The sequence below is a fragment of the Sinohyriopsis cumingii genome, chromosome 17, assembly GCF_028554795.1.
Source record: "Sinohyriopsis cumingii isolate HCF-2022 chromosome 17, ASM2855479v2, whole genome shotgun sequence".
Taxonomy (NCBI): domain Eukaryota; kingdom Metazoa; phylum Mollusca; class Bivalvia; order Unionida; family Unionidae; genus Sinohyriopsis; species Sinohyriopsis cumingii.
In genome coordinates, this window is record NC_142977.1 from 65401662 (window position 1) to 65531046 (window position 129385).

The 129385-nt window shown below is 35.1% G+C and overlaps 2 protein-coding genes across 4 annotated transcripts; one reads left to right on the forward strand and one right to left on the reverse strand.

Annotated features, from left to right (window-relative positions):
- Positions 1–14884: 14884 nt before the first annotated feature.
- LOC149779130 (5-hydroxymethyl-dUMP N-hydrolase-like) lies at positions 14885–39667 on the reverse strand. 3 transcript variants are annotated; one of them, XM_089939682.1, is made up of 5 exons: positions 39612–39667; positions 23660–23823; positions 22923–22988; positions 20150–20260; positions 14885–15671 (listed from the first exon to the last, which is right to left on the reverse strand). In XM_089939682.1, the coding sequence occupies exons 2-5, from the start codon at positions 23811–23813 to the stop codon at positions 15562–15564; spliced, it is 441 nt and encodes a 146-aa protein (XP_089795808.1). In that variant the 5' UTR covers positions 23814–23823; positions 39612–39667; the 3' UTR covers positions 14885–15561. The 3 variants fall into 3 exon arrangements, with proteins under 3 accessions (XP_089795808.1, XP_089795807.1, XP_089795806.1); XM_089939681.1 differs by lacking the exon at positions 39612–39667 and adding an exon at positions 39241–39360; XM_089939680.1 differs by lacking the exon at positions 39612–39667 and adding an exon at positions 28300–28957.
- An 88-nt stretch (positions 39668–39755) lies between these two features.
- On the forward strand, positions 39756–67718 carry LOC149779131 (TNF receptor-associated factor 2-like). Its single transcript, XM_089939683.1, has 8 exons — positions 39756–39898; positions 55734–55974; positions 56963–57044; positions 58041–58139; positions 59405–59563; positions 63694–63768; positions 65164–65229; positions 66167–67718. Exons 2-8 carry the CDS (start codon positions 55802–55804, stop codon positions 67202–67204), a joined length of 1692 nt encoding a protein of 563 aa, XP_089795809.1. The 5' UTR covers positions 39756–39898; positions 55734–55801; the 3' UTR covers positions 67205–67718.
- The last annotated feature ends 61667 nt before the right edge of the window (positions 67719–129385 follow it).

Sequence of the window (129385 nt, forward strand, 5' to 3'; positions counted from 1 at the left end):
ACTCTGTCTGCACATGCTATAGTAGTCAGACAACTCTGTCTAAACATGCTATATTAGATAGGCAACTCTGTCTACACATGCTATAGTAGACAGGCAACTCTGTCTACATGTGCTATATTAGACCGGCAATTCTGTCTACACATGCTATAGTAGACAGGCAACTCTGTCTACACATGCTATAGTAGACAGGCAACTCTGTCTACACATGCTATAGTAGACAGGCAACTCTGTCTACATGTGCTATATTAGACAGGCAACTCTGTCTGCACATGCTATAGTAGTCAGAAAACTCTGTCTAAACATGCTATATTAGACAGGCAACTCTGTCTACACATGCTATAGTAGACAGGCAACTCTGTCTACATGTGCTATATTAGACAGGCAACTCTGTCTTCACATGCTATAGTAGACAGGCAACTCTGTCTACACGTGCTACAGTAGACAGACAATTGTCTCTACACATGCTATAGTCGACAGACAACTCTGTCTACACATGCTTGCTTTGTATGAAAAGTCTACTACTAAATACACACTCATGTACATGTTAGACTAGATAAATAACTCCATATCCAATTACTTTCATTTCATGAACCAGATATTCCCACATCAATAGCTAAACATCATGGAACATTTATGTTACTGAATTGTTTATATATGAACAATTATCATTTCTTTCTTACAATATCTGTAAATGAATATATTTCAAGAGTACTGTACTATTCAAATGTATAAAAAAACCATAAAAAAATATCTTTACATCAAATTAAAAAAAAAGATTGTAAGAATTAAGATTGGTCAAATACTTGAAGAGAGAAATGAAATTCAATAATCTTGCAGTAGGTAGTCGTCACTCTAATGTAATTTCTCTGATGATGTAAGCAAATCTAAACTGTAAGCATTAAGCTTTCTCACGAGTCCCTGAAATAATTTGTATACAGTGTATAACTTTTTTATGAAAAATTAAATAAGCATTATGTTAGACTTAAAGGTCAAACATGGAAGCTTCTATATAAACTGATTATCTTCCATTCTTAAAACCTCCATATTCATTATTACTATAACTTTACACTGCATCATTTTCAAATAATTGTGTTTCAAAGTATGATTCTCACAAAAGCTGGCACAGGTATTATCCATCCCCGATATGTTTGCCAAGGTGACATTAGAATGAAGAACTCACTGATGCAGACTGAAACTGCTTTATTGAGAATTTTGTTACAGGTTATGAAATTAACTGTGATCCTGTGGAAATTAAAATGATAAACTAAAACTAGACTTGCATTTTATATGGATAACAAAAGATCACAGAAGAAATAAATGAATGTTGATGATTATCAAAAACAAATTAGGAAAATACCATGCAGTCACATTCAGAAGCATAATGTCAGCATATTAACAATTAACATTGATAACATAAAGCATAATTGTAGTCAGAATTATTCAAAATTGCTCTTCAAAAATAAACCATGATGGTTTTAATGATACCGTTTTAAATGTAACTCATTATCTCCTAAAATAATAATTTGCCATTTTCTATTTGACGCTCTTATTTACCCATGATAACTCTAAAAATAATGAGATAATATGATATGTGCTTGCATTTTAAATTTCTGTTCCCACTGAAAGAGGATGACATTTTTCAATAGTCTTCTTTCTCCCTCTCTCTCTCTCTCTCTCTGATTTGCTCACTCCTTGATGATTACCTGATAATACATCAAAACATTTTTCAACATTGGATGGGATTTGGGATGATTTAAATCATTTGTAATATTCTTTGTATTTTGCTTTGTAATATGCACTGCAATACATTCAGAAAATCTAAGAATGAACAGTACAATTGGCAGACTTATATCTATAGTATTTTTCTGCATTTGGAAAATAAATTAAGGAACATAAGTCTTTTCATTTTGATAATAATATGCAGAAAATCAATTATTTTCACTTGAAGTAACTATATAGTCTGTACACTCCAGTATTAGTAACAGGTTTGTTCATATTCCACCAGGTCATACATAACACAGCATGAAAAGGTAGCTTTAGTCAAGGGAGGTAATGCAGACAAATTATGTACACTCTAATGCTTCCTTAATTTAAATGGTAAATTTGGGGAATTCACTTTGAGTACATTTATCAGAATAAACACATTTTCAATCCACAGATAAATTTTACACAAAAAGCATACAAAAGTTTGAAAATTTTCTCCATAACTGACCTAATAAATTGAAGAAGCAAAATTTAAATACTTATTGAATTACCGTTTGCCAGCCTATAAGTCGATGTGGAGTATAAGTCGAATCAGCAAATTTTCCATCCTTCATCCTTATACAAGTCAATGCCCAGTATAAGATGAGGCCAGATCAACACCTTGGATTGTCTTTTTCACTTTGTTCCACACAGCATCGAGAATTTTATCCTACCTGTAACTCTGTAACCTTCCCAGTCAGGATCATTAAACGTAACTAAAAGTATCTGATTTCACAAGAAGTATTTTAAACGTATTATGTACTTTTAGCTACATATAATGACACACTGACCCAAAAATTTATTGAGTTACAGATAGGATAAAACTTGCGATGTTGTGTGGAATTAAATTATATTAACTTCAGGTTTCATAAATATTAAAAGTATCACTGTATGCTATTTCAGATTACTAGCAACAGGGAAATTGCATCATTAATACTAAAATGCATTTTTTTTTTTGGTGGGGGGGGGGGGGAGAGATACAGAGAGAAGGATGCATATGTATTCCATCGCATTTCTTCTTGCACCTCTTGGTTAAAGTCAAATATGGTCTGATATATGAGAGAGAGAGAGAGAGAGAAAGGTCAGCTCTTCATGGATTTTTGTTCTTTTTTTTAACTTATTGCCCCTGTGTTGCATAAGCTTTTGTCAAAGAAAGAAAACATTAATAAATGAAAGAATAAATATAAACTATGAAAATTCATGCCATACTTCTTCAGGGTTCAAATATTCACAATAGTTATATCCATATAGTCTCCATTAGGTTAAATCCCAAGAATGACCATTTTTCATGCTGTCAGATTTTCTTTGTAAGTCTAACGACCTCTCCATTCTCAACAATTCAGATTTTGTTTAAAGTGCATGTACTCTTTCTGTACTTAGGCTATTTTTGATCTTTGCTCATGCTAGGTCTATTTTAAAATTTGCTGTAGGTTCTGTGGGCAAGTTAAAAAATGTCAATGGCTGAGAAATTTACAATATTAACCACCTGACATTTCCTTTAATAACTGGTATGGTATTCACAATACCTATGGGTAGCCTCATTTCCCTATTAGTAGCCTCACTAATTTGATCTGATCTGCTGAATCTTGACCTCAAAAAGGTGTTATTATAGAATGACTTAATACAGCCGTAGCATATTTAATTAGCATGTAAATACCACTACAAAGTCATGTGTTGTTGTTGTTGTGGGGTTTAATGCCATTTTTCAGTACATGATAGGCTATGCATGGCGGCCAGTATTATTGGTGGAGGAAGAACCCAGGAAACCCCGGGAAGAACCACCGATCCATGAGAAGCTACTGGCAAGATATCTCACATACCCACATCAGCCGAATCCTAGACTCAAAGTGACAAACCTATACAGGGATAGTTGAAGACAAATCAAAATATTTGTAAAGGTCCTCGGTAAAGTCTACATGCATGTACAGGGATAGTTGAAGACGAATGAAGATATTTGTAATGGTCCTCTGTAATGTCTACATGCATGTACTGGGATAGTTGAGTTTTGTTTCTTTTCTTCATATATTTTTTTTGTTGTGGATGTGACCAAATCATTTTTGACTATACGTGACTTCCAGACAAGCATGAATGTCAAGTACCGTATTTGCCAGCCTATAAGACGATACTTCTTGACCAGAAAATCTTAGCTTTGTCTTATACTCTGAATCAGCTTGTATATGATTATGTCATCCAAATTGCTTTATCATATTTTTCATATGGAAAATAATTCTCCAAGAGTATGAAAAATTATGTGTAAATATTTTTCATTTTGGGGAAGAGATTTTGTATGAACAAATATAGGATACCACAGTGAGTAGTTTAAACAATTACATGATTGTCAGTAATACAAATTAACATAAATCAGGTGTAAAAGCAGAATGCACTAGTAATTTATGTTGTTTGTAAGATATGTTGTTCAAATTTAATTAAAACATCTGCATCACTATAAATATAAACAAGCATAATTATAATAACTTTTCAGAATATATGTATAAAAGAGACTGACAGACATTGGCTTTTTAGATATAAACTATGGTTTATATTAATCTAAAAATAGTATCAGATTCTAAATAATAAACCTAGGAAACAAACATTTGTAAATAATGAATATTAAATGAAATAGAATTACACAAAATTGAGAGGTTATAATTTTACATTAAATGTTATGTTAATTACAAATTTTAAAAGCTATAACTTTTCTTTTTTTAAACTGATAATATCCAAAGAATATTGAAATGATGTCAACTTCAAGGTTGTTTATTCATTTTACATTTAAATATACAGTGCTTCCTTTTATAATGCTGACTATGCAAGACCTCTGTAGTATGTGTGGAATCGTGATCTTGAGGGAAGTTGTGATAATGTTGAGCATGGGACACATAAGTATGACCCATGTTATAAGTGAGGGAGAGACGTTCCAACAAGTGTGTGTCCAAATAGTGCATTAGGATGCAAAACTATAGCATTTAATGATGTGTTGGTTCCATTAGCCAGAATGAAAAAAGTAAACTATATTAAGTGGCAATGATAACACAATATTTAATCAATTTAATGAGATCCATTACCACACCTGTGTTATAAGAAATATGATGGTATACTGAGGGCCTTTGTACTGGATGTGTAGTTTTACACACAAGCTGAGATTCAATATCAAGACAATTACCACACCTGTATTATAAGAGATATGATGGTATACTGAGGGCCTTTGTACTGAATGTGTATTTTCACACACAAGCTGAGATTCAATATCAAGACAATTACCACACCTGTATTATAAGAGATATGATGGTATACTGAGGGCCTTTGTACTGAACGTGTAGTTTTACACACAAGCTGAGATTCAATATCAAGACAATTGCCACACCTGTATTGAGATATGATGGCATACTGAGGGACTTTATACTTAGTGTGTATTTTCACACACAAGCTGAGATTCAATGTCAAGGCAGTTACCACATCTGTGTTATAAGAGTAATGATGTTATACTGAGGGAATTTATCCTTAATGTGTAGTTTTACACACAAGCTGAGATTCAATGTCAGGAAAATTACCACACATGTTGGTATACTGAAGGCCTTTGTAATGAATGTGTAGTTTTACACACAAGCTGAGATTCAATGTCAAGGCAGTTACCACATCTGTGTTAAGAGACATGATGGTATACTGAAGGCCTTTGTAATGAATGTGTAGTTTTACACACAAGCTGAGATTCAATGTCAAGGCAGTTACCACACCTGTATTATAAGAGATATGATGGCATACTGAGGGACTTTATACTTAATGTGTGTTTTCACACGCAAGCTGAGATTCAATATCAAGGCAGTTACCACATCTGTGTTATAAGAGTAATGATGTTATACTGAGGGAATTTATCCTTAATGTGTAGTTTTATACAAAAACTGATATTAAATCTCAAAACAACTTTTTCCCAATCTAACATTTTAAATATTATATCTTCATACATTAGAACTCAAAGAAGTATATTAATACAATTGATTTCCATCCACCAAACAATATTTGTTCATAACAGATTCACCATGGAGCAATTACAAAAACAGATGGGAGACTTTTAGCACCAAAAGAAACATCTACAATTGTCACGGAATTGTATAAATCCTTTTATTTATTAAATGCATGAACTTGGGTTTTGTTTTTTGTGTACAACGATACCTGAGGGTGATTTATGTATATTGTACAAAGATTACGAAATATTGAGTTAGATTCATCCTATGCCGCACGCGTGAAGTGCTTTCGATGGGAAAAACTGAATACTTCCAGCACACAGATGACGCATTACGGCATTGTCTGTGTATAAATGCCTTGCCGTGAGACCAAATCTTTACATTATGGAATGTCTTGTCAGTGAGCTGTCAACTTCAAGGACTTACACATATTCAGCTGTAGAGGTATGAGTTATTAATTTCTTGTGTACAAGTTATAGCTATTGTACTACCATGTTTATTTTTGTATATTTTCTATGTAGCTTTGACTTATGTAGTATCATACAAATATTTTCTATTCTTGTTTGTGACTTAGCAAGAGATTTATATTAGCAATATATCAAAGTTGCATTTTTAAGAAATGTTCAGTACTGTAGGATTCTTGTCAGGCATGGTTAGGTTCACTTTTGAACTTGTGTATTGTTTTTGTAACTACTGTGCTGATAATGTAATCTGTATAGCTTACCATACATACCGTCATTGTGTTTTATCATATATGTCTGTGTCATGCATAGTACACGGTGTTAGATGTACAGTGCAACCCCGCTATAATGCGAATTCATATATATCGAGGTCGTGGTGTGGCTCCCAAAGTTTTTTATATTCATTCGCACATGAACAAATATTTGCTGTTCAAAGTACATGAAATAGTGAATAAAAAATTTATTATCATTATGGGGAAGAGGTCACGTATGAATTGGAATTTAATATGATCATGGTGTTTTTCCTGAAATTTTAAATACAAGCATGTGTATATTTCTCGTAGCGGGAAAAAAACAATTTTTTAAGTATGAGAAATAGTGTGTAAAACATTTATTATCATTTTGGGGAAGAGTTCGCATATGAATTTTAATGTAATATGATTGTGGCCTAGCTTCTAAAATTAAACAATATCACCAGGTTCTTGTTATGCCAAAATAAACATTATCGGACATGTTACCGTAAATAATGTCTGCTTTATTAGCTGGAAATTGAAATGGTATGAAATTGTACATGTGTTCATCTTTAAAATTTTTATATGTAAAAGTGACTTGTGACCACTGCAGGCCTACTGCACTTAGTTCTCAGGCTTTACATGTGTATGGGGTTTACTGATGAATTCATTATTAATTTCCTTTTTTTTATAAAAAATTTACCGTTATGGTAATGCAAGTTCACAAATGCAATTCGTTCTCTGCACTTTGTGCAACAAAAAAAAGTATCATTTTGGGAAGAGACTGTGTATGAATTTGAGTACAATATGATATATAATAATAATAATAATAATGAGGACTTTGTATAACGCCTAATCTTTAGAAGCTCTAAGCGCTTTACAGCATTAGACAACACCTATAAGATAAAATACATATATAATGATATGATTACAAAAACAAACACCATGAAATTAGAAAACATAAAATACATGCTGAGAATATTTATGGTAGGAAACATTATTAGGTCTTTAAGTTTGTTCTTGTAGTCAAAATAAGTGAGCTTTGAGAGCACTCTTGAATGGGATCACTGTCTTAGTGTCTAAGTTCAGTGGGCAATTCATTCCACGTTGCTGGGCCCTGGTATGCAAAAGAACGCTGTCCATATGACTTTATTTTCAAAGTGGGAATAATAAGTATATGATTGTCAGAAGAGGAGTGTAAGTATCTTGCTGGTGTGTACACATGGTTGAGGTCGGATAGGTATGTTGGACTAGAATCCGTCAGTGAATCATAGCACAGAGAAAAAAATTTGTGTTTGATTCTGGATCGAATGGATAGACAGTGTAGGGTACAGAGCAGTGCGAAGGTGTGCTCTGATCATGGCAATCTAAGTATGATCCAAGCAGCTGTGTTTTGAACTTTTTGAAGTTTCTGTAGTAGATATTGAGATGAACCAGACAGAATTGAGTTACAATAGTCCAGTCTTGAAAGTACTAATGAACACTTAAGTGTTTTAGTGGCATCAACTGAAAGATATTTGCGAATTGAGCTGATGTATCTCAGCTCAAGATATGCAGCCATGCATATGTTCATGACATGTTGGTAAAATGTGAGAGTACTGTCCTGAGTAACACCTAGGTTTCGTACTGATTGTGTGAATTTAATGTTGGCATTGCTGATATTTATTGTTTGAGGTAAAGGATGTGAATGAGAAAGTCTTTGTGTTGTGATCAGAATGGGCTCAGTTTTATCATCATTTATCTGCAGCTTGTTACATGTCATCCATGATTTCACATCAGAAATGCACCTCTCTACATTTTGGATGGTAGCATCAACTTCAGTTGGGTGGCTAGATTTGTATATTTGGGTGTCATCAGCGTACAATTGGTGAAACACTGGATGATGATCTATGACACTTGAGCAGCTGAGTATAGAATGAAGAGAACACTGGTCCATGAACAGACCCCTGTGAACACCACAACATACATCAACTGGGCTGGAGTGTATTCCATTTGCAGACACAATATGTGTCCTGTTGACCAAATAGGACTTGAACCACAGTAAGGATGTATCATGAATGCCAAATACAGGCTGGAGATGGTGAAGTAATATATCATGGTCTGTTGTGTCAAATGCTGCAGACAAATCAAGGAGGGTGAGGACTGTAATCTTTCCACTATCCAAAGCAGAGAGAATGTCATTAACTACATTTAGAAGAGTAGTTTCTGTACTGTGGCAGATTGTACTTTGCTAAAATGACTGTTTGAATTCAAATGAGATACAAGCTGGGATAGAACAACCTTTCCTAAGATTTTTGATATGAATGGGAGATTAGAAACTGGGCGGTAGTTCTTTAAATCGTTGTGGTCTAATGTTGGTTTCTTTAGCAGAGGCCTTATAATGGCAGTTATGAAAAATGATGGGAATTCCCCGGATGTTGTTGTTGTTGTTGTTGTTGTAGGGTTTAACGCCATTTTTCAGCACAAGATAGGCTATACATGGCGGCCAGTATAGTTGGTGGAGGAAGAACCCTGGAAAACCCCGGGAAGAACCACTAACCCATGAGAAGCTACTGGCAGGCTTTCTCACGTACCAACGTTAGCTGAGGCTGAGATTCAAACTCACGCAGACAGAGGTGAGATGGCAGTGATCCGTAATGGTGAGTGCTTTAGACCACTCGGGGCCCCATTCCCCGGATGAGAAATATTAATAACATCAGTTAGTGAAGGCAATACTGGATCTAAGCACTCAAGCAGCAGTGATGATGGAATTGGATCAAGTTCACATGAGTTTGATGCACTCTTCATCAGGATTGTACGTATGAAATTCAATGAGACAGGTTGAAATGTTGCGAATGGTTGCCGCTCAAATTCTGTATCCCACCTGTATGGTGACGAGTCAACTGAAATTGTGGTGTCAAGCTTCTCTAATGGTTTGTACTTTGTCACAGAAGAAATTTGCAAACATGTCCAGAAGGTCAACTGGAGAGAAGGTAGTTGGAAGTGGTGTAGATTTGTTCCTTGACATTAGCTTGTTTGTGATCTCGAAGAGCTCGTTACAGCTGGAACTTTCCACGATCTTAGTAGTGTAGTGGTCTGATTTCACTGCATGGACTACATTATATAATACAATCGTCGCATGGTTCCTGAAATTTTAAATACATGTATGTGTATTTCTCTCATACCCGGAAAAATACTTTTTAAAACTACGAGAAATAGTGTGTAAAACGTTTATTATCATTTTGAGGAAGATTTCGAGTATGAATTCGAATATAATATGATCGTGGCTTGGCTTCTGAAATTTAACAATTTTACCAGATTTTTGAAGTGTTATGCCAAAATAGACATTATCAGAAATGTTACTTGTTACTGATCCATGAGTAAAGCCAGTAAGTCATCTTTGTAATTGTTTTCAATTAATTCTATACCATCGTTGCTCAAACAATAGCCAACATGTGTTTCTTTAACTGCATACACAAACAAGCAGCAGACAATATGGTGGTTGATAAAAGATTCTCACAATTTAATAAACATCAAAAAATGACAGCCACCAACATGTTTGCTGGGCTTGGTGGTGTTATTAGACGCAATCATTAGACCAGTAAATAATGTCCGCTTTATTAGCTGGAAATTGAAAGGGTATGAAACTGTACATACATTCAGCTTTACATTTTTTAAAAAAAGTGACTCATGACTATTGCAAGCATACAGTACTTACTTCCTGGGTTTTACATGGGTATGGAGTTTGTTTATGAACTCGTTATTAATTTCCTATTTTTTTAAAAAATATTTTACCATTATGGAAAAGCAAGTTTACAAATGCAGATAGTTCTCTGCACTTTACGCCATGATTAGTATAGGAGTTTTCACACGTTTCTTTTGATATTCACAAAATCTTAAGTAAAAGTTATATGCACACTGAAAGCATGTATTGATTGTTAATTATTCTTGCTGTAGTCATTCAAATGAATAGGCATACAAGCATTAATTATTGGAAATTTGCAATGGATAAATGTACACGGAAACACATATGAAATTTTTTTAGTAGTATGAAATTTGTACAGACACTGTTTATGGACCCTGGAATGTGATGAACTGTACATGTGATTCGTCTTTCTTAACCTAATTTTGCTGTTAATTTTTCCCATTGAATTCAGACACATAATGATGTGTGACAAAATTACTGAATAGTTTAAATATGTATGCAATTTTTGCAATGGAATTACGTATTTTATGGATTAATTTCAAGCTCCAATGGTATGATATCAGACAGCAAGTAAACAGTGTTGATACTCTCTGTTCATGCTATATATTAGACGTTGAATTCATATACAACGATCAGGGAAAAAAATATTGAATATTGTAAATCTGTGTGCAATTTTTCAATGGAATTACATGCATTATGATGAACTGAATGCCACGATGGCATGACAGTAAACGACGTTGATACCTATTCATCATATACATTAGACATGAATACACGTATATGTGCCAATGAGTTGTTCTCTCAAAAAAGTAAAATACTGTAAAACCCTGCATTAACAGGAGCATGATATTAACGTGATCCAATTTTGTGGACCCCAATTATCGCATAATAGCTGGATTACACTGTACTTTCAGCTGACCAGAGTGATCAGAGTTACTGGAGTGATCGGAGTGATTGGAGTCAACATGGTGCCAGCTGCAGAGCTAAGCACACATGTTTACCATGGCAGCTGTGAAGCTGAAACATAGCAGCCATAGAGCTGAGTAAACAATGTTGCTGGTCGAGTAGCAGGTAATCAGGCATTTCTGACCGAGATTGGTGGGCACTGATTGTAACATAGTAAGCATGAATAATAACATAAAGAATTCATGATGTGTACATAGTAAGTATGAATAGAAACATAAAGAATTCATGATGTACATAGTAAGTATTAATAGTAACATAAAGTGTGTGTGTGTGATTTGGATTTTTAATGTAGCTTTAACAATTTTTCAGTCATATCGCTACGATGTCTGCAGTGTGACAGTTTATAGTGATGTCTAGCACTGGGGCATCATGTCGCAGACATGTAGCACGATGTCCCACCCAGTCACATTATCCTGACACCAGGCCGACCATAGCACATAGCAAAGTATTAATAGTAACATAAAAATGTCATGTTTACACAGTAAGTATGAACAGCAACATAAAGAATTCATGATGTGTACATAGCAAGTATGAATAGTAACATAAAGAATTCATGATGTGTACATAACAAGTATGAATAGTAACATAAAGAATTCATTATGTGTATGAAGTATGAATAGTAGCATAAAGAATTCATCATGTACATAATAGTATGAATTGTAACATTAAGAATTAATCATGTGTATACAGTAAGTATGAATAGTAGCACAAAGAGTTCATCATGTACATAATAGTATGAATACTAACATAAAGAATTCATGATGTCAATAGTAGCATGAATAGTAACATCAAGAATTCATCATGTTTACACAGTAAGTATGAACAGCAACATAAAGAATTCATGACATGTACATAGCAAGTATGAATACTAACATAAAGAATTCATCATGTCAATAGTAGCATGAATAGTAACATAAAGAATTCATGATGTGTACATAGCAAGTATGAATAGCAACATAAAGAATTCATGATGTATACATAGCAAGTATGAATAGTAACATAAAGAATTCATGACGTGTACTTAACAAGTATGAATAGTAACATAAAGAATTCATCATGCCAATAGTAGCATGAACAGCAACATAAAGAATTTATGATGTGTACATAGCAAGTATGAATAGTAACATAAAGAATTCATCATGTACATAATAGTATGAATTGTAACATCAAGAATTAATCATGTGTATCCAGTAAGTATGCATAGTAGCACAAAGAATTCATCATGTGTATGCAGTAAGCATGAATACTAACATAAAGAATTCATCATGTCAATAGTAGTATGAATTGTAACATAAAGATATTTTCTTTGTTTTGCATTATCATTAAAACCAAACTGTATCTTCCAATTTTCTTTTGACGAAGGCATTTCTTGATTTTCTTTCAGCAATAAATAAATGTTTTCCACAGCTTTTTATATCAAGTAAAATATACCCAAGTATATTTTGAATATAGAAAAATACCTAAATGTTTTATAATATTATTCGTTTGACTACCACTATTAATCCACTGCAGTCTAAATAATTAAATTTTATACTAAATTTAACTTTAAATTATAAAGCAAGATAAATGTGTTGTATTCATGCACTAAATCACAGATAGTGACTATGTCTACTGCATATATTTTTACGGAAAATACTGTCTCCAGCAACCTTAATTTTATAAGTGAACTATAGTTTTTGTAAATAATTTTTCAAAAATTTTAAATAAACAGTTTTCCTTTTAATTCATTTATTAGAACTATTCCAGATGACTTAACAGAAAAAGAATGCTCTTTTAATGTGCACTGCAGACAATTTGGCATAGATAAATATAAATAATTCATTTTTGACATTGCCAAAGTTTTTTATAACCATGATTATCCTAAGGTGTTAAGAGTTCTTTTTGATCAGTGCAAATGTATCTGATTTTAATTGATTTTTTTTAATTGAATCTTGTGCACAACAGATAATGGAGAGACAAATTAGAACTTTTAATTTTAACTTTCTTTTTTTATGATCTTCGTATGCTTCATTGACAAATGAGATGAATAAAAATGCATAACAAAATATACATGAAAATATGTAACAGCAAATAAGGCATCCTTAAAAATGGATGTCATTTAAACGTAGCCATTTTAACTACTGTATTTTATGTTATTTTTCGCACATGAAAAAACAAATATTAATTTCAGTGTGCGAAAAATTATATGTAAAATAAATAATTATCATTTGGTGGTACTGACCATGTATAAAAAATAAAGGGATCATACCTGAACAAGTTCTATGGAACACACGCTACTCAACAACCTAACAATACAAACATACAAAATAAATGTATATTTTCTATCTCATTCTGCTCTCAACTCAAGAATTTAATTAAAATAAAAATAAAAGTACTCAAAGATTTTTGTTATTATTAGTGAATGAGAGAGTGAGAGAGAGGATTATATCTCAGTGTGCAAGCTTGTCTGCATTTAGAGCATATGTAGTTATGTTGTATAATGTTGGCAAAATAATTAAGATGACTTGAACATGTATTAGTTATGGGTATTATTTATTGGTATATTGTATGCAACGATATGAGACGGCATTGTCAAGAAATGAAGTGCAATTTGTATTTTTACAGCAACAATAATCTCATTATCAAAATTGCAATACAAAAATTAAGACTTTAAATCACGTTTTAGTTAATGCGCATGAGCATACATGTGTGTGTGTGTGTGTTAGAGAGAGAGAGATGAAACAAAAAGATTCTTTGTAAAAGACCATATTTATTCAGGTCAGGGTGGTTTTTATTTGTAGCATTTGCAAAGAGAAAAAAGACTGTTACCTGACAACTGTGATAATCTTCATATATTACAACCCTTCTATATTCCATTACCAATAATTAAAATGTACGTTGTCTCAACAACCACAAGGCTATGCAGTGTTATTTACACTGTAATTAAACATGCTTAGCAGTTTGGTTATTCCAGTTCAAACCAGATTGATCGCAAGAATCGACAGAAGAGCTCAAATCAGTGATTTTGCCAGTAGGGAAATGAGGCTCTCTTTAGGGAAATGAAAATCTGTCAATGTGCTATTGAAGCCATTGTCCATACCACAGATGTTATAAGGACAAGCGATCATACGCATTACTTGTTACTCTTGTCAATAAAGATGGGTATATCATTGAATAGATTTGCAATAAAATGTTAATTATATCCAAGTCAAAACAGAACAAACATTTAAAAGTATATATACTGTTTTATCAGAGTCCGTGACTTTCATATTTATGATAGAAAATGACTAGGTTTTTATATTTTATGTTTGTATAACTATAACGAAACAATAAAACTATAAAACTAGTTGACCAATGGACTGTGGTCTTCAATTTAGCATGCTATTTTTGTTGGATAAGAAAACATCAAAAGTCTTCCAAACTCATTTTAAAATGCACATGGTGTTTTGTTATGGTGACAGACCTAATAAGGAAACCTAAATAACGAATATATTAAAGGTAAGGTCTGTGAAGTCCTTTGTCCATTTGTTAATAAACACCAGTAGATATTGTAATTACAATAAGAGAGCTTATACACACTGGTTGCTGCGGGATTTTTTGCTGGGGGGGGGGGCCAGACAGTTATGGCCAGGAGAGTTAGTATAGCAAGCAGTCTGAAACCAAAGCTAATATTATTTACTAAGCATTTGAACAGAATCTTGTGACATATTTTCAGTTTCATTTGCATGATCAAATTTGTCGGAAAATATATATATATATATATATATATATATATATATATATATATATATATATATATATATATATATATATATATATATATATGTATGTATGTATGTATGTATGTATACGGCGGGGGCGTGGATCACATGACCCCTTGACCTATGCTGCGGGTGCCCATGCTTATGCATCGATCATTGTATTTTCTCACTAACAATTAATTATTCATTTTTGTAAAAACAAAATGGCAATATGCTATTTTTTTATCTTTTTTGCAAACATAAATCTTATTAGCAGAAATTTTATGCCCAATAATTTAATGGATTTTTTTCGAAAAATGCAAAGTAATATGTACAAAAAATTATGATACATTTAAATAATTGTTACTGTGATAACTGGATTGTGTATAAAAAATTAGAGGGTATGAAAAAATACATGAAATATGGTACTATAACTGATTATCATTCTGCTCTGTCTAGAGAATACTACATGAGCCAACAGTTGCACAACAAATACTTTAACTGCCCTGTCCATATATGTATATGGTGTGTACTCTGTGTGCTTACACTATGTCTTCATGGTAAACTTTTCTAGTCACAATAAAAGCCAACACAATGGATGGCAAGGGGTTGGATAGTTCGGTTTGTAGAAATGATAACTTGGATGGAGTTTTGGGGATCCTAGAACTGGAGGACGGATAAAACACAAGCACACATATTCTTCTCCTGTGATATGAATGAATTCTGCAATATTTAAAAGTGCAATGAAACATGCAAATTTACATCTGATAACCACAATATCCAAAGAAAATGACTTCAGCAACTGTTGAAGAATTCTGCAAGGATTTCTGGAGCATCTTGTACACTGTAATCTCTGACAATCACATTTTTACCATCATGTAGTCCCCTGATCATACAGGAGAGGGCTGAAAAAAGAGAACATTTATTGTACAAAGGAATATATGAAACAAACATCTGTATTCTTGTATGTGACCCTATTACACCACTCCCTTGATAACTCGCGCACATCGGGGTCCAGAAACATCGACCACACTATAAGTGAGGTGCGAGTTATCGAGGGACCTATAAAATAAGCCCAAAACCAATAAAGTGATCGAATTCAACATAAAGGAAAAATATGGGGGGGGTTTGGGGTAAGGCAGATTATAGTGTTGAATACTCACTTTATAATCCTGCCGAGATTAACTGTGAATAAATACCTCTTCATAACGGTGTACTTTATTTATTATTTCCTCATAGGGCAACATTAATTTCAGGATAAATTACAGTATATTGAGACGATCATCGAAAACACTATTCCACGTGGTTTCCGTTCACTTAACATGTGTACCACTTCACACATTGTGTACTACGTCACTAATTTTTATGTTGAATTGGATACATTCTAGTTTTACTGTTTGATCCAAATTAGACATTTTTTTACATACAAAAGACCGACTCTTTTCAAGAAACAGTGTCAATCGAACGATAGATAGATACCGGTAGATAGATTTGAATGCGATAGAAGTAAAATGGAAAACAAAAAAACAAGGGTTAATCAGTACTAACATATTTAATTGGTCTACAAATTTAAAACAACGTAAATTAGAACAAGTTAATACTTGTCATTCGTGCCATGCTTGACAAATATCAATTCACTTTTTGAAAAAATCAGTTAATTTTTTTTGTGTGTGTTACTCCTTGGTTTCTCTGCCACGGAGCAAAATCCCTCAGATTTCTCAACTGCATGAGCTTTACGTAGTCAACATTTTGGGTCTCCAGCCACCTTATGGCAATATGAAAATATTTTATTGCTTCCTGTGCAGAGGGGGGAGGTGGTGTCTCTGTTACTGTTTTGCTTTATGTCAAAGGCAGCTCCAAGACCCTTAATCCAGCACCCAAGGTCTCTTGTAATCGATTTTTTAATGCAACAATCACTTCCCCAAATTGTTGATCAAAACAAAGCCAGCATGTAATTAGCTTCTCACAGAAGTACTCACGGGTTTCGATGTGACGGTCGATTGACTCTTTTCATGTTTTCAATGAACAGAATATGTTGTGATTATAATGTTTACACTGAAATGGAATTAAAGGATTAGAATGTGACTTTCACACAGGAAGACGTTTAATTGATGTTTATTTCATTCTCTGTTGCCACCTGTTAGCATTTACCAGAAGTTTCACCAGACTGTTTATTTACAGTATACTGACAACTATTTATCATAAAAACTTACATAACATATGATATCTTGAAACAGAGGTCTCGCTAGGATTTTAAAACTGGGTCTTTCTGCCTCTGAATTGAATCACTAAATATCAGTACATTTTCTCACCAGGCCGCCAGTCAAAGCCTTTGAACTAGCTGCATAGCTATTGCATCATGTTCTTTTTTTTTATGTACTCTTATAAAATGGCAACATGTATGTACATCAAAGAGTCTTTTAGTCACTGAATTCTGTCATTGTAAATATCAGCACAGTTAACTGATCAACACATTTTCCCACAAAGCAGGTGGCTGAAACAGGACCGGCAAATCTTTGAATTTTCCCGCGCACCTATTACATGCGTACGGAGGATTCCCGCCTCAGTGATTTTCTGCATCCCAGATCAAAAATTGGCGTCCATATACGTGTAATTAAGTGTTTTCGAGATCTCTGAATTTAATTCTTATTTAAAACTTGCAAATTTCAAAATATGGATTCTATTTTTAAGGGCATTAATCACCATTTTCGATGATAAAACGAGCATTGTATCAAAGTTTAATTTATCAATTCTTATCGTAATTTTTTCATGTTCAGATATTTTAAATAAATTTTCTCTGGAAAAATTCAGGAGCCAAGACGGACACCGCGTTATAAGCAGGATCGCGAGTTATCCGGGTGCGAGCTATCGAGGGAAGCGGTGTATTATGCATAAACCACAGAGCCCATCTTTATAACGCCACTCATGGAAACCATCAAAATGACCAGCATTATACCCAAGTATGTTCCTATATATCTGCGTCATGATACCATGTACAAACTCAAAAGTAGGGTGTTTAATGATGTGAGATTTTATAACATTCTGTTCTCATTAGCAATGAATGAAATGAAAGGACATACATTTTTATTGTAGATGAGATCCTGACCATCTCCACATTATTAGAGGGACTAACCATCTCCACATGATTAGAGGGACTAACCAACTCCACATAATTAGAGGGATGGACCATCTCCACATGATTAGAGGGACTGACCATCTCCACATGATTAGAGGGACTGACCATCTCCACATTATTTGAGGGACCAACCATCTCCACATGATTAGAGGGACTAACCATCCTCACATGATTAGAGGGACTGACCAGCTCCACATGACTAGAGGGACTAACCATCTTCACATGATTAGAGGGACTGACCAGCTCCACATTATTAGAGGGACTAACCATCTTCACATGATTAGAGGGACTAACCATCTTCACATGATTAGAGGGACTAACCATCTTCACATGATTAGAGGGACTGACCATCTTCACATGATTAGAGGGACTAACCATCTTCACATGATTAGAGGGACTGACCAGCTCCACATGATTAGAGGAACTGACCATCTCCACATGATTAGAGGGACTGACCATTTCCACATTATTAGGACCTACCATCTCCACATTATTAGGGGGACTGAGGTGTACTGTGTGTGTGATTTGGATTTTTTATGTAGCTTTAAAAAAAATTTCAGTCATATGACTACGATGTCTGTAGTGTGGCAGTTTATAGTGATGTCTAGCAATGGGGCATCATGCTGCAGACATGTGGCATGATGTCCCAGCCAGTCACATTATCCTGACACTGGGCCGACCAGTCCTAACACTAACCTCTTAATGCTGAGCGCCAAGCAAGGCAGCTGTAAGTACCATTTTTGTAAGTCTTTGGTATGACTCGGCTGGGGATCAAACCCATGACCTCCAGCATCCGAGGCTGACGCTCTAACCACTAGGTCACTGGAGCGGTTGACTGAGGTGTACTGAAAGGCTTTATAATCAGGGATTTTGTGGATCATGAAAATATTGACATTATCAGTGGGGCAACAACATACTAAGGAGCTTCATAATCAGGGACTTTCTGGATCATGACAATATCCATATTATCAGTAGGGCAACAATATAATGAGGAGCTTTATAACTAGGGTATTTGTGGATCCATGATCATATCTACATTATCCGTGGGGTAGTGGGGTACTCAGGAGCTTTATAAATCAGAGACTTTGTGGATCCATGACTTTACCCACATTATCTGAGGATCAGCAGCACATTCAGCAGCTTTATAATCAACAAGTTTGTTTTTGTCCATTTTGCACTCAAATAATGCATAGAAAACTGATTGAAATTGCCATGCTAACAAAAACATCAGTACTAAAATGCTTGATTTTATGTGTGGCCAAAATTAGATTTGATGGGATTGTAAAGATGTCACCAATGTTGCACAGCAGAAGACATCTTGGCTCCTTTTGCACAAACTCAGAAGGCCATTTCACTAAGATAGCTCAAAAGGAAATTTAGTCAAGTTCAGTTAACTGCCTTCTCATTTACAGAAATAGAAATAGAATTCAATCTGAGTGTCAGACCAGCATAATTTTTTCAGACCACACTAATGGGAAGCAAGACAGAACCATTACATTTCTAGTATTTTGCATCAATGGTATCAATAGTTTATTTAGTTTTTTGTTAGTGTATATTTCTACAACAGCATAATATATTCTCATCATACAATGGTACCTAAGTCAATTCATGATATGACATGCTTGCTTGCAATCTTTGACCTTCATGTCAAGGTCACAGTCAAAGAAAACTCATATTATGGTTAAAGTTGTTTCATTTGCTTTTTCCCCTCAACCCCTGTGTGAATTTGTGTATACCTGGAATGACTCATTCTGAAACATGCTTGATCACTCCTTTGACACAGAGTCAGGGTCATAGTTAAAAAAAATTGCCTTATGTTTTGGTTGAGTTTTTTCCATAGGTATATTTATTAAACGTCTTGATCAGTTTTTGTTCAAACATTGGACAAATCATTATGAAACTAAAACAACTGTTATCATCATCTGTTTAACAATAGTTAACACCATTTTACAGATGATAATAGCAATTGTTGAATATGAGATAGAGCATGAAAAAAATGAAATAATAATATATAACAAAGGCATAAAGTAAAACCTGCCTTACCAAACACCTGTACAGAAAGGCCACCTGCTCATAAAGAACAAATTTTCTACATTTATTTTCTTAAGTTTGTCTATAGTTTTAACACTGTGTAAAGAGTATTTGTTTATCAATTACAGCAACTGTGTAGTCCCTGTGAACTGTGATACTTGAATATAAAAAATAAACAATGAACTGATTGTAATGCAGATGTCTATAGTGTCTTACATTTTCCAGCATCAGGCCTAAACAGACAGAGTATCTTTTTCCCCATAGTTAATGCTCTTCCAATCTCATATCCAACTCCCAGGGATGGTTGTGTAACTTCTGCTACTACAGCTGAAACACATTAAAAATAAAATCAAAAGTAAATATGAGACGACTATATATATATATGGGAATCAGTCAGAATTTCATAATTGATAATCAGTTTTACTTAACCAGCTGATAATCGACTACAATCCGTAACTCAGAGCAAATTTTAATTTTTGTTTGTTATTGAATTATATTTTTGCACAAGAGTTCAAAAAATGTTAATAAATTTACAGGAGTAATCTCTTTAAAAGACATACATACTTTTACAAGATAAAATTATTACAATTTTTTTCAATTCTGTTTTGTTATTTTGTTCAACAACTTTGTTTAATGAAAGCAACTTGTTATGGCTCAGCAATCTCTCAAAACCTTTTCATACATATGTGATGTGTCTATAATTTAAAGTATAGAAGGACATGGTTTTCTTGTTTGTCATTATTTATAAATACTACATTTTTACATTTAAACTGCAGCAAATCATCAGAAATTGTTTACGGTTATTAACTCAACAATTTAACAGCTAAATCATGTAATCATGGCTATATCTTCCTAACTACAAAAGTCTGCACCTACAGAATATAGTATGGTTTATATTTGTAAGTTGTGAAGGAATGAATAAATTAAATTCATATCAACTTTAGTGGACTGGGAGCCCTATTTAGCTTACAATTTACACAGTTTTACTAACTTTTGTTTTGCATGCAACTAAAACTAAGTTGTCTCCCTTTACACACAATCGATTATGTTGTTCCACAATCAATTATCTTACTGCTTCACTATACCCACTGATGATCAATTATAATCAATAATCAGAACAAGACTCTCTCTCTCTCTCTCTCTCTCTCTCTCTCTCTCCCTCTCTCTCTCTCTCTATATATATATACATACGTAATACATATTCATTAGGTAGTTATCTATTGAGCTGTAACATTTTTACTTTATTACAAAATGAGTTGATAATATGTAATGGCTTTTTGGGTCAACTTCAATATGTATTCAATTTAAAGTGGTGCTACACTCTGATTTTACTACCAATTATTGGATTAAAGATACAGTTTATTCAAACCTATACATACATTCAAAAAATCGATAAAGTTTACCCATATGAGCTATAAGAAACAGTGTTTCTAGGACAAGTGATTATAATACACAAGTTTTTCATCTTTCATCACTATACTTGTTAACTTGTATTGCTGTCTTGTTTTATACAGTCAGCCTGCATATAAGTGTGACTGCTACAGAGAGGTGTCCACCCAAAACAGATAACAGATCATTTATTCCATCATTCAATACAGAGACATTGGCCGGGAAACATCGGGGCTAGTCTCTAGAGGCAAACAGAATAAAGGGTAGAAGCTCACAGCAAGAAAAGCATGCTCTCACATGCAGCCAATGACTTACCAGTGATTAAATTGGAGATAATGGCACCAGCCCTACATGGACAGATGTATGCAGTAGACAGCATAGCAGGCAGCTGTGGGCTTACTAACCCACCTCAACATAATGAAGCAAAAGAACTTCGTTATGAGGCCAGCTCTTATTGTCATTTCTATCAGACTGGAACACCACCAGCGAGAAAACTGGGGGGAGCCACATTGAAAATCAACTGGAGGCCAAACTAGGACAGCGGTGGATAGAACCAACTGAACAAAGAAATGGGCCAAGACAGTCACAAAAAAGGGTCTGAATGAACTCCCATGGTCCAGATGGGAAGGCATCACTCTATGGCTAATCGGGGTCAGGCCACCGCAGAGACCTTGGAGTACAGCTGACTCAGAATTGTGGCCCAGAGGTGCAGCTGACGACCCAAGAGGATTTCAGCTAGATATGTGGGTGTGAAAAGGCCCAGTATACTAACGAAATTACCTGAATGATATGCAGTTACCATTTTGGCTTGGAACTGCTTTTGATTATATCATTATTTATAGTTCTAATTGGATCATTTCAATACCGCCATTAAAATTCTCACTTGTTCTTATTGCTTATGCATGATAAAAAACATTTTTGAGTTATTTTTTACTTAACTGATTGGTATTTTTTAGTGAATTGCTGTACACTTTGTACACAAAATTCCAACTTAAAACAGAATAATATAGGAAAATTTATAACTTTTATTGATTCAGCTAATTGCATAGGTGGCTTACACATTATTGGCATCTTTTTATTGTCCATTAAAATAACTGGACTAAATTTGGTTATGTATGGGCTGGCGCTTTGGGGCTTTGTGTGCTTGCACCTGCTACCAGGTACCTTTCCTCCCTTGCCTCTCCCAGACTCCTGTACCATGACAAAGATGTGGAACCATTTCCACCCGTCATACCCAGGTGTCCTGATGTGATGTCATAGTGGCGACCAATCGCTACTGGAATCACATACTGCTCTGGTTGATACCAAGCTCAGTTGATGGCAGACTGCAATTCATTTATTATACATGAGTGCTTGTTGCGTCCATTCCCACTCATGAAAGCCCTCCATTCAGGTCATTAGGGACTTACTGTCCCACGACCTGAGGCTAAATTAACAGTGCTCTTTGAGCACATAAATGCCTGGGAGATGTGGCTCTAATTCCTTCCCCCCAGGAATAAACAAGAGGTACATGCAGAATCAATCAATCAATCAATCAATCAACCAAAAAGATAGTTCCCAGCAAACTGATAGATAGCTGACAATCTATATATTTTCTCACCATCACATTCCTGTAGTAGACACATGTACGTCTTGTGAAGGTCCCCTGGGACATATTTGTGTTCCTCTGAAATTGTATTAAACAAAGCAAATAAAGGGAAAATATTTTCCAAGAAGATGAAGAAGAAAAGCAAAGAGGAGCAGCAGAATAAAGAAAGGAAGGAAAGAAGAGCAAGATAACCAGATGAAATGAAGTTTAAAACAGCAGGAGGAGAAAGAGGTAAAAGAAGAACTAGTGGAGAACAAGGAAGAAAAACAAGGAGCTAAAAGAAAGGAAGGAAATAACAGAAAAAAACAGATGAAAAGCAGAAGGAAGGAAGGACAAAATAACTGCAAGTGCAAAAGAAGAAAGAGCAAAAGCAAAAGGAAGGAAAAGCAAAAGAATGTATTTAGAATATCAAATTACTCTCATGTGCCATTGTATTCTGAAAATCAAATAGTTCTCATGCACTTATGTATTCAGAATGTTTAATTATTCACATGTGCCAATGTAAATAGATGTCTTGACATCTGCAGAAAATCAAATTAATCCCCTTTCTTGACATTTGATTATTAAATTATTCTGTCACCTGACATGTTTTGAAATGTAAATATTATCATTTTCTGACATATCCATTCAATCATACCCTAATTTGTCAAGGCATCCAAATTACTGGTATTCTAACATCCTAATGTATTCAAATAACTGAGATTTTTTAATATGGAAAAAGGTTTATATAAATAAAACTCAATGTAAACCTGAGGGTGCTGATTCCTCTCCCACAATTTCTGTCAGAACTTTGCCGTATTTTTGCTTCAACTCCAAGATAAGAGTTTTATAAATCTTCTGATCCTGACGCCCTCCATGGATGCTGCCACAAAAATAAATTTTCCTCTTTGCTGGACTTGACATCTCATTGCGCCTGCAAGGAAAATGATTAATAAAATTGTTGATCCAAACAACTTTTACTGAGTTTAGTCACTACAAATTGCTTCCAGGAAAATGTTTGTACTTTATCACTGCTTGTCTACTAGTAGATAAGACCACAATATTTACACATGTAAATCGCTTACCTGTAAAATTTTTAAAAATTGGTAAATGTTGGACACATGCACATGACTCTGTGACAGACATGACATGTTTCCATACTGCTGTTTAAGAGGATTATTTAGTATGATTTTCCTATCAATTGAATTCACATCACGAAGAAAAAAAGCCAAAATTTATGAGAACAGGATGTAGTGCACATTACACCTATGATGATTTACTGACTATGCAGATACAATTTTATTTTAAATTTTTAAATTTTACCTTTGAGAAACATCTTTGTTAACAGAACCTTTGAGTAGTACATGTTTTTGTTTTACAAAATAAAGAATAGGTATCAAGTATGAATGTCACTATATGGTTTCTTAGCTATGGAGGACAAAAGTATTGCATGCATGTGTCTGGACAGTACATCAGGATGCACTCATTTCTCAATATCTAACTCATGTACATGCATGTGTCTGGACAGTACATCCGCATGCACTCATTTCTCAATATCTAACTCATGTACATGCATGTGTCTGGACAGTACATCCGCATGCACTCATTTCTCAATATCTAACTCATGTACATGCATGTGTCTGGACAGTACATCCGCATGCACTCATTTCTCAATATCTAACTCATGTACATGCATGTGTCTGGACAGTAGTACATCTGCATGCACTCATTTCTCAATATCTAACTCATGTACATGCATGTGTCTGGACAGTAGTACATCCGCATGCACTCATTTCTCAATATCTAACTCATGTACATGCATGTGTCTGGACAGTAGTACATCCGCATGCACTCATTTCTCAATATCTAACTCATGTACATGCATGTGTCTGGACAGTACATCCGCATGCACTCATTTCTCAATATCTAACTCATGTACATGCATGTGTCTGGACAGTACATCCGCATGCACTCATTTCTCAATATCTAACTCATGTACATGCATGTGTCTGGACAGTACATCCGCATGCACTCATTTCTCAATATCTAACTCATGTACATGCATGTGTCTAGACAGTAGTACATCTGTATGCACTCATTTCTCAATATCTAACTCATGTACATGCATGTGTCTGGACAGTAGTACATCCGAATGCACTCATTTCTCAATATCTAACTCATGTACATGCATGTGTCTGGACAGTAGTACATCCGCATGCACTCATTTCTCAATATCTAACTCATGTACATGCATGTGTCTGGACAGTACATCCGCATGCACTCATTTCTCAATATCTAACTCATGTACATGCATGTGTCTGGACAGTAGTACATCCGCATGCACTCGTTTCTCAATATCTAACTCATGTACATGCATGTGTCTGGACAGTAGTACATCTGCATGCATTCATTTCTCAATATCTAACTCATGTACATGCATGTGTCTGGACAGTAGTACATCTGCATGTACTCATTTCTCAATATCTAACTCATGTACATGCATGTGTCTGGACAGTAGTACATCTGCATGCACTCATTTCTCAATATCTAACTCATGTACATTCATGTGTCTGGACAGTACATCCGCATGCACTCATTTCTCAATATCTAACTCATGTATATGCATGTGTCTGGACAGTAGTACATCTACATGCACTCATTTCTCAATATCTAACTCATGTACATGCATGTGTCTTATCAGTAGTACACCTGCATGCACTCATTTCTCAATATCTAACTCATGTACATGCATGTGTCTGGACAGTACATCTGCATGCACTCATTTCTCAATATCTAACTCATGTCCATGCATGTGTCTGGACAGTATATCCGCATGCACTCATTTCTCAATACAGTATCTAACTCATGTACATGCATGTGTCTGGACAGTAGTACATCCGCATGCACTCATTTCTCAATATCTAACTCATGTACATGCATGTGTCTGGACAGTAGTACATCCGTATGCACTCATTTCTCTACATCTAACTCATGTACATGCATGTGTCTGGACAGTACATCTGCATGCACTCATTTCTCAATATCTAACTCATGTACATGCATGTTTCTGGACAGTACATCCGCATGCACTCATTTCTCAATATCTAACTCATGTACATGCATGTGTCTGGACAGTAGTACATCCGCATGCACTCATTTCTCTACATCTAACTCATGTACATGCATGTGTCTGGACAGTACATCTGCATGCACTCATTTCTCAATATCTAACTCATGTACATGCATGTTTCTGGACAGTACATCCGCATGCACTCATTTCTCAATATCTAACTCATGTACATGCATGTGTCTTATCAGTAGTACACCTGCATGCACTCATTTCTCAATATCTAACTCATGTACATGCATGTGTCTGGACAGTACATCTGCATGCACTCATTTCTCAATATCTAACTCATGTACATGCATGTGTCTGGACAGTACATCCGCATGCACTCATTTCTCAATATCTAACTCATGTACATGCATGTGTCTTATCAGTAGTACACCTGCATGCACTCATTTCTCAATATCTAACTCGTGTACATGCATGTGTCTGGACAGTACATCCACATGCACTCATTTCTCAACATCTAACTCATGTACATGCATGTGTCTGGACAGTAGTACATCTGCATGCACTCATTTCTCAATATCTAACTCATGTACATGCATGTGTCTGGACAGTACATCCACATGCACTCATTTCTCAATATCTAACTCATGTACATGCATGTGTCGGACAGTAGTACATCTGCATGCACTCATTTCTCAATATCTAACTCATGTACATGCATGTGTCGGACAGTACATCCGCATGCACTCATTTCTAAATATTTTCTTCATGTACATGCATACAGTAATAAGAATCAGACATATTCAACAAAACCTGTCTTACATATTATCCTGTCATATTATGAAGTAAAAGACATACGGCAAATAAAACAGTTGCAAGTTGAGCAAGGTACGGCACACACATTGTAAGTGGTCAGCTGTACAGTAAGCTAATGATGGATAAATACGGGAAAATGCTGGGTCTCTAATCATTTCAATTAAACAGCACTGTTTCAATTATTGTATACCACACACATGTTTAGAAATGTTGGCAAAAATTGCCATCTTACTAATTTTCTGCTACAACATTAACCATACAAAGGGCAAATTGATGAATTATAATGAAAATATGGCTGATAACATATTATATACCAGCAAATACAGCTGTAAACCATTTTCCAAGGAGAATAATGAAGAAAATTTTTAGAATATTGATTGTAACTTCCTATCATTATGAGTTTAGCTTGCTTAAGGTTAAACAAAGTAATAGCTTTTAAACTTATTTTTTTTAATTCTATTGCATTTGCAAGATAGTTCTTTAAATATTTAATTATACTGATTTTATAAGATCTTTTTTGTTTTAAAAAAATAGAATTTCTAACAAGAATTAAAAAGAAACACTGACACATCAGACCAAAGTTCTGCCATTTGAAACAAATGTGCATTAATATACTGTGAGAATTTTAAAGTAAATAAGACAATGTAAAGAGAAAAGACTTTTACTGGAACAAAATATAAATATATCACTCTTCTGAAACAAATAAATGTCTGAATGACACAGCAGTAGATATTTATTTCACCAAGGCAGTGGATATTTATTTCACAAAGAAGTGTCCATTCAATTTAAATGATTTCAATAATGCAAATTCTGGGTTAAAGAAGGCCCATAATTCAATAAATAAAAGTTAGACAAAAAAGTGCAGTCAAACTTGGCCTTCCTGAAGTTTTCTATTAAGTTTAATATCAAATTTAGCTTTAACGTTCTTCAAAAATGCGGAAACAAAACACAAAGATAAAGTTCCAAGTGAAACAGTAAGTTCTTTGGATGAAATATAACAGTTAAATATTCAGTTTCCACCACACCCTGCAACTGTTTCCATGGAAACTGTGTACATAAACCATCACATACTTATCTTTATATTATGATATAAGTTCAAGTGTGAAATATGTTCTGCATGCTTTTATATTTTAGGCATGAATGTTGCATTTATATATACTTTTCCCCGAAATATTGTACATAGCAGAGGTCATCAAGTTAGATTAATTCTTTACAACCAAGTCAAATTTAGTTTTAAACATTTGAGCAGAAACAAACTTTTTAATTCAAGGACAAACCTCTAGGTCAAATAATAGCTACAAGTTGGTCAAATTTTGATTGGCAAAGGTGAAAATAAACAATTACCTGACTTCTTCATGATATTAAGCCTTCTATTAATTTTAATCCATAAAATTCTTAAAAAGGTATTGAATGTAAAACAAGAATGATTCAAGAACAATTTCTGACTAAATAATTTGCAACAATTCAGTCGATTTTCACGGAACAAGTAGAAGAGGACCACAACTCATGCTGGATTACCAAAGTTTGGGCCCTTTTCAAGTCTGAACCTGAGAGGTTTTCGCATTGCAATGGTGGCCTAAATAGTTAGAGCATCTGCCTCAGATGTGGGAGGTGGCAGGATCGAACCCCAGTCGAGTCACACCAAAGACTTATAAAAATGGTATTAGCAGCTGCCTCACTTGGTGCTCAGCATTAAGAGGTTAGTCTTAGGACCGGTCGGTCTGGTGTCAGTATAACGAGTTGGGGGGAACATGATGCTACATGTTCGTGGCATGATACCTCAGTGCTAGACATCACTATAAACTGCCACACTGCAGACATTGTAGCAATATGACTGAAAAATATTTAAAGCTACATTACAAATCCAAATCAGGCAGAGATTTTGGCCTGACAGGGTTAGTAGCAAGGCAAGTGTCATTATACAGGATTGGAATGTTACTTTTATGGAACATACATAACTTTGTTTCTTGCATCATACTTAATTTAAAAGAAATATATGCTGCAATCTTATTCTTTCCAAAGTAACTGAAAAGTCATTGGTCAGAGGTCAAGGTTGTTATTCTATATCAGTGCATTTATATGAAACTTTAAACTGTATCTTATGAATGAAATGTGATGTAAGACAACACAGTGAATCCAGTTATGTAGAAATCCTAGTTGAGAATTTAATGCAGGCATTCAATGTTCCAAATGAAGAAAAGGTCAAGGTCATATGATAAATATATGTGAACTGCCATGTTTTAGGTTATTTTAAGGAATTTCCTAAAGAGTCATTGGTCAGAGGTCAAGGTTGTTATTCTATATCAGTGCATTTATATGAAACTTTAAACTGTATCTTATGAATGAAATGTGATGTAAGACAACACAGTGAATCCAGTTATGTAGAAATCCTAGTTGAGAATTTAATGCAGGCATTCAATGTTCCAAATGAAGAAAAGGTCAAGGTCATATGATAAATATATGTGAACTGCCATGTTTTAGGTTATTTTAAGGAATTTCCTAAAGATATCAAACATAATAAAGTGGATATATATATATATATATATATATATATATATATATATATATATATATCTATATATATGAATTCCTAGCATATTATCCCGAGTGTACCATCAATTTCACGTTAATATGGAAATGATCCAAAGGTATTCCTACTGAAGGTTCTAATATCCAAAAAATTTTTTACTTCATGGTCATCAGGTGAATGTTGGATGTCACTAAAGTCTTTAAATGTTTCATGTAACCTAAAGAAATGAATTCAATATCCAAGTCCTTGAATAGTTTTACAATAGTCCTGCAAGGTAGCATCTGTTTCAAATAAACAGTTTATTTTTATATTTTCTCTCATGACTCTTACAGAACTGGCTATTACTGAAGAAGGATAATGAAGTGTTTTCATTCTCTATATAGTCACCTAATGTGTACCAAATCTGAATGGCTAGAAAAGATTCCCAAACATTTAAATTATTTTATTGAGAAATATGTTAACATTCATTGTCTGAAATTATTTATCTAATCAGTAACCCCGGCTAAATTATATCTCTACAAGTCATACATACTCCTAGGATCACATGATGTTGATTGCTGTCCATTCAACATTTCATTGGCCTACTTTGACCAAAATAATTACTGACATAAACTTAGCAATTGACCTGATTTCTGAATAGAAATTTCACAATGTATTGTACATGTAAACTTCACACACAACGTGACCTTGTCTTTAAAGTGCATTCTATAGTTTTAGAATTACCAGTCATAATAGTATTGTCATTAACCCAAATGACTTAAATAAAATCTATCTTATAAAATAATATATGATATAGATTATATCCCCAACAATACAATTTTCAACTGAGTGATATAAAAAAAAAGATTTGTGTGAGAGCAATACGATATATTATCAAACACAAATTAAAAACAAATTAAATAATAGTCTATCAATGTCCCCCATTTTTATACCCAAATACAAAACCAATGATAGCCATAAAACTTGTACCCAATGCTCAAATTTGTCTTGTGATCTTCCACTGCTAATGCCAAGTACACCGTCTAAATTCTGGCATATCATTTCCATATATTTAAGTTAATTTTTAGTTATTTTGTTGACCTGAACAGTTTTTAAAGACAGGCTTCACACAGTTCTCTATCCCTCTGACCAAAACCATTTCTTTCTCTTTCCAAAGGCGTGCCACCTCAGGTGCAAACAGAATCTAGAAATCCACTTCTGTTCAATACTTCACCAACCACACAAATGTAAACTTTTCGGGCTTGATCAATGAAGCTGAAATGGACTTTATACTTTTTCACCATAAAAAAGTGGTATAAAAACAATTTTGTATCCTTCCATTTAAAATGAAAGAGAAGTACTTGCAACTAACCTTAAGCAAAATGCAATTGACAAATCCTTCTCTCACAGTCCTGAAGAAGCTTATGATATTGAGAATTCAAATCTGTTCTTTCATAACCCTGATAAAGCCTAAGATATTGTGAGTTAACCAACCAATCCAATCTGTCATAGTCCTAATAAAGCAGGTGATATTTTGAGTTCACAAAACTCATGTTATATAATCCTGATTAAGCCTGTGATGGTGCAAATTCACAATTCCCTTCTTTTACACTCATGTTGAAGTCAGTGATATTGAGAGTTCACAAATCCATTTTTTCACACTCCCAATGAAGCTTGTGACAGTTAAAGTTCATAAATCAATTCTTATAGTATCACAGTTGGTGTCATCATACATGATTTCTGACTTCTGTGCTTTCCTATATATATGCAAAACCCAGAGTAAGTACTGCTTTACAACCCAATTGAAGCTAGATTAAGAAACAATGAGCTGAGGTTCCTTCCTATGCTGTTGAGCCAAAAGTGTTTAATTTTGTAGGAAAAACAGACACTATTATGTCCATGTTCCTGTAAGTTACTGGGTACCTTCCTAAATGACAGGCATCTTCCAACCCCAAGTGCAAAGTTAACCACACAGTCTGGGCAGGGTAAACCATTCTTCTTCTCTCAATCAGTGACCTTATCCTTTGACCTTTAAACCCTCAACTAAATAGGCTATTTTCTTACCCTAAATTCATTCTATCTGCAAAGTGTGATCCAGGTATATGATTAAAAACCTATTCTAGTGTGCAAACACCATTTTTTTCATTCAAACAATGTAATATTTTATTTAACTTCACACCCAGACAACAACAGGCATCTTCCTGTCCTCAAGTGCAGACCAACCAGAAAGTTGGTAACAACCGATGGTGGAGACCTATGGTGTGGAAATTAAATTGGTAACAGACACATGGATGGACAGATGGCCTGTTGATGAGACATGATATAACACATTCCACCTAATAGCAGGCATAAAAAAATAAAATAAAAATAAAAATAATTTAGTATAAAAATGATATAAATATGCAGCACATTATATATATATATATATATATATATATATATACTGCTCACTGTCAAAAAAATTACATTAGACACTTCCACAAATCTTTCAACATGTTGTCAAATAAGAATGTATTGGTGTTATTTCAATCCATTGGAGATTATGAACATTTTATTGGTTTTTATAAATTTAAACAATAATAACAGCAAGATTGAGTCTATAGCCTTGTCTCCCTGGGTCAGATTTGATTGACGGGTCAGTTAACCATGTAGCAAGAAAATGTAAACAATTATTAGAAAAAAACAAAGGAAAAAAGGCCTTATTATATGTATCTGTATATGAGTTTTGTTCCAGTCGTTTTTTTCCCCTTTTATTTAAAATCCATCAGCATCTAATCTTGTTTGGAGAAGGCTGGCTGATTTGGACCATGGTTGATTCACACCAAATTATGGGATGAATGGGCCCAAATTCCAGGCCGATTCAGCCCAAATGCCAGTTTGATTCGGACCACATGAAATATTAAAAGACAAACACATAGAACAAAATAGAAATCATCTTTCAAACTTGGATTTTTTAAAACCAAAATAACTTTTCCAATGTTTCAATAAAAGAATTACGAAAGTTAACTGTTCATGTTGTTGTTTCTGTAGGGTTTTATGGCATTTTTCAACACAAGACAGGCTATACATGGCAGCCAGTATAAATGGTGGAGAAAGAACCTGGGAAAACACTGGAAAGAACTATCAACCCACAAGAAGCTACTGGCAAGCTTTTTCACAGACACACATTAGCCGAACCTGAGACTCGAACTCATACTGACAGAGGTAAAATGGCAATGATCCATAATGGGGAGCGCTCAGCCACATGGGGCCCCTGTTAACTGTTCATAAATCAGGCCAGTATCAGTAGTATCATACAGTACTGCATACATATTGACCCAATCATCCCAGCGTATTTATTGATTTCTCAGGTAAATCAATCTTTCTTTGTATTTTGTCTACAAAATAATTGCATAAAGAGTTAGTGACTTGCAAATTGATAGTACAGTGTATAATGTAGTTTGCTACATACATTACATTTGTTGTCAACTGTTATCATTTAAATGTTGTCTTTTGAGTAAAATCTTGAACCAGTAGACCAATTTATTTTCATTTTAACCTTTGAAACATTTGAAATTATTTTATTTAAAGCCCATATTAAATCTGTTAAATATTTTTTTTCTGAATACATATTTTTCTATTAATATATATAATAACACTTGCATGTAAACACTGATCACAAAATCATTTCAAGTGAGCATTATATTTTGTGTTCTAGAATTGTAAACTGGCAAACGACATCAAAAGTGTTTTTATTATAGCAGTGTTGTTAGGGGCCCCGAGTTGCCTAGTGGTCTAAAGCACTCTTCGTTATGGATCACTGCCATCTCACCTCTGTCTGTGGCGGTTCGAGTCTAAGATTCAGCCATAGTGGGTATGTGAGAAAGCTTGCCAGTTGCTTCTCGTGGGTTGGTGGTTCTTTCCGGGGTTTTCCCGGTTTCTTCCTCCACCATTAATACTGACCGCCATATATAGTCTATTGTGTGCTGAAAAAAATGGTGTTAAACCTGACAACAATAATAGCAGTGTTGTTCAAATAGATGTGGCCAATTCAGCGCCATTATTAGCGTTTTTGAGTTTAATTAAATAAAGATGAAATGAACAAAAACAGTAATAAACAAATGGTGACAATTTAGGTTAAGATGGTCATCAAAGTTAAACTCAGGAGATAGCAAAGTAAACAAGCAAGGAAGTGCCAGGGTCAATTGATAGAACTGTGAAAGTCCTGTGCCAAGAAATGGATCTCTCCTGTCAGTAACTGAAGTTATGTGTCAGCATTTAAGAAGCATGTTATTTCTCCATTGCTATGTTATATATGTAAAATTATTTTAAATAATAATAATATGATTCTTTTTATCTTTGCAATTATACAGTATACACTTTCAATAATAACTGCATAGTTAAATAATACATAATAAATTCACCTAATGAAAATCACTTACAGTGCGTAACATTTCAGTATATAAAGTTTATTTAGCATAAAGACATAGTCTACATAAATCTACATTTTTAAAAAAAATACATTAACATATTCAATCCAGTATATATATGGCCAGTTGAAGAGATGCATCCTGGTTGTTTCTTAAATGGGATTTTTATCCCACAATTTCAAAAATATTTTTAGAATATAAGTTTAAACATCAAATATTTTTGAATTATAAGTTTACACATTACACACTCCTCTTCTGACAATTGTATACTCATTATTCCCCACTATGAAACAAAGTCATATGGACAGCGTTCTTTTGCATACCAGGGCCCAGCAACGTCGAATGAATTGCCCACTGAACTTAGACACAAAGACACAGTGATCACATTCAAGAGTGCTCTCAAAACTCACTTATTTTGACTGCAAGAGCAAACTTAAAGACCTAATAATGTTTCCTACCTTAAATATTCTCAGCACATTTTTTATGCTTTCTAATTTCATGGGGTTTGTTTTTGTAATCATATCATTATATATGTTTTATGTTATAGGTGTTGTCTAATGTTGTAAAGTGCTTAGAGCTTTTAAAGATTAGGCGCTATACTAAGTCCTCATTATTATTATTATCTCTTTTTTTTATAAACAACAAAAATACATACAACAACAAAACACAAAACATAACATGATTTTATTTAGCGACAAATATGGATAGTTTTCATGTAAATATCAATACAATTTGCATACCTATAACACAAAAAAAACCTCAAGTATATTATTCATTATTGTGTAGAAATTTGCGTTATGTAACTAGCAGAGAAGGTGAGAGAAGAAAAGTTACAAAATCGGAGAATATATAAATTGATATAATATTGGTATAATGGCAACTGAAAGGCAGAAATATGGAAAGAAATAATAATATAAAGAACCAAAGCATATCATACAAATAAAAGCAGAGAAGAACAGCATTTTTAAAAAAATAAAAATAGATCTGAGACATTGCGACAGTTCTGCAAGTTAGTTACTTAAAATACTAAACATCGAAACAGTGTATTTAGAATAACTGAAAAGGCAACAAAACAATGCAATGGTTGACAAAATATAACAATACGATACAATATGTATTATGAGGATAAAGTAAACACACACACATACTTAACTGGTTTTCCAGCGGTAGACCTGTGAACATTTAATTTGGCATACATGTGGGTCTCTTTGGTATCAAGCCTCTTGCTTAATCAATTGTTTTAACTCGACGAAGTTCTTTAAAATTTACTCAGTAGAAAACAGAGGGGATGGGTCAGAGTATAACAAATAGTTACCTGGAATTTTTCAAAACTCCCCTCCCCTAGGAAGTTATCTCACTTTGTTTAGTACATCAGTGCCACTAGAAGTTAAAACTTGTTGATTTCCTGTAGAAATGCATGTGACCTAGTTACATTTGGACGCCACTTTAGAATGTAAGCTTTTCTTTTTATTTTAAAGTAGTCCTTTACTTTTTTAAACGTAAACATTGTCACTGAATATATTCACAGCACAATCAAGAATCCGATTGAAATTTTGGAGGCCTGCTTGTACATGCATATGTAGATGACTAAATAACATTCTCTGAGCCATTAAAATAAATTGTATAAGGATATTTTCATTATTATTATTATTATTGTCAACATTTTTTTCAGCTGAGACTACGGAGACCGATTTGCTTCCACTCGGCCACTAACATTATTGTATGAAGTAATGGTGTCTCGAAGTTACCTTTGGATTTAATGATGATTTCATAGATTGTCCCCAGTCATCCCTCTCTCTCTCTCGAAATCACATATATTGTTTTATTTTAGACTATATTAGACCCATACTTGAATATGCTGATGTTGTCAGGGGCAAACGTACAAATGATACTAATAGCAAGAACATTTTGAAAAAAGATATTTCAAGAATAGTAAGAGAACAAACAAGAAATCAAAGTGTGTTTACATACTGGTTCCTGCTGGAAACCCTTATACGTTTGTAGAGTGATTAATAAATCAGCAACCTTTAACAAAATCGTTTTTTATATGACACAAGATTTTAGCAAACGATTTCGTACCAACAATTGTTGCTGAAAATTTAGAAAAAGATGAAAGGTGAGAAAAAAGTACAACTACGATATTCCTTTCTACTCTCTCCAATTATCAGCTAATTTGCGCCATCAACATTGACATTATGGATTAACTTACTTCAAATACATGTACTTTCCACCAACTTCACCTGCTTCCTGTTTGATTCAAATACTGAGGGAACACCATCATAATCGATATTATTATTATCATTATTCATTGTATTGTGTGTATTTATTAACTATCAGGGAATGACAAATCTAATCTCTTTATGATTTGGCAATAAGATATGTTTAAACGGTCTCCCTAAACACAGTAATGTACAGCAATGGAGATGAAAATACTATAATGTAAGAGAAATTACAGGAATGGAGTAAATTACTGGAACTAGTTTTATAAGAAGGCCCCAATAGACATATATTCCTTATATAAAAAGGTTGCAGTCAAATCAAAAAACAGTTTTCTATTCACTGTGTAAAGATTTTAAATTTTGTGGATGTTTGTGATATCTTGGATATTATCAGAATGATAAAAGAAAAGAGCTAGAAACAGTTTCCTTGCAGTGACTGTAAGAAAGCTTGTGAGTCGGGCTGTCTTTTATGTGAGGTATGTCATCTTTTGAATTGCTTATATATTGTTTAGTTTCCATTTAACGATCTTTAATATATATCATTATTATTATATTATCTCTGCAAATTCTTTGAGCTGTCTGTACAATCATTGAATATGCAAACCTCCTGTTGTCTGTGTTTAACATTAAACAGTATCTACATAAAATATATAATTGCCAATAAAATGTATCAGTTGTTGCCATTTATAATAAACAGTGCTTCAATAATATGCTTTCAAATATGAAAAGGAAAGATGAAAGAAGCGATTAGAATGATAAATAATATGTTCCCAAGCGTATACATGTCCTGTTTGTGTAATGTTAACAACATCACGTGTAAAAAATAATTAATAACAGTACATTACTTGGTAAAGTAGATGTTTTTCGATATTAATTGCATTTTATCATTAGCTTCATTATCGGATTGATTATTGTTTTTCAGAGATCACAAAATGATGATTTTTAGTCTTTAAATTAGCATTCTATCTTTCCGTCTTATAACTGAGTCTTTGAAAAGAAAATTTGACCAATTTGATGTTATTTGTTGCAAGTTTTATACCAGTATGTATCTTGAAAATGGTCAATGTAATGTAGTAAAATCAATTTAAAAGAATAAAATGCACTGAATATCATAATAACATTTTGGGTAATGAATTCCATTACCTCAATAATACATGTTCTCTCTCTCTCTCTCGTAATGGTATTCCTACATCTCAGCAACTTTATTGTCAGATGATACATGATAAGCATATTAGGTATTTTACTACAGTAATGTATTATGCTCTTTCTGTATTTTTTTTGCAAATCATCCATGTTGGAATGACTCAAGCTTTTTTAAATGATGTCGGTAATATGCTCCCTAGAACTAAGGTTGAATTGTTGTTTTTAATCAGGCTGTTAAATAAATCATATTTTATCTTTCTCATAGTGTATTATATTTAAACTCCCAAAATTATCCGCTGGAAATATTACAAGAAAAGATTATCTATCTTCTCATTTATTCTTTCTGTATATCTATATTATGTATATTATTTTCAACATACTCGATTCTTTTAAGAGCCCACATCACAAATTACTTTTTTATATTTATGTCAAATCTTAAACCATCTGATATATCTAAATTAGATACACCCACCAACTTCCTAGAACTAATTGTATTAGCATCATAAAATAAAGTTATTATTATTATTATTATTATTATTATTATTTTACATACATATAAATGTTAATAGTTTACCCATTTCAATTTGTGACTGCCGGCAGTTTGCATCTATACATTTTGATTCAGGTATGTGATTCTTGGTTCCACTCTACGTGCGAAGTGATGACTTTAAGACCTGTCTTCTACTGATGAGGGATACATCTGTCGTCAGTGTCGTTCGCTAGGAGGCAAATGTGATTAGTTGATGGTTATCACACGACTTCAAAAAGTAATGAATTTTTTTATAAGGATGTAATTTATTTTCTAGGCTATTCGATAGGTTTCTCCCAAACATTTATAATGGTCCTATTATCAGACTTGTAATTATATAACATCGATTTCAATTTCTTCCAACTTTTCAGGAGACCAAATATATTTTTGATTGTAATGATCTGTAATTTTAGGAATCTGTAAAGTTACTGAGACTTACTGAAATTTGATTTTTAGTCTATGTGTTTACTTACTTAAATATAGTTATATGTGTACATGTCTTGTATTTATTATTGCGGAGTACATGTTGAATTGTTTCGTTTTAATCAATATATCACAGAGTTTCTATTGACGTGTGGTGTCAAGAAACAGAAACTGAACGAGAAGCAATATTTAGAATGTTTCTCAAAGACAAGGGTACAAATAGGTTAACAGTAAGGTCGACAAATGGTAAAATCACTATACCAAAGACACCTTCATGAGGGAAAAAACCTCACCCGAGAAAATAGATGACAGCTGAGTGGAGTCAGACTATAACAAAATAAAAAAGGTGGACAGTCTTAATAAAGAATATGAGAGAGAGAGAGAGAGAAAGAGAGAAAGGCGTATTATGTGCACTAATTTAACAGTATCACAACCACATTTGTTATTTATGATTTACGTATTTAAGTCCGTACAATTTTTTTAATAATATTTAATGTACATTAATTACTACAATTTCTTTCGCAATATTCTATTTTTGTCCCCATTACTGTGTTTAGGGAGACCCTGTTTAAACACTGGTTTAAATGAAGAAAACATATACGAATGCAAAAGAAAGTGGCGTATGTGTCAGTGAGATTAAGTGTGTGTGTGATTTGGATTTTTCATGTAGCTTTAACAATTTTTCAGTCATATCGCTACGATATCTGCAGTATGGCAGTTTATGGTGATGTCTAGCACTGTCTACCAGACACATTATCTTGACACCAGTCCCAATAATAGGCTCTTTTTGCTGAGTGCCTAGAGAGGCAGCTGTTACTAAATTGTATAGGTCTTTGTTATGACTCGGCCGGGGTTCAAAACCTCGATCTCTCGCATCCGAGGCAGACGCTCTAACCACTAGGCCACCTGAGTGGTCTTTAATGATGCTCAGAATATTTACTGAAACGGAAAATAAAATGCATATATTGGGAAAATATATGCCCAATTATTTTAACTTAGTTTTGGACTCTGGAATTATATGATGAATTTCCTTATTAATGGAAAACACATGCCAAGCTAACGTTCCCAAGAATTAACACGGTACTTTGCTATTGAAGATTTAATTTCTATTTTGTATCTCACAATGTCTTCTGGGTACATTGGGTCATCGATTAAAACTCTAGCGGCTAGTGTTTTAACCGATGATCCAGGGTACCCGTATGATCACCCTATTATCATTTCATTCACCTTGTCTGTGTTGTCTTCGGACATGCACATTTATAACTTCGCTGTCAATCTTTGTCTCGCTGAAATAGCAAGTAGTGGTCTGAATGGGAAAAGGCTAAGTTCGTTCCGATTGTCCCGAACTCTAATTATAGATGGACCACGCCGCTTAGTCAGGTTCCCTGATGTACCTCCACTCCGTTATTAGGAGCGGAGAGAGGTTAGGGAACCAGACTAGCCGCTCGGTGGGCTTCTCAACAGCTAATCATGCCTATAGTTTTTCTAAATTTGCTTTTTCTTCTGTTGAAAGTTTAGTCTGCATGGGTCAACGTATGCTCTGCAGAATCTGAATTTAAATATAGTTATTAATATTATTAAAGAAAATTTAAATTTACTCAAAACTGGTAGCGACGAAATAAAAAAGCTGCTCCGAAACACATGACGCTCTGAAACTGATGCGACGACGTATTTAAATCCGGAAATACCCACGTCCAAAATAAACTTTATCGGTAATTTAAGAACGGAACTTTGGGATCCTTAGTGACTATAAATAGATACAAACGAAGCCATTTCTATTCTGACCATAAATTGTTATTTTCACTTAATCACAAATATAGGCAGATCCATACTTAACTATTGTCTAAGAAGAACGGTTTATCTCAGTCGTGCCAGTTTACCGGAGGTAAGTGATGAATAATACCATTCCATGAGAATCTTAACTGTCAAAACATGAAACATAGATATCACGGTACCAATTATTTTGTCATAGACCTCAATGCAAGCGGTTGTTGAAATAAATGTTTTCTGTTCTACTTCAGCATGCGCGTGATACAGTCATAGAGAACAATGTTAAATGACAACACTTAGTACTCTATTGCATTTAAGAGAGATAACTCTGCTGGAACTCAACAGGGGTACGAGTTCTTAAGTCAAAACGATTGCATTTTCAGTGATACTTTTCACGTTTTTTAAAAATCTGGAAATATTTGCAATATTTTAAGCTAGCTTTCTTGTTTATATCTGAGTACCGTCGTTAGAGATTAAGCTCCACCCCACCACCCCGTGGTTGTTTAATTGGTACCGTTAATCGTTATGCGATATCTTCGATAACCAGAAACGCCGTATGGAAAGGTAATTTAAATATATCGCCGGGAATATGTGATGTTTTACCCCAACCCCTTGTATTATACATGTATTTATAAGTCTGTAAGTGGAGCCAGGTAAGCTTTGTTTTTCCAAGTGCCTAAGTTGGCTAATCCTCTTACGTAACCCAGTCTTTGTTTGAGCTCTTGAGTGGAAATCTGGCGGGAATCTTTGTACATGGGAACACGTGACGTAGACAACTTCAAAGAGCCGGAAGCCGACAATGGTAGGCTGGACAGTACATGGGGACACACAGACTGACATTTTTATGATTGACAGTTCGATCAAATGACCAGAGTCCGTCGCCATCCAATCGGGATGCGTTGTAGGTGGGACTTGATTCGAGAAGCTGGAATAAGACTTGTACAAGCCTGAAATTCGTCAGTTGGTGTTTAAGAGTCGCAGTGACACACACTCCGTTAGCCATTCGTAAAAATTGGCGGAATTTAGGAAATTCATGAAATAGCTTCGATCAGGTAAGTTTGATGTTACGTTGATTCTGCTTGATACGACTGCTGTTAATTGAAGAGAATTTGTCGTATGTATACATTTTACTTGTATTGAAGTATGAATAGTTAATTATGACCTTAATAGTTTGCATTTTTTTCATGACTTTAGCTAGTACTTTTGTTTACGATTGATTACGATGTTGATTCGTTGCCTCATTATTCATAATGTTACTATGTACACCTTATTTTGTGAGGCGAAAATGTTCTCTTCTTTCGCTAGTAATATGTGTGCATATTATTTCGTGGATTATTACGTTTACGCCCTTTTGAAAGGACGATTTGTATTTGTGAAGAATTGTATTGCTCGCTAGCCGCTATAAGAATTAATATTGTAATTCTTTGCGTAGTTATATTTTGGTAGACAAGAAATTTGTTTACGTAATGATAGATTTTGCCATTGAGTAACGGATTGCCGTTTATCACCATTTGAATGTGAATACTGTGGATTTGGTACGCTTGTGTAGGAAATATATATAAATATATAGATAGTCATATTACTAATCGTAGTAATATTTTAGTACAATCATGTTTGAAATATTTTGTATGTATATACTGATAGGGCTCAGTATGTAGATATTTGAATCCTTTGTGTGATTGTGTTATGGCGCCATTTTTGTAAGCGGCGGAAGTGTATGGGAATTTCGATGTGTGCGCATGCGCGACCCAAATGTCCCGCCTTAAACTGATGGTTCAGTTCAGTGACGTAGTGTGAGGGAAGATTTTTATAACCCTATGCTAATGCATTATACCTTTCAACAGGAAGCTTTCGGGGGACGAAAGAATTTCAGAGAATTTCGGGGGACGAGAGAAGTTCAGAGAATTTCGGGTGACGGTGAGAGATACCGAGTGAATTTCGGGTGACCTCAAGGGATACCGTCAAGGGTTCCGGATACTAGAAGAGGAACCGGAAGTCAAGATAACGGCAAGGAACAAGGATAATAGAAGAGGAAGCGGAAGTGGAGATCACGAAAGGAGAGAAAGACAAGGGAACGAAGAGATTTAGATGAGTAGCACTCAAGAAGGGAAAAATCTCCTCACACTGTGAACTCAAATGATGATCAAAGGGATCATTGGGTGAAAGAGAGACATTGATTACTTTAAATTCTTTTAAATTTCATTTATTAAATTGTTATTGTTTAAATTTCATCTTTGTATTTCTTTTAATTTAACTGTCGGCATTGCTGACTGGGGGCTCGTAGCCATAAATATATTTAGTCAATAAATAATATAGTGTCCAGAATTAACCTTCTGAATAAGGACCAGGGGAACTTCTCATAATTCGTTAAAGTCTATAAGAAGAACCCCACCCCTAGACAACCACTACACCCCCACAGTGGGCGCTTCGTCCGGGATATGAATTAGACATATATATTATTTTGGGACTTAAAGTTATTGGTAGAAGTATTAGTGAACAGTGTGAGATATTTTCCATTCTTTGTATTTGAAATTTTGTGATTTTCTCATCTCGTATTTTTATTGTCATATGTGCAGGCTTTGTAGATCTTCCATTCATAGCAGTACGTGTGAAGCAGATATCGAACAAATATCTTACCTGAACGAAACTAGTTGTTGTCGACAGGTAAGTATTTAAACTGGTATTACAAATATCTGTATATTGTTTGAATTTTGAGACAAGGTATCACTTTACATTAGTATAATGGCTACCGAACGACAAATGATAAAGGAATACCGCGCCATGGGGTCGGAAGATCTTGGATACGAGGGAGATCGCCTGGCAACCTTTATAGAAGAAAGGATCAAGGAATGGAAGGCCGAAAAAGCAGCGGAAAGAGAAGCCCAGAGAGAACTAGCCAAGATAGCAGCGGACCAAGAGTTAGCCAAGATAGCAGCGGACCAAGAGTTAGCCAAGATAGCAGCGGACCAAGAGTTAGCCAAGATAGCAGCGGACCGAGACGCCCAGAAAGAGCTGGAGCTAGCCAGACTCGCTCACACTCTGGAGATGGAAAAGGTCAGAGTTGAAGCTAGGACCAACGGACGGGACGACGCCAGTACAAGCTCTGGAACAACCGGCCGACCTTCCATCGACCACCGGATAGTCCAGATCAACATGTCACGCTTCAATGATAGGGAGGAGGCTATTGACGATTTTCTCGTCCAGTTTGAGAAACTCGCACGCGCTCATCAGGTCCCTGAACAGCACTGGGCCATTAATGTCTCAGCCTTTTTGCAAGGTGCAGCTCGGGAAGTCTACCACGGCTTAACTGCAGAAGAGGCTGATGACTACACTGCCCTCAAGAAGGCGCTTCTCTGCCATTATCGGCTGACCGCCGAGACTTACCGGAAACTTTTCCGGGACTCGGTGAAAAAGGTAACAGAGACCCACTCTCAATTCCACAACCGTGTTCGAGGTTTATTTGAGAAGTGGATGAAAATGGCCGAAGTCGAACGCACGTACGAAGGGCTACGCGAGGTAATACTCAAAGAACATGTCCTGGGTACTTACCGTCGCGAGTTGACAGTTTTCTTAGCAGAAAGAGAACACCGGACGCTCGAAGAGATCGCTAACATGGCGGAGCGATACGAGCAGGCGCACTCGAAGAGTGGAGGTTCCGGGGTTGCTGACCGACCCCGACCCTCTGAGTCGCGTCGTATGGGGGAGGTTGAGCCGGCTGTCCGTAACCGTCAGGGCGACGGGAAGGTCGGAGGGGCACCTACAGGTAGGGCTGCCGCCTATCGACCTGGACAGGCCTCACCCACGAAACCAGGACTTGCAAGTCGGCGAGGGCCGCCGACATGTTTTAATTGCAAGCGCCTGGGGCATTTTGCCAGGGACTGTCCCAAGGGCAGGCAGACCCAGGTGAATGTCGTAGCTAAGAAGGAAGGTGTGCCGGAAGCGAGTCGCAACCCAGCCAACCTTGCGGCCGCAACTGTCAATGGTGAAGGCGCCACCATCTTGTATGACACTGGGTGCAGCGTCCCCGCGCTTGTCGACAAGAAATATGTCAAGCCGGAGGACTATACAGGGGAGGTAATAGAAGTTCAGTACGCGAACTGCGCGCGTGACTCATTACCAGTAGCTGTCATTGACCTCGATTCACCATACGTGAAGGGGAAAATTGAAGCTGCTTGCTTGGAGGGGCTATCACATGACGTCATATTGGGTTGCCGTTATGTGTTACCCCAGCCGAACCCCGAAACCTGCACACCTATGCCAGTGAGTGCTGTTGAAACCAGGGCCATGAGTCGACAGCCGAAACAAAAGCCAATCCAAGTTACATCGACACCGGTTAGTAATGTTATTCCAGCGGAGTTAAGGAAGCTGCAACAGGAGGACGCAACTCTGGCGCAGTTGCACAAACACGCAGAAGCGGGAACAGAAAGGGAAACTCCGAACGGCGCGGTGAAGTTTGTCTACAAGAAGGGAATCTTGTATCGCCACGCCAGGAAACACAACGAACACTTCAAGCAAGTCGTCGTGCCAAAGGAAAAGCGTTGCGAAGTACTGAAACTTGCACACGAGAGTCTCATGGGTGGACACATGGGAATTGCTAAGACGCGTGACCGTCTTGTAAAAGAGTTTTACTGGCCAGGGGTCCAGGGAGACGTAAAACGGTTCTGTCTCTCCTGTGACAAATGCCAGAGAATGGCACCGAAAACGGATCAGCGACCCATCCCTTTGGGGAGTACGCCCCTTATCGATGAACCATTTAGACGTGTTGCCATGGATTTAATCGGACCGATAAAACCCGCGTCTGCGCACGGAAATCGATATATTTTAACGGTTGTCGATTATGCTACACGCTATCCGGAGGCCGTTGCGTTGCGTAACATTGACACGGAAACCGTCGCGGAAGCTCTGTTTGCGATCTGGTCAAGAGTCGGAGTGCCCGACGAGATCTTGACCGATCAAGGAACACAATTTATGAGTCGTGTGATGGCGGAGGTGAATCGCCTCATGTCGATTAAACACCTCACGACTACACCGTATCACCCCCAATGTAACGGATTGGTCGAACGGTTTAATGGGACCTTGAAAAACACGCTCAAGAAATTGTGCGAAGGCCGCCCCAAGGATTGGGACCGGTATATTCCGGCCATGCTTTTTGCATACCGGGAAGTACCGCAAGCGAGTTTGGGGTTCTCTCCCTTTGAACTCTTGTACGGGAGAACCGTACGCGGCCCAATCGCCGTACTGAGACAGCTGTGGACAGACGACCACGCTGTAGAGGAAGTACGCACTACCTACCAATACGTCGCGGACTTGCGCAACAAACTGGAAGAGGTTTGTTCTCTCGCGCAAGAAAACCTCAAACGAGCTAAGGCGCAACAGGCGAAAAATTACAATAAGCGCGCAAAACCACGTCAGTTTGAAGTAGGGGACAAAGTGTTGTTGTTGTTGCCCCAGGAACACAACAAGTTGCAAGTTTCCTGGAGGGGTCCATACGTCGTCACCAAGAAGGTCGGAGGTCAAACCTACCGGATACAGCTACCGACGAAAGAGAAATTGTACCATGCCAATTTGCTCAAGAGGTACCGGGAAAGGGAGACCGCCAGCGATTTTGTTGTCGCAGCGATAGTCACCGAGGATATCGAAGGCGATACGGAAGGTGCTAACACTGTCCCGAGCTGTCCATTAACGAGGGCCGAGACTCCGTCGGACGTGGAGTGTGACCCCATGTTAACTGAAGGGCAGCGGAACGAGATAGAGACCTTGCTGGCCGGATATTCCGACGTGCTAACAGAAAAACCCGGGAGGACGACGCTTGTCGAGTTCGGGTTAAAGATGGTGGACGACCGACCAGTTCAGCGTAAACCCTACCCCTTGCCCCACGCGAAACGACAAGTTGTAAGGGAAGAAATCGAGCAGATGATTGCTCTGGGAGTAATCGAACCTGCCGACTCTCCGTACAGCTCACCAGTAGTCTTAGTGCAGAAGAAGGACGGCACCCATCGGTTCTGCGTCGACTACCGGAAGCTGAATCAGGTGACAGAATTTCAAGTTGAAATGCTACCTGACCCCGAACATATCTTCGCTTCGGTCTCGAAAGCGAAATATTTTTCCAAACTGGATTTGTCCAAGGGGTATTGGCAAATTCCGGTAAGGAAAGAAGACCGACCGAAGCTTGCTTTTGCTACTCCCGACGGGACATACCAATGGTTGGTGATGCCGTTCGGGGTACAAAACGCGCCCAGCGTCTTTACCAGAATGATGCGGAAGTTGTTGGAGCCCTTGCGCGATAGGGGTGTCCACAACTTCATGGATGACCTCTTGTTAGCTACAGAGACATGGGGTGAACACCTCGCTCTGTTAGCTGACGTTTTGGAGCGGCTACGTCAGGAGGGCTTGACAGCCCGCCCTTCCAAATGTCACCTTGGTTTCAGGACATTAGACTATTTAGGACATACCCTGAGCCAAGGCACGCTGTCTCCAGAGAAGTCGAAGGTGGAGCAGTTGAGAAACGCCGCACGCCCCACCACGAAAACGGAAGTGAGGTCATTCCTGGGACTGGCCGGATATTACCGGAGGTATGTCGCTAATTTCAGCGCGATTGCGGACCCGTTGTCTGACCTAACCAAGAAACGGACCCCGAGTAAGTTCGTTTGGACAGATGCGTGTGAGCACGCATTCCAAACGCTAAAGGATAGACTTACATCCGACGCAGTTGTTCGTCTACCGGACTTGGATAAAGAATTCGTTCTGCGCACCGATGCATGCGACACGGGACTGGGAGCAGTACTGCTCCAGGAGCATGACAAGACGCTTTTTCCTGTCGCATACGGCAGCCGGAAGTTGTCTGCTGCCGAGAAGAATTACTCAGTATCGGAGAGGGAATGTCTTGGAATCGTGTTCGGCATATCACGGTTCGAGCGATACCTATATGGACGTAAGTTCATATTGGAGACCGACCACCAACCACTCGCCTATCTGGCGCAGGCAAAGTTGTCCAATGGTCGATTGATGCGATGGTCGCTGTTTTTACAGCAGTACCAGATGCAGATCAGATACGTGAAAGGATCTGAAAACGTAGGCGCAGATTTCATGAATAGAAGCGCCGAAATGATATAGATCATTTGTTATATTTTCGTGTTCATACTCAGTTTAGCATTTAGTTCATTTTGCTGATTTTGTTCTTTATATCGTGTAACACTTTTGTTTTTTTAGTTTGAGTGAATAAAATCCTGATTTTATTCTCAAGCGTGGGGGGATGTGATGTTTTACCCCAACCCCTTGTATTATACATGTATTTATAAGTCTGTAAGTGGAGCCAGGTAAGCTTTGTTTTTCCAAGTGCCTAAGTTGGCTAATCCTCTTACGTAACCCAGTCTTTGTTTGAGCTCTTGAGTGGAAATCTGGCGGGAATCTTTGTACATGGGAACACGTGACGTAGACAACTTCAAAGAGCCGGAAGCCGACAATGGTAGGCTGGACAGTACATGGGGACACACAGACTGACATTTTTATGATTGACAGTTCGATCAAATGACCAGAGTCCGTCGCCATCCAATCGGGATGCGTTGTAGGTGGGACTTGATTCGAGAAGCTGGAATAAGACTTGTACAAGCCTGAAATTCGTCAGTTGGTGTTTAAGAGTCGCAGTGACACACACTCCGTTAGCCATTCGTAAAAATTGGCGGAATTTAGGAAATTCATGAAATAGCTTCGATCAGGTAAGTTTGATGTTACGTTGATTCTGCTTGATACGACTGCTGTTAATTGAAGAGAATTTGTCGTATGTATACATTTTACTTGTATTGAAGTATGAATAGTTAATTATGACCTTAATAGTTTGCATTTTTTTCATGACTTTAGCTAGTACTTTTGTTTACGATTGATTACGATGTTGATTCGTTGCCTCATTATTCATAATGTTACTATGTACACCTTATTTTGTGAGGCGAAAATGTTCTCTTCTTTCGCTAGTAATATGTGTGCATATTATTTCGTGGATTATTACGTTTACGCCCTTTTGAAAGGACGATTTGTATTTGTGAAGAATTGTATTGCTCGCTAGCCGCTATAAGAATTAATATTGTAATTCTTTGCGTAGTTATATTTTGGTAGACAAGAAATTTGTTTACGTAATGATAGATTTTGCCATTGAGTAACGGATTGCCGTTTATCACCATTTGAATGTGAATACTGTGGATTTGGTACGCTTGTGTAGGAAATATATATAAATATATAGATAGTCATATTACTAATCGTAGTAATATTTTAGTACAATCATGTTTGAAATATTTTGTATGTATATACTGATAGGGCTCAGTATGTAGATATTTGAATCCTTTGTGTGATTGTGTTATGGCGCCATTTTTGTAAGCGGCGGAAGTGTATGGGAATTTCGATGTGTGCGCATGCGCGACCCAAATGTCCCGCCTTAAACTGATGGTTCAGTTCAGTGACGTAGTGTGAGGGAAGATTTTTATAACCCTATGCTAATGCATTATACCTTTCAACAGGAAGCTTTCGGGGGACGAAAGAATTTCAGAGAATTTCGGGGGACGAGAGAAGTTCAGAGAATTTCGGGTGACGGTGAGAGATACCGAGTGAATTTCGGGTGACCTCAAGGGATACCGTCAAGGGTTCCGGATACTAGAAGAGGAACCGGAAGTCAAGATAACGGCAAGGAACAAGGATAATAGAAGAGGAAGCGGAAGTGGAGATCACGAAAGGAGAGAAAGACAAGGGAACGAAGAGATTTAGATGAGTAGCACTCAAGAAGGGAAAAATCTCCTCACACTGTGAACTCAAATGATGATCAAAGGGATCATTGGGTGAAAGAGAGACATTGATTACTTTAAATTCTTTTAAATTTCATTTATTAAATTGTTATTGTTTAAATTTCATCTTTGTATTTCTTTTAATTTAACTGTCGGCATTGCTGACTGGGGGCTCGTAGCCATAAATATATTTAGTCAATAAATAATATAGTGTCCAGAATTAACCTTCTGAATAAGGACCAGGGGAACTTCTCATAATTCGTTAAAGTCTATAAGAAGAACCCCACCCCTAGACAACCACTACACCCCCACAGAATATTTTTGTTTGTTTTTATACAACGTACCAATGATTTATCTTTTATTATAAGTGTATTTAAATTAGAGTTGTTAGTGTAAGTATTTACTCCCTGTATTCCGCCTATTTAAAATAGTAATCGCTGTTCTAGTTTGGCCATGCATATACGTATGAATGCATGCAAAATGTATTCTAATGAGCGTACATTATATCAAAAACAAAATATGGAAAATATGGTTTTGATAACCGAAAAAATAATTCGTGTGCAAATTAAAATGTTATCAGCAAAACAAAAAATGAAATATTTCTTTGCAAATAGATTCTTCATATTTTTTCCGGCGAATTTGAATGCTCGACGCAAATATGAATTTTCTTCGCAGATCAAATTAAGGTTAAAAAGAAATTTTAAGCGAAAAAAATTATATTCAACGCAAAAAACTGCATTCGCTGCAAATGGAACTATGGTAATCTTAAATCAAGTTTTCTTCAAATAAATACTCTAATCGCCTAACGACCATACATGACGAAACTAATTTCACATTTACATTATTTTCACTTGTTTCACTATTCAGTGACTTATCATTTGACCTTTCCGAGCTGAATATTATTACTTCATGCCATGCAACACAAAGCACGAACCAAACACCCAACACCAAGAACTATTCCTATCTCAAATTACAACACGCGTATACCTAAATTGTCCAGATAATTCCCTCTTTTAAGAAGAAGGTACCGTTTAAGAAACTAGTCAATACCGTCATGTATTCCCAACAACGTTAACTCTCAACGGCGTCGTAGTTTTTGTATATGTGGTATAAAAGTTCAAACGCGTTGCCTAAAGTAGATAAGTGTTCGAAATAGTTGCTCTCACGTGCTCGAGAAATGTATTTAAACTATACCAAAGTGAATGATTTTATCAGTTATCAAAATAGGGAAAACGAATTTTCCCAGATTAGACAATATCAGCTTCTGAAAGGATAAAGAATAAATTATAAAATATATACAGCAAAAAGGTTTTTAAAAAAAATGTCAGATCATTTTTTTTCTTCTCCAAATTAATACATTTTATTGAAAACTCTATCACACGCAAAATACCAATATTTTAAAATACACTAGTATTTTTGAAGTTTGTCAGTAAAATCCAAGCAGCAGAGGAGGTGAACAGGCCTTTTGCTGAAACGTCATTTTTGAAAAATAAAACCTCGTACGAAAAAAAAAATAAGGTGAATAATGCCAAACCGAAGCCTCTAACTTACAGAGAATTTCTATAATTGGGTTAGATTTTTTTTTACTTTATCTTTGTTGTTCGTGTTTTTTTTAATTTATATGTAAACGAACGCACATACAAATTTTACAAAATACGAACGACAAAAATAAAGTAACAGAAAAGCTAACCCAATTCGAGAAACTCTCGGTAAGTTAGAGGCTTCGATTTGGCGTTATTGACCTTACTTTTTTTCGTATGAGGTTTTATTTTTCAAAACTGACGTTTCAGCAAAAGGTCTGTTCACCTCCTATGCTGCTATCCACGACAAAGTCAATCGGAACGTCCTAGATCGTTTCTATCGCATGCTTAAAGAAATCATGTAAATAATGGTCATTTGTAACTGCCCTATTCTACATTATTATAACTTCACTGACGACTAGATGACGTTTCATCACTTAAAGAAACTTAAGCAATTGTTTCAAATGCTTGAAACCGTGATGACCGGGTGAAAGAGTGGTCTAAAGCGATCGCCTTTGCCGACCATTGCCATCTCACTTAAGTTCGCGTGGGTTCGAATATTGGCCTAGGCCAATGTTGGTATGTTAAAAAACAAAAACTTGGCTGTAGCTTCCTGTGGATCACTGGTTCTTATATGGCCGCCATGTATGACATATCGAATGCTGACTTGGTGTTGTTTTCGTTATGCACTTTTATCGACTGTTCATTGTTAGTTCTGATATATTTTGCAACTACTATTGATTGATGAAGAAACTGTGAGAAACATCTTTTCTTAAAAAAAATAAACAAATATACTTAAAAAGCAATACCACCACATATTAAATAATGTATCCCGCTGTAGATTTATTTAATTTCCTTCACTTTGTGCGGTTCTAGAATCATGTGATTGGTAAAATCTTTTCGATTTATCTTTACACTTTCCTCTTTGGTTTTATTATTATTAAAAATTACTTTGAACATTTTCTAAATTTCCTACCAATTTCGTCTAAGCTAGGTCTTTCGGATTTTGTGAAGTATCATTTTAAGGTTGTCAACCTTGTTTTTATTTTCATTTTGGTGCTCTCTTCATTCAGTTGAGAAAGATAAATATAACTCAGATTCTCAATAAAGGCTAATCCTAACTTGACTTACAGTTTTATTCTGAGCAGTGAAAACTAATTTTGAGATTTATCTGGGTAAGTAAACGGGATGAATTTCAATTTATGTTCTAAACGTCAAGAAGAGAAAGGTACATATTAGCTTAACAGACGTAATTAATAATTAGACTGGACAGTGTGAAAAGAAATACCTTAAAAACGGTGCGATGTGAAGTGAAAATACTAAAAGCATTACTAAAATAATGGAGACAAGAAAATGGAGAACATCAAAACAAATTTGCGAAAAAGATAAAAGTTTAGAATAATGCAAAAAGCAGGAGTTAAAGTTTATAAAGACTGAATAAAACATTCAAATCAGATACGACTTTAAAATACTAGATCCTATTCGTTGATTATTACCATAGACCGAATCTGAATCTGAATGTATTACAAAGTATTAATTTTGCTTTTATATGCATATGCCATTAAGGAAACTGTTAGCTATTATGTGGAACATGGCAGCCCAGTGTTTGCATGCTTTTTAGACGCTAGCAAGGCATTTTATAGGGCCAGTCACTGGAAAACTCTTTAAAAACTTGATTGATATTAAAATACCCGTCTACATAGTTCATACTTAAGTTAACTGGCATAGCAAACAGTTGTACTGTGTACGATGGGGAAGTTTAATATCCAGCGCTTTCCATGTAACCAATGGGGTGAGGCAAGGGGGTATTCTTTCCCCTTTGTTACTTTATATACACACACACATATATATATATATATATATATATATATATATATATATATATATATATATATATATATATATATATATATATATATATATGTGTGTGTGAGTTAAATCGTAAGCCCGGTCAGTGTTACGTGGGGTTACGTCTGCCACCAAATGCGTTTTTCTTAACAATTTAAGTTTTGCTAATGATACGTCATTGATAAGTCCTTCTATCATAGGTTTAAGGAAATTATTAAAGATTTGTGAACAATTCTCATTTGAGAATGGTGTCATCTATAATACAAAAAAATCAGTATGCATGGTCTTTCAGCCAAGTTCTTTCAAATTACCATCTCCTCCCCCTGTACATCTTAACGGCATTGCTCTTACATATGTCAACAATTATACATATTTGGGTCATATTTTGAAATCCAATCGGTCGGATAATGAAGATATGATCAGACATTAGCGATTTTTATGTACTCGAACAAACATGCTTCTACGTAAATTTAAGAATTGTTCATTGAATATCAAAATTAGATTATTCAAATCTTATTGCTGCACTATGTATTGTGCTCCTCTGTGTACAAACGTTAGTGAATGTATGAAAAGAAAAATAGTTATTGGTTATAATAATAGTCTTCGTTTTTTATTAGGTCTTCCTAGGTGGAACAGTGCCTCCAACATGTTTGTAAATTATAATGTATTCAGTTTTGATGAAGTAATGAGAAAGTATATTTTCTCAATGATGACAAGAATATCTAATAGTAAGAGCTGTATATTGCAATCTCTTTGGAACTATGACATTCATTTAAATTCTCATATTATTAGTAGATGGAACAAATTACTCTTTAAATGTGCCATTTAATTTCATTCTTAACAATGCATGGCACAATTAATTGTTTTAATTGTATCTGTATACTTGTATGTATGATATATATGTTCTTTTATGTTTACAATGTTTTTATTTTATAATTATGTTTTAATTTAGAGGTATGGACTTTGTAGTCTAAAATAAAGAATTCTTATTATTCTTATTCTTATTTTGAGTTTGGGCACGTTATTGCGTGTTCGTCGTTCAGATCAACATATATCTTGCAGACATTGAGTTACCGCTATTTTGGAACGCTCCGATGTCCTAAGTGGTTTGGGTGTTCGCCTTGGATGCGTGAGGTCGCGGGTTCGAACCAAGGTCGAATCATACCAAATACTTACAAAAATTGGTACTAGCAGATAAATCGCTTAGTGCTAAGCATTAAGAGGTTAGTGTTAGGACTGGTTAGCCTGGTGTCAGGATAATATGACTGGCTGGGACATCATGCTACATGTCTGCGGCATGATGCACTAGTGCTAGACATCATTATAAACTGCCACACTGCAGACATAGTAGCGATCTGACTAAAGTTGTTAAAGCTACGTAAAAAATACAAACACAAAACCACAAATTCGGATTTTTCCAGCTGTGAGTTGCATTCGATATCAGCACTCCTCCACTGTAACGTTGGACTTAATGTTGTTCTATATAAACCAACGACAAATGGCTTCGGGTATTGGAAGTGAACCTGATTGTTCAAATAAATATCCTTTATACGAGATAATGATATAGATGCTAACCTTCAGATACTGTACATTTTACTAGTGTTTTTGTTTTTAAAGCAAAGCATCTGAAGTTTAGATGGTGTTATATTATTTAGAAATTCTGAACTTTTGTACCAACTTCTCGAATTTTACATAGACATAATCGATGGTTTTGGCATGAATAAATAACAATAACATTTGGAGTACAACATCCTTGAAATACAAAACAAAACATTGTATTATTTTAAACGAGATGTTAAGAAGGCTCAATATTCAAACATGTTAGTTGTTCACAATAGGTTGGATAAAACGAGGTAACAAAGGGTGTGTGCATTTGGGGAGTACCGGTACATGCAACTTAAATATCCACTGGAGTTCTCTACTGCACAAAAACAATTAAATAAAAGTGCAAGATGAAAATAGAGATGTGAACCAAAAAACACAAATTTACTGTTTGATGAACAGGTAAGAGAAAGTCAACCTATAATTAGTGAATACCAGGAAATAATTCAAAGCGAAGACCTTGTAACTGTAGTGAAAATATTATTTTCGACACAAGAGGAAAGAAAATAAAGAATTATGTAAAAGCTGTGGAAGTTGTCAAATGAGAAAAATATAAGCTATGCAATGGTGAAATATCTGAAAACAGATTGAAAAACTACCAAACAACATGATTGAAAACGAAAAAAAATCAAAACAGACTCAAACACTGAAAACGTATTGCAATAATAGTTGGAAGGGATTGAAGGCATGAAAGCTGACGTATAGAGTTGGAGAGACATTTTAGAGAATAGATTAACAGGATCAGTAAAATCGTTCGAGAAAATTACCAGTAATTAAATTATAAAAATATGGTGCAGGAAAAAATAAGATGTTGATGGTGTAGTTAACACGCTATATTCTTGAATAAAAATTGAAAGAATTTTAGATGTCTTTATCCTTGTATGAGATGTATGTGATTTTCATTACGCCTTATTTTGTTCAAAATCCTAAATACTAGCTTGCGATCTTTTACATTGTCTTTGTTTTCAGGATTTTTAATACGCTTCTTGAATCAAATTTCTTTTTCTGAATGTTAGTTTTCAACCATCTCTTTCATAATGGTATTAGTAGATTAAAGGGCATTATCTACATTATAATCGCAATGCCACGTTTTTCGTGTGTGCAATTTTTTATTTACTAGTGTCGTCTTTGGAAATGATGTGTACATTTGGTACATCATTTATTTAATGTTAAAAATGTTCAGCTGGTCCCATTTATCAAGTACAAACTTTCTACCGTACATTGGTTTGGTTGGTCTTCAAGATCTTTACACACACACACACACACACATATATATATATATATATATATATATATATATATATATATATATATATATATATATATATATGAATGATCTAACCAAATAAGAGTAATCCCTACTTTTAGCCTGTTGACTTCTTTGTTTGTACCAGTTTAGTGGAGTCATGTTTTGTATGCGACGATTGCCATTGTAACCTACAATTAGCTTTGTTTGAAAAGTCAGCCCATTTTCTGATTTAATTTTGAATGAATTATTTCCATATTCTGGTCTTGAATGTTTTGTTAAACCTTTCCGCTACAGATATATTTTTGTCTGAGTAAGGTGGAAATTGTTGGATATTTTCTTTTGCACATAATGCGTTGCTATTGTAAAACATTTATACCTTTATGAGACTCTCTTCAGGTTTACGATATCTGGAGATTACTCTAAAACATTATCAATGTCAACGTCCGATTTCGTTTTTACTTTTCTCCTCAAGAGTATCTTGAGAAGATATTGCTTGCGGACAAATTGCATTTGTATTAATCATTTTCTGATTTCATATGCTTGCAGATCGACAATGACAGCTGCCATTTGTCACCCATCTCACATAAGCTCTTTTGTATGAAAATCTTTTCCTCGCTTTGTTGCGTAATGTGTTGGCTGCTGTTCATTGTTTTGATTTTCTAGAAAAGTTCTTTGCTTTAAGTGGATCATAATGCCATAATTTGTAAAGGTTGTGGTGATTGTTACAATGCTCAACGCAGTTATATCAATCACTTATATTACAGTAAATGTTGCTAAAAGGACATGCATCTGTCGTTTATTTCTAATTATTATGATTAAAAATACGATAGGGTAAAACAGACAATTAAATAAAACCTGCAAATCAACAGTAGTGTCATTTTTGTCATTTGAACCGTTTCCTTTTTTACGTTTTGATTTTACTTAAACGTTCTATCAACTGATAATAATTGCTTTAAATTTTAGATTTATATTTTGCACATTCTACTGACATCATCAGAAACAACGAACCCGACTTGAAATATTCAAGAAACATGTCAGCGTCAGCGTCAGCTACATTTGATGGTGGTTACCCATCCGCTATTTTTATACAGGACAAGTTTGATAAGAAATTCAGCTGCAACTTCTGTCAAGGAATTCTGCGAGAGCCGATACAGAGTTATTGTGGACACAGATTCTGCAAGCGATGCATTGACAAAGCTCTCAAGTAATTATTTCATCTGTTTGTCATTTAAATGATAATCACCATATCAGTTTCATTCTTGTATGATAATGAAGCCGATCATGATGATGAAAAATATTATGATGATGATTACGATTGTCAACAATTGATGTAGTTGGTCGGGGTTTTGATGATGAAGATGGATGATGATGAAAATTTCAGCTGAGTGTGTGGTACCCTCATAATGATGATGATTTTATGATCATGTTGACAGTGAAGCTATTAGTTCCTTTAGTGCGCTTGTAAAATGCATGTACTTGTTATACAAGTTCAATAATGAACAGATTGTTGTTGATTTTATTTGTAAAAGTGGCGGCCCGAACTGACATATTTCATATTCTAATGGTTACAAATGCTCCATCAACGTGGAATGAATTGCCCACTGAACTTAGACACAAAGACTCAGTGATTACATTCAAAAGGGCTCTCAAAACTCACTTATTTCGACTGCAAGAACAAATTTAAAGACCTAATTATGTTTCCTACCTGAAATATTCTCAGCATGTTTTTTATTTTTTAATGTTTTCTAATTTCATGGTGTTTGTTTTTGTAATAATATTATTATGTTTTTTATGTTACAGGTGTTGTCTAATGTTGTAAAGCGCTTAGATGTTCTAAAGATTAGGTGCTATACAAAGTCCTCATTATTATTATTATACGTTTGTTGAACTTTGAACTAATTTTAAGGTTTAATCACAAGATCTCAATAATCAATAAGTTTTATCTATTTCATTGATTCGGACTTCTATTGTGACAACTTCTTGTTTTTAATGATGATAAATCCAAGAAGAATCGCAGCAAATATTAGAATAGTGAACAATTTGTGAAACGTTACTTGAATAAATGATTACGTTAGGAGAGTTTGATAATGAGCTGAGCTTATTACTTCTTTACGATCGTATGCCCTGTACTCAATGCGAAATGCAACTCTTTCTGATTCTCTGAGTTGAAATTGGTGCATTGTATATTTCAGTAGTGGACTTCACATGATGTGCCCCCAATGTAAGCAGGAGGGGGTGGTGGAAGCGGAAGATAGTGTTTTGAAAGCTGATCAGGTACGCACAGACCAAACCTTGCCCTGCTTTGTACAGAAAATTGATCACGCTGATTGAATACTGATATAAAAAAACAAAGATTGAATACTTATATATAGAACTGTAGCAAAGATTGAATATTGAACTAGTAAAGTTTGACTACTAATTTTTAAATGTGTAGCAAATATTGAATGATAATACATGTATATAAAACTGTATCAAAGATTTATTTCTGTAATTTTAAAATAGTAAGTGAATATTTAATGAGATCCATTTTAGACTGTAAATCATAATTAACTCATGTACTTAAATGTTTGCAGATCTAATTCACATAAAGGCCTTTGGAATTGAAAATTAATGCCAGAATCTGTTTGGATTGGATGGCTGTTAAAAATTATTGATTTTTATTGACATGAAAAGCAAATGCAGTCTTTGCCATCAGTAATAACTCATTATTTGTTTAGTGGATATTTTTTCAACATGGTGCAGGAGTTTAATGGTAAAGAAAATTGTTGATGATAAAGACATTACCTGTCATAGATATATCTTCATGTTGCTAAGCAACATGAGAATGATGGTCATGCTATATAATAACAGTGATTACCGGTATTCATTTTTATGAGGATGAGAAAAGAATCACAGGGTAAACTCCTTAACTGCAAAGTGAAAAATGTATCAGCAGATTTGTATCAAATTATGTGAGGTGAATGAATTTCCAAAAGTGTTTTTAAGGTTAATCCTATGATGCCATATATTAAACATTTTTTACAACACTAATTTTGAAAAAATATAGAATGCAAGTATGCGACTTTAACAAAACTGGTGACAATATAAGGATCCCTGCATTACATGATTTAAAGTTAGATTAATCAACAGATTTATCTTTGAATTAATTTAATTGAAATGTTAGGACCTATAGAGTTGTATTAATACATTATTAAGAAAACAGAAAGTTATATCTGTGATATCAACCTGTAGTGTCTTAAGTACATAATTTATAATGTGTTCTATGTGCAGTTGTACCCTGATAATGCTATGAAGCGTGAAATGAGCCATATTAAAGTACGATGTGTGAACACAGGTTGTTCCTGGCAGGGAATCTTCAGGGAATATGAGGTAATAGAAGTTCTTCTTGTTACCTTACCTAGTGTTTTGCATAACGTTCATTATGCAAGTAGGGCTGCTCCAGATTTAATGGAAGAGAGGGATGTTGAAATGGGTCCAATGAAATAAACGACACTTATGTGGGTGATGTCATGGGTGGGTAATCCAGAGTATTGAAATGATCAGTCCAGTAGAATTAAAATGGGTGGAGAAGTCTTTTAACTAGTGCAATCTGCACACCATCAGCCCCCTCCCTCTATAACAATTCATTTTATAACAGTTCTCATGTAACCTCTTCAATAGTTACTGTAATTATACAAATGGTAATTGTTTTTGACAAACGACAGGATGCAAATCCACTTGAAGATTAAAACATGAGATTAATATTTCTTTTTCACTAATATTTACACTGTGATCCTACATGTAAGTTAATTTCACCAGAACTAAAACTAGAGACATTATTCACGTTTCAAAATATTTTAGAAGTAAAATAGGTAATGCATCATTTATGGTGTTTATGTACAAGGACACGGTATATTTCATATTTTCGGAGGCTCCACCAAACATGGTTATATATGGTTAGAAATCTAATGATTTTTAAAATTTTCTATCTACCAGATATCTCGTTGATAAATGCAACCATTCAAATCCAATTAAGTTCTGATAATGAATTATTAAATTAATATTTTTACATGAAAGATTTTGTGGGTCTGTCTATGAAAAAGAGGAGTTCAAGAAAATTCTGTTACATTGAATACTGTAAAGGAAAGTAACTTTTTTGGGATGTTAACATTGGATACTGTAAAATAAAGGTAACGTGGTCGAGATGTTTACATTGGATTATGTAAAAAGGTAACTTTGGTGGGATATTTACACTGGATGCTGTAAAAAAGGAAACTTTATCGGGATGTTCACATTGGATACTGCAAATGAAAAGTAATGTCATTTTGGTACTCATTTATTCAAATAACATAGTCGAAAACTCAGTTACCACAATAAAACATATTTTCAGTATTACATCATTTGCACACAAGTTAGGCAACACCTCTTTTTTCACTAGAAGCAAATATTCTGAAGGGTGTACATGCTGTTATACTCGATCTTCTATGGTTGATATAATATTTAATATAGATTCATTTTCTGATTCCATCTTTATCCGACGAATTAAAAGAAAAGGAAGTATGTTGTAGTAGTATTGGTAATAGTTTAAATAGTAGACACAGACGAAGAGAAAGAAAAAACACATTTCTCACGGTAAAATCTTTTCACCTATTTAGATTCATGCAACCCGCTGCCAGTACCAGATGGCCCAGTGTCCACAGTGTGGTAATTACTTTTCCCAATTGGAGTTGGAGGACCACAAGACAAAAAAATGTCCTAAGAGGCTTGTTAACTGCAAACATTGTAGTCAGCTGAGTAAAAATGAAGATATGTCGGTAATTAAGCTGAGGGAGCTCCCTGGTTTATTTTCGTGTGTGTGTGTGTGTGTGTGTGTGTGTGTATTAAATGGTCTAGCTAACTTATCACTTCACTAGTACCAGAAAGAATTATTTTAATGATGAAAACACATTGATAGCCTTAGTACTATACAACACTAGACAAACATGGAGACAATGATTGTGTGGTTATATTCTGTGGGATAGTTGCATTATAATATGTTATAGAGCTAGAATTAATAATGGATTCAGCAAAATAGCGTTGATGAGATCCAAGATTTTGCTCTCGCCGTTTGCAGAGAAAAGTGGTAGGCATAGTGAGCGTGATGTCATCCATAACATGAGTCAACTGTGTCAGCTTCAGCTAGATAGGTTTCTTTTTTGTGCTGCCAGCCCATAACTCAGGATAAAGGCCAGTCAGGGAGTTCTGCACAACTCCTGTCACTGTAGTGCAAATGATTATAGGTAGATATTCCTTTTTTTGCTATGCTTGGATTTTTATTTGGTCTGATTGATGGTGGATGTTTATTTTGTATAGGACAATAGATTTTGGAAAGTGAATAATATTAGGTTCCATAATTTACGAGTGTTGAAAATCACAGAATCAACAAATGAGCACTCAGTCAAACACTGTGATAACATGTGCCATTGTATTTATTGTATACATTATGAGAAAGATTTGTTTGCACTTTTCCGTTTTATGAGAATAATTTACTTTAAATACAGTGAATTCACTATTTATCATGGGACCAGTTTTTGCATTTGCTATAAACCATTAATTTAGATGCAAACCAACAAGTATATATCATGAAAGTACCCTTTTCACTGTCCATGAATAAATATCCTGATAAAAATATTTTTTTGTACGAAATCACAGAAGGAAATTGTTTTCTTTTCAGTGAACCATAAACGTCTTTTCATGAACGTTTCCAAAATGTTACTCAAATACTTTAAAGTAAGCCAGTGATTAAATTTCCTCCTTACATTCACTTCCTGGTCATGTTAGAAGAACATTCACTGCATCATGAAAATGACTTGAACAAATGTTTTTTTTTTAAGCAATAAAAGTGCTAAAACATCATCTTCTTGGTGAGATGAAAGTCAGACTTTCTCCTTGGAAAAGTTACTACTCATAGTATATATGTCCTTTTATTCTAGAACAACTATAAGTTCTCCATCATTGAATTGCTGACATTAGTGGTGGCGGAGACAAATGTTGCTTGGAATTATTTGTGATAAATTGGTCAGCCTTCTTGCAAGTCGACAGACTACTGGCCCAGTGCTATTGCATGTAATCAATAAATTTATTTCAACTTTCCTATGTATGTGGATGGTATGTAAATCCCTCTTTATTTGACCCATTTTTTAAAACACTCACCTTGTTATTATTAATCCATGTCAGAACAGAACACCTTTGTATCCATCAGTTACTGACCTGAAATTTTAAATTGCCGTGGCAATATGTGGAAGGCAGCATGAAGTCATGGTAAGAGTAACGTGTCGAGACCATCTAGCAAGGACTATTTCACTTCTAAGGAACTGACTAATGCTTGGGACAGAGCTATTGTTAAGTTTATCATACCTGATGCTGCCTTGAACACATTCGTTAGCAATTTAAAACATAACTGGTGTATCAAACGCCAAGTGAGGCAGCTGCTAGTACCATTTTTTATAAATCTTTGGTATGACATGGCCGTGGTTCGGACCCACAATCTGTTGCATCCAAGGCATATGCTCTAACCACTTAGGCCACCGGAACTGTGTGATGTTTATTTCAACGTGTGGTTTAGGTTCAGGTACAAAAGGTGAAACAGTAGATAAAAATTGAAATAAAATATGCACATTGAAAATTATTTATATTAGCCCTAAAATCTAATAAAGTCGTGTAGGTGCTGGATACAACTAAACCCTCCACATTTAATTTGTGTACATTATGTGGGTTATAATGTTCATCTAACTTTCTCAGTAGGGCGAACAGATGGATGTAATGAAGGCCATTATTTGTAAAAGCAGCACAATTGCACTTGAGGCGTGGAAAAGGTTTAAGCTGACTTAGATAAGCTCCCCATCTGCATGCACTATATGGAGTGTTGTCTAGACCATTCATGTGAAATTTGCTGTCAATGGAAGGCGTCAGTTACCGCAAAGTATCTGCCTTAGTCTAGAGTGTTTCAAAGCCAGTAAGACAAGAATGCTATTAGCCTAGCTGCTGATGCCATCTCAGTTTTGAAGTTCTTATTCAATCGGTGTGAATGACTGTCACAATAACATGACACCGAGAAATTGCCTTTAACAAAAACAAACAGCAAACAAAAAATTCAAGGCATTCTCGGCCACCATAACCCAACATGCATATATCAGCTTGGTAACCCCACAGAGTGGTCATGGATCATCATGCATTGGGCTGCCTGCATGTAACAACTTGTTGATAGTAATTTGTCTCAGTGGCAACCGAAGCTTTGCCGACTTGACGAGATTACCACAGTTTAGAACTTCACGAGGCTATGTCTTGGCAAATGAGATCCCCTCTCGTGGCTTTTAGCGAGAATTCCCTTTCAGCATTAGCCTCCAGTAATCTTGATTCGCACGGACATGTGTAGGACACACTAACATGCCAGTCTCCTATCATCCTTCTCAGTGCAAAGGGTTTAATACCCACACTGAATGCATTTCAGTCATGGCTGAAGATGCGATATGTCGAGGGTGTTATGCTTCCTTCTGACACACTTGCTGATGGCTGCAGTACCTTAGGTTTGTATAATGTTGGACTCATAATTAAATGGTAGTGGGTTAGAAAAATGCCCAGGCCAGCCTGTTTGTTATCTCTGTAAGTCTGTGGGGAAGACACTCAGCCATGCTTCCACTTCCTTGAATGATATGGCCAATTATGTTTGAAAGTGCATTTAAAAAACAAAGCAACAACAGACCAACCAACTAACAAGTTTCTATTTTTGTCATTAACCTGAAAAAGGGACTAAGTCTTCAAATCTCCTCCTTCTTACTTCATATATTTTCAAATATCTTTATTGTCGACAAAATCCACATTCAAGCCCAACACACTCTAGTCAAGTTTTTTTTTGTCCCAGTGGATTTACAGCCGTGGTAAAATTGAGCATTGCATACAGGATGTTCCATTCTGGCCAATCACCCCCCCCACAAGACTTTAGTCAATAAATGCCTATCAATATTGACCCATAGTGGGCCTTTGTATGACAATGTGAATCAGTGGTCTCTCTACTCTCAGACCCAAAAACCAGCTCAGCCAAAGCCATCTGGAATGGCTCTAATCTCTCCATTAAATGCCACGGCAGTAGCTAGCATAATTCTGACTAGTAAGTTTGAAGAAGAAACGTTAGCCCCGATCAATATCAAACACACTAGTCAGCATGAATCTGCTTCCTGACTTACATAGTTCAAACGTTGGATGAAGGTGTGAAACATAACTTTAAAGCATCTATTTAAGACCTTTATTTCAAAAGGTTTCACTTTTACCTGTTGCGACCTATATTAAAAGCATAACAGGTGAAACCTTCTGATGTCATTCAGCAGAGTCATTGTGATGTGGCTTACTCTAGGTTTTTTCAGGGGGTGGGTTATAACATATTCATTTTACTCTTGTCCCCTGTCACTACAGTCAAGTGCTAACAAAATATGTAATGTTATAATCACTCTTTTGTAATTTGCAACTTCCCATTTACTTGATTGATAAGCACTAGTGAGAGAAAATGCACTTTCTTCATTATTTTGTATTTGGAGTATTTTTACATAGTATTGTAAATTCATATATTTTCATACATATTGTTCTTGTCGGAAAAATAAATGAATAAATAAATAAAATGAAATGAAATAAAATAAATACAAGGACAACAGCTATAGAATGAAAAAAAATTTTGTTGGTATAGCTGTATTTACATTCCTTGACTGGGGAGAAGTCCTGCTCTCTTCATTTACTAATAACTGTTTTATTACGGCAACTACAAAACACATACAAATATTAATGCATCATGAAAGCATATAGTGATTTTGCAGCAGTTTTGTTTTGAATTTTTCAATGGGAAATGTTGTAAAAGACATCTGAATGAAGCATAATGTATCAAAAGTCAAGCACCTTTTTATTGCTTATTTTCAAGGAACATTCCAAAGTATGTCCTAAGCATCCACTGATGTGTGAACAGTGTAAAACCAAGAAGATTCCAAGGGATAGAGTAAGTAATTTATAATCTTGGACATAGTCTTCTGCATATACATACTTTCTTGGGTATTATATGTATTATGGTTTTGTTTAAATTCTTGCCTAACCGTAAGTGTACATTGTGAACAATTATGGGAATTATATAAGACTAATGCTTCTGCCCTGTACATTCTAGGTTCTGAGGGTGGACAATGATAATTGCTTCCATAGTAGACTTTAAGAATAATGTCTTATTTTCCATAAAAATAATAAAACAAAACAATATTAATTTATTTTAAGTTGTGGTGGTAATGGACCAGAAAATCATATGGGATGAAACTCTACACACATCCAAAATGGTGCAACACCGACATCCAATATGGCTGCCACAGCAGTCAACCTGACTGTTTAGGTATTGCTACTTCAACAAATGAGTGGTTTTATCACCAGAAAAAGTGAACCTTCTTACTGCTTGGTCCTAAATGCAAACAGTGCCAAGTTTGTTGCCAATATAGCTGCCACCATACCTAATTTGAAGATCTTATCGATCAAGAATATTAGAGATAGACTCAAGACTCATTACTTTAAAAAAATGGTGTTATATTGAATTCCTGGAAATTCTGTTTGAATAGTAGAGCACCAATCACTTGGAACGACTCTTCTTTTTTTCTCATTAGAGTGCTTCTACTTGATATCATACCAAAAGAAAGTACTTTTTCTTGCTTGATGTCTTGCGTATCCTGCTATGTATATATGTAGATAGGTTGATATGTGGTTTGGTGGTATGCTAGCACAATAATGGCTGCTTAATGCTTACTAAAAGTTTACATTTTACATTATAACATTGATGTCAAGATCATTTTAGTCAGAACTTATTACCCGTACAATATTGTTTACAGTGGCTACTGGAGACTACCAATAGCGTTATAGAGGTGAGCTATGTAATTGCTATTTACACACTGATTAAAGTTGTGTCATCATTCGTTTTCTTCATGAGACTGACCAGGTCTTTATGTTATGAAGCCTCTGTAGTAGGTCAAGTAAGTGGAGAAACAAGATCTGGAAAACTTAACATCTTATGTGGCTGCCCTCATGGATGTGTTCAAGTGTTTTCTGTTTAATCCACTTTCTCTCTCCATTACAGCCAGTTAGACATGATGGGTAACCAGTTAGGTTTTAAATATCACCAGGTTCATCACAGCAACAAGTATTATCCTGGACCAGACAGGTTACAAATCCTGGAAAGAAGCAACTGCCCTCCACAACAAACTTGTTTGGATTTACCCTTGGTGACGGTTGCCCTCCCCACCCACTTTAACAGTGGGTCTCAACCTTTGACAGTTTTATATAACCATTTGAAGTCTCCTCATTTGTATTGATAATTTAGTGTTTTTGTCCTAGAAAAATGTATGACATTTATTTTTGGCAGATGGAAGATCATCTCAATAAGGAGTGCCCAAACCGGAAGTTGAGATGCCCTTTGGATAATCAGATGGTATGGCATAACCTCTCTCTCTCTCTATCCATGCACATAAATTGCATAATTGTGTAACTGTCTTACTCTGACTGTCTTTTTATATTTACCTTTCTGGAAAACAAATAGCACACAATGTTAACATGTTAGCCATGTAAACTGGCTTGAACTCTACCAAACATATTCGGAATTCAACTAGAGCCAGCTACCTGTACAACAACTACCTTTGTGTAAGAATTACATTGAAATCAATATAATTTAATATGCATTAAAGATCACCTTTTATATCGATTACTTTCAACTTGTTCACCAATTTATATTTATTTGAATACAAATTTTGAATGTCTACAGTGTATTACAGAATATGCTCAACACATCATTTGGGAATTTGTTTTCAAAGTGGGCATTATTGATAATGTAGCTGTGCTTTTCATATAAAGGGAGATAACCAATCATGTCCCATTTTTCAATGAAGAAACATAACCTAATTGGACTGACAGCTGTTCTATATTGAAATTCTTAATTTTGGTCGTGGATGGTTTTATGATCTTATTAAAATCATGATTTGAACAGGAATGGAAATAATTCCTTATGTTGTAAGTCATATCTAGCTGACAGTCAATAGTGTTCAATGAGTTGTATTTATTTCTAATAAAAAGTACACACATGTAAAGTTTTATTTATTAATGATAAAAAAGTCACTTTGTATATACAAAAAAATAGTATAAGAAGGTCCCTTTTATATTCATTAGGATGTCCTTGACACATTGCATAACCCTGTTGTTATCAAACAGGTGGGCATAAAATCTTATTTCATATTCAGATTTGAAAGTTAAAAACATGCCTTTACTGTGTCATGAAGAGATGTAGAATTCCAATCTTTTGGGATGTAGTCATTTAGCATTTCCTTCAATTATTTCTGAAAAGGACTTTCATTTAACAATTGTAATTTTCACAGGTGGAGGCAAGTAGATTTGTAGGACATGTGGAGCAGTCTACCGGAACCCATATGATTTATGTCATTCAACAAGTAAGCCTTGTTGAACAGCGTGTCAACCAACTGAAGGAAAGGATTGATAATCTGTTAGGTTCAGAGACTGTACTTGTAGCAAAACAGCTCCAAACAACTCTTGACAGGATGAATCAGCTAGAAGGTGTAGTAAGGAATCTGGCCACTCAACCCATAGCTAGCAGCGGAGCACAGGTCCAACATGTGGAGAGTGGTGAAATGCAAATGAGAGTTCGACAGCTGGAAGTAAAGACGGATACATTTGAGGGGGTTGTCATAACACTTCATCGTGATATTGAACAGTGCATCACTACACTTGAGACAATTGAACGACAGCGACGAGTGGACAAGGAAATGATTGAATCAAATCAACGCAACATTGTTTCGTTAGAGACAGCGCTGGCTCTGAAGGATATTAAGATCAATGATCTAGAAGCAAGGATAGAATCTCTCGAGTATGCCAGCTATGACGGAATACTTCTGTGGAAAATTCCAGAGTTCAGCAAACGTAGATTGGAGGCACAGCAAGGGAAAGCTTTTAGCATTTACTCTCCTGCTTTTTACACCAGTCGCACTGGTTACAAGATGTGTATACGAATGTATCCCAATGGGGATGGGATGGGAAAGGGATCCCATATGTCCCTTTTCTTCGTCATCATGAAAGGACCCTATGATGCCCTTTTGAGATGGCCATTCATGCAGCGTGTAACTTTCATGCTGATCGATCAGAGCAATCGAGAGCATGTCATCGACTCATTCCAAGTAGACCAGGCAAGTTCATCTTTTCAAAGGCCAACAACAGAAATGAACATAGCAACTGGATGCCCATTATTCATTCCACAAAAACGTTTGGATGACCCAAGTTATGGCTATATTAAGGAAGACACAATGTACATTAAAACTCTGGTTGACACAACCAATCTACCTGTCCTAAATGACAACAAAAAACCTGCGGATATGTTAAGCCAAAAGAAGCTCACTCGTTAAACTGTTGGAGTTTATCACATTGTTACAACTCTGTAGTCCTAAACTAACTCACAGAAAAGGCTAAAAACCCACAAGTTTTGTAAAATTCAATGAATAATTTATTTCCTTATAATACAAAGTGAAAAAAGAACATACAGTATCGTGAATAAAATCCCAGATAGTTCTAAAAGTTATATCACAAATCCAAAAGTATAGAGTATTCCTAACAAGTGCTGATGTGCTATTAGCCTTGAATTGTTTTGATATACTAGCAGACTTGATCAATGATACCAATATAAATCCAAAATTTTTAAAGTGAATTCACAGTAATTTCAAAATAGTTATTTAGTCCCATGGTCTATCAGCACTATGCAATTCTAGTGAATAATTGGAACAAATAATTCCTTTCTAGTAATAATTGAATAAAGCTAAATGAATGACTCCAATATCATTGAAATTGAATAGGAACATGTCGTATGAATGACATTATATATATATATATTTATATACAAAATAAAGCAATATAGCATTTCTATACATGTGAATGTGTAACTTCAATATGATTATCATTTCCCTGATGTGTCTAATGACAATGTTGTATTCCTGCATCATCAAATTCAAACACAACAATATCTGTTTTTCAATTTGTTTTTCAATATGTTTTTCATTTTGTTAATGAAAGAAAAGAGTTGTGGTCGCTGATACAGCCATCAGATAAGGAGCCAACCTAACACACTTTCCCAAGTTTTTAAAGACAGCATTAAAGCCGAACATTCCTTCACGACTGAGGAATAATTTCTCTGGTGCTTGTTTAATATTTTTTTACAAAAATAGCACACTGAATGAACCACACTTTTATGTCTGCATGAATCTCCTACATAATTTGCATCAACATACATTTGAAACGATAGGCTGAGCTCTGGAGGTGAGAGACCTGGTTTACTCTTAAGTATGGCCTTTAAATTATCAAAGCTTCCTGATAGTTGTCAGACCAATGCACCTTGTCTTTCTTACTCATCAAATTGGTCAGAGGTTTAGCAAAATTCTGGAAAAATTTGTGCAAAATTCTGATAATATCCAGCCATACTTAAACATTGCAACAGACGTTTTTTTATATACTGACCTAAATTTCTAATGGTTTAACTTCACCGTGTCACACAATATTTCCAAACAATGTAACACATGCATGGTAAACTCACTTTTTCTTAAATTAGTGGTCAAATTTGCATTAATAAATTGATCAAAGACTTTATGACAGGTTTCCATGTGATCTGTCAAGGTGTTGCTGTAGATGATGACTTCATCAAAATCGAGACAAGATATAATCATTCTCATGAATTGCTGGAACAGTGAAGGCAAACCTTTCATATCAAATGGCCTAACTTTATCTTGATAAAGTCTATTTGGAATTACGAATGCCAAAATTTCCTTGGCTCTCTCTTTGGTGACATGTTGCATTTTCAATATCGTCAAAGCAGTCGTCCATTCTTGGCATTAGAAATTAATCTGTTTTGGTAACATGAGGAAAGTATTATCTGGTTTTAGCACTTAAACACGTGGTGAACTCGAGTTATTTTTACCTGTTTCTATGAAATCAATCTCCAGCAAATAATGACTTTCTTTTTTCCAACATTCCTGATTGAGAGGAATCATCATATAAACATGCTGTTTAATGGGTGTAGAACCTACAATTTCATAGTCGTGGCAGATTTTAGTTGTTTGTGTTTTAGAATTTGGAAACATGTATTCTTGTTCACATAATATATATATTTGGTGCTTCTTTTCTTGTGGCTCTAGTTGTGAAAGGTTCTGATCCAGGTTATTAATTAGTTCTGAAATCCGAAGATTGCATCAAAGTCACTACAGTTCAATTGCATGTCATTGTTTAAATCCTCACTGTGTGGGACAGGTACAACCAAATTGTCTCAATGATTTGCCAGGCTATCTCTGTAAACATACTCCTTTAACATTTATATGGTAAAAGTTGTTTATATTTTCACCTCCCAGGAGTTTTAATGATATAGTTTAAGTCACTTTGCAACTGTATAAGGGCCATAATACTTAGCTTGAAGTATGGGTAAGAGCTAATTTATATCACCAGGCTGGAATCTTGTTTCCTTTGTATTTCTGTCATACCTTAATATCATTCTTGTATGAGTTTGTCAAAGATTACATGTAGTTCTTGCTACTTCACACACCTTTGATAATTTATATTTTAAATCAGCAACACAGTTAAGACGATTAATTTATGAATGTACGGTTTAAAGAAGTTTCTCTGTTAATAGCTTAAATGGTTCACGGAAGATATGTCCAAAACCTAGTTGAAAAGGACAAAAGCCTTATGATTCTTGAACCGATTCCAAAAACAGCAAATGAACGCCTGTGTCCCAATCTTTTCCTGCATCATAGCAATATATTATTCTTCAAAGTTTAATTAAATCTTTCCAAGGGCCCTTGAATTGAGAGTGAACTGAGAAGATTTAAACTAATGGATGTCTTATTCATGCATTACTTGTTTGAAAATATCAGACATAAAATTGGACTCCTGTTTAGATTGGCTTATTTGAGAAGGCCAACAAGAGTACAAAAATATGGTCAACAAGTATTGGTTGCATGACTTGGTCTTAGGTAAGGGACCAACACAGTCTACCATTATTCTGCAAAATGGTTAGCTAGATGCTGGAATAGGTTACGGATGGGTCTTGGGTATCTTCTGATTGGGTTTTAAAACCATATAATAAGTGTGTTACAATATACAGTATTTACAATCATAACTTTACATTTTTGACAAATACGATACTGCCCTAAAGTCTCATGAATGCTGTACATTATGACATCATCTCCAAGATTTGGCTACTCTTTTATCCGGGTTGAGAAATATATTACCAACAACACCAACTCCAAATAATCAACGTTGTCGAGTGTTATTTCTAAAATCGTTTGTCTTATAAGGATAAATCTTGTGCAAATCTCATCGCCTTTATCAGTGTCAAAATTATTAGACTGGCATGGGGAAAAGACGACAATATGCTAATTAACTGGATCCCATAATACACTGCATGATCAATGATAAGAAAGTTCCTCTGCCATCTTGTTATTTGCTGTATAATTTTGGATACTATCCCTACGCCGACTAGCTTTGTAGACTTTTATGTATGTTCAAGCCCAGATGTTGAAGCTTCATAAATTCCAATTACTTATATTTCGGCATTTTTGGATTACGGATTCATGCAAGATTGAGGAGTTTACCTCCAAAAATGAAAATTTGACAATGGATTCAATGCTCCAATACGTACGAGCACTTTTAGGCTTTGCAAAAACACGTTAGCGATTTTTTATTTAAAGGAGATATGCACTTGGCTTAAATTACTATCAACAGATCTAAAGACTAACTTTAGCAAGCCATGAACATAAATAAAGTAATGGGGACACGTGTTTGGAACTAATTTGTTGCTCTTAATATACTGACGTGACCTCCTAATTGATCAGCATAGGGATCAACCCCTAAATTAGACGGCAGAGTAGTTTATTTAGAATCCATGGCGCAAACTGGTGAATGTCAAAGTTATCAAAGTACACCATTTTCTACAGGTAACATTTTAAAAACAATTTTACTGCATTGTGGCACCAGTATTATCCTTCCAAAGGGAGGTAACCCACTTTTGATTTGAGTAGTAAGCAATAAAATCACTCTGTATCATCGTCGCTAAGGTTCCATTCTGTAGTTATTTTCAGTAGTTATTAAGATACTTTTGAAAGAGGGACATGTATAAGGTGAGGTTTTGTGCATACGCAACAGGCAACATGAAGATAATCCTGGTATAACTTTATTATCCTAACATCAACTGCGACTGAAATTTCCATACACAGGTAACAATTTTCCGTCAATGGATGGTCCAGCGTCACTTTTAGTCCGGACAAAATTACTAGAGGGCACAGCCAAATTAGTTTATTGGGTGCACACTGATTTGAAATTTTTTACACTGTTATTATTGGTGGTGATACTTGTATTTTGTGCCATTCTTTGCTTATTTTACTTACAATTAACCCTAGGTATGGCTTCTAAGAATGATACATGTGTCGGTGGTGTCAAGCTTAAACACCAGGCAATATCGATACAGCATAAAGTAGAACTGTTGAAAAAACTGGACTGTGGTGTTTACGTGCAAAAGCTGTGTATGGTATTGGTTCATCAACTATTTATGATATAAAGAAACAGAGGGACAAAATATTGAAATTCTATTCAGACATGATTACAAGAAGCAAAAGAACATTAGAAAAACCATGAAAGATAGTAAGAGTACTGAGCATGACCAAGTGATTATGGAATTGTTTTAACAAGGTCGGAGTGATTGAGTGGATTTGTAGGGCAGGATGGTAATGGACAAGGCTCAGATGTTTCATAAAGAACTTAAAGTAGAGCATGAGTGTCACTATGGTGAAGAATGGCTTCAAAGGTTAAAGAGGAGTCATGGAATTTCCACACATAAAGTGTGTGGAGAAAAACAGTCTGCAGACAACAAAGGAGCTGCCGTGTTTGTGTTCTAATTTCAGAAGCTTGTAGTTGATGGGCACCTCAGTCCTGAGCCAGTGTAAAATGCAGATGAAACTGCATTATATTGGTGATGCGTGACCTATGTTGGTCCTCAAAAATTATTAATCCGACAAGGCTTTGGAAGCAAGGGTGCTGGAAAATTGGTAGTTTACCTGTATGTAGTATTAAAGTTGAAATGCGTTGCCTAAAGCAGACAGCTGTTCGAAATGGTTGCTCCCATGTGCTCGAGAAATGTACTGGAACTAGTCCAGAGTACACTGATTTTATCAGTTATTAAAACAGGCAAAATGATTTTTTCCAGATTAGACAATATCAGCTTCTGAATGGACAAAGAATAAATTATAAAATATATACAGCAGAAGGTTAAAAATTGTCAGATCGTTTTTTTGTTTCCAATTAACATTCGAAGTCCAGTAAGTGACAATGACCAAGCGGAGCTAGCAAGACTTTCTAGAGGTGCAGAACTGAAGAAATCCCAAGCTGAATGATCTAAAGCCCAAATTGCACCCATCAATTATAAACCAATTTTATGGGACTTTGCAAGTTATTTTAACAATATCTAAGACATAACCAGGATAGCCAGTGAGGACAATATTGGAGTAAATGCTATTTATAACGCTAACCACATGCAAAATACCAACCTTTTTTAAATACACCAGTATTAATGAACTTTTGCAGTAAAATATATGACATAGTCAAATGGAACGTCCTCGTTTTCTTTCTATTGCATGCTAGAAAAATCATGTAAATAATGGCCTTCACTGATTGCCCAATGACTAGATGATGTTTTATCAGTAATTCCAATTGCTTAAAGTAATTAAAACCGTGGGGCATGGGTGGACTAGTGGTCTAAAGCGATCGACTTTACCTACCACTGCCATCTCCACTTGAGTTTGAATATCGGGATAGGCCATTGTGGGTATAAATGGGGAAGAAACTTGGCTGCAGCGACTACTGTGGATCAATGGTTCCTACCAGGGATTTCCTATTTTCTTTCTCTACCATTTGTTCTGGCTGCTTTGTATGGCATATCAAATGCTGACTTGGTGTTATTTTCTTTTTGTACTATTGTAGAGTGTTCTTTGTTAGTTCCAATATATTTTGCAACTACAATTGGAAAATGAACAGATATACTTAAATATCTATACCACCACATATCAGATAATGTATCAGGCTGTTTGATCTATGTAAATTTATTTCATTTTCTTCATGTTGTGCGTTGCAGAATCTTGTGATTTTGTATAATCTATTTTTATTTTTTCATAAATTTCAGTGTTTCATTATTGTTTAAAACTACTTCTAACTTTTTACCTGAGCTAGGTATTTGAGATTTTGTGAAGTAGCCTTTGTAAACCTTGTTTTACTTTCATTTTGGTGCTCCCTCTTTTCTTTCAATTTACAAGGAAATATAAGTTTGATCAATATAAATCAGATTCTGAACAGAGGCCACGCTTAATCTGACGGTTTTATCCTGAGCAGTCAAAACTTATTTTGAGATTTTTTTGGGCAAATAAACGGGATGGATTTAAATACATGTTCTAAATGTTAAAAAAAGAAAGGTTGTTGTTGTTGTTGTTGTTGTATGGTTTAACGCCATTTTTCAGCACACAATAGGCTATACATGGCGGCCAGTATTAATGGTGGAGAAAGAAACCTAATCAAACCCCAGGGAGAACCGACGACCCACGAAAAGCTACTGTCACGCTTTCTCACATACGGACATTGGCCGAATCCTAGACTCAAACCCACGCAGACGAGAAAGGTACATTTTAGCTAGACAGTAGTTAATAATTAGTACGGACATTGTGAAAAGAAATATCTTCAAAATCGCAATATATTGAGTAAGAATACTAAAAGCAGTACTAAAATGATGGACCGCTCTGGTGGCCTAGTGGTTAGAGCGTCCACCTCGGATGTGGGAGGTCGTGGGATCGATCATACCAGAGACTTAAAAAATGGTACTAACAGCTGCCTCGCTTGGCGTTCAGCATTAAGAGGTTAGTGTTAGGACTGGTCAGCCTGGTGTCAGGATAATGTGACTGGGTGGGACATCATGCTACATGTCTGCGGCATGATGCCCTGGTGCTAGACATGACTATGAACTGCCACACTGCAGACATTGTAGCGATATGACTGAAAAATTGTTAAAGCTACGTTAAAAATCAAAATCACACACACACACACACACTAAAATGATGGAGACAAGACTATGGAGAACATGTAAATAAATACAACAAAGAGTGAATTGAAACAGATATGCGTCAATTACAAATAGTCTACAATAATGCAAAAAGCAGGAGTTACAAGTTTACAATGACTGAATAAAACCGTTAAATCAGATAATAATAATAATGAGGACTTTGTATAGTGCCTAATTTTTAGAAGCTCTAAGAGCTTTACAACTTTAGACAACATCTATAAGATGAGAAACATAATAATATGATTACAGAAACAAACAACATGAAATTAGACAAACATTAAAAAAATAAAAAACAAAAAATAAAAAAACATGCTGAGAATATTTCAGGTAGGAAACATTATTAGGTCTTTAAGTTTGTTCTTGCAGTCGAAATAAGTGAGTTTTGAGAGCCCTCTTGAATGTGATCACTCTGTCTTTGTGTCTAAGTTCAGTGGGCAATTCATTCATGTTGCTGGGCCCTGGTATGCAAAAGAACGCTGTCCATATGACTTTGTTTTCATAGTGGGAATAATAAATATACGATTGTCAGAAGAGGAGCATAAGTATATTGCTGGTGTGTACACAATGGGTGAGGTCAGATAGGTATGTAGGACTAGAGTCCGAAAGTGAAATGTAGCACAGAGAACAAATTTTGTGTTTGATTCTGGATCAAACGGATAGCCAGTGTAGGGTACAGAGCAGCGTGGAGGTGTGCTCTGGTCGTGGTACTATAAGTATGATCCGAGTAGCTGTGTTATGAACTTTTTGAATGGCCTCAGTTTTATCATCATTCATCTGCAGCTTGTTACAAGTCATCCATGATTTCACATCAGAAATGCACCTCTCTACACCTTGGATGGTAGCATCAACTTCAGTTGGGTGGCTAGATTTGTATATTTGCGTGTCATCAGCGTACAATTGTTGAGACACTGGATTATGATCTCTGACACTTGAGAGCGAATGAGTGTTCAGAATGAAGAGAACAGGTACAAGAACATACCCCTGTGGAACACCACAGCATAGATCAACTGGGTTGGAGTGTATTCCATTTGCAGATACAATTTGGGTCCTGTTGACCAAGTAGGACTTGAACCACAGTAAGGCTGTATCATGAATGCCCAATATATGCTGGAGACGATGAAGTATAATATCATGGTCTATTGTGTCAAATGCTACAGACAAATCAAGGAGGGTGAGGACTGTAATCTTTCCGCTATCCAAAGCAGAGAGAATGTCATTAACTACTTTTAGAAGAGTAGTTTCAGTACTGTGGCAAGGGCGATATGCAGATTGTACATGGCTAAAAAGACCGTTTGAATTTAAGCTGGGATAGAACAACCTTTTCTAAGAGTTTTTTTAAATGAATGGGAGATTAGAAATTGGGCGGTAGTTCTTTGAATCATTACACTGGTCAACAGTGAAATCATTACTGACTTGAAAAGGCCCTAATCTGTAGTATTTTGGTGTGCCGAACACGAATATAACCGTGAAAAATTTGTATTGGCTCTCGTTTTGAAGATATTCATATACCTCATTTTCTATGTTTCACTGTGTAAATTTCTCCAGTAGGACTGCAGCAACATCCGGAATAATGATGTAACACTGCATAATACCATCATGCTCACATCATCCACAGTTGATTGCATCATTTTCTGATGCAATGCAATACTAATGCCATGCGGCTGCTGAAGTAAGTTGACGTCAACAGTGTACTATACATGTGTAGGCCTATTATACTAATGCCAGGCGGCTGCTGAAGCTGACGTAAACAGTGTACTATATAAAGCCCAATCAGATAGGTTCAGCATTTAAAATATTTTAGATGTTGTGCGAGACAGTTCAAGCTACTGTTACATAAAACTTATTATTTTATCCATTTACGTACAATAAAGAACAGTAATGCCTCGAAAGTGTGTTAATACCGCGGACAATTTTTGCTATATTTGTGGGGAAGTGACATTTGCCAACCAGAAGAAAAGTATCAATTCTCAAGTGAAGAAGGCATATCATCTTTACTTCGGATGCAAGGTTGGTGACCAAGACAAGCCTTGGGCTCCGCATATATGCTGTGCTACATGTACAACACAGCTTTCACAGTGGTTGAATTGCAAAAGGTCATCAATGCCGTTTGCAGTCCCAATGGTGTGGAGAGAGCCAAGCAACCACCTAAATGACTGTTACTTCTGCTTGGTTCCTCCTCTTTCCGGCGTAATAACGAAGCGAAAGAAGTCGAGAATAGTCTACCCAAACATTCCGTCTGCATTGAGACCAGTTCCACATGGTGAGGGACTTCCTATTCCAGAACCTCCAGCAGAATATTCTCTTGATTCATCTGACGAAGACAAAGGTGAGTCGACCTGTTCTTCTCCTGGTCCATCAGCATGCAGTGATCCAGATTTTCACTGTGGTGCATCATCAACCCCACACAGAATAACACAGGAAGAACTAAATGACCTGATTCGTGATTTGGACTTATCAAAGAACAAGGCAGAATTGCTAGGATCAAGACTCCAACAATGGAATCTTCTAGAAGAAGATGTCACAATTACTGCATATCGAAAGCGCCACCAGCAATTGGAGCCTTTCTTCAGAAAGGAAAGTAATCTGATATTCTGTTCCGATATTGAGGGCCTCATGAATGCTTTAAAAATCACTCATGACCCACAAGAATGGAGACTATTTGTGGACTCTTCGAAACTGAGTCTCAAGGCTGTGCTTTTGCACAATGGAAACATTCTTCCATCTATTCCAGTAGCGTATGCTGTCCACATGAAAGAGACATACGATAACTTAAGGCAGCTACTGAATTCCATTGAGTATAACAAGTACAGCTGGCACCTCTGTGGTGATTTGAAGGTAGTTGCCCTTTTAATGGGACTGCAGCAAGGATATACAAAATACATGTGTTTCTTATGCGAGTGGGATAGCCGAGCAAGGGAAATGCACTACATGAGGAAGGAATGGACTCACAGGCAGAATGTAGCCATTGGAGAGAAGAATATCCAACACCCAGCTCTGGTTGAGGCTCAGAAAATCTTGCTACCACCCCTTCACATCAAACTAGGTTTGATGAAGAACTTCGTGAAAGCCATTGACCGGACTTTGCCAGCATTCCGATACCTGCATGAAAAATTCCCTCGACTCAGCGAAGCAAAGATTAAAGAGGGAGTTTTTGTGGGTCCTCAGATTCGAGAGCTTTTCAAAGATGACCGGTTCAACAACTTGCTGGAAGGTGACGCGAAACAAGCATGGAATGCTTTTCGCCTAGTTTCTACAAACTTCCTCGGAAATGTTAGGGCAGAAAACTATAAGGAACTAGTAGAAGACATGTTGATGAAGTATAAGAAACTTGGCTGCAATATGTCTCTAAAGATTCACTTCCTTCATTCCCATTTGGATTTCTTTCCTAGCAACTGTGGTATTGTTAGTGATGAACACGGCGAACGTTTTCATCAAGATATCGCAACAATGGAACAAAGATACCAGGGAAAATGGTCCACTACAATGCTGGCTGACTACTGCTGGACACTCCTCAGAGATGCTCCCGAACAGCTGTACAAGAGACAGGCGAAGAAATCTAAGATGTAGTCAATGACTTGATTTTTTATAGGTAGGCTATTACAGTTGACCTTTTACTATTGGAATGCATTTCGTTATGTAAACATTAATTTCTTGCAGATTACAAAAAAACTAGAGCCAATTTTGCAATTTGACTGTCATATTCGTGTTCAGCACATAAAAATTGATAAGAATTGACTAATTTTATTTCAGTAACATGACTTTTGTAAAAATTTGTTGTCCAGTGTTATGGTCTAGTGTTGGTTTCTTCAGCAGAGGCTTTACAATGGCAGTTTTGAAAAATGATGGGAATTTAACAATACTAGATTATTACCATAGACCTCTTAACGTTACTCAATCTGAATGTATTACGAAGTATTTATGATGTTTTAGAGACTGGGCACTTTATTGAATATTCATTGTTCAGACCAACTTAAAACTTGTAGACATGGAGTTACTTCTAGTTTGGACCGTTCTGGTGGCTGAAGTGGTTAGAGCATCCATCTCGGATGCAGGAGTTCGTAGGTTCGAACCCCGGCCGATTCTCACCAAAGACCCATAACAGAGGTACTAGCAGCTACCTTGCCTGGCACTCACCATTAAGAGGTTAGAGTTAGGACTGGTTGGCCTGATGTTAGGGTAATCTGACTGGGTGGGACATGATGTTACATGTCTGTGGCATCATGCCACAAAGCTAGACATCACTATAAACTGCCACACTGCAGACATCGTAGCGATGTGACAAAAATTGTTAATGCTACGTTAAAATTCCAACAACAAAAACACACTGCTCTTCGATAAATTTTGATTCTTGTTTCCAGTTGGTAACTTGCATTCGATATTAACATTCATCCATTATAACGTTGGACTTCATGCTTTTCTATTTAACAAACTAAAAATGGCCAAGAGTGTTGGAAGTGCATTGTTAAAATGAATATCCTTAATGTGAAATTATGATACAGATACAAGCCTTCTGATAAGACTTAACATACTGTTCTCCGTACTAGCGGTTTGCAAAGCAAAGCATTTGACATTTAGATGGTGTTATACCAAGTGGAAATTCTAAACTTTCACACCAGATTCTCAAGTTGTACAAAGATACAAACGATGGTTTTGGCGTGAATGAATTACAATAACATTTCGAGAAAAATGTCCTTGAATACAAAACAAAACACGGTATTATATTAAACTAAATGTTAAGACGGCTCAGATCTCAAGAAAAGGCAATATTCAAACAATACTCGTTCATTTATGTAATGTTAACAAATGTTCAACTTGTCGCATTTTACAAGTACACACTTTCGTAACTTAATTTGTCTTCAAGACTTTTACGACTATATATACATATATAAAGTTAACCAAATAGAGCAATCACTACTTTTGACATTTACTTATTTGCTTGTATCAAGAAGTTGCATTGAATCCTGTAAAAGAAAGATAACATTATCCAGGATGTTTACCTTGGATACTGTAAAAGAAAGGTAACTTTTTCTCAGAATGTGTACAAAGTACACTGTAAAAGAAAGGTAACTTTTTCAGAATGTGTACAAAGTACACAGAAAAAGAAAGGTGACTTTGTCGGGATATGTACATTGTGCTTTGTCGGTATGTTTACATTGAATGCTGTAAACTAAGGTAACTTTATCATGTTTACATTCAAACAAAACTTATCTATGTCATGTTTGGAACTCATTTATTCAACTTTCGTTACATAAATCTAAGCTGTACAATTTAAACATAATTCCAAACCTTATTAAGCACGCATTAGAAAATCTGAGACAGGCCCAACTCTAGGGTTATGAGATTCGACTCCCTCCTCCTCTTACACATTCTCCTAAAGTACATGTATTATGATTGAGCAATGTATTTGAGCAAAAATATTTTCACATAATAATGCTCACATCACAGCATAATGTTCATATTCCAAAGAATACAAGTCTCCTCTTAATCAATACCTGGAATTTCTCTATCTAAGACAAAGATCACCACCTCAAAAAAAGAAGAGGTGAATACTCTCAAAATAGATTTGGGACTTCGTTTGTGGGTTCTAACATAGAAGTAATAATTATGACCCTATGAGACCAACTTATTTGTGGCCAGTGTTAGTCAAGTTGATATTTGCATGTCACTCCTATTTTAGCTGTACTAATTACGTCGCAATATTTTAGTTGACAAAAAAGGATTGTGACATCTGTCTGAAATAGCATACTGTTGGTTTTGAGACCCCAAAACAAAATTTGCTATATCTTCTTCAATCAGAAGAACGTTTTGAAGCAGCATAAAACTTAATTATAATACAAAATAATTTCTATCTGAACTATGTTTGAAATATAAACAAAAACATAATTAAATTTAATTTAAATATTATTTTAAATAAAACTTTATTTTTAAAATATTAAAAGTAAATTTAAATTGTCGTACATGTTATTATCATGAAACTGCCAACGTATGCTTGCTGGTATGTTCAGCTATTACTTTTACAGTCACAGTAACTAATGAGGTCCACTATTAAAAACTTAAAGACAATGGGGGTCGGGGTATCAGTTGTGTAACAATTATCTTATGTGACATTATAAAGAGGAAGAGGTGTAATGGCAAAGTAATACAATAACATGTAAAATAATTCGTGATCAAAATTTTTGTTAATATTTAAAGTGCAAGCAGCCAATCATCTACCTGACATATAGGTACAGTTAGACCTGTGTCATCAGCTAAAAAAGCTAAAGATGATATTTTGGTTCAGAAACTTCAATAATGATGGACACATTTTCATGTGGGGTATGTAACCACGTACTTATCATATTCAGTTGCACAAAGTTAATTCATATGATCTGTTTGCTTGAACATTTATTGTTATGGCTAGGAGTGTCCGAAGTAAACAGTTTTTAAGCAGAATGATTTATGAGAATGCGATGACATCTAATATTGCAAGTCATTGCTATGTTAATGAATGTATCATCAAAAATTAAATGAAAAGGAATGCATTTTGTGTCTGAGATCTACATGTATTTTGAATTTGCACTGGTTTGGCATGTTACTATTGACCCCATGTTGATTTTTTTGAGACTACAGTCAGAGAAACACGTACAAGTCTTCTGTTGTTCCTAATATTAAAGATATTAAATTAATGACTCTTTTTAATTTGTAATTCTACCTTTGAATATGTGTGAACTCTGCCAGCCACATATATAATCTCACATCCCTATTTCTTAAAGAATTATTTCCCCCGGAAAGCTTGGCAATGGCTGCTGGAGAAATTGCGTAAATGATTTATACCTGGTTGTAGCCCAATGACTTCCGTAGGGCTCGTGTATGCTGTAGGCACGTGATTTTGCAAGATGTTTCAGACTGTCATGTTCTCATCAAATTAAACGTTGCGCTGATACTTTGACAATGACTTATGGAAAGACAAGAATTTTTCCCCAAGTACTGGCTGGTACTTTGAAGATCCATATTGTTCCAGGGGATCCTACAGACCAGTTTAAATCGTCAACTCAAACCACACAGACACATATTTTTATGAGGCTTTATAGAACAATAATAAACAATTTTTTGGTTATTGAAAATAGAGAAGAAATTGAAAATCAGCCGGAAGAAGAGCTGGTAATTGCAGATGAAAAGATTGCAATAATCCCATTCTTGAACAATGTGAAAAGCGCAACCAGGATTTGATGAGAGAGAGAGAGAGAGAGAGGGAGAGGGAGAAACTGAGACTTCATTTTTATACATACATACAAAACGCCATACATTTATTTTCTGAGCCATTTCTGTCTGTTTCCTTGACATGAGTATATAACGTTTTCAATAGAAGTGTAGATATCCCAGAGCTTTTGTCCTGCAAAAGGATGATTGATAAAATCAAATCTAGCACAGCAAGTGAAACTACCACTGTGGAGCACAAGAATACATCACATATCTGATGTGCCATCCCTTGCTTTTGTATGATGTCTCAAGTTTTACAAATTGACCACTATGTATACATGTTTTCTCCATTGTGCTGAGTTTTCACCAGCTGCCTCTATCCAGACAGATAATGACTTACTTCAGATTTGCTCCTAACCATGCTTAACATTGTTAATCTGATCATTTCTTTAGAATTCCTGCCTCTCTTCATTAAATTGTTTTTTTAAAATGTCTCTGGTGACTGAAAATATTGCAACCAACGGGGACAATTTACATAAAAAATATACTGAAAATGAGAGAAACAGTTATGTTTTGTGTTACTTCTCTCTACTGATTTATTTGACATGTGTGAATTATTATTAGAGACGCTAAACGAAATAGTAGCCAGCATCGACGAGATGATTCCTGAGCTCTTTATTGTCAGACGTTTTTTTCTTGCTTTAAATGTTGTAGTGAAATAATTTATAATGGTATTGTTTATACGTGTTCAAGGTGTGGTGGATTGTCCACGAAAGTTGTGGGGATACTACTGAATCGAGGTGTTACCCTAATGAGTTGTGTTTCCAAGATCTATTTTCCAGGCATTTCTATAATTAATTAATTGATTAATGCATAGGATAGTATTAGTGAGTCTCAATTTGGACTTTAAAAATGTCCAGAAGCTGTTAATGTAATGCTTATTGTTCTAAACGAAACTGAATAAAGATATTTTTGTGCTTTTGAAGATTTTCTAATAGTTTTCTAATTTGTATTAAGAATGGTATATTGTATAAACTTGTATATTATACTGAGATGGCAATAAAGATAAACATTCAAAATACTGAAAGTGAATTTGTGGCAGCATGCCAAGAAATTGTACAGTATTAAAAACACGCAGTGAGTGATTAAATATTATGACAAGAAAGATTAAAACGATGAGAATGTTGCTCCGACGTATCTACATTCAAAACGCATGTGCTCATTTAAAAACTTTAGAAGAAATATTAACCATTAAATAAATGAACATTGTTTACACCGATGATTGCTGGAGGTGCAAAAATGTACTTTTGTATAGATACGTCGCTAACCTCTTATTCATCTGTATGGATTGTATACACCTTGGGTTAAAAAATGCAAGTGCAAGTCCGCTAGTGATAAAACAAGTACATTATCATTTTCACTAAGGAAAGAAAAACAGAATTGTCCAGCGCTGTTAAATAAATAAATAAATAAATAACCGATTTTCGATATTTAAACAGTTGAACTCCTTTTCAAGATTTTTTAATATGTTAATTCAGCAGGTGTTCTAAATTCGATACAGGCAGGAGATTTCAGTCTATGTTGAAAGTGATATAAATTGCAAACCATCTTGACGCTGCATAAGTTCCTATAATTTAGTAGTATATCCAGCTGCTTTATATGCAGGGATTTGGGTCTTGAACTATTCAGATCACAGTTTAAGTGTAGGTGTTCTACATTTTCTTGAAATTATTTTGTGAATAGCTTGATTGTTAAAATAATCTTCAGTGACCACAGAACGACAATCTTTCTTGGACAATTTTGGCTTTATTAGTCTTGGCAAGGAGTGTGATGGTGTCGGACACAGTGGCTCGTACCGTTGCTTATATTCTACCCTTAATTCATATATATTCGATATGATAATACAAATGAGGACTCATCTTCTACTGCAACCTGTTTATGAATCAACCTTACACATGGTGTACCGTTCAAACTTTAACATCGATGCTTTGCTCAGAGATTCAACAGTTTAGACCTACATCAAATTTATTCACTTTCTCACCTTCAGGATTGTCAGCAAGCTCGTTTAGCGAAGTTACCGCTTGGCATTGCTATGGTCGACGTCGCTTAAAACGGACTCGGGTCAAAAATTGCTGCCTCTGGTCAGGTATCCATTAATATAGCCCCAGTCTATTTTAGAGCATTTTTTGCTCTCTCATTCCGATGGTATTAAAGAGTAAATTTAGGGATTTTTTGGTAATGATTTAAAGGTAATTGTTCATTCTTTAGAATATGATCATTATTGTGTGGTTGTTTGTGTCTATTTTGACGACGGTGCACATTGAGTAACGAGGCATTTATTCTGATCCGGAAAGTGAAACCTGTGACTCATTGTACGTTGATTAGCTTACAGTCTAGCCTATCAATCAATAGTGCTAATATTAGTACCCTTACTCATTCCTCGTGGACAACCACAACAAATCAAGTTGAGGCTACGACATCGTAGCTAATCAATCAAATGCTGAATTATTTTGACGAGAAATTCACTCTGAATTTATATGTGATGGTGTTTTAGATTAACATCTAATTTATTGCGATTTGGACACATTCAGCAGTTTAGTACTGAGAAAGAAATATTGAGACGATATAGACATATAACACAATTAAGTTTACTTTCTGTTCTCTAAATTTGTTTCTCAATACTGACCTTTCCACTGTGTGATAATCAATACAAATCATATGTTATTACTCACTGTGCACTGTCGCCGAAATACACACGGAAAATCACACCCTGAGCTCATATTCTCAAGAATAAACGATTATCTTTTAATCCCTGCCACAAATGCATAAATATAACTCATCTATCACGAACAAAATGAGAGAGGAACAAATGTTCTAAAAAACAGACTTGAACTACATTCGGGTACTGAACTGGAAGTACTAATTGTGACCTGATTCCATATAGGATTCATAACTCCAGCTTGAGTCCGTATGCAAGTGCAACCGCATGAAATAAATACTCCGCTGTCATTGGTCGACTGAAAATGAAGTTATCAGTTGGCGCAGTACGTCATGTTTCGGTCGACTAATGAGAGGGCAGTATTCCAGTCAGCACATTGAACTTGTCTTAATCAAATGTATCCAATTTGGTGATCTTTTACACCATTTAACAAGTTTGATCAAACTCTGATAAGAAATATAGATGCTCGATTGCTGACAAACGCATCGAATCCGATTCAAGGTCATATGAAATAAAATGCATGATTTTGGCTCAAAGTCACACTTTCCTAAGATCTTAATGACATAAACCTCTTACAAAATGTTATCAAAATCCTGTCAAAATACAGGACCAAATCAGATATATATACATAGACCTCGGTCATATTATCAACATTTTAATATTTTTAGACTATTTACCAAATGTTCGCCCAATCATCAATATACATGAAATCGCATAGTATCGATTGTTTTATGATCGTGATGAAGTAAGCATTAATTCCCACAGGTAAGTATATGCACTTGAAAATCTAGAATTTCTATTCAGTAGAATGTCCTCCAGTCAATTTGTTTTTGCACAGTTATTCTCTGTCATAGCCAGTAAGGATAGCAAATTACTTTTGAAAACAATCGGCGGAGGACACCTTGCTGGTTTATTGACAGTTTATCTCACGATAAACCCAGAATATATAGTATTGAACACTTACAATTGCAATTTTGGACTCGTCTACTACAATTATATCTGAATCTCTGGTTTTTGTCTTTGTTTCTTACCTCACCTTCAAAAATAAATTCTCCAGTTTTGAACCAGTTATTTTGGAGTCTAGGAATCTCTACAGCTCCTTACACCAACCAATGGACGAGAATGAGGGCTACTTGCTTGTTTAAAGGTCTTTAAATAAACATTTTTTAAATACGTTTAGACACATCTTTCATATCATGAACCGCAGTTTATTTGTGACAACAGATGGGCATAGTTTATTAATTAAATACTTTAAAAAGAGAACATTTGAGATGTATCATACTTAGCCAAATAAATTTAAGTTCTGTGGATTTTCTAGATTTATAGTCACTCTCCACTGCATACTGTTTTTTTTTCTATGGGTACCAACCGCTTCAGTTCCAATTATCAAGTCGGAATTGTTCAAGTTGGCATGCTTTAAACTTGTAGGTGCAATATTATGAACAATTGCTGTCGATTAAAAATCAGTCCCTGCATCGTCGTTTAGCTACAATGTGCATGAAGTGAATCAAAGCTGTGCAAACGTATGTTAGGAGCATTTAAATTTGCACGTGTAGAACAAATGTAGAATGTGACAAAATCTACCATGAATGTTTCATAGGCATCTTCAAAGTTTAATAGAATAATGCTGACCTTGCAGTGCCAATATAATAGCGAAATATTCTCGAAGCATCCCATTGACCTTTATGCGAGTTGAAATAGATCTGTAGTTTAATGAGAAATAATAAAATTACTAACCTGAAACAGTCATGAAGACAGGATCATACAGAGCAAATTTATTTTGTCTCTATATGTATGTGTGGGCCTCGCTTGATCTCAGTGTCCCTGATCTATATTTACCCTCAAGAAAATTTGCGTTTGAGTGTCTCGAATATTTTGCGCATATGATCGCTAGCCAAAAAGCATGGTGCGTTCAAACCTGAAACAAAATTTGCTCACCTGAACACTAACAAAGTATGTGCATGGAATTCAGTGGGAAATGTTATTCAAAATTGTCAATACGAACATTCATGCAATATAGTTGTGTACTCCACCATATCCACCAATAGTTCACTACATATTTTTGTAAAGACCACATAATTTGTCTTCTCCGATAGATGTTGCTAAAGGCTGTTTTAGGTCAAATATATGCGTATTATAAGGAGATAAAGACATACAGAAGAGAATTCTTAATTAAGAAACGTAGCAATTATTTTGACATACACGCATTTGTTCTCGCATTTAACTTGCCATCGTGTATACGAGCAATGAAGAACGATAGGGAGAGAGTTGGCAAGAAATAATTAACGGCATCTAGTTTGCCTTGTCTTTGTTGCAAATTTTTCGGCGAATTCAAGCACAATAATTTGGATTTGTGGAGGTTTTACCAAAATACAATGTTTAGCCTTACTTCAGAGAGAGAGAGAGAGAGAGAGAGAGAGAGAGAGAGAGAGAGAGAGAGCAAAATATGAATCCCTTTAATATCAATAAACATTCAAGATGTTTTCAGGAACAATGACAATCATTACCATTAGCACACTAATACTTTTTATTATACTAGGATTTTGACAATATTAATATTGTAGTAAATTTGGAGTATGTGCACTTGGTTATAGCGCCCCGTTTTAAGCAATTCTTAGATTTGTGTGATTACTTGCTTGATTATTGGAATTCGGCGCCATGGAAATATTCCTGGCCCGAACTAATGAGCTAATTAATAGGAGCAAACGTCACGGAGTGAAGTGTTAATGTGTTTCCATGATGTCCTGGTTCACTAGTAGTGAATTCCGACCAAAACCGAATGAATGTCCCTGTCGTAAAATAGTACATATTAAAATCTAGTGGTATACATTGGTAACGTGACTGCAAGGACAGTACTTACGGTATTAAACCGGTAAATTACAAAAGGGCATAAATAAAAAGGGACTTGGCAGACACCGTTTATGTCGCCATGTGGGCAAATATGGTGCAGTTATATCGGCGAAATGTGCCTGGAAAGCATACATTGACTGGCCTAAGGTGGCGGAGTTAAAATAGTTCCCATTGTTAGGGAGAACTCATATATGTTCTAAGGCGTGAACGGTTGGTGGTACGGCAATATAATGAAGCCAAAACCCGCAGATGTACGGTTGATAGATAGTTGGCAGCTTGGTTTATCTGTGGTCTTGCATTAATTAGAGGAAAATTTAGGTATAGAATGGACACGTCGGGCTTTCTAATTTACAACTGAGGTTGTATGGAAGTCTTTGGAAAGTCGGGGTAAACTTATGACTTCTAGCGAGAATCGCGCCAGGGTTTGACAACCGCTCGGTCAAGTAAATACCCGTGTGCGTGTAACAGTATATTCAAGGTAGGTATAAGAAGGGTTGAAAAGGTTTACATTAATTTTAAGATTGTAATGTCAATACAAAACTTGGAACTCATCTTTATGAAACACAAGTTTTCCTCGGCAATAAAACAATAATATTCTCGGCAATGAAACAATAATATCCTCGGAAGAAAGCAGAATATTATGACTTTTCGTTTTAATTCGTGATGTCTGCTTTGATTTTAAAAGATTGTAGTTCCCAACCAAGCAAGATAAGATACTGAGTGCTAATTGCAATAAGAACATTGGAGATGTTTAGTGAACTGGGGTCCTGAATGATTCATGTACAGAACAACTGTATTGCCTCAGGTTAGCTTTAACAAATTGCTGAAAATATGAGAATAATTATACACTAAAGAAGGTCAGGAATGTGTTTCTTTCGGAAAGCATGGTTATTACATTTTTTATTTTTATGAAGGTATTCAGAATATGAAACAATTATTGTATTTTGCTACTTTGGAGCTCGAATTGTAAACTTTTTATATTAAGTGCTTGTAATGCAGGCATCATCTGATTGTTAGGAAGGATTCTTAAGGCAAATTCTGTCAAATGATCCAAGAAAGACAAAACTGTTACTCAGAAAAATATGTAATGTCAAACACATGTAGGTTATTAATATTAATATGGAGGATAAAATAAAAGACCATACTTAATATTTCTTACGAAATGTTAGATAGCTGTGATAATCATCATAACCGACAGTTTTAAAGTAATGATATTAAGAAATAGCTTACCGCTCCTTCACACCCTTTTGACTCTCTTTACTCTTTTATAAGGCCAGAGCCTACTTGCATAAAACAACTCAACCGGACTTCTCATCACAAAATTTGCTTGTGCAAAATGTATAATATGCATAACTTTGATTTCGTATGATAAAATTATTTTAAAAGACGCATATTAAATAATAACATTTTCAGATTCTAATAAAAAAAAGCCAGCAATCGAAATTCGAACAAAGTCTTTACTCCGGCTTCAATACTTTATTACTAGTTGGTCCAAGTGCATGATAACGCTGTGGATGGTGTCCAGTGTAAAACTATTTCGTATCTTAACACACATTAATATATTTTAAATTGTGTATTTAAAAGACATACAATTATAATCTCATCGCTGCACGCAGAACCTAATAATGTGCGTGGCCCAAGGCGCCACGCTGCCAGTGGTGACCGGAGAGTGGAATTACTTTGAAGGCCGAAAGGTTTTGTCAATTTGAGCGCGGGTCCCCGAAGGAGCGATGCAACTGCCTTGCCCTAAGTTCGGCCCTGCCACAGAGGAATGCAGAATATCAAGTGGTCATAGAACCACATAGAATCCCAAGTGGTTGCGCTCTTTCTCGAGAAAATGCGAGACCGTGCGGAGCGATATAAGTGCATCGAATGCCGGTTTTGCATAAATTCCATTAGTTCTTTTACGTTAAGGGATGTTGATGAACAGAGGGCTATTAGCAAAGTTGACTTTGTAGTGGCACATATGTCATATAGGCAGGAAATTCTAAGTATAGCCCATGACACTCATTTGGTTGGTCATTCATAAGTCGTCAAGACGTACGATAAGGTTTTACATCCTTTTTATTTGCAGGATTTTTATAGTGATGTTTTCAAATACTGTAGATCTTGTTTTATTGTAAATTGGTCAATTTCAGTATTTTTTAACTACCTTTTGGATATGTTGTCCATAGACCACTGAAGTTGTTAAAAGAAAACTGTTAAAACAGAAGCAGAGATATATTTGCTTGATTATGTCTCTGATTTTAAATACAAACAATCCAAGCCTTGTGAAATGGCAAGAAAAATTTTCAGTCTACCCAATCGCAATTGAAACTGAGGTATGACAGAACTACAAAGTAAAGAACCATTCAACCTGGTGATAAAGTTCTGGCTCTCTTCCCCATACATCAAAGTCCTCTTTAGGCTATATATTATGGTCCCTATACAGATAAAACGAATTAAAATATATCATCAATACTCCAGAAAGAGAAACAATTGCGCCATATCAATATATTAAAGGAGTATGTTGATCGAGATAGTTGCAAAAAGTCTACACCAAATTTAGTTGTTTCTGTCCCAAACAATGACGATTTAAGTGATGACGTATAGCAAGATTGTAATGCCTTTGGTGCAACCAATGTTCAAACTTCTGGACTACAAACTTTCCCATCTTCAGCCACATGTAAAGAATGAGTTAAAACAGTTAATATGTGATTATGAGCACTTTTTCACACATGTTCCAACTCAAACAAATAAAATCTACTATGATGTTGAAATTGTAGATTCTATATAAAACAGCACTATTACAGGATGAATCCTTTCAAGCAGGAATATTTGAAGAAGGAAGATGTATATTTGTTGGCGAACGACTCTATTAAACCAAGACAAGTAACTGGAGTTGGCCGTATATTCTTGTGCCGAAACCAGATAATTATTTCAGAATATGCACAGACTACAGAAAAATTAACAGTGTCACCAAAACAGACTCACTGCCAATACAGAGAATTGATGACTATTGACAGGATTGGAAATGCAAAATATGCCACCAAGGTTGATCTGTTAAAAAGATTCTGGAATATTTCACTTACGGATAGAGCAAACTATAGTTTGGCTTTTGCAACTCCAGATAGACTCTATCAATACAAAGTGATACCAAATGGAAGCTACTTGAATGCCAAAATATCCTTATATGTACCATTACAAACGCTAATATCCAAATTATCCAATGACTGCTTTGTCTGCTATCGGTTTACCGCCATTATTAATACATGAATATGTTCAAAAAAAAAAAAAAAAAAAAACCTACAATAATCTAGGCATCCAAAGAAATCTGAGCATTATTATTATTATTATTATTATTATTATTATTATTATATTTCCAGTCTAATCTTCATCTCTATTGTTCTATAAAGGAAAAATTTATATTTATTTACTTTAATATTTTAAAAATTTCTTTACCAAAAAGCCGACGTACTTTATGATTCACTAAGAAAGATTCTAAACATGTATGGTCTTAACAGCGTCTCGCCAGTGGACCCGGATATGAGTAGTTTTCTTTAGTTCCGCCTATTATGCTCTGGTAGACTAGATCTCCTCCTCGACATAACTGCGTCAGGTCTTACATCGTCTGTCAACATTTTCCTGCTTTACGGGTTCCTTTCTAGATCGTGCTTAGTGCTGTTGTTTGCCAGCATTATCAGTGTATGCCCGAACCCACCACCAACCATTTCCGTTTGGAGAAATGGCCGGTGGTTTCCTACTAGTCAGTGTTACGGATCCTCTTGCATTATATGTGAATCAAACTATAAACTCAGATCGCAAATACAATCCAACAGACTGACTTAAGCATGAATGAGTTATTTGTTTATCAAATCAATATTTATGCACATTTCACTTTACCTATGTCGTCAAGAATATGCAGCAATCCAACGGATATACCTAGTAATTTAAACAATACTGTGCTTTAAATTAAACGTTATGTAAACATTCTATTTACAACTAAAAAATATGCACAAACGTTAGCAATGTAAACAGTTTGTTTACAACTTACGGTGATGAACAATAGATAAGCATGCAAACATTCTGAAACATTGATAGGGGTAGCATTGGCTGATGGTGGTTTTCTTTCAATTCGAGTTGAACCTTGCTGTGATCATTCATGGAGACAGAAGTTTCCTCTCAATCAATGCCTTGGATGCATCAGATGACAAAATGAATTCAACTCGTGTGCGTTATCGTTGTCTTTTTCTTAATGTCAGGAATATGTTTATATTCTTTCTTTTGATTAATTTTGTTTGGCTTCTTCCATTCCTTAGGATTTAACTGAGGCCAGCACGTTGATGTTGTAACTTCTCCTTTCATTAGCGACGTGTGCTGTCTTCCTGTCTTGTGTAGAGTTACGATGCTCCATGTCCCTATCATGGTGTTTATGATCATATTTTTCGGCAGTCTGATTTGCAGAAAGCTTTCTCTAATGTAACATCCTTGATCCGACTGTAGAGGAATCTTCCGCAATTAAGTATTTGGTTTCTGGCGTGGTTTCTGTAATCTGTATAATCCAATAATGGGTTATTGGTCCACGCGTGTTCCACATAGCCCCTTTGCCAGCACGTTTCAGAGTTGATTAGGGTGTGCCTTCATTGGTACCGTAACGGTCTGGCTAGATAACCCGCCACCATACTTCCCCAAACAGCAATGACCTCTTTCGTTAGCTTCCGCCTCCCACGATGCGAATGAAGGGCTAGTATGGGCAGCCGTCGCCGCCAAAATTAGACTTTGGGAAGCTATTCAGCTTTTAGTTCAGTATTACTGACTTCATGGACCGCAGGAAGTTGCGAAAATGGCCATCAAATCAGAAATGAGTTGTTATTTAACCTTCAAGCTCCTTGATCAAGGAACAGCTAACTCGTCTCTATCACCTGCTCTTTTATTAGTAAACCCTCAGCATATATATATATATATATATATATATATATATATATATATATATATATATATATATATATATATATATAAATACCTTTATTTTCTAGTGTTGACACCTTCAGTACAGTAAATAATTAAATTATTCTCATGTCCGGACATGATCAAATGTTTAGATTGTCATGTTTCAACATGGTCATACATCTTGACCTTTTCACTATTCAGATGTTTTCATACACCTTCTTTGTTCTTCTAAAAAATAGTATATTTTATGTCGCAGCTGTTCTATGAATCGTATTATTCTCACGTTCCTATGGCTTATAAAACTCAAGTACGCCCAATTCTTAAAGTATTGAAACAATTGTTGTTATTCCCTGGATTTCGCAGATGACCATGACATCACTAACTGGCTTGGTTTATATGTGTACATAATCGGTATATTAAGACAATTTGTAGTCTGAACTCTCTGAGACACATAGACGAGCTGCCGCTTATGTTTGCTATAGGAATAGAGGACGTGCTGCAGATCTTAGAAATTCGGTGCTCGTGTTTCTATACTGCCTGTGCAATTATCGTCCGTTCAAAGTCTGCAGCCCCAGTGTGAATGAAACTCTGCCAGGTGGAGTAATCCCGAGTGCGATATTACCAAGGTTCGGGGTCATGTTTGAAATCTTTAAGGGATGAAGGAATTGTTGAAGTGTTTTTTCTAACAACCCTATGATTGCTGTGTGTCCTTCAACTCGCGGTAGAATATCTTCTTACGTACTAGCCTGTCCATCTCAACTGTTATTTCATCAGCAGAGTGTGGACACTTGGAATACCTGAACACAGGAGAACCTCAATATCTGGGATCCTCTCCTGCCAACCTGTCCTTCTCGTATTTCCTCAGGAAGCCCATGTGAAAATCATTTATTTTCTTGGCATGGCGTCTGTACACTGCCCAGGTTTCGCAAGCATAAAACATGGTTTGCAGCCGAATGAGTTGGTTTCATTATTGAAGTGAACTGAATTTGTAATTGTGCTGCCATGATAGTTGATTTATCCATGGATACTAGGGTTTGGCTATTTACAGCGATGACATGATCTGACGCAGAATGGTGCATCACCTCCGTCTTCTCGATATTGATTGTGAGACTAAAACTGTCACAAGATGAGACGAACTAGTTGATACTGTGTCGCACGTCATACTCAGTTTTTCAATCAGGAAGAAGTCGTCAGCATAACATAAAGAGTCACTTGCTGAAAATTTGTCTTCACCTGTAATTTCCTTCCTATTAAAGAGATTGCCGTTAGTCCGGCATCTAATTTCGATCCCACTGTCATGGTTGCCTCAGGCATTAGTAAGCATGGTGGAGGGCATCATACCTAAGATGACTGGATCCAACACACATCTGTGTGTGTCTGGGAATAGTTCAGATGAATGTCCGTTGTCCACGACACGAGCGAAGCTGGCATCATAGAACCGCCGAACTATCATGATGAATTTCGCTGCGCAGCCTAACTTTTGCCAAGACCTTTCATAAAGTGGAATCAAGTTGGTTACTTATTCCTTATTCCTTATTCCCGATTCAATAAGGAATAAGTAACCAGTTACTTATTCCTTATTCATTATTCCCGATTCAATAAGGAATAAGTAACCAGTTACTTATTCCCGATTCAACCATTTTCACATACATGTGGATACTTATTCCTAATTCACATCCAGTGAACTATTTATTCCTTGTTCCCAATTCAGTATGTAATTGTTTACCATTTAGTTATTACCGATGAAAGCTCTTCAGGGCGTGTATTGGTTGTTATTCTAACACAGCTGGATAAATAGGAGTGTTCGTTTGGTACCAGCTGTATGTAGCTAGGCCTAATAAAGAAAGATCACGGACTCTGTGTAGGAAGATATTATGACGGTAAGTATACACGTTTAGTAATTTGAGATATGATTAATTAGTTGTGTTAGGTGTTTGGGTCGTGTCTTGTGTTGCATCGCGTTGGATGTGGAGGAGTCCTGAGGGGTCTTGTTAAAGAATCAGATATGATCTGTCCCTCTTGGAGCCCCGCCGCAGCTTGTTATGATGTAGGTCAAATCCTTTTGTACTGGTCAATGAAGCTACAACGGCGGACAGACTCATCCGCAGTCGTAAGTATCTCCTTCATGTATGTTAGAAGAGAATGTCTGTTTGTTTCTCATTATAGAGCGGTCACGTGGAAGCCACATGGTTTTATAATACTAATTCCGTGTTTGCAACAAACACGTTCTTCTCTCTCTCCTGGTGTGTTTTCACTAGCCTATAGGCTCTCCAGGAGGAAAATTTCTTATTGTAAAAGTAGAATTAAAGTTAATATCTGGTGTGTTTAACTAGCCAATTGGCTTTCCAGATATTATTCAGCTTCAGTGCTCCATATTTTACTATTTCTTTCATTAATTGCATAGTAAATGAAATTAATAACTATTTGGTATGTTTTTTTTTTAATCATTAATATATGCTGTATATAGTAAGTTTAGTGGATTGAAAATACCTAAATTGTTGGTTATTTGATTTATTACTTCAGTTCTCTCATTATTTAAATGTATGCATTCTAATATTATGTGTTCTTTCCTATCCGTAGCAGTATTACATAATAAACATTTAGGTAAAGAGTGGATTGTGTTTCTTCTATATGCGTGTTCTTGTGTCCACCATGCATTATGGAGATATAGATAAATATTCCCATATTTATTTGGTTCTTTTATTTCTTTACAGCGTTTCCACACTTTAAGCCAATCTACATTAGGTACTTGAATTTCTATTTTATTAGGATCTGAATTTGTTATTTCGTTTATTTGTTTCTCTATTAATGGTTTTTCAAATATTTGCCACATATTTGCATGGTCTTTAAATTTCCTAATTGTCATATTAATTTTATATGTACATCTAGGTGGTGGTTTAATAGAAAAATTTAAATTTCTATTTTGTTGTAGTTTTATTTGTTTTCCGAACCAGTATATATATATATAGGCCCTGCCAATAAAATAATGGTTGGGAATCTAACATGTTCAATCTTGAAATTATATTAGCTTGTTGTTTATTGACTAGATTTGGTAGATCTTGTCCACCTCTTTTGAGTTGTTTTGGCACCTTCTGGTATTTCTAGTCCCAGTTCTTTTTGTGGTTGGGTCGTAGTGATAGCTGGTGTTTGACTCACTATATTATGTTCACATGGAAGTTGAGATTCCAGTGAAGTTAACGGTTGGATTGATAAATCCTTGAAGATATTTTTTACAATCTTGGTACTAAGCTTATCCTTATTTAGGGTGTCAAGTTGTTTTTTTCTTAGACAAGTTTGCTCTAAGAGTGTTGGCTTTTCTTTTCTTCTTCTTTTTTTTTTTTTTTAGCAGGTGTTGCTAAGCTTGGTTGTGCATATTTTGTTTCTACAGTTGATATAGTCTGTGTTATGTCATGCACTAGTTGTTTGGGTAAAGTTTCTTCAAGTTACATTATGTTAATTGTTGAATTTGTGAAGGTTTGTGTGTTTTCTAGATTCTCTGTATCTGTATGTATAGGTGAGGTTGCTGGCGAGGTGGATGGTGTTCTGTTTCTAAGTAGGGGAGTGATCTCCATCTCGTCCTCCTCCGATTCTGTCTGTGTGTAATCTTCTGTGTCTGTTCCTTCTTGAGTGTTTGTTTGTTTTTTTCTCAGCACAGCTTGTGCGTATGTTGGTGTTGTATGTGTGTCACTTGTGCCTGGTTGATTCATTTTTTGTGGACATTTCCACATATTGTGTCCTGTTTGTTTATGGGTAGCACAAGGTCTGGTTAGGTGACAATTATAAAACCAAGTGTATACCGTTATTCCGTAAATTTTAAAGAATTGGGGTACTTGTGTCGCGTCCTTGGAGTCTATTTGGACAATTTTTCCGTTTGTGAGTTCCGGAAAAGCTTTGTATGTGTCCCTTTTGATGTTATTGGCTTTAATTGTTAGCCTTTGTTCGAATCCCTCCTTGGAAACCTCCAGAGGAATTTCATGCGGGAATTTGCTTATGTAGATGTCGGTGTATTTCCTTTGTACGAATTCGGTAATTGGTGGGGGATCAATGATCTTCGCCACTTTGTCACATATTATAATATTCTTGTTTGGCAAGAGTTTCTCCTTGCCTTTCGGAAAGACAAGGAAAATCCCCTTGCCAACATTTTGGAAGCTCTCAATTTTGTCTTGTAGCCCTCTTGCTGCAAGAGCGGCTATTATTTGAACGTTGGTTGGTCGTTCATTTTGATTGACCTCAGAGAGATCAATGGCCTGGACCCATGGGGCTCTGTGTGCTTTAATTAGTTTCCCTTTCTCCACATCTTCATGGGATGTTTTAAAGTATTGTGATAATATCTCTCCCTGAGGCGCAGCTTGGGCCATCATAAGGTTGAGATATTATAGCTAACAAGAATGTTTTAAAAATACGTGTATTTTAATTTCAAATGGCACCGAATTACTTGTAAACATGTGCAAATTACTGGCGCAAAAATTTGGCGCGAAAAGGTATAATACAATGCGAAATTAAAGTAAAACAAATGTTAAGTGTGCATAAATTATAACATTGTTATTAAAAATGTAGTGAAGTTAATTGTAATGAAAATTGTGACCATTAGTGAGAGAGATACCTCTCCTTTGTAGTTCCACTGTCCGATGCTAAACCCTTTCCTCCTTTTCCACGTCCAGACAGCTCTGCATCCTAGGAACAAGTCATCATTCGCACTGACTATGTTTATGTTACTCTGTTTAGGTTGAGATATTATAGCTAACAAGAATGTTTTAAAAATACGTGTATTTTAATTTCAAATGGCACCGAATTACTTGTAAACATGTGCAAATTACTGGCGCAAAAATTTGGCGCGAAAAGGTATAATACAATGCGAAATTAAAGTAAAACAAATGTTAAGTGTGCATAAATTATAACATTGTTATTAAAAATGTAGTGAAGTTAATTGTAATGAAAATTGTGACCATTAGTGAGAGAGATACCTCTCCTTTGTAGTTCCACTGTCCGATGCTAAACCCTTTCCTCCTTTTCCACGTCCAGACAGCTCTGCATCCTAGGAACAAGTCATCATTCGCACTGACTATGTTTATGTTACTCTGTTTATCAAATAATTGTGCTTCTTTTGAAGTTTAAGTTTTCAAATATTAACAACATATTAACAACTGAAAATTAATTATGATGTTATTTAGAAAAAAACTTTTGTTTTTGCTATTTCAGATATTAATTATTTTACTTAATGAACTATGCGGCCCGCGACAAGGTGGAAATTTGTGTATGCGGCACTTGCACTGGAAAGTTTGCCCACCTCTGGTCTAAAGCAAGCTGAAAACTAAGAAGGTCTTTACTATATCCTATGCATCTATACATTTGCTGAAACGACACACATATCGATACAAAACGATATTTATGGTATGCATCTTGTTGTTGTTGTTGTTGATGTAAGGTTTAACGCCATTTTTCAGCACAATATAGGCTATAAATGGCAGCAAGTATAAATGGTGGAGGAAGAACCCGGGAAAACCAGGGAAAGGACCACTGATCCATGAGAAGCTACTGGCAAGCTTTCTCACATACCCACATTGGCCGAACTCGAGACTCGAATCTACGCAGACAGAGGTGAGATGGCAGTGATCCGTAACGGTAAGCGCTTTCGACCACTCGGCCACTTTCCCCCTCTTCCCGTATGCATTATAGTTTAGCCTCCAGCAGTTTTGAATAATTATTATTAATTACCTTGTTCTGTCAAATTAAAATCCAACTGAAACAGCATTTGAAGTCACAGGCACACATGTTTATTAGTTAACAGGAAAAAGGCTATTGGAGAATATGCACTTGCCGACTACAAGTTATCACGGTGACATGGTTCGTAATCTATCCCCACCTCCATTCCATGCTAATTATCTTAACCCTGAAATATGATCAGCATATACTATACCTTCCAAACGTGTTCCACATGTATAATTAAGTACTTTGCTCGTCATTAAATAACCACTTTCACGCGAAGTTTCTACTTTGAATTGTATATTGACTCCTTTGGTCGATTTGAAAACTACCCTACCGATGTGTTGCATGGTAAAGTATGTTACACTGAATTCTCATTTGTGGTTATTGCGTTTCCGGTCCAGGTTAAACAATAACCACCAATCAGAAATCAATGTATTTTATTCTCTGCGTGACAAACATGAAGCAAGAGAGAGACTTCGCGGGAAAGTCATTAGATATGTTTAGTACTTAAGCGGAGATGCTGTCAGGGTGTGCCATTGCGCGAATCATGCAAAATTTGTACGAATTCGCGCGCTTGGAGAACAGTGAAATGCGATAAGTCCCACATATGAAAATTTGCTCGGTGAAATATCCATTTTTATGTAACCGTTTTTGTCACGACATCTGTTCTACGGATAGCAACTGTTCCACATCTGGGTTCTTGAAGCATGACATGAATGGTTGTGAAACTAAATTTGATTAGCACAACGTGCCCAAGAATAAGCATTATGGCTAAGTTTGAGCCATTCATGGAGAAAGTTTTACAACTGCGTGTTTAATATACGGGCTGCCTAGAAAACCCATAATGTCTGAATCGCGGCGTGGTTCATTACGATCCGTTCGGCAGATACTTGCTGATTAGAGTGCTGATGACAGTAACTTTTAAAGTTATGAAGTGTATCAGATTATTGGAGCTGGGAAAGCGTTAATTGAGATACCAATAAGTGATTTTGAACCCAAAATGGTGTTAAATACGAGTCAGAGGTACAAGCTGGATGGGCAAAAAATAGACGGCATGACCCTTTCAATGGTATTTCGAAATTAAATGTACAACGGGCAAAATATTGAGCCAAATTTAAATCCATACAATTTAAAAGTATGATGCAATTTTCTTTTTTTTTTAAAATTAATTAATTTCGCCCTGTGAATCATATGATACAAAACCATATACATGTATCCATATCAGGGTTATGATAAACTGAATGAAGTAAGAGTAAAAATGAAATAAATAAGTAAATATATTTATTTTAGTAACTTTGTTAGTAAACTACAGATTTAACAACGGAAGTTTATGTAAGTGAAAAATCCTATTATATAACAGATGTATCCAAAAGATAATATCTGTGACCTCTGGAAAATTGTACATAATAGTCACAAAGATCAGTTTCCCAACATATTCAAGCTGACAAAGCTAGCTATGTATATACCCCTTCAGAAAGAAGCACAATACAATATTGATACAAAGAAAAGGAGCAGAGTATGCTCAGAAATAATTAACAGATTAATGCTTATATAACTAGACGTGACATCTGTCAAAGATGTTGATTTCAGTAGAGCTCTAATAAAGTGGAGCAGGAAGAAAGAGAGATAGATATTGAAGTTTAGATAAATATTGACATATGACCGTTTCTTCCTCACCGTCCTTATTTCTTTGAGAAAGAGTTAGTCATATGTCATGTGTTTAGGCTCCCTTTGTTTTGTACAACATCAATGATCTAAAAACATCTTAGTATCAATTACGTGCTTCAGTTACACTTGGAAGATATTACAATATTATCTTCAAAACAGAAGAAATAATGCAATTTCTTCGTGCAAAGAAAATCTCATCTAGAACTTATTTGGGCATGAGAATAAGGTTGAATACCAACAACATCTATCACATTTTACTTCCTGCAGATGCAAAATACTGATGCAGCCACATGTACTTGTATTTGTTAGTGAAGAAGGAAAAGTATTGACTGCACCCAGTCATATTCTCCATTTTTTTAAACTTCCACAAGGTGATAAATCTGAGCAGTTTACAATCTGCCCCATCGCTGATTATATGCATATTTCATTTGCTCAATCAGTGCCTTCATTCAATAATTCGTTGAGCCAACCTTTGAGACATTCGAGGCTACATAAAGTAAGTCGAGCACAACACATGCCGTAAGATGGAATCTAAGTTCACATTCTGGACAGTTATGTCTCCTTTTTCAAAGTTTTTACATGGCGCCTTCTTTCTTGGAGATATAGCAGTAGATAACGTTGAAGAAAATTCATGGTGGCATTTTCGTGAAATTCCAGGCTAGATAAAGGATGTCGAGTACAGCACATGCCGTAATAATATTATATTTTATGTATACATTTGTGCCATAACATCCTCTTTTCATTGAATTTTGACACGTATCATTGTTTAATATTTAATCTCTAGGGGATAGAATCCACCTACAAAGGGAGTCCTGACGAATTTCGTCAAGAGGAATCAGCGAAATAAGGGCGTACTATGGGTACCGTTTATGACAAACACGCACATGCTAGTAGATTGTTTGACTAGTTTGTACTAATTGTGCTCCTACAGATTTTGATTTCATCGTCCCTTGGACAGTATGTAATTGGGGACCGGTTCTAACAGCAGGAAAAGTAGGAAGGAAATTTGTCGAGACGATTTCGAGAAATTCGCAGCTAAATATATTATGTCCAGTACAACACTTGACGAAAGAAGATTTTATATTGTGTATACATCTGGGCAATTTCCGTCCCTCTTTTGAGATTGTATATGGACCTTTCTTTTACATGCTATCTCTAGAAGACAGAGTCCACCTTCGAAGGAAGTCCTGATGAATTTCATCGAAAGGAATCAGCGAAATAAAGGGCGCGCTATGGGTACCGGGTATTGAAAATCCGCAAATGTTAATAGATGGTATCATTAGTTTGTGCTGATCGTACTCTAAGTTAGAGGAGTTGTATTTCAGCGTCTCTTCAACATTATCTTATTAGGGTCCAGGTTTAACAGTAGGAAAGGTCTCAAGAAAATTCATTGAGCCGATTTCGAGAATTCGCTGCTAAAAAAGGAATTCGAGCAGAGCACATGCCGTACGGTTTAGCCATTATGTCCCCTGTTTGTACAGTCTTGACATGGACACTTCTTTAATATTTTATCTCTAGGGGATAGATAGAGTACACCTACGAAAGAAGTCCTGACGAATTTATTTGAGAGGAAAAAGCGAAATAATGGGTCGCCCTTTACATACGGGGTATCAAAAGCAACCAAATGTTAATAGATTGTATGAATAGTTTGTACTGGGTACTCCAACTTAGAGGATTTTGATTTCAAGGACTTTTAGATAGTATCTAATTAGCAATTCCTTCTAACAGCATGAAAAATTCGAAAGAAATTCGTTTAGCCGAATTTTAGAAATTAGATACCCGTTCTAACAGAAGGAAAAGTTAGAAGGAAATGCGTCGACCCGTTTTCGAGAAATTACCGGCTAGAGAAAGGAAGTCGGGTTCAATGCATGCCGCCTAAAGATTATGTCTTACGTAAACAGTTAAGCTATTAAGTCCCCACTTAAAAGCTTTGACAATGACCCTTCCTTGATATTTTATCTCCTGAGGATATAGCACATCCACGAAAGAAGCCCTATGAATTTCTTCGAGAAGAATCATCGAAATAGGGAGTGTCCTGTAGGTACGGTGTATGAAAAAAATCGCTAATATATTCGTATAAATAGATTTGTATTGAGTTTTTACTAAAAGGATATTGAATCCAATCCCGCTTCGATATTATCTAAAATGGTCCATGTTCTTCCAGTAGAAAACTTTTGATGAAAATTCGTCGAATCGATTTCGAGAAATTTGCAGCTAGATGAAGGAGGTCCAGAACAGCACATAGCGTAAGAAGATTATATATTAAGTATACATTTGGACCATTACGTCCCCACTTTAGAGTTTTGACATAGACCATAGACCGTTCCTTGAAGTCATGTTGTCAGTTCACAAGCGAAAGTTTATAATAGCGCAAGTTGTAGGAAGTAATAAGAGGTATTGGACAGGAGTTATTGCCGTTTGTCTATATACAATGGACAGAAAAGACGAATTTTCGTTTTTGTGAAAACTGGAATTTGGCGGTAATAGGGGTTATATTTCTAACTTTATAATTAATGTCATATGAGAATGTATTCGAACGAAAAATATAGTATCATGCCAGTGTTACATCATTTTGGGTATATTTCTTGAGTCAAACTCTTAAATGGTAGTTTGGACTACTGCAAAGTAATATAATACGATATAATATAATACGATATAATATAAAATGATAGTAAAATATCTTTTGAGCGTTTTGTGTATATAATTTTGGTACACTATTTCTACCTCCCAAGGAGCAGAAGTGCTTCCTTTACTGAATGAACTTTCAAACAAGAACGAGATGAACACCGTCTTTTGTATATTCGATGAAGGTGGATCTTGCAGCGTGTTATACAATATTCGGACAACAAACTCGATATCCTGCTAACAGCCGCTGACACAAAAGCATGCATAGTGAGCTGAATTGTTCCCATCTATCCTTTCGCCTAAGCGATTACTTAAAAATGCTTATCTAAGTCGCAGAAATTGTTACCTAATGACTTGAAGATCTTGCCAAAACACTCCATTAGCTTATGAAACCACTAAAAGAGCTAAGAGAACACCACTCGTAGTGCTTATCAAGCAACTCGAATCGCCGACCAAAATACTCTAAGTGATTACTCAGTAAGTTGAAACATACTAGGCATGCATCCCAAAAGTCGTCCCCCATACACCACATTTCCTTCAGCAACCTATGAGGAGAATAGTAACTTTGTACCTCGTCTTCTAAGATATACTAGGAAACCAAAAACAAAATAGCGTCTAGGTCCAAAACTCATCACAAACACCTTCACGCTGAAAATGGATCTTAGGTATAGGGCAACATATTTATAGATCTGTGTGTATGCATGTTTGTGTGTGTGTGTGCTTAGGATTTTTACGGTAGCTTTAACAATTTTGCAGTCATATCGCTACGATGTCTACAGTGTGGCAGTTTTATAGTTATGTCTAGCACTGGCGCATCACGCCGTAGACACTTATCATGATGTCCCACCCAGTCACATTATCCTGACACCAGGCCGACAAGTCCTAACACTAACCTCTTAATGCTGAGCGCCTAGCGAGGCAGAGGTTAGTATCATTTTTGTAAGTCTTTGGTATATGCATGTTTGCTTGGGACTCTACATTAATATAGACAGTAACGAGCAAAAGAGAATAAATGTCCCCAATCTAAGGAGATCAATATGATCAAATCATATAGTATGTGTCCTATACTGATTTCTTCACTTTAGTCTACACTAGCAATTAATCAACGACAATAGTTCAAAATGGGAACACCACAAATTTTCCACATGACATGATTTATCAATATGTGTGTATATTTTTGTATTAGGTATTCATGGTGGCCAACTAATAGATTTTGAAGATTTGTACAACCCAAAAGTTGCGATGAGGATAAAATCAAAGATCAATATAAATCTCTTAAAGAAGGGCTTGCATCACCTTCATGTACAACAACTATGCGATCTCGATGGATCGTACAAAAACACGGAGTCATTAGCCGGACGTTTGTGCGAACACATTGGTATAGGCAGCTCTGCAGTCAACAGAAGGAAGGTAATTCTGGTTTATCGCAAATTGCCACTTGTGAGAGACAGTCGAAAACGACAGAGACCAAGGAGATACAATTCGGATGAGTATATTTTACCATTAAAGAAGAAGAAACAATGTTTGTACCGGAAGAGATTCAGATTTATTTCTCCGTTTGAAAGAACTTCCAAAATAAGACAAAATGACTCCATACAGTATAATCGTGAGCACAGTCATTCAAATATGGCGGACACCTATGACAATCAAGCCGTCATGGCCAGGAAAGATAACTTGGAAGATTCGTTATATGCAGCAGATTCAGATCATTGCAAAATTTCGCATGCAATATATGCTACAGTTAGATCAGGAGATGACGTGTTACAATCCTTTGTGGAAGACAATGCCAAGGATGGGTTTAGAAATAATACATCCGATGATATGCAGATGGATAAATTTGCGTCAGATGGATATACTTTTACTAATGATGAAAGACGACATTTAGACCGCACAAGTAGTGCAGAGTTAGTACCAGAAGAAAAGACTGGGAAAGAGTATATCAAATTGTATCATGGTCTTTGCAATACTTTAGAAACTCACAGCATCACTGACAAGGAAGCGGCCCTGGCTGAGAAAAGGAAATTTGACGATTCCGATGCAGACGATTGCAAAAGCTCTTCTAAAGGAGATGAATTATTTAGATCAAATGCTTACGTAGTACAAGGATTTGTTCAAGACCGTGACACATGTACGGATGTAGATGAGGTGAGCCTTTTAAATGATAGTTCAGACAATATACCGGTTGAGAATTTCGACGTCTCCTGTTCACAGGATATCACAGAAGAATCTAAGTGCTTGAGTAAAAGTGCAAACGTTGAGGACGACAGGAGTAGCTCTGATGAAAAAGAAATGATGGAGAAGGAAGAAAATATTTACGAACCATACCGCAAAATAGAATCGCCAGAATCTTTTGAAGTATGCTTATTAAAAGACGAGTGGACACAAATTAAACCAAATAAAAACGAAAGTCAAAGGAAATTACGAGGAAATTGGACAGACATTTTAACTCAGAAGGTGTCGGAAAAGGTCCCATCTTGTGTTCTTAGGTTCACATATAACAGAGTGAAGAAAAAAGGAACTCGCAAGCAAAATGCTCGTTATTTCTATGGGAAAGCCAACTGCCAGTTTGAAAGCTGTGCTCAATTCATTTTTGAGATACAGAAGAAGCCAAAACATTTATCCAAGAATGGTGTACATATCAAAGTGACAAGAAAAGGTGAAGTAAGACACAAAGAATTTGAAGAAAGGCGGCGGCAGTTACGTGGTAAAAAACGAGAAGAGTATAAACAAGAGATAGAAAGGTCTAGTGCATCTAAGTTGCATTATGAGATATTAGGAAGAATGGACAAAACTGCATTCGATGCTGGAAATCGTACCGACGCTTCTACTAAGCAAGTGCTACGAAATCTGCAATATGAGAGAAACAAGGAACACGACTTGGACGATGATGACTGGAAAGATTTGGTTTTAACGAAAAATGTACTGGAAGATTGTGACAAAGAAAGTTCGCATGTACGCGGTTATGTTCAGTTCCTTTCCCTTTCACCTTTTACAGTTATACTGTTCACAGAGAAACAGCTGCAGCTTCTTCGTAATAAGGTGAAGACCGACGAGGGTGTGTTATACCTTGATGCTACTGGCTCTGTTGTTCGCCAATTAAAAGATTCAAGTAAGGAAATATTTTATTATGCTGCGGTTTTAAAGGGCCACAAATCAAAGGAGCCTCCTATCCCGATTGCAGAGATGATAACAAACGAGCACACGACAACCATGATTTCTCTCCTTCTTGCTAGAGTTAAGCAGGCATTGCTCACTTTATATAGGTCATGGACGGTGGTGCAGCCTTCCCGTATAGAACTGGATTATTCGTGGGCTATGATTAATGCCGTTCTTTTGATTTGCAATCAAGAAAACATAACACGTTATTTGAACAGAGCCTGGGAAATGGCAAGTAAATCAATTTCGCTACCTAAATTCACAAAGGTGCACTTATGTTCGGCTCATCTGATCAAACGAGTGCGCGACAGACTTTCAAAAGTGACAACTGACAAAGGACTGGCCGAGTACTGCACTTTTTCCTTTGCATTGCTGCAAAACTCTTATACTTTAAGTCAAGCCGCCGACTTATATTCTTCCATATGTATAGTTTTGGCTTCAGAGTTTGTGACCAACAATGTACAGGAGTCCGTTGAGAAAATTCAGAGAAGAATAGCATTACTTCCACATGCGGATGAGGTTTCGAGTATACATGCACCAGAATTGGAAACTAACGTTGAAATTGAGACAAGCGCGACAATAAGGGCTTCATCACCTTTCCATAAATACTTTGAAGTCATTAGGTCGCAAAGCAACGAAATGACGAAAAAGTGTACTGAAACAACATGCCGAAGGAATCCATACCACAATGTTAAAGCACTTGGTATAATTGAATCTTACTTACATATCTATCCACTTTGGAGTGGTTTACTTTTGAAGCAAGAAACTTCATCAGAAGACCATATTAGAGACACAAATTGCTTCGTAGAATATTGGTTCCGGATTGTGAAACACGATATCTTAAAGAAGAAACTCCGACAGCGTGCTGGAAGGATTATCAGGATGTTACATTTAAACATAATAGGAAGATGCAGGGAATACGATTATAGCATGAAATCAACAATGCGTCAAAGAAGAGTAAAGGAAATTGAGATAGAAACACCCACAGTTAAACAAGACGATATTGACGTGTCAAAGGAACAGTGGAGAAGGGAAGCAAAGACTTCACAGACTACACCGAGGTATTTCTCGCCTCCCAAGAAGATTCCAACTCCAAAGAAAAGAAATGCCAAAGATGTAAAGAAGACCAAGCAACCGTCTGATGTCATGCGACAAGGTGAAAACATGATAAAGAATAGTGGAATTACAACCTTCCACATGGCTTTATCAGAAACGAAAGAGAACTTCCTACAAAATTATGTAATCGTTAGATCAGGCAAGGCTGATCAGCCTGGACATGGACTGGAAAATAAACACAACAATTGTTGGCTCAATTCCCTGATACAAGCAATGAAAAATTGTGAAGGATTACTTCATTCAACAACCAGTACAATCACCACCTTCAGTAAGTATCAGGTTTTGTCATTGAATTATTATTTACATGCATATACTGATTATGCTGCTTGTATAAAAATGTTTCGACTGTTAACGGTACTTTGTAGATATCAAATTTAGTTAAAGATTTGTATTCTCTCAGATTTAAACTGACATACATTCTTATTCTTGTAATATGTAAATTGTTCAAGATTATTTGGCAATGTTACACTTGCAACTATATAATCCTAAATATATTTTATGTTTTTTTTCATGGTATACTAATTCTGGCTCTTTGTTTGCTTATGTAAGTACGTCTGAAGCCATGCTCGCCGTTACTGACCCCCCCCCCCCCCCACTTCATCTTCCTGTTTTCATGTGGTGGACCATAGCAGCCATTTTTAAAAGAATTCCAATGCCAAATAATTCATAAGAGACTATATATTAATATCATTAATGCAGACCGTTAGGGTAATCATCCATGGCTGTTGGTACCACAAATACGCTCTATTTTTCACCCTGAAAATTATTCTGCTAGATTTTCACCTTTTGTACTTAATAATTTTCATAATCAGACCATTTTTACACCTATAACCATACTTCCTGATGGACTCGCTGAATGTCGAAACGTTGCTTGCGAAGATTTTGTGCGTTTGTTCTCAACAATACAGCGTGACACCCGTTTTACAATTAATTTTATTTTATCGGTGTCTTCATACATTAAAACATACGTATACTCACCTCACACACGCACATGGGTCTGCATAATATTCTTCATTGTAAGGAAATACTAATAGATCTTTACAATCCTTACATCTTTATCAATGTTGCTCTTGTTATTGTTTTTATTTTTACGTATATATTTCGTTATTTACTATCCAATTTTAGACGCAGGGATAACAGATCCAGTTCTGGATATTTTACAGGAGAAAATGCATCTTCTTCTTACGGAAACTGATGAAAAAATCGTACATTCAGTGGACGACATATTGGTATGTATATAAACAATGTTTAATAGGAATTTCCAAATTATATTCACGAAAGTCCATAGAAATACGTTACATCGTATGCTGTAATTTTAAAATAAGTCTTAAAGCATGTGTGAAAACGTAATGAAAATAATGTGATTGTTTCAATACCATTCTTGTTCTTTTATAGGATGTAATACAAGCTGTGCCAGAGTATCGAGATATTGAAGTTGGCGAGCAACAAGATCCTTCTGTTTTGCTTCAAGATCTATTAGCCAGGATGCACGACGTTAAATCCTTTGAGCCATCTACTTTACACTATGAACATGAATGCATAACCTGCGGAGAAGTACTAAACCTTTCAAATTATATATAGCTTTCACGGTCGATTTATAATTTGCGGTTCAGAATCAGATTGCTACTTAATAACCTTCATCAGGATAGATAAGTTTGTACTGCAATTTATTAATTTTCTGCTAAAGACGATTTCTTGAAATAGAGAGCTGTGACAAGCATATCTAATGCTGGTGATAGTAATATCACTTAATTATATAAGGCCAATAACCAACAAAGTTATAGTACGTTCTTTTTCCCTTAGGCCCATAATTACGACATGTTCAGCTAATGGCCCCTTCAATACGCATAGTTTCCAAGATTGATATGATATACTTGTGACGATACATATAAATGTTAATAATACATCGCATTTAATAACTTATTAGATACTGCAAGTCCTTGATATATTACAGATGTTTTGTATTACTTTATTTGTAGTTCTAAGCATGTTCGCTTCCTACATGACTTACTTAAGGTGGTTTATCACAGTGGAGTCTATACCTGTTCCCATACTTAAAGATTTTACCATGTGCGCTGTATTTCGTAGTTAATTTTGAATTTAAGATTTAGCTGTATTGCTCTTAAAAGTCCATATACTTTATAAGGAGAGAATCTATATTTTAGAAATTCATACGATAAATTTAAGAAATCACTTTTGTGATTGCACTGTAAAGAAGATAATCACACAAAGACATTTTAAAGATATCTTTAATCTGAGGACTGCGATGGCGTTGTCTTTATTATGTCGCGCATTGTGCAAGTTTTCACATTTTAAAAACTCTTATATGAGAAAGAGAATTAGGATATGATTCGGATCCTATAATATATGCACTTACACAGCAATAGTATTATCATGTATCGTTTTCACACATTATTGGAGAATGCTTTTATTATTATGATAAAAATCAATAAAAATTATACATTTGTCATAACATATATTTTCCCTTATCCAGAACAGAAAATTGTCAGAAGAGAAGGCATATATGTTCATGGTAGAGATGAAGTTATATGAGCCAACAGTTCAAAAGTGTTTGGACGAATTTTTTAAAGAGGAAGTACTCTCTGGCAGCGAATCTGTGTAAGTATCATAAAGTTGCACCTTTTGTCCGTATTCTTTCGATTCTTGTATGAGCTCTCACCTCTTCCCCTGATACAGTATGAAATTGTTTACAACTAATTCGTAGTTAATGCTCCTATGAAAAAAAGCACGGAAAAGAAGAGAAGAAAAAAATAGTTATATTATCCTCCTTTGGTTTGATCTTAACTGCGTTCATTCCTTTGATGAAATAATTAAATGGCCGCATCTCTTCCTTCTTTCCTACATCAATTTCGTAAAAACAGGAATACTAAGATACAGGTCTTTTGACGAAAGCTCACTGTGTCAATGTTTGGAGTAGGTGCAATACAAATATACGTCTGCTGCTCTGTGGAATTATGCATCATGTACTGTCGATGTGAACCCAACTCTGCATATGTCAAGTGTTTTTTTTACGAAAACGACTGTATTTATATGTTGATAGATTAAGCTTTTCAGTCACAACAACTAAGAAAATAAAAATATAGCAATGACAAACGATAATTCCATAATGTTATAGATATCTTGTCAAAGTGCAACACATTATGAGTGAATAAATTAGTCGACAAATGGGCAGAGAAATAGACTCATGTATATTCAAATAATTTTCAAGTCAGATCATTATGATCCTTTTAATATATACAACTTAAAGGAAAACAACACAAAAAAGCATTGATCGGTTTCATTTATATTACTTCTCCTACTCAATATAGTCCATGCAGTGTTTCTAAATGCTGTTATATCCAGTAGATAAATTTGGTGTCTGGAGTACCAAATGGCTCCGTTTTATGTTCGTTCTTATTTTTATGTATTTTAAGACAACCACTAGAATGTAACTAGACTTTATTGCTTATTCATGAATTGATACTTGTAACATTGAATATATGCTGTGCAACGTTTCAGACGATTGACGAATGGTCATTGCAGTGGTTGATTGACTTTAACACAACCATCCCAGAGGCTGTGCTATTACGGTGTACGTTCGAGCCATTTTCTCCTAAACTATAAAACTATAATTCTGAAAATAAATTGTATAATTTGTTTCTTACCACACATATATATGACCAGCAATTATTAATCTTAACAATTGGACTATATATATATATATATATATATATATATATATATATATATATATATATATATATATATATATATATATATATATATATATATATATATGTGTTATATTTTCAGTTGACCTGAAACTGATAAATGTCTTGTAACATTTTTAATATGAATTAAATATATTTGTTTAGATGTATATGTTTTACATACATCAGCCTTTTGCTTGAACACGTTGATATGGTTTTGAATGTGTGTTCGGCTACAAGCTATTGTTATTTGCATAAAGTACAATTTGATGGGTGGAGATTAATTGATTACTTACGTCTCTGCTTCAAGTCTTGTTGACTTTTAACACCATTGGTTGATGCGACAAAGATGTATAATTTTAAACCTAGAATACTTCTTCTGTAACTTTTGTTAGAGTTAACAAACTAGACATTCGTTTCTTCTCTCCTAATAACACTCGTTGATTGAATTAAAGGTGAAAGCATATGCTTATATTCAAAAGTAAACTTGAAGGTAAGGCAATACACTTCGCTGCCTATTTATTCGTTCAGTTAAGGAACCTGTAGAACCAATCGTATTGTTTGATATTATGATTTGTACTCTAACAATTCTAGAGACAGTTTTTGATTTATGATGAATGTTTGCAAAATGCATACTATTACAGATTTATCTGCAAAATCCCTATACAACAAATGAGGAAATTTGTCAAATTGTTTTATCATCTCTTTATAGCAATGGCTGCTATTAAGTCGGTATATAGATCGTCTAATTTGGCTACTAATTTTCATATTCTCTTACTTTACTTCAACCAGTCGTATATTAAAGGCCTATAAACCTAATATAAATAGGGAGTACTAAACATTTGATTTATTCACTTATTTAAGCAATGACATGACGATCTTATGCCTATTCGTTTTTACATTTGTACTTGTACAATAGTTTCCACGAGTCGCTGATTGCCTAATTTAGGACTTCATCCATTTATACAATTCTCTCTCATTTATTGTGTCTACTGATGTTGTATACATCAAGTATGTTTACATATAATTGTATGAAACCAAACTCGTTATATGCTTCTATATATGTAGCTTTTAATGGATTATATGGGAAGGGGCTTTGTGATAACTTGTATATTGACTGCATTAGCCAACGTAAAGCACCAGCTATGACTGAAATACAGACAACCAGGATATGCAGCTATTTTAACTCTGTTGTTAGGAAGGACTCGGTTACATGGAAGGTAAACTACATTATATATGTTCTTTCGTTTACAATGGTTTATTGCTGCACATCGCCTATTTGCAATTATAGTTACTCTGGTATAATTGACTTTAATCTATGTTTCATAAATATTTTAAAAGTTACTGCCAAAGGTGTGGAACAAAAACCACCCACATCAGAAGGACGGTTCTTGTACAGGCAGCTGATGTTCTTATAATCCTTCTGAAGAGATTCAATGCGTCATTATCCAAACTGCAGACAAAACTAATGACAAACAGGTAAATGGATCAATTAATTACAGTATACGAAACTTCTGTTTACTTTCCCTGAACAGATCTATTTGCCCTATATGCAGGCAATCGGGATGTTTTTATCATTGTATTGTAAACCGATCTGGTAATGATAGTCTTTCACTTTGTGATGTTCGATGACTCTCTTCCTTTTCAAGTTCATCTCATTTACTTCATATTTTCTAACACATGGTATTGACCTAAAGTCGTTCATGTCCAATGAAACAATTTTCACGCATTAATATTCATTACTACACGTACACTATCAAATCTAAATTTATGTGACGTGTTTTGTCCTTCTTTTTCTTCTCCTATCTTACTGTAATAGTGTTTCACAGTTGGTACAAGCACATCTTTATCACATAAATATTGTTTGACATAGCTATGTATGCACATCGAACGTGCAACGATTTGCTCTGAAGTAGTTGTTTCCAAGACGTGAAAAATAACGTTGAAATTCTAGAATTTTCATATGGGTATCTGAAATCTCCATCCTTGTTGTGAATGCATCATTAAGAGGATTCGGTGAACATATTTAATTGCACGTTGAAAAGTTGAGAATGGTAGGCTATGCAAGATGATAGTCTTGCTAAGAATATATGCTTACTTAAATTAGTGTTGCAGACTCTCAAGCATAGATACATTGTAAAAGCAGCGACTTCAACAATACTGACACGTAACTGAAACAAAATAAGTTTTCAAACGCTTTTATTCAACTAAATGCAAGAATTCAAACATTCAAAACTGCTCATGACTTTCATATATTTTGTTGATGTACAGAAGTATTAATTTGTGAAAAGAAATATTGTGTTCTATTACTCTACTAATAAACTTATTTTTATTCGTACAAATAGTTGAACTCAAATGTGTGCAAATTATTTCAAATTGGTTGAAAGTAGGCATGTCCAAATAAAATGCATTAATTGATTTTGTGAACCATCGTACTAAGTAGAACTTGCAGCTATAAACCTTCGGCTGACAACCTGGAAACCTATCAATTAAATTCTTATAGTGTCTCTTTAGTATTGAGGAAGATGATGCATTGTGTTTACATATAACGGTTCATAAAATCATTTGGTTGTATACACCTTATATATGCAATATAAACGCTGCTGAAATCGAACAATGTTAGCTCACACCACATTAGGAAAACCTAGGAGTATCTGACTTCAGATACAACAGCTTTTGTAAATAATTTCTTTTAAAAATCTAGAAATTGGTCGGTCTAAATGTCTTATAAACAAAAACAACACTAAAGACCACATTTCTTTCAAATCAATAAATCCTTGATGAATCATGCTCCGGAAACAAATGTCAGGAGAATGGACATACATGAATTTGAACCAAAGTAAATTTAATTGTGTAATGCCGAAAATAAATATCGTTATCATTATCATCAATATAAAAATAAAAACCAAGTTTGTTTGAAATTCCAAGAAATCTTGGAATTGTTAGTGTGTGAAAACCACTGTTATTCAAAACCTATAACTTCTGTAATTGATTTTAGTACAGAGTAGGTTTTACTCAAGTGGGACGTTCACAAGAAAAATATACGAATATAAAATTAAAAACCACATTATGTTGTAATATAACAAATATTGTTCATATTAGGTGGCCCAAAGTATATAATCTCTTATATTTTTGTTCTGTGTAAAACGAAAAACGAGTAGGAAATAACTGAAAGGTGCTTAATGAACTTGTACAAGAATTAATTGTATTGAATACATTTTACCTTCACGATTTAACTTAATTTAAAGATTAACATTAAAATACACCTTTGTTCACATACGTTTCTGAGCATTTTCAAAGCTGAATATAAATAATACAATCGGAAATATGAACGATATACAAATTGATGATTAGACTATGAACACATGCAGCGATGTCTTACAACTGATGATTTAAATATGGTCCACATTGTGAATGGAAAATTCCTTATTCAGAATTCGGGAAGGAAAACGTATTATTGCCATAAAAGTTGTTTGTCTTCTTTAAATTAATTGTTTCATGACATGAATCCTTGTAGATCCATTTTTTTTGTATATATAAACCTTATCTGCCCATCCTTTTGAACATGGGTCAGATTTTCTCCAAATCATTGTATAGCTAATAAGGATTGTACTACTAAACACATCTAAGATTGTATATTTCATAAGCTGACAAAATCGTTCATTTAAGAACTCGTCATAGTTACTGGTACTATGGAAGATTGCATGAAACCTTTATCATTGCCATATTTTTTCAAATGGAGTTCGGTGCATCCATTCCTTTTCATTCGAAAGGTTTCTCTAATTACTCTCAATTTAACAAACTCAATGACAATATTAGTCAAAGTACATTTCAATAAAGTGTTTATTATGCATTAATATCCACACTTATTTTGTTTTTAAAAAAACTGTTCCTGCTGCTATTTGATCATACATTACTTTTCCACTATTTTGCTTTAAAACAGAATGATGCTATCATCAAAGTTGGCAAAGTTTTATTGTACGAAAGTGACTTGAAAACTTTGGAAGGAAAGAACTGGATCAACGACCAGGTAACCAACATATTTTTAAGACCTAATATAAATGGTAACGTTCAGGTGATGCATTATCAATGTTTGAAGACGGTTTCATGTTTTCTTTTAATGAGAGACTTATGCAAAGCTAGCAATGTTTGTGTTTCAAACTGAAAATTTATTAAACTAAAGTAATGGTCTTTATACCAAACACAAACATCTTTCATTGAAATTATGCGAAAATCTGACATTAACTTGTTTAAGTAGACATTAATATTATTTATTGTATTTGTTTATTCATATATGTTTAAATAGATCAACATTTTATGTTTTTCTTCTAAGAATTTGTTTATTCTCTCTAAAGCAAGACAGCTTAGCTTCTATGAAAGACGAATAACAATTATTCAATTACAATGCAATTTAGATCGCATTATAATGTATCTATTGCTAATGCGAAATCTTTGTGAGATGTTGGATGTCGTTGAAGCTTAATACAGGTTCTGGAATTTAATTTCTTGACGTATTAATTGGCATATATATTTTTAAGTGATAAACTAGAATAAATGTATGTTTCTATATACCCTAACAGAATAAACATAACAAGACAATTGTTTTACAAAACGATATATATGTGCTTTTTTAGTTTTGCACTATTTTAAAATGTTTATCTTTTCTTTGGGTTGGTTTATATGATAAAACCTAGTGCAACAATCATTTTCTGCACTGTTGTTTTTACTTAGATATGTAAATACATTATATTAATTTCTTTTGCAAAGTGGCATAGGTTTGTAATACGTCCATTACATGTTATGTTTACAATAAGAAGCGTGGCTTTAAAATGTTGCTAAACTTAATACAGGATTTTAATGTATTTGGAAGATAATACTTTCCCTCTATTAGGTAATAAATGCTTTCCTGGCGATCATCGAAAGAGATAGTAAGGGGAAAGCTTTATGTATTGACTCATTCTATATGTGCAAAAAAGGATTGGAGCTGCCAGATGGAACAAATCACAAGGAACATGTATTTATCCCTATCAATAGACCTGGACACTGGTCCCTTGTCGTAAGTTTAATATATATATATATTATATATATATATATATATATATATATATATATATATATATATATATATATATATATATATATATATATGTATCATTATAGTAGTCTTCATGCTCATAATTAATCTTTATGAATCATGTATCCATACCACTGTAATTATATATAAAATTAGTCAGTCTTTAATATAAAATGCATTTCTTTACATATGTACACATTCATTAATTATGCAGTATTAATAGCTATGGTGTTATGTATATTTGACTTGCACTGTTTTTTATTTTTTATTTCACAATATACTATTGTAGTGTAACAATATATGTTGGACTTGTCCAAAATCAATTTTGTTTCTACTTCACCTGAATTATTCATTTTTTTAAATTTTATCCTGTAAACTACTAATAAATAGATGAATTTGTCACTGTTTGTAAGTGTTTAATATCATGATTATTATTAATAGAAGTATACCAGTTTATTTTGGTCTGCGTCAAGATTATTGGGTATCCCTACAAATTACCTGGTGTACCTGACATGGTCCATATTATTTGTTTCAATTTTGGTAACATATTTTCTTATAATCACTAAAGTTTATTTTTTAAACAATACTTTCTAGAAGGTTATGTTCCATTAGGTAATTGTTTTAAAAATTGTTAATTCTGACCGGAGGTCAAGTAGAGGACTATAAAATCTTGTTACTGGAAAGATTATTCATTCGTACTTTAAGATCTAGAAGAATCTCTTTTGCGTACAGAAGTTCACTTGTTCTGGAATTTATTTCTCCATATTATTTATTTCAGCCATTTAATTTTTTTCTGGAAAATATAGTGCTTATAAAATATAATATTCTTGGACAGAGGCATTCAACGTGATTATAGAAATTTCAAACCTGGAATTGTATTGCTGTGTGTCAACAAACAACTGTTGGCATTCCAGCATGATTCGTGTTGCCACAGGCACATCAACACCGCCTGCATTGGACTTAATTTTGGATTTACACTAAAGTTTATTTTTAGTCTTTTATTAGGACTTGTATCTGTAATTTTATGACTATTTTAGAATTCAATTTGCAATACCTTAAGTTCTATTTATATTTTTAATTTTATTAAGTTATCAAGATAAATTCTTTGTTGAATTTTAGATAGCTTGTTGCTTTTCATCTTTTTATGTTACTTATTTGAAGAGCATAGATTCTTAATTAACAATGGTTGAAAGTTGTTGCTTAATGACCGTTGACTATCATTAATATAACTTCCAGAGAACATAGATGAATTATTTTTTCAGATCATATTTTTAACGTTTATCATCAGTATGTATTTCTCATTGATTGGGACATGCATTTACATTTTCAAGTAGTATGTCTACGAAATGTTATTTTCTCTTATCTAAATAATGGTGATAGAAGTTACAAAGATGAATACTGTCATTAATTTATACTGTGCTTCATTTTTACATGCAGAATGCTTTGTTAACATTGCATAATATTTAGATACATATTTCCTGACTGGGTGTTTCTTAAACATGACAATCAAAATTACAATTTATTGGATTGCTTATTTTCATACAATTCAATTATAGAAATGATTACATGAGTCGATGTGAAAAGTATGCAAAGGAATTTCCACACATTGTAGAGACTGGTTAGCGCATTTTTTTAATGCAAACTTGTTGAATATTATGCTATAACTCTATCGTATCATGTTGTATGTCCCAGGTTTTATTTCCCATGAAAAAGAGAATTTCTTTCTTGGATCCAGCTGAAGGATATAATCTGGGAATTGTAAACAGAATGAGGTAATATTTCTATTAAGTAACTACTATATAGTGCAACTATTTATATCACATTTCACTCTATTTTCCTTAAATTTCAAAGACGAATAACTGACAAAAACTTATCACTAAACTTTTGATGAAAAAATTGTTCTCACTTTAAACAATTTTATTATAAAGGTATTAAAATTGTTACAGAGATAAAGTATAAAGTATCAATTTTCCAACAACCGGCCAACCACTAAATACATTATTGAAGCTCCCAGGACATACATTATCTTGTCGTGTGCTTTTATGAAAAGCTTTCAAAAATCTGGGAAAATAATCGTGATTGTTATGAATAGCTGAAATTCTTTAATTCACAGCAAGCTAACAATATTTTAGTAAACTAAAAGGGACAGTACATTGCTTAGCAAAGAGGCTACACAAATGTAGAAGTTGCCTACGCGTGAAGAGACAAGCAATTTGTCTATAATGTTTCTCAATACTGTGCATTTTGTGAATATTGCAATATAATATTTTTATTTAATCGCAGACACGCCCCCACATATCTGTCTCTGTCTCTGTCCGTCTGTCTCTCTCTCAATCTCTCTCTCTCCCTATATATATATATATATATATATATATATATATATATATATATATATATATATATATATATATATCTGTGTGTGTGCATTTCGTCCCAAAAAGGATTCTTTAGACATTAGCAAAGTGAAATTACTTATATAGCAACATAACCCTAACAGTAACAAATGTTATATTATACCGAACTTGCTAACAGTGTATTTATTTCACTATTTTTCTACACATATTTTATTCAAGGCGTTCATATCAGAAGAAATTTTGGTGTTCAGCTAACCTATGACAAGAACTCGGATCTGGTATGTACAACCTAGTAAAAATGCTCCCACGCCTTTTTTCCAGCCATCTTATTTCCTTTTCCACATAACAAGGTGTACAATGTTGCTCTTCGTATTAATTTGAGGACTGAAGTATTTATTATTAGTTTCATTCACGGAGGATGGAAATAAAACATAAATTCAATATCGTAAAGTGGTGAAAATTGACTAGCCCATTGTATATGACCGTTGATATCATTTGTTACTAAAATGTAACATTCATGGTACAATTGATAAGTCGACAGTCTACAATATGCAACTAACTCTATAACACTTCTGCTCTTGAATATTAAAGGTTTCATGTGGCTCCGTTATGTTATTTTGGGTATATTGATACAAAGAGGATATTAGTCTTTTTATTAGTTTGATATAAGGCAATATTTCCTCACTGAAGGTAAAACATTAATATTTCCACTAAGCCAATGAAATATTTCCTTATATGACCTCTAGAAAACGTAGATTTTATTTTTATTATATTTTCATTAGGACAAAACTAACTGTCGCATTTTGCTTCATCTCGTGCCAGTGTAATTCATGGCTTTATTACTAGATCAATAAATAGGGGCTCTCAAAAGGTTCTCAAAATCTGTACATTATTAAACTACTTTCGTAATTCATTATTAAATCATTACCCTTTTGAAACTCTGTTTATCACATAGTCTTTATTTTTATGGAAATAGGAGTAAAGGAAGATGAAATATTTATATTCACTCTGACTAGGACAATGCATCTTTCAATTGTTGCGCGTAAAACAAAATTGGTACAATTTTTTAATGTTTTCATAACAAAATGAAGCAATTTTTATTTTCCTTAAAACATGTCCTCCGCGTATTGATATGGTGGATATTTTTGGAGTGTGAGAATTGTAGATTGGTAGTATTTGAATCTGATCATTTTGTAATAATTTTAGTTCATTTGTTTCCTTATTATATCGTGAATTGTGTGGTCTTGGCAAGCGTGCAGTCGATTTAAGATCACAGACGGTGTACGCAAAATTCAAGTGTTACTTAATTTCGACTCGCAATCAACATTCATCTATTCTCAAATTCTTTAATTTTCGAATATAAACATTATTTTAATGAAATTAAAATGTTTACTTAAACAATGGTATTACTTTATTTAGTTAAGAGTTTTTCCTTCCGTTTGACTTATAGTCTAACAAACATGCGATAGTCGATGGGTATCACAACATATTGAAATCATAAAGACATGTAGATTCATTAACTGAAATTTTGCCTGACTTTTTGTGTAACAAATAATTTTAAAAATGTGAATACATGATGAGTTTAATGTATATTTTCCCATATATATATATATATATATATATATATATATATATATATATATATATATATATATATATATATATATATATATATATATATATATATTACAGACAAAATCACACCAGGCGAATGGATATGACTGTGGAGTGTTCATCATGATGTACGCGGAACAAATCACAAAGGGACGCCCACTCATGTCCGATAAGGTAAGGTACATGTTGTAGAGCCGATGCATGTACCTTCCACTGAATGACACGTTCACCTGGATGCATCTTTCAGACCTTTGATTTATGTTTAAGTATGCATTTATGATACATTGTCAATAAACTCTTTATAGGAAATTAGCGTGATTAAATTTTTTCTCAAAATTGAATTTTGTTTAAGTAATTATTTTAAGGTGGTTGTTTCCAATGATCTTTTTCTGGTGAAATTTTTATATAATAGTGAATCGATTTTTGCACTGTTAAGTTTTTTTAAATATATCCATTACGTATAAAAGTCCGTTCTTTAAAAAAATAATTACCTTTTAGATATTTAGATCAATATGCCAGTGAATTATGTGTATGCTAAAACTGCAAAAGACGTAGCCATGGTGAATTGCTCTTGTCAGTCTGAATATCCATATTTACATTAGTCCAATAATTTTATGTTAAAATAATATTTTGTGTACTTAATTTCTCGTCGTGTTTATATGTTACGACTCTATCTATTTACATTATATAACAGTAAGAAACACCTACAAGTTTAGTAAACAGACAATTTGTTCACTAGAAAACAAACTGAAACTTTAAGAGTATTGTGAACTAAATCCAAATTATTCCTAAATCTTCCATCACAATTAGGAAAGTATAAAATGTTTTATAGGAATTTCATTATTCTTGAATGTAATGTTGTACCAAAAGTCTTGAATGTATTGATGTATCACAATAATATAATCCATGTTGTCTTTGAATGAGTTCTCAGTAATCATAAAGTAGTGTTTTAGTCCTAGAGATCAATGAGCACTTTGTAATTCCAATGAATAATTTAAATAAATAGTTAATCTGAATTTATATCTGAAAACAACAGTTCACAGACTAAACTTTAACCAGGAATAACGACTGTATATATATATATATATATATATATATATATATATATATATATATATATATATATATATATATATATATATATATATATATATAATCACTTTATGTACATACCCACGTCACCTATGTCGCAATATTATTGTCTGAAACACTTTTGGAAAATTCCAAACTATACTAAAGAAGTTCTCTTCCAGAACATATTAAATTCGTCAACAAGTTAAGAATATGAACTTTCCTTTTAGTAAATATCTTAAAAAATCATGACAAGTGTCAGGTATGCCACAGCTCTACCCTTCATCATGGACAAAATTCAAACATAACATAAATTTAATAAACATAACAAAATAAAAATATGTTTTTACCCATATTTAATCTTTTTTATAGGAAGAAATACATGCTGCTAGATGTCGGATAAGGGACATGATACTGGAGCAAGCTAGATGTTCATTGATGGATTAACTTGAAATACTCTTGTAGATTTACAGGGAGGATCATATCAGTGAAAGCTCCTTTTAAAATGCTGGCTATTGGCATTGTTCCTTGAACTATTATTAAAGACGATGTACGAAAGTAGCCTTTGATGCTCCAAATTTGTATGATCTAGATTGTTGGCAATCATGGGTGAAAGGTATTTTGGTATATGATAATAGCCTTGCTGCAGTGTCACGATCGCGGTTTTGATTTTAATTAGTGAGAAAATGTGAACTTAAGCCTTGGACACTTTTCCGTCTTTAATTTATATGAATCATTGAAAGAATAAACAAATGCTAAACAAATCGTAGAATTATCAGGTCAAGCAAGATATAAAATGTTTGTTGCTAATATATCGAGTGACCAAAATTAAATCCTCGTGACTTGTGATGTGAAGTTACGTTTTGCTCTTAAGAATATTATTGTAAGAATTATAATTCATAGAACTAATCATTTGAAAAAATAGACATATACATAATATTTGGAGAGTTAAAAACAAAGTACTGATGTAGATTTTGACATTGTGATTGGTTGCTTTGTTTGCCTTGTTGGTACTAATTTACATTGGCTTTTGTAACCTTTATTATTCAAGACTTTCGCATTTTATTCTTATGAGTATGGCGTCTGTGATTTTTCATTAGATTTCTGAAATCATCGGTTTCACCAAGATATAGCGTGCTACAGATCTTGCATGTCAGAAGTTAGAAGTTAGAATACATTCTTGTCTCAGCATCAAAAATTCTGATTGATATTGCAGGCAACTTCTGCTTTCAAATTTCTGAAAAATCGATCTGTGTCATATGTTTACAAATTAGTCTGTTTTTGAAACGGTATGTGCCTAAATCCGTGGTCCTAACTGAAACTGACCTGATACGAACCAGATGTTTCTTGAGACATATAGGTTTACGGTATGCAATCAAAAGAACTTATCGATATATACCCCTCAGACATTCGGACGATTTAATATGGGGTGGACAGTGACAAGGAAGGGGACAAGCTTTTTGGTTTTCTTGGTTTCTGACTTAAGGGTGACTATTCTGTCGAAGTTTTTAATAGCCCCATCAGTGGAGTTCCATCTGTATCATTTATTTATAAGGTGCCATAGAAGGATTAGAGCTAGATGGGTTTAGTACTAACGTACATACCGTGAACGAGAATTTGTATTACATGCTGATGGTTACAGCTGGTCTGGAAACCCCGGTGAGGGTAAATATGCTTCCAATATAGGTCAGTTTCTATGTTCCACTCCAGCAAGGTATATTGAGTATCTAACAATGATACTGGAACTGTTTGTGTCTCCTATGTCAATTTAAGTGTAAGATGGAAGTTACTGGCGAATTAAAATTACCTTGAAATTATAGCCTATTTCGATCCATTTTCAATAGTGCCATCAAGGAATATAAACCATCTTAGATGTATATAGCGTGCCTCTTGTTCAAAGACTCTTTTCCTGTACGATGAAATAGTTTTAGTTTCTATGGTTCTGTTTGTGAGAATTTATGTCATTTTCCATATATATTGAAATTGCCATATAAGCAGACCTCTGAAAGAATATACCACCCAGAAGAAGACAATTGAAAACACATGAAGTAAACTATTTATTGTTAATTTTACTGTAATATCAGCATCATGTTGATGTCATGTTATTGTGATCATGTACTTTATGTTTGCGAACATATCCTGTTCATCAATATGATTCCGTTATGTACTAAAGGACACAATTTTGGGAATAATTGTTTCTTACAAATGTCATGTATGAATGTTCAACAGATAAAACGGTGAAATATTAAATGTTTAAACAATTAAACCAGTACAACTTAATGAAGACAACAGAAAAGCATACTTTTGGGTGGAATGTTAACAGACGTTAGATATAAAAGTGATGACGAATATATTAGTTTACACCAATCATGTTTTGAATCTTGCATTGAAAATTACATCTATAATAGTATGTAATAAATGTTAGAAGACTAATGTTCACTTTCTTTTCGTCACAACATATTATGATATAATGCATTGAGATTTGAAACGTGGATAAAAATGTATTTGCATGTACGTGTGTGTCAGCATTTAGTTACAAAAAGGTTCAATACGTTCCTGTACTTGTAAAAAGATATTCTGAACTTAGTAAAAATGTCCATAAATTTAGCATTTATAACAGAAATGAAAGTGTTTTTCATAACCAGTAATGGGGCCTTATTTCAAAACAGTATAAGCGGCATTGAAATCAAAATTCTCTAAGTAAGGTTCCCATGAGTACAAACTATTGATACCGTTTATTAACATTGGCTTGTTTTTCATACCTGGTACCCCCTATGGCGCCCCTCATTTTGCTCTTTCGTCTGCACGAAATTCGTCAGGACTTCCTTCGCAGAGTAGGTGGACTCTATCTCCTAGGGATAAAATGTCCATGGAGGGTTCATGTCAAGACTTATAAAGAGGGGACTAATGACCCACACGTATATTATCTTACGGCATGTGATCTGCTCGACTTCCTTTATTTCGTCGCGAGTTTCTCGAAATCGGCTCGACGAATTTTGCTGTTTTCGCCGAAACTTCACAGCTGCACTGTTTCTACTGATTCCATTTCCGCAAAGCATCGATAGTATTTCACGCATTGAAAATATACAACTCAATCATCTAGACAAGGAACTATTTTACCTGAACCTCCTCAGGCCTGTCAAATTAATCTTTTGGGCCACATTTCACCTATAACATTCCGCCATGTCTACCATTTTAACATCAACACAAGACGTCTCCAGACTACGGAACAGTCCCCTCTGAATTACTCTATTGCACAATTTGCATGTCATCGATCACGAATTCTGCACATGTACTCACATAATCGTTAGATATGGTTAGATTTTAATAGGGACTACTCATCTCCAGGGACACTTATGGTACTCTGGCCTGCACTCACTTTGAAATAGAACCATCCATCCTGGAATCTCATGAACACTGCAGTTTGTGATGTTTTGCCTTAGCAATTGGCTAATTAGTTAGACTGAGGACACCGACTTCCCAAAATCAACTATGTGATCACTTAAATCTATGAAATCCTTAACATTTAGAGCAAAGTGCTGATGCTCAGTTTATTACATTATCAAGGATAGGTCTGTGTAAAAAGTGTATCTGGAGGAGACGTATTAGCTCAAATGTAAGCGTAATAAAAATATTTACGTCATGTGTTGTGCTAGACTAACTTTATCTAGCCGAGAATTTATCGAAATTGGCTCTACGTGTTTTCTTCCACTTTTTCTTTCTGTTATTTACATAATATCCAAGAGGCGTTATAATCAAAATTTTATTAGTAGAGGTTCAGTTAGCCCAAATGTTTGATACAATCTATGAATATTTTAGTGCTTTTTATACCTGGTACCCATCGTTGTTTCCTATCGATGATATTCGTCAGGACTTCCTTCGTGGGTGGACTCGCACAGAGATAAAATATCAAGGAAGGTCCATTGTCAGAACTCTCTAAAGAGGAGACGTAGAGACCCGCCCAACTATATACGTAAGGGATAATATTCTGATCGCATGTGTTGTCCTTGATCTCTTTTATTTAACCACGAATTCGTTGAAATCGTCTAGACTAATTTTCTTCTAAGGTTTCCTACTGTTGGGATTGGTTACTCTTTACCGACTGTCAAACAAGGGTTGAAATCAAAGTTCTCCGAGTAAGGGTTCAAGTATCGCAAAGTTTGGATGCAATCGGTTCATAGATTATAACGGTTTTAATAACTGCTTTTATCCGTAAAGACCCTCTTACGTTTTCAGCTTGCATTAGACAAACACAGTCAAGAATGCTTTGGGAGTCATATATATATATATATATATATATATATATATATATATATATATATATATATATATATATATATATATATATATATATATATATATGTGTGTGTGTGTGTGTGTGTGTGTGTGTGTGTGTGTGTTTAGAATCTATTATACAATAATAAATGTCAATGTCGTTTTATTGGTGTATTGTCGGAACCAGATATGGACTGAAGAGGTAATCTGCTAATGGACTTTGTTACAACTATCATATATTCATCTCCGGATTCCAGGAAATCGGGTCGACGAATTTTCTTTAAACTTTTCATACAGTTGGAAGAGATCCCTAACTAGATATTCTCAGAGAGGCGTTGAAATCGATATATTCTAGTTAGGGGTTCAATAATAACAATCTTTTCAATCGATCCAGATTGTGCGTCTTTTTCATACCCGGTGCCCATAGGTTGTCCCCTTTTTTTGCTCATTCCTCTCGATTAGATTCATCAGGACTTATTTCGTGGCTGGACAAAATGTCAGTGAAAAATCCATGTCAAAACTCTTTAAAGAGGACACGTATTGGTCCACTTGTATAATTAAGATATTATATGCTTGCCGCATATGGGGACGTCCCTTAATTATGTCAACAATTTTTAGGCAATTTTTATCCCCCCTCCTCCCCCCCAAACTAACAATATTTTATACGGCTGGCTTTTATGCTAAAAATATGTTAAAAATAGAATTATGGAAATTAAAAGGTCTCCAAATAAATTTTAATACATTTTGTTTACTTGTTTAACAGATTTAAAATTGACTATAACACTTTGAATTCATGAAAAAATCGAGCTTCTATCATCTTCCCATAGGGAAGCCAAATGTTCCTCAATTGCTATAATGGGCATAGTGGCTGATTTTTTGTACAAAATAACATTGTTGATGTCAATTTATCTTGAATTCCCCCTTCCCCCATGTCAACAATTGTCAAACTTCTTCAAAACCCCTCCCCTCATTTTGTTGACATAATTAATGGACGACCCATATGCTGTACCCACCCACCCACTTTATGTAGCTCCAATTTCTGGAAATCGGTTAAACAAATTCTTTCAATGACTTTGGCTTATGTTGGAACATATTCCTGAATAGAAACTGTTCACCAGAAGTTGCAATCGAAATCGTTTAGGTACGGGTTTAATTCGCACTAAGTATTATTAGATTTGCCTCACACAGAGCGTGTTTCATACACCTACCCGTATGCTTGTTTACCCAGTTCCAAGGACTTAAGATAACATTCGATGTCAACTGAGGGCTTCCTAATCCTGTAGATACTTGAAATAATTCGTTTCTAAGCACATTATGACCACATAAAAGAAATCTCCAATTTCACACTTGTATGGTTTTTTGTAGTTTCACGTTTACTTGAGCCATTAGTAAGCTTTCGAACACAAATACTAATATTTCGCGCAATGCAAAACAGGACGCGACCCCAACATCTAACACAACTAATTAATCCTATTTCAAAGTAGTACTTATGTATACCTATCAATATCCTAACCCCTTCCTCCACATAGTCCGTGATTTGTCTCTAGTCAGCCATATATAGCTGGCACCAAAGGACACTCTTATTTATCTAACTGGGTTAGAATAACACCAATGCATGCCTGAAGGGCTTTTAATCTTCAAGAAGTTATAACCAATTAGTTATGGAACTATAAAAAAAATGAATACCCAGCTGGATGTGAATAAGGAATCAGTAACCAAATGTATTTATAAATAATTGAATCGGGAATAAGTAACTGGTTACTTATTCCTATTCAATCGGTAACTGATTACTTATTCCTTATTGAATCGGGAATAAGGAATAAGGAATAAGTAACCAACTTGACGTCAATCTTTCATAAGCCCTACGGCTGGCTGTTTTAGATGCGTTTGTCAGGTCGATTAATGTCGCGTACAGGTTGGAGTTCTATTCTTTTAATTTCTTCAGCAAATGACGAGGCATGTGCCCTTGATCGACGTAATGTACATACAATTCAGCAGAATTCTGGCAAATATTTTGACAGTAATAAGATGCCCAAACTGTCGTCGAGAACTGTTTTGTTGCCCTTCCGCTTGTACAAAGGGATGATGGATGTATCCTTGTACTCCGGGGGTATCGTTCCTTGAGTCCCTAATGACTACATGAATATATCCAATGCGTGCACGTGTGTGTGTGTGTGTGCACGCGCGCGCGCGCGCGCGCGTGTGTGTGCGTGTGTAGCTTTACATTTTTCAGTATCTATCTCGAAATAACATTTATAGGGGAGCAAACTTTTCGTGATTTAACAGGATTCTGAAATCCCAGGTTTAAAATTTATGCTTTGTTTGAATAAAATGAGACAGAATACAATTTTTATCTTTATGTACTATATAAAATTCTAGGTTTTAGAAGAAAGAACTAAAAATTAGTCTATTTACATTGGCTCTATATGCTAATTTTCTAAAGGATTCATAATTTTCAACAATTATTCAACAATTACATTAATACAACGTCGACCTATATTATATAATTTTAAACGTTGAATACAAAATAAATTCTGACTTTATTTTAAGCTAAAGAAAGGTAACACAAAGAGGTAGGTTTGTTTGATGGTGACATAACTATCTATATCCCATTTTGTTCTGACGAAATTATGTTTTGGATGACATTTACTCTCTCAATAAAAATCAAGATCGAATTACTAAGGTTATGATATATTTGCTATATATTTAACAATTTTCATATAATTTAATGCATACGTTACTGAAGAAAAAAATGAGAAAAAAAACTTAACAGTTAAACTCTTCTAATACGAACTTCGTCTTATATTGGAAACTGAATTATATTCTATTCAGCTGATATGCGCATGTATATAGCAGTATTAATAATACAGGGCATGCAGAGGCGTAGCTATGATATTTTGCGCCCGGGGACGAACTATAAAATTGGCGCCCCAGCCCCCTCCCCGTTTAATCACATTTTTGAATATTACCCTTGTTTACTTATTATAATGTAACGTTGTAAGCCTCATTTTGGCGCCCCTGTACCTTGGCGCCCGGGGACATATGTACCCCTTGCCCCCCCCCCCCAAGCTACGCCTCTGAGGGCATGCAACAACAGTGATTCATTAATGCTAATATCATTGTTGCTAACACGAAATAGACGCATAAGGACAGCAGGCCCATGTATGTGATTTTCAGTTATGGTGCAGATTTGCAGTTTCTTTTTTAAATAATTTTTATTTAATGCCACATCATTTGGAATCTGAATTCATCAATTCGTATATTGTGTTAAATAATCTGATTTCATGCTATGCAAATTCAATTAATAACACGTCATTTTGAATCTGATTTCATCATTCCGTTTGGTTGTTTAAATCATTTTATTCAGTACCAAATCATTTGGAATCTATGCTCATCGTTTAATTTGTTAGATTAAATCATTCAATTTTAGACGATTAGTTTTTTTTGTTAATACCACGTCGTTTGGAAGCAGATTTCATCATTCCGTTTTGTTCCTTAAAACAATTCATGGGATATCACATCATTAGGAATCTGGATTTCATGTGCAGGGTTAAATCATTTTATTTTACACTACATTATTTGATTAATGTAATTTTGACGCCTGCCCATATTTGTGACTTGTGATGTATCATTAAAGATAGAATAATTAACAGAAGATAGAACTGACAGACGATTGTTGATTGGAAAATATGTATACAAAATATAAAATGTATTCATTTTTCAAAGAGGTGATTTAACAATCATCTCACGACCGCGACTTTCTGTAGTCTGTCCCTTCAGTAATCCATTTAACAGCAATAAGATACATTGAAATTACCAATCAATTCATGGGACACTACATCATTAGGAATCAAGACACATTGAAATTACCAGTCGAGGCAAGTGATTCGAACTTGCACCCATTCGTTCGCGAGTCAGGCACACTAACCACTGAGCCACCGCCGCTCCTTCTTGGAAATAAATGTGATGTATCTTCCATCATAAAGCATACCTTACAAATTTCAAAGTATACATACTAAAAAGTATATCAAGAACAAATTTGGTAAAATTTAACAAATCTAATTGTATCTACTATTTTCAAAATGCATTGCTCGAAATGCAGTAATGCATTTTTCTATCGTTTGGAAACAAATTGGAGCTTTTATGAAAATAGGAAATCAGGATTGTTCTCAAAACATTTGCCATTATTATGCCTCTCTTGCCGTAAAATTTCTGCCGATCATTTGACCTTAAACGATAAGTGCCATCATTTAAATATTGAACGGGAACGGATAATTTTAGGTGAGTGATACCGATAAGATTTTTATATATTTTTAAATCTGTATATGAGTTTCAGATGGTGCTAACAATTTAAAGTGACAGAAACTCTATAAGCTGATGAAATAATACAAAGGCAATTTTAGTTTACCACATTAATATTTCTTGTATTTGGAGTATGCGCATGTACGAGTATATCAACCTGTAAGACTGTTTTACATGGCAGAAGCTTATATATGAAGTAAAGTGTAACGTTTCTGAACAAACATGGCGTCGTATATATACATTTCAGCGGCAGGCCTCTTGTATCTCAGAACACTTGCTGTCTCCTATTTATTGTAAACCATTCATGTAAGCATCTTGACTTTATGGGTAGACTTCCAATTTGACTGTTCTGTATGTGTTTGTTTTGCAAAATACGTCAAATTCTCGTTTTTGTGTCATCAATAGTAATACTGACTTACTGTATGTTGTGCGAAATACGACAAACTAATGCCATATATTTCTGCGTTCCCTGATAGTTATAGATTGTACAAAACATGTATTGTCAATGAAGTTGAGGAGGGTTGGGAAGGAATTTCTTGTAGAAAATGAGTCACAACTGACATTACATATACCTTTAACTAATCAGATCTATATCTTCGCTAGTAATAAACAACCAGCCAAACCGAAGAGTGGTTTGAAATGCTTCATCTGATAGTGAAAGCTTAGTTACGTACTCCTACAAAAAAGCGAACAATTGATGGCGCACAGACGTTCCATCCACATTGCAAAGTATATTGAGAACGATGAAAATACTCCATGAGAAATGAAAATGTCTCTCGAAATTAAAACAACTTATAATATTCAATATTCAATCGTAAATAACTTCAAAATCGTAGATAACTTCAAAACCGGAATCTCACAAAAGACAAATATCAATATAGAACTTAATAACATTTCTGGATTAGACACTTATTAAAAATTTGGAAACAATGTAAACTTTGTGCATCGGTGTCAAGCGTTTAACTTTTACACTCTCCATATGTAGGTAGGTAATAGGTAGGTATGCATGGTTGTTTTGTTCATTTCGTGCTGTTTTGTTGTTTACTGTGTGTGTGTGGGGGGAATGCCATTTATCAGCTCATGATAGGTTATTGATAGC

Excerpts from the sequence above, each read along its gene's own strand:
- LOC149779131 (XM_089939683.1), top strand. The coding sequence starts at position 55,802 with ATGTCAGCGTCAGCGTCAGCTACATTTGATGGTGGTTACCCATCCGCT. Across the intron at positions 58,140-59,404 it reads GAATCTTCAGGGAATATGAG|ATTCATGCAACCCGCTGCCA; the intron begins GTAATAGAAGTT and ends TCACCTATTTAG. Across the intron at positions 65,230-66,166 it reads GCCCTTTGGATAATCAGATG|GTGGAGGCAAGTAGATTTGT; the intron begins GTATGGCATAAC and ends TAATTTTCACAG.
- LOC149779130 (XM_089939682.1), bottom strand. The coding sequence starts at position 23,813 with ATGTCAAGTCCAGCAAAGAGGAAAATTTATTTTTGTGGCAGCATCCAT. Across the intron at positions 22,989-23,659 it reads AGAGGAATCAGCACCCTCAG|AGGAACACAAATATGTCCCA; the intron begins GTTTACATTGAG and ends ATACAATTTCAG. Across the intron at positions 20,261-22,922 it reads TCTACTACAGGAATGTGATG|CTGTAGTAGCAGAAGTTACA; the intron begins GTGAGAAAATAT and ends AATGTGTTTCAG.